The 122,556-nt window shown below is 33.6% G+C and overlaps 3 protein-coding genes across 8 annotated transcripts; 1 reads left to right on the top strand and 2 right to left on the bottom strand.

The window, feature by feature from the left end:
• Positions 1-24,507: 24,507 nt before the first annotated feature.
• On the top strand, positions 24,508-67,909 carry LOC128985015 (homeobox protein unc-42-like). Its single transcript, XM_054404388.1, has 7 exons — positions 24,508-24,628; positions 25,436-25,801; positions 37,777-37,916; positions 40,411-40,518; positions 62,138-62,314; positions 62,942-63,032; positions 67,772-67,909. Exons 1-7 carry the CDS (start codon positions 24,508-24,510, stop codon positions 67,876-67,878), a joined length of 1,110 nt encoding a protein of 369 aa, XP_054260363.1. The 3' UTR covers positions 67,879-67,909.
• Positions 67,910-71,893: 3,984 nt separating this feature from the next.
• LOC128986395 (N-alpha-acetyltransferase 38, NatC auxiliary subunit-like) lies at positions 71,894-80,871 on the bottom strand. 3 transcript variants are annotated; one of them, XM_054406749.1, is made up of 3 exons: positions 80,604-80,864; positions 78,045-78,231; positions 71,894-72,111 (listed from the first exon to the last, which is right to left on the bottom strand). In XM_054406749.1, exons 1-3 carry the CDS (start codon positions 80,673-80,675, stop codon positions 72,002-72,004), a joined length of 369 nt encoding a protein of 122 aa, XP_054262724.1. In that variant the 5' UTR covers positions 80,676-80,864; the 3' UTR covers positions 71,894-72,001. The 3 variants fall into 3 exon arrangements, with proteins under 3 accessions (XP_054262724.1, XP_054262725.1, XP_054262723.1); XM_054406750.1 differs by lacking the exon at positions 71,894-72,111 and adding an exon at positions 75,385-76,353 and having other exon boundaries at positions 80,604-80,871; XM_054406748.1 differs by lacking the exons at positions 71,894-72,111; positions 80,604-80,864 and adding an exon at positions 75,385-76,353 and having other exon boundaries at positions 78,045-78,177.
• Positions 80,872-85,552: 4,681 nt separating this feature from the next.
• Positions 85,553-113,614, bottom strand: LOC128987441 (ATP-binding cassette subfamily G member 4-like). 4 transcript variants are annotated; one of them, XM_054408285.1, is made up of 13 exons: positions 113,548-113,614; positions 102,650-102,720; positions 96,683-96,806; positions 95,345-95,534; positions 93,819-93,976; positions 92,783-92,923; positions 91,779-91,876; positions 91,368-91,508; positions 90,258-90,406; positions 89,078-89,246; positions 88,419-88,519; positions 88,066-88,221; positions 85,553-87,494 (listed from the first exon to the last, which is right to left on the bottom strand). In XM_054408285.1, exons 2-13 carry the CDS (start codon positions 102,711-102,713, stop codon positions 87,147-87,149), a joined length of 1,839 nt encoding a protein of 612 aa, XP_054264260.1. In that variant the 5' UTR covers positions 102,714-102,720; positions 113,548-113,614; the 3' UTR covers positions 85,553-87,146. The 4 variants fall into 4 exon arrangements, with proteins under 4 accessions (XP_054264260.1, XP_054264262.1, XP_054264261.1 ...); XM_054408287.1 differs by lacking the exon at positions 113,548-113,614 and adding an exon at positions 112,683-112,777; XM_054408286.1 differs by lacking the exon at positions 113,548-113,614 and adding an exon at positions 108,537-108,546.
• Positions 113,615-122,556: the final 8,942 nt, after the last annotated feature.

Raw genomic sequence — 122,556 nt, 5'->3', positions numbered from 1 at the left:
TATAAATAAAATATTTTTAAATAATCCCATGGCTCTAAATGAGTCCTCGCTGCGCCAAATATATATCTATGTAGGACATAGTCAATGGTAGGACCCATAGGGGTCAAGGTAGGCCTAGTACTATTAATTTTAGATGGTTTATATTGTTCACTTTTAGCAACACCGCTTATCCTTTTAGACAAAATCACAAGAATATCCCGTAAATATTAAGCTGTTGAATTTATTTTTAATTTAGTGATTGTTAATTTATTGAGAATTTAAAGTAAAACTACCGAAAAAGCACGTTTTCTATACGTTGGTTTTATGTCATTACCTACGATTATAAATAATACATTTTTATTTATTTTATCGTATCCAGTGCATTACAAGATATCGCCAGAATACAATACTTTTGCTTTCTACGAATCCGTCCTCGTTTGATTAGCTCAACTTAATTCATGTAAATAAGCATGACTTTTGTTCATAAAACATATTGTTACTAATCTTTTATTAATCTAAAAGTCAATATAAACCTTTTACTGAACACTAGCCTCCATAATCAATAAATCAATCAATCAATCAAAATATCTTTAATTCATAATATGCAAACATATAGTTACATGAAATAGAGTCATGGGAACTAAAACTAAATGAGTAGGTTATTCAAAAAATACCTACCCGGCTTTAGGTTCTATTACATTCAAAATTGTTAAGAGAAAGTGTCAAAATCAAAAGAGTCAAGAACAAAACTCCCCGATAGAAAAAAAAATGATTGAATTAGAAATGCTTTTGCCAAATTTGAAAATCTGTTCGTATTATTTATTTCTTTTTTGATATTTTGTAGCAAATGGTCAAAATATTTGTTTCCTTTATAGGCGATTTTTTTAAAGCTCTAATTTATGATGTTCAACCAATCGATGGGGTCTTATATTATAGCTATGGACAGTATTACCAAATGTTAGCTTATTGTTAGATACTACAAATTTTATTGTTTAAAAAATAAAGAGGCTGTAAACAGTAAATATTTTCAATTTGGAAAAATCATTTTTAACTACATCAATAATATAAATGAACATATTACATAACAGTGGGTACATTTGTTTAGCAGATAAACTCTCATTTTTCTTATTGCATGTATGGTCAAACTTTCTAAAACTTGATGATTCTATTATGTGAACAATTTTATGATAGTTGATTTTAAACTAACGAGTCGTGAAGGTAAAAAGGGACATTTATCTTGAATACATTAAATTTCTATTTCTTAACGGCCTCAAGAAACTATTTAAATTTTTATATTCATACTTATTCACTAGTACAAATTAATCGGTTTTCGTTACAGATGAAGAGAGTTAAAATTCAGCGAGCGCTCTAGACATAAGAGCAATCGATGGTGTTCGTTGCGATGGAAACACCCCAACAGCCGAGCCGAAATGTATTTTCAATTACTGATGTTTGAGCGAGCTTTCATTAACTGGAGCTGCAGCGCTAATTGGTGACAAACTGGCAGAGCGTCTTGTTTCAATACCGTCGATAATTGAGAAACATGTTTAACAGCGCGAAGAGATCATGGAGGATTACCCTTTTGACAAATAATTTATTTGATTATTTTTTTTATGTAATAGCCTAAGCGTAGTAGAAACTATTTAGTTTGAACAATTAAGGTAAATGGGGTTGTAATGGTTAAACCATAATTACCTCATATTCCTCTAGGAAACTATTTTTCCAGCTGTTACAAAAACGGTTCGATTACCAGAGTCGGTTAAAACCGCTGATGAAAAAAAACCTTCGAGAATTTCAAAAATACCACTGATGCAGAAATTTTGGTAAACAATGGGAATTTCTCACTATTTTGTTAATTTGTCATCCAAAAAGATTCGTCATCAGTATAAACAATATTTGTTCAATAGATAGTTTTAAATATATATTTTCAATACTTAGTTGAGAAATCCAACGTGTTGTTTCAAATCAACGTTAAAAGATTAAAACTAAATAAAGAAATTTGACACATTTTAAGAATATGGATACATGAATAACATTAGAGACGTACAGCGTTTAACACATTACTATCTGGGTAAGGAAAATCCGTTGAGGTTCAATATTTAATAATTTTTCTATTCATGTGGATGTGAATGACGAAAAGAAATTGATAATACACCCGCCGCAGCAAACCTGCAGACTAAGCGAATTTCAACTTGTCTGATTACATTTTTACTAAAATATTTACATAAATAAGACATATTTATTCCCAATTTAAATAACATTAGATTTAACCAGTGCTTAGGTTTCCTGCTACGGGGAAGGTAAAAAGTGTTTTTTGACCATATTTCAATAGTATAGAATGAAATAAATAAATTTGCAAAATTGTATCAACATATATCCATTACAAATAAACTTCAACAGTTTTCATTTTCTCCATATGAATAACATAGGAATTTTAAATTAAACTTTTTTGAATTTTCTCCGTGACCGTTAGGCATAAAACGGCGCTTCAATATACTAAATTATTTTCTTCTCAACAAAATGGTTGAGAAAGAAATTTCTCAACTAAATTTTTAATTTTAGGGTTAAAAATGGGAAAACATATTTTTACCCCATAAAACCCCCCATAAACCCCTGTTCCCATGGTCCGATTATGCTGGTTCGCGAACTCGTTAAATGTAGGTTTACACCTTTGTACCAAATTTCATCAAAATCGGACCATTTTTGCTCGAGTTATCGCGCTAACGGACACATATATAAATATATATATATGTGAATTTGAATGGATGGTGTTTTTGGCCTCTGGGGACCTCAAAACGAAAAAGTAAATCGGTCCCGGGTCTAGGTCTTACCATGAGACCTACGGTAATAGCTTATTCCCTATATGGGAAATTCGCTAAAAATACTAAAAAGTCCATTTTAAATTTTAACCTGGCACTCAAACCTTTTTTACGGTGGTATTCTTCAAGACTGCAGTCTTAATTAAGTATACAATGTTTGAATCCAATTATAGCGTCATTGCGTGACAATTTGATACAGCTTTCCATAAGCGTTTTTTTTATAAAATATGATCTCCATATTTTTATGCGTAATTTGGTTATTTTCGTTTTACTGCATAGTATTAAAAGTCTTAAGTGCCTAAAAATTGCAATTCAAAACTTTTTAAAATTTAATCACCCATATTTTGGAAAATCCTATTTTTAATTTTGCATTTTTAAAACAATTGATTGAGGATCTTAAAAGATAGTTTTTGGAAAACATCTCTGCTCTTTAAACTATTTGGGACTTTAATTTCATTTTATTATTAAACATTTATTTCAGTTTTCGCAGAGAAACAATGCCCACAATTGGTGAGCATCGAAAACACTCTGTGTAAAATTATAATAATAAACGGTTCCTCAAATAATTGTCAGAGTGGATGATCAGTTAATGGTTGCTCTCTACTTATCTTCTATCTACTTACAATATATTATTGGAAATATTATTATTACTATAATATTAGTAACATTTTATAATAGAACATTTCTAACAAATCACAAAACGAACATTTGTTTCACATGTGTTATGTTATGCAATTGAGTGTGGACTGTTTTAATATTTACTGTAATACAGTCAGTTTTGGAAGTATATTCGGTACTTCAGTATTAAACGGAGGCCACATTTTGTCAGCGCGCTGCGGCGGTTATGTTAGGTTGGGTTATCGTAAATATTATGTGTGTAGGACTTTCCTCCCTTCGTTATGAATCGAACGATACTTTCTATTATGATAACCCAACCTAACATAACCACCGCAGCGCGCTGACAAAATGTGGCCTCCGTTTAATACTGAAGTACCGTATATTCACCCCAAAAAAATACCAACGAGAGTACAATGGTACAAAGTACAATTCTCTAGTAATGACCATTGCATTATTCATGAATCAGGGTGCGTTTACAATTAGAAACCAATCTGTCCCATCATTATCTCCACAAATCATATGCAGTTGCTAAAGTGATGAATTTTAATAGTACAAAGTACGATAATATACTTTGTCAATTTGCTAAGCCTAATCATTTTGGATGTATATTTTCAGTCCAATTCATATTATTTTTTAGTTTGGAGAAATTACACAACCAATTTGGATATATTTGCTATTAAATGTTATTGTAACTGATAAAATATACCGTACTTGTTATAACACAATAACTCATCTACTTTATCAAAGTAAACTTATTTACCTGCATTGGGTATGTCTGAAAAGAATAAATCAATTCAATAGATTATGCATTACCAAAAATTAAACTCTTAACTGCAAAGTATAAAGTTATACACTGTAATACAAATTATATTAAAGTGTACACGTTAAATTATAACCTTGTGACACACTCTTTGAATACGATTTAGAAAATTACTTGTATATTTAAAAAATAGTAATAACGAAATGTATATAAAATGATAATACATTTCAAAACTTATATTTTTCACCTTCCCCTGCAAAATTTATATATATAGCAGTATAGAATGTTTTGTTTCTGATTAACTAAATTATATATATATATATATATATATATATATATAAAGACAGAAAGGCGTATTTAACGCAGGATATCCAATTTAGTTAATCAGAAACAAAACATTCTATACTGCTTGTTTTTACGGAAACACGCATTTTTTACATAACCAACGTGAAAGCCGTCAAAATGAAAGGCTACTGTTAGACTTTCAAACAAAATCAATTAACTACAATTGATGTTAAATAACTCCATTTTTTGTAAAAAAAAATTGGGGAAATATACATCAGATAAGAGAATGTCGATGCTTGATGGCAAATCTGTGGGTGCATACTTTTAATTTATGACCAACATTATGAAAATCGGTCGGGTAGAAGAGCCAAAGTTAAACCAACTCGGAAAAGAAAACTCAAAATTTTTAAAATATAAATAACTTAGTTTTAAGGTATTAGTTACTGTGTCGTCTTTGTGGTATTGTTGAAAAATTTTTTCATATAAGATGAGTGGGGAGGTAAGAAATACTTATAACCTCTGACATACGCTTCGATTGTCTTACTATATTCATATATTCGCATTTAAGTTCATTCTTACAAATCTATTTTCAATGCGTAAAACTGTTAATGTTTAAAAATGAAAAGTTTTACTTTTACTTTTGTGTTGAGGGTAGGTGTGAGATCGCTGCAGTTAAGCTAGACGTAAATAAAGAATCGTTTATAATAGTTGTCGTATACAAGCCACAACCATTCTCCTCTTCATTGCAAGAACATGAATATTTTAACAATTGCTTATCTAATTGTCTAGGAAGACTTCTAAAGCCAAATGTTAGAACTGTTGTTGAAGGCGATTTCAATGTAGATCTGTCCGTTTCAGATATCAAAGCTGATAGGCTGGTAAACATGATGTCATCTCATGATTTGTGGAATAGAATCACAGCATACACAAGAGAATTCAAAAACTCTAGAACTCTTATAGATCATGTGTACACTGACCTTCCAGTCGATCGCTTGAGTTGTTATGTAATGGTCACTGCTTTGTCTGATCACCATGCCCAAGTAGCAGTTGTTAAGTCACGAGATGGTCGTGAGAAAAACCACCCTAGTTGCACTTTTAAACGCTCATTTTCTGAGGATAACATCAGAGTCTTCAAATACTTTCTCAGCAACGAGACCTGGCTTGATGTTTTTGAAGCAGATTCTGTTGATAAAAAGATGGACCTATTCCTATCTTCCATATCTTTTTATATTGAACGATCCTTTCCAGAAAAAAAGACAAAGATTCACAAGCTTCCTTCACACAGCAAAGTGCCCTTGAATGAACAAATACTAAAACTCCGTGATACTGTTGCTCATTGGTATTGCTTAACAAAGGATATGGATTCTTCTCACGTCATGAGACAACACTTTCTCTCGTCGAAAAGGCAGTATAGGAATAGTATCAAAGCTGCCAAGTCATCTAAACTGCTTGATATTATAAATAAGTCTGCTAATAAAACCAAGACTGTCTGGGAGATAGTAAATGAAAATAGAGGCTTGAGGAAACCATCTTCTCATATTTTCAACATCAAGGATGAGAGTGGTACAAGTATTAGTGATCCAAAATTGATCTCTAATATGTTCAATAGATTTTTTGTGGAAGTGGGTAGTGGAAATGTAAATGCTTGCCGAAATTCTTCCTCTAATTTGGAGTCTGTTTCTTCTGAAACCTCATTTTTCTTAACACCTGTAAGCAGGGAGGAGGTATTAGCATTAATCAAGTCCTTGAAAACAAAGCCATCATCAGGCTGTGATAGTGTGTCATCAAAGCTACTGAAGTCCTGTTGTGAATTTTTAGTAGATCCTTTAGTTCATATCATCAACCACTCCTTTCAAACGGGAAGTTTTCCAGACGCAATAAAATTATCCATTGTAAAGCCAGTCCACAAGAAAGGCAGTGTTCATGATCTAAATAATTTTAGACCTATTTCAATAACTTCAACATTTTCCAAAGTGATTGAAAAGGCATTTTTAAATAGGTTGTTGACTTTCCTGAATCACAACAAACTTTTGTGTCCCAATCAGTTTGGATTCGTCAAAGGTGGGTCTACTGTCAATGCAATTTTTTCAGTAATCGATAGGGTTTTGAATGCATTAGACAAAGGAGCATCGGCCTCTGGAGTCTTCTTTGATCTGCGGAAAGCTTTTGATATGGTATCTCATGATTTATTGCTAGAAAAGCTTGACAACATTGGAGTACGAGGAGTAACGAATTTATGGTTGTCTTCTTATCTCAGGGGACGTAGGCAAGTCGTTCAATTACCATACACAGAAAATAACACCCTGAAAAAGTGCAATTCTGATGTCTTGTTTGTCAAAGCTGGTGTGCCTCAAGGTTCCATTTTAATCCTGTACATAAATGACATCGGTAATTGCATTGCAGATACCCATCTATGTCTATTTGCGGATGACACATCAATTGTTTTGGAGAAACCTACCCACAATGCTATGGAAGTAACCACTTTTTTGGAGTCCAATAAAATCGTCCAATGGTTTCAGGATAATGGTCTCGTCATAAACAATGACAAAACTGCCTTAATTGACTTCAGCATATCATCAAAGAGTAAATCTAATCTCTGTGTTTGGATTGACGATGTTGCGGTGTCATCTGTGAACAATTTGAAGTTTTTAGGGCTTAACATTGATAAGAATCTGAAGTACAAATGTCATATTGACATTGTTGCACAAAGGGTGAATTCCGGAATTTTTGTTTTACGTCGGCTGGCTCCATTTGCAGAAAAAACTATTCTTCTCTCAGCATACTATGCAGTGGTTTTCCCCTATCTCTCATATGCAGTCACGGTATGGGGATCTGAAACATGTGCAACAAAACATATTTTTACGCTCCAGAAAGAGGCAGTTCGGATCATTGCTGGCATTGGTCGAAGAGATTCATGTAAATCGGCTTTCATTCAATTAATAATACTCACTTTTTCTTGCATCTATATCTACAACACTTTGATATTTTTAAAGCAAAACCATAGTTTTTTCGAACCTTTATTCCCTCACTCCAATTACAATACCAGGAAAAGAACCGATTTAAATATCCCACAGCACAAAACCTCCTTTTTTAAACGCCATATGTTTTATAATGCTACAATGTTGTTCAACTCGCTGCCCAACAAGCTTAAGTCAATAAGTGACATCAGCTTATTCAAACGAAAAATTAAAATATTTCTAATCGAAAAACGTTTTTCCTCTGTAGAAAATTATGTTAAAAATAGGTGGTAAAGAGGTTTGTTACTTATGTGAATGTTGTATTTTATTTCTTGTATTGTATTTGAATAATGTGACTCAAGCCATGCATGTTACTGTGTTTTATACGGCAATAAAGAACTTTTGATTTTGATTTGACTTAGTTATTGTGTATGTGTAGTTATGCTACCTTGGACCCGAAGCCCGATTAAGTATCGCCATGGCTTTACTTAAGAAATAAAGACTTCTAGAGTAGTGTTTTACAAAAGTAAAATGTTAAATTTTTAACCTCTTAATTCTTTGTTAAAACCTCCTTTACTCCCAAAAGTAGAACTCCACTTAATCCTATCCTTATAACTTTGCCGCAGATGCTTACTAGGTTGCAAATGCATAAATTTAAATAAGGTACTCACAAATCCAGATCCTAATGGATATTCAGAAAGGATCGGTGACAATAACGTGATATCTAACTATATCACATTATCAGTGGGGTCGTGATATCTCCATATCAATCTGCAGTTTGCATATGCAGATAGGTTCTGAAGCCCGCGGCAGGAGGGTTCAATAACCATCCTATTTCGACATTTACCAGGGCTAAAAGTATCACGGATTTTCATTTTAGGCCTTTTTATTTATGTAATTTGACTTACATTTCATAATTTGAATTTGATTATAAAATACATTTGTAAGTAGTGTTTATATTTAAACAACTATTAATACAAGTAAGTTGAACAAATCTTATATTTTTGGCTACAGATATATAAACTGTTACAGTGGTGTATGTTGAACTATAAGAAACAACGACATGTTTTGTAACTAATCATATTAAAGGTTTAATACTTTCGTTCAATCTATATAACTATATACTTAATACAATAAAGGTTTTCTCTGTTATATCCCTCTTTTTTTCATTCACCCTATTTAACCGATTCATACTATTCATGTATAATTTTAAAGCTTATGTTCTAGCTTAGTGACGAATTGTACTTATAAAGGTTTTGTAAATTTTAGAGTTACGCTTGCATAACGTTGAATGGTTGAATGTATATGATATGTTGCTGAACAAATTTCTTTTTAAATAAATTTCTTTTTAAATTTTTAAAACAGTTGATCCTTTAGTTGAATGTTTAGCCCCAGCCAGATTGTTAACCAAAACAGGTAATGAAAATTGATTTTAAATACACTACAATAAAAGGTTTAAATTACCTGTATCTGTCAAGTGATCCTGGTTTGGACCACTTGACCAGGATCACTTGACGGATACAGGTAATTTAAACATTTTATTGTAAAAATCAGTGATCCAGAGGCTATACCATAAAAATTAAATACACTACTCTTTGATAATTATTGTAACATGTTTGAATTAGGTAAATCACTCTATATGGATTATATCTAAAAGCAACAAATAGTAAATTAGTTGTTTTACTCTCCTAATAACTGTCTCATAATAACATTTGAAATGTAAAAGGATTGATTTTTCCTCGGAAACTCGTTTTGGATCGCACGATTGGCGCACCAGGTCCCTTTTAAACCTAAATTCTGAAGAACTTCGGAGATTTAATCGATTAACTCACTTTAAAATTTATTGCTCAATGAAAATAAATTACCTGATAGCTTTTTAATGAAAGGAGTTCCCAATCCAAAGAAATACTATCTTGCCTGACAAGTCACCTTTTTTGTTTTTTTTTGTTTAAGCATGTAGATAAACAGAAAGTTTAAGGTGGGATCGGATTATTCAGACATTTTAATATCATAAAGTTGAAAACTTTTGGTAATTGGTGGGATTTTAATCTAGATCTCTAAAACAAAGGTCTTACGCCCTAACCGCTAAGAATAAATGCATAGTTTTTCATGACTAACCATTCAAATATTATAAAAATTGAACGCTCCCATTTTTTACGAATCAAACCATAAAGGATACAAAGTTTACAACGAAAACCCAAAGCAGCAACTAAATAAACCAGGACGTTTAAAATTTAAACGCCCATCGTAATTAGGGAGTGTTTTGTAGGCCAAGTGGACAATAGTGTTAAAACAGCCTCTCAACCGACAAAAAAGTCACACACTCAACAATAGCCCCTAATACAGCGAGGAGCGTGGCTGTCAGTTGTAAAGTCAATTTTGGCGACACGCGCCCAAGGTGTATCCCAGGGTCAATATTTTGACAAGCGCGTGCTGCGGTCATCACCCCTCTACAATTATATACCCCTAGTTAAGTGTTCTATTTGTTGTTACTACCCTGATTTGCTGACTGCGCTTCGGCTGAAAGATCTATTGACAGTGTAGCTTGCCGTCTTAATCTGTATCACGTGTTTTACATTTGTTGCCGGGGAGATGTGATGAAAAGAGAGGGAAATGAAAAATTGATTTTTTTAACTGTCTTTTTCTGTTGGTTTGTCATGGTATATGACGGTAGATTTTATGAAGAATAAACATTGGTTCTTCAACTAAATATTTATTTACAGTTATCATTTGTTTTTATTATTTCGTGGATTGATTAATTTGATATCCAACGTTAGATGTTAAATATTAGTAACTCTGCTGGTCTAAAAATCATAGAGCAGGACTCCCACGCTGGAGCCTGCGTTCAAATCGAATTGATCACACAAATGGCTTCGAGATTTTGTAGTATAGAAGAAACAAGGCAATCGGTGTTATGGAAACTAGGTGTACGCTCATTCTTCCCGTGTAGGGATGAAACCAAGATAGTGAATAAGGCTGAGCTGGTGAGACAACCAGACTACACAGTAATAGTACAATGTGATATAATTGAGTAAAATGTATTACAATTATTTATCCAATTACTAATGGAGAACCACATTTTAATTTAAAGAAGGTTTGTTTTTGGATTCTGGTGACCCTAATAAGAAAAGGTACTGCAGCCTTAGCCTAATTCCTACAGTAAAGTTATGAATTATTAATTACTTTTTATAAAAAAATCAAATGGACACGCCATCGTCTTACATTCTAATGTTCGTGAAACTAGTAAAGACAAAATAATACTTTTTCTTTGATAAAATTCAGACTCTACCCAAATAGAAATGCGTAAAAGGAAAATTTAAAATGAAAATCCACAAACCGTGTGTAATTTTGGTTACAAATGATAAAAGTAGCCTCCCAAACAGTGCTCACAACAAAGGGGAAATGTCACAAAAGACGCATTGTGACATTTACAAAAACACACCGGCAGATGGACAGACTACGCTGTGGGGGAGTTATAATTTTGGGAGGGAGTTAAAGACAGACCGTCAAAGCGGCGCTCTAAAAGGGTGTTTGCAAGAGTGAATTAATATTTCAATGAAAACTCTTTAAAGATAAAACCCATTGATAAAACTGTCGCAAACTGGGGCAGGCTAATGGCAAGATCCTTTGATCGGCGGACAACGCTTCAGTGTATGTAGTTACTAATTTAATTTTACTTTGTACTCTCCACGAGTCATATTTTTGTAGCATTGAAACCTCTAAGAGAGTTACTTTATTGCGAGGAAGGGGTCAGGGTTTGTTTTGTATTATTTAGTTTCTTTGTTATTCTGTATTCGTCTTAAACATTTGTAATTTTAGTGTTTTTCAAATAAGGTATTGTATTCTAGGATATTATGAGATAATATAATATCTTGAGTAGGTACGTTTTTTATTTGTTCAATATCTGTTAAGCCGTTGATGGTCATTAAATATTTCCTTTTGTGTGAGGTATAACGATTGACGACATATGCCTTCGGTTTAGTTATAAAAATGCCAGAATGAAAGCATCATTTAACAAACATAACGTTTTATTTGGTCATAATAGTTTTAAGTTGGTATATACAAATAGGGAATAGAGATAAACATTAAATGCCTACCCCTTTCCAAATAGAACCAACATACACTAAAACAGTCGCTAGCTCAACCTAAGGTAGGACATCTTTGAAGCACGTTCAATCGTTAAGAGGATTAAAAAAAATACAAACACGTCAAAACTCATCAATGAAGTTACCTTTTTGCACGCTTAAAAATATCGTAATAACTTTAAAATGTTCTCTTAGTCTACTAATCCAGCAGATCAATTTTCTTTATAAGTAAACATATTGCATACATAAAGTACAACTTCAGAGTATTGAAGAATAAAAATAAGAAACAATGCCATGGATAATGATTTCAAATATAATTGAAATTACATATTTTCACTAAAAACTACTTGTATTATACAATAACTGTTTTAGTAACGGTAGTAAACTTTAAAATCTATTTAGACGAGGACAGCGTCTGTTACGAGGAATACAAAATAGGAAATGAAAATAATAAATCGGTCTGCCAAAATATTGAAGGTAAACGATCATATAACGACGTTAACCACATGGCTGTGTAGGTCCTGATATTAAATAAGGAAGGGACATCCAGGAAATTAAGGCCTCCCACATCCTTGCTAGGATCCCAGGTCGACCGACTGGATAAGGGTTGAGTTCCTTAGGGATAGCAAGGATAGAATCTGTCGCATTTAGAAAATGATTCCTTTAAACTAATTGAGTTTTAAGTTTATAGCTTTTTATATAAAAAATTTAGTTTACTTAGATTAATAATATTGTTTAGTTTAAGGATTGGGTAAGTTTTTTTACATCTATATAAAGCTATTTAAAATATTCCCTCAAATAAAATCGTAATAACAAACCATTGTGGTCAGTTGTGATTGCATTGTGTTTGTCATTATGTAGTTTAAAAATAAAATATTTTTGGATTTAAAAAACCACATGCAATTTTGAAAACTTAAATTTATGATGGTGAACTTCGCCAGTCATGTGTTACTAATAACTTTGGATGCTGAAGGAACAAATTAACACATATTATGTGTGAATGTGTAAAAGCTTATATTAATAAGCTGCAATAGGTTCAGCGGGTAAATCTGTTGTTAGTGATGGCACTGTTGAATAACTCCATCTAAGGAAGTGCTAGTATCTAACTTCGATGTTTCTTATTAGGTATTCGTAATCTGCCATTTTATAGAGGAAATATTTTCGTGCTAGATGTTGCGTTTTTACACATAACAAAGAACAACACGGTAACCAAGCAGTACACTCTGTTATTAGTTCATAAGCTATAAGTTCTTAAAATTAAGAAAAAAACTGGCTGCAACTGTAATGAAGACAGTTAATTTCTCCTTACTGTCGTATATCAATAGTAGGCGGTGTTTGTGTGTTGCATAGAATATAGGCAGGAGAAGTCTGTGGCCAAAGTAGACTAAACAAAAGAGATGGGTAGCAATTACCTAAATTTTCCTTTCATTTAGCAACCAATAATAGACAAGTGGCTGATTTTAGAACCATTACGTTAAATCAAATCAAACACCAACGCAATTTCAAATTAGTAAAGCATAAAAACAACAATGGAGTGTCCACTTCTAACAATACCTAACTTACTTTGCGTATTTTCTATGGTGTTGGCTTTGTTTGTTTTAAGGACGTGGATTGGCTAGCCGTTCGTCTAAATGATCCCTGGTTGATTAAAGAAGGGTTCGAAGATTTCGACCACACTGCCTTCAACCAAGGGCGAGGTATCGATATGGTGCTTGAAACTGTTGACAAAATCATAGAAGCCTCTGAACAGAACAGGGATCCAGATTTGCCAAAGGATTTTACAGTACGGGATTCGATTCTGAGTCAAATGAAGAAGAAGAAGAACCGTCCCAAACACCAGACAAATTTAGCTTTTTCAAAATTTTCAATTCAATGTCTATTCCTCAGCCATTTCTATTTTAGTTGTTCCTCAAGTGGTCCAGTTTAAGCAGGAATAAATTCGTCAAATAATTTATGAAGATTCGCAATTTTTTTAGTTTCCTGTGCTGTTTTCAACCATTGCTTGTGATTCATCATTTAAAACTGTTAACTACTGTGTTTTTACTGATTTGATGATTTTTACGAAGATGTAATTGAGTGTTATAAAGATAATTTCGAAACATTACATACTATTTTAAATAACACAACTGCGTAAAACCTCATGCACTACCCTACTCGATTTAGCTCCATTTACAGCCATTGTGCTTACCAGCTTACCTCTAAAGACATTTTCCGCACGAACGGCAAACGCAGTCATCATCTGTGCCGAGCCCCGGGTGCTGGCCCAGATGCGGGCGGATGCCTGTGGGGCGGACGCCCGGAGCGACGGCCCGCCGGGGAGTCCACGGTCCGCTGGGCTCCTAAGCGACAACCTGGGAGGACATTACTTCTACTCGACGATCCTCCAGGCTCCATATGGCTCTGATATCGACTAAATCAAAACATGTTTGGTGGATGAGTTACAAAATAATGCAATGAGGATTGGGAAAACGCTGCTATAACCGAGGTTGCATATTTTAAACTCACCCTCATAGATTTAAACTAGGAGAGCTCTCAATTCGCATCTGGATTGAGTGGATTCCGGGTACCCTTCGGATTACTTCTTGGATGCATTCACTTTAGATAGTCTATGCTTCCACTGAGAAGCGTGTGTAAATTAGTCAATATTTGATTTTTAGTCAATTGATATCTTTTAGGCTGTTAGTTACGTCCTATGCGCAAGTTTTATCCATGCACCGTTTTAGGTATGAGTATGTTTTTGCTAATGATACGTTGATCTAATTTCTTTTTCTATAACTTAAAGTTACCTTGAACAAATAGTAAGAGCTATTATTTGTGCCCCACAAATCTAGCAATTTTGCCCCAATGCTTATTACGAATAATAGCTACTGTATTACAAAATATTAAACTTAACTTAACACCTTTGCTATTACAAGCTATTAGTAAAACGCACAAAGTATATCAACCCTGAAATTATTATAAAAATAGTCGAGAACGGAATAAATATATAGTGTTGACGCAGTATACCTGTGATATTTTTAAGATCCAACCTTTATTCATTCCTTTCTAGAACTAATCTGTAGGCGACCATTAGCATAGAGGTTAGTTGGTTAGTGGATCATATTTAGTTCATTTCATCGTGTATATTTCAGTTTTCTCATTGATAAACAGCTATTGGCGAAACTACGCCTTCCTTTAGTACGCTGCAATATAGATACTGTAGTCAAGTTGCCTATGGAGGCGTAGAAGGCACCCGGCCCGGCCCTACAATGGTCACCGTCTTGTAGCAAAGATAAAAGATACCATACATTAAATAATATTTAACTGTAAAACTCTCTTGATATATACTTAGAAGTCACCCAATTTTACTCTAGTGATAACATTTTAGATTGTTTTATAGACAATGGTTATAACGATTTCGGTGTTTATATGCTGTGTTTGTATAGGTTATATTTTTCGATTTTGTAACTGTCTGTCTTTTCACTAATCAAAAGCAATAACAATTTCCGATATACCATTTATCAATCTTGATTTATTCCCCACAGACCAACATAAGTTAGTAAAATGGTTGATATACAAAAATTTTAGTTAACTGTTTAGTTGAATATGTGTTTACTGAAGTAGAACCTAGCTCATGTAAAAACTACAGTGATGAATAACAATAAAGATTGCAGTAGCTAAATTTGAAAGAATAAAAAAACAGCATATATTTGCCTACAATTAAGGTAGGTATCCAGTTGCTTAATTGCTACACAATAATTACTACTCAACTATAATTTTAGTTAAACTTATTTTAGTTTTTCCTTTTTAAACCCTCTTAAAACTTACAAAATTCATACATTATGTTCTAAGTATTTCCAAATCTAGATTTGATATTTAACTTTAAACTGAAACCCACTTTTAACCCCCACCATAAGTAAAATACAGCTGTACAATGGATTAATAATATATATACAAGTTATAAATAAATATTTCTTTCATATAAGCTTGCCTATTGAACCAAGAATCGTTAACTTAAAAAAAACATACAAAAAACTTAGAACTAGAATTGCTAGAACGTCGTTTAAATTGACTAAAATATCACTTTTAGGTTGAAAAATTCTTAACTTTCAATGGTTTACAATACCATTCGTACTCCTTTACACTTAAATTAAATGCTCGAATTTTAATAAAAAATAAACTCGATTGAATTTTAAAAGTTACTAATATTGCAACAACAAAAGTCAAGAATACAACGATCACAAAGATATGTGGCAACAAATATTGTTCGGTAAAGAAAGAAAACTCCCCTAGACAAAATGGCGTATGAAACAATACGTACAGACCACCGCCTCAGAAGGAAATAGGGGATGCGACCCTTGGACTCTCGACCCTATCTACCCCTGATTGGACCGAAGGGCCTGATAACGACATTACCGTATAAGAATTAGAGGGGACACGAGGGGGGCCCTGTCAATCATACCTCCCCTTTCTCAAATTTAAATCCCATTTCCCAGCATGCGTCATCCTACTAGCTCTCTCTTGCTTTTAGGGGGAATTTATTCAATTTTCTGACTCAGAGTGCATGATGCATTTGAGGGGTGCAAGGAAAACTTGAGCATGTAGTTTTTGTAGTAAGCTAGTTTCACTATAATTTATATACAGTTTATACGTAGTACATTTAATCTTAAACGATTTACTTCATTTATTTACTTCTGGATTTCTTGTCTTTTGAGACACATTATTAAGTTCATACTGGATTATTTACAATTTTTAAATCGGTTGTGGTACTTCGTTAGATAACGCACTTTATATAGTTCGAAGGTAGCCTGATTGATCTTGAAAGGTCGTTGGTGTTTTATTATTTAAACCTTAGCCCAGCTGTCCTTAATTTTGGACTGGATGAGCTGATAGAATGGTTGCTGGTTACACCACTACACAGATTATCTAATTTTAGTAAACACAGAATATATTCAACTTAAAAAAGAAATGATAATACTAAGTAAACAAAACTAGCTAAGAAATAAACTGAAAACAGATACACTAACTTTACACCATAGAACCATCATAGAACTTGCAATGTAACTTAATGTAACAAAAGAGTTAATTAGCTTACCAGCTTACATATTTTTGAGATCGCTACAAGAACCACCTAAAATTGAAGTGATTCAATAAGAAAATAAAATGCATTATATTTTGCAATTGTTTTAGCACAATTGTTTTATTTTAATTTTAGACGTAAAGATATATTTTGTTTGACATGACTAATGCAAATTTGTATTTGTTACTTTGGTTTAATAAACGAGTTATTGAGTTATTGAGTTATATCCTGAATACTTATCAAACTCATTTTTAAATTAAGGTTCCCTATCGGCATAGGTTTGAAAAAAAAGTATAATGAACTTGAAAGAATTGTAAAAGATAAAATAAAAGACTCTATGAATTTATTTCCTAAAAAAAGAAACATTTAACAAAATAATACTACATCTTGAAAACTAACTGGCCAATTTATCTAGTTGTTTTGACTAGTGTACACAACTATCCTACTATTCAACTATCCTTATACTTACACAACTAGTGAATAGTGTATTCAAATTTGTTCTACTCATTATTACAAAACAACGTCTAAACTCAGAGCACTGAAAACAGAATATAGCATTCAAAAAGCTTTTGTTTGATGTGTTTTATATTTACCTGTAGGTGAATTTATGTGTTATGACGCAGTCCAATGTGATTTTCTTAAAGAGACTAATCATCATAGCCTTTTATAAATAAAAGGCAATATTTTCATCGTCATATAAACGTGCGAAAAAGCTTGAAACAATAGGCTTAATCTTGTTAACCGTCTTCATTCAGTGGTTAGTTCAATTCGGTCTAGTGAGAAAAAAAACTTAAATCACGTTCAAGATCAAATTTGTGAACTTAAATACCAGTTAATGAGCAAATCTCAAACAACACCGAATTCAAAGCCGAAAGGTGACAAAACCAAACACATGCACTTCCTGCAGGGGTGGCAGTCTGGCGGGTAAGATTACAATGGCATGTAAAGCCGATGATTAGGCCGAGGTTTATTTACCCCCCCCCCCCCCCCCCCGACACTCACAATGTGACAAATTGAGGGGCAGATGATGACAGATGGCCGGGCCCTCCAAATGTGCGACCAAATTGAAACTCGCGCCGCCTGCGAGTGTACACCAGGGATAATCAGCTGGGGGATGTCCACTGACAAGTAAAGGGTGTGTAGGGTGTCTAAGGTGATGTCCGATGTATCTACGGAGTACTAATGGTTAAGGGTTTGTAAAGTTTTGTTTCAGGGTTGCCTTCAGTAGCTGTGTCTTCACAAGCTACTGCGTACTGACTGTTGTCAAAGGGATTTCATAGTGTTATGAAACATTTTGTCTAAAGAGTACAGACAGTCTTCGGTGGCAACTAAAGGCTTGTCTACTGAACACTGGGTGATGTTTGAAAGAGTTGGGGTTTTGTATATTTGTGTTTAGGGGTATTTTGGAGGGAGACTGGTGGCGTCAATGGTTAAGGGTTGCCTACTGAGATTTACAGTAGTCTTATGGTATGTTTAACGTTTAACGTTTAGATGTCCATAGTGGTTTATTATTTTATACTATAGTTGTTGATATCTAAGAAAATATACTAACTTGAAGGGTATATATTTGGCCTAAGGAGGATACCTAAGGAGATTTTCACTGTTATTTCTACCTGTATGTCTAATTGAAGGATGTCTACGGTGGTACTTGAAAGGGTGACTTCAAGTTGAAACCGAAACTATTGGAGAAGCCCGATATCATAAGAGATGTCTTTAGTGGTGCCTAGGAATACTTCTATTAGGGTAGTATCTATGACGGATTCTTCTTTCTTGATATCTGTGATGATGTCTAAGACAAAGCTGACTTTGGAACTACAAACGTGTAGTAATTGTAAGTATACACTGGCTGTTAGTTGGTACGCAGCGTAGTCCCAAGGAGATGTCTAAAGCAGTTTCTAAAAAACACCTTCGGTCAAATACGCTGATGTAAAAAACTAACTACCTTAAAACAACGCATTCAAATTAAAACATTAAAAACTATACGTTCTCTAAAGGATAATATTCATTAAATACCATTACGCAATTTTAAGGCAAAAAACATAAGTTATGTTAATATCGTTTTTATCTTTGGACGGATTTCAAGGAAATAAACACAAAACCACTTACAATTTCACATAATCATTACCATTAAGAGTGTTTACTTATTATTTAGATATATTCAGGCTCACTAGCAAATCAATGCATTTAAAAAAATACATTGTTCAATTGTTTCTCTAGGACAGTATTAAATACCATTACGCAATTTTAAGGCAAAAAACATAAGTTATGTTAATATCGTTTTTATCTTTGGACGGATTTCAAGGAAATAAACACAAAACCACTTACAATTTCACATAATCATTACCATTAAGAGTGTTTACTTATTATTTAGATATATTCAGGCTCACTAGCAAATCAATGCATTTAAAAAAATATATTGTTCAATTGTTTCTCTAGGACAGCGACGTAACCTATATACTTTGTGTAGCCTACGTAGGATCAGCTGAATATGAATTAAGTTTTGTTCAACGAGTATTTATTCACAGTCTATTCTTATCAGTAGAACATTAGGTAAATCTATTTATGTTCCACTAATAAGTACAAACCAAATTAAATACATAATAAACCTTGTATAATAAATTCAATTACACGATTTGAAACGTCGATGAAAGAATGCAGATTTATTGTAGGATGGGGGAGAACGGAATTTGTTTGTACCGTGATACTGACTCAATCCAGCGGTTTTTATTTTAGGACTTGTCACTCAGCTATATGGTAAAGTCGCGATTAACAAAAGTGGTACATAAAGCTACATATTGTATAAGGACTTGTATCTTTATAACTCCATGATAAGTTTATTTAAGGTCGATTCACACTCATCAGTTACGGCACGTCACAGTAAAGTCACTTCAGGCACGTCACAGTTAACAAAAATATTCTTTGTTGGATTTTCTATTGCGCTATCTACACTCATCCGTTGCAGTCCCGTCAGTCACTCTGCTGGCATCCGTCAGTCAATTTCAGATTTCTTTCCAACGATACTTTTTGATTGTTCGGACGCCTGACGGAACTGTTTGAGGTTAGAAAATAGTGTTATTGTTATTTAAATGGTCGCGCTTGTATTTTGAGTACTGTTTGTAACAATCAACAAGATGGACAATGATATTTTAATAGAATATAGGTTTAAAATTTAAATTTTTTGACTGTAAATTACTGTAAATATTAGAGACGGAAGACTGACTGAAACCAACTGACGGACAATTGACTGAGAAATTGCGGATGCAACTGTGACTGGACTGTAACTGGACTGTAACTGTACTGTAACGGAACTGTGACTGAACTGATATGTGTGAATCGACCTTTACACGTTTCTACTCTAATATTTTGTGCACATTACATACACTTTCACCACTTACCTAGTACGGTGTGGGTGTTCAAGATGACAACCTTCAAAGTCAATGTTTTCCACGGCGCTTTTTATTAGATTCCCTCCAATTTCTGCGGGACCTAAACAGTTTACGCTCAGCCTTGAGTCTTATGAGGAGTACAAGAAAAGTGCGAGGTGATATTGTTAACCGCATGTTCATTATTAAATTATTCAAGGTTAAATGTTTGAAATGAATTAACGACGTATTGTTTGAGTTTTAAGTTCAATAAGTCGTGTAAATTTTCAAAGTTACGATTTATGTTACAGATTTGGATATAAACTATTATTATAAAGTATTAAGTAAATACATCAGCCATGTAAAACGTTTAAACAGCTAGCGTTAAAAGAGCTAGCGTTTTAACAGAAAATTATTTTCAATGCATGTGATAGCCTATTTAGAGACACAAATTAGTGTTTGCACCTTTAAATACCTATATAATCAAACACTAATATCGGTTTGAATGAGAACGTATGGAATGCATCCAATCGTACAATGACATCTGCCCAGCAATAATTAACCAATATAGCTAACTGTTTATTTTGAAAATTCAACTTAGTACTTAGTCTCAAACAATTAAACGAGATCTAAACTTGATGGGGTAAATCTTTTGAGAGTTCATGTTCATTATTTTTTTCAATTTAAGAAATTCACGAGGGTTACAGAAAGGTTTGAGCCCAATATATGAATTAAATCTTGAATTAATCTCAATGAATTAAATCTCAGAATCGCAGCACCATTAAACGCATAAAGAACTATACATTTCAAACAACTCAAAAACTATAGTGTTTCTTTTGAAGACGATATTACCTTACTAAAAATAATAGCATGGATTTCAAACGATTTTGTCCAGCATTTATTGTTTTTTAAATAACATGTTTAAGTTAAAATAATCTTAAATGCTTGCGAAATAAATTAATCAGTGTAGTAAGTAAATAAATAAATACTTTATTGTCTTGACAATATAAATTTTATCGACAGTAGAATTAGGTATGCTATTAAATAAGACTCTTTAAATTTTGATGCATTTTTCATTGAAGTCTTCAATGGAGCAGATTGGATTTTCAGTAAGGATTTGTTTTAATTTTCCTTTGTATTCTTTTAATTTTAAATTTTGAATATCAGTTGGTAGTTTGTTAAATAATTTTCTTCCGTTGTAATAAACATGATTTCATGAAACCTTGTTTGGTAGAAAGAAGAAGAAAATGTTTGTAATTTTCTCAAATCATAATTCTTCGCACATAATTCATAATGTTTCCAGAATTTCTCAAAATTGTTCTTTAAAAATAGTAATGTTTCATATAAATTGAGTAAAAGGTCATAAATTGGTAATTTTTAAATAATTTTTTACAGGATTACCGTGGTTTTAGTTTGAAAATAATTCTTAAAGCAGAGTTTTGCAATTTAAATATTTGTTTAGTTTTTGATGAAGTTGAGCCCCATATAGGTATTGCATATCTAATATTGGAAATAATTAGCGAATGATATACAGTGAATAATGCGTCTTCACTACAGAACATAGATAATCTTCTTAGTATTAAAATAATTTTGAAAGTTTTTTACACGAGTGTTCAATATGTGAGTTGCTTTTGATCTATAATAAGTCCTAGGAATTTGATTATTTTTACTTATTCTATATGTTGTTCATCAATTAAAATATTTAAGTTGAAATCTTTTTTTATTTTATCCCTGATTGATAATTCCATAAATTTGGTTTTATTTACATTAATTTCTAAATGGTTTTCCATGAAGCATTGTGCTAGTTCATTTGCTTCTTCATAACATTTAATTTCGAATTCTTCATTGTATTGGCTGGATGTCAATAAGGTTGTGTCATCAGCAAATAATATTACTTCAGATAATTTTCGTGAATACGTCACATCATTTATGTATATTATGAATAAAATTGGGCCTAGTACAGAACCTTGTGGGACACCTGATTTTGTTTCAAGTTTTTCTGAACTATAATATTTTACATTATTGTTATTATCAGTAAATAGAATTTGGACTGATTGTGCCTGTTACTAAGGTAAGATTCAAACCATTGTAGTGCAATTCCTCTTATTCCTATATTGTTTAATTTTCCTAAAAGTTTTTTATGACATTTCATGTCGAAGGCTTTTTTAAAATCAAAAAATAGTGCCATTGCATTATTATTTCCATCAAGATGAAAGGTAATATATTTAATTACTTGAAATATAGCGTTTGTGGTTGATATTTCCTTTTGAAATCCAAATTGATTTTTGATAATATATTTTTTTTTTTTTAGAAATGATAAAAGTCTATTCAGAATTATTTTTTCAAATATTTTACCGAGTGAAGAAAGGATAGATATTGGTCTGTAATTGCTGGTATTTTGAGAATCACCAGCTTTAAAAATTGGTATAACTTTGGCAATTTTTAATAAGTGTGGAAACTTACCACTAGTTATGGACTGATTTATTAAATACTCGTACGTCGCAGGAGTAGACAGTTCTGAAGAGCAAAATTTTAAAATTTTAGAAGAGATGCCATCAAAGCTATAAGAGGTAGAGGATTTCATATCGTTAATAGTTTTTATAACCTCTTCTTCATTTGTATTGCGTAAAAATATAGAATTATAATTGAATAAAGTTTCAAAGAGATGATTTATAAAGTTACTGCTCGTTGTGTACGATAAACTAAATATAGCTTTATCAAATTGTACAGGAAAAAATAGAGAATATGATCATCCTTCCAAACAACCTTCAAATAATAAATGGAGAAAAACTGTCATATCAATGTCACTAGGAAAAGGAATTGATACACAAAATATTAATGCATGTACATTGTATTTACCTTTATGTAGTAAAAAAATAATCCGATTATATATAAGACCTTATAACATTTAATAAGATATTAAGATATATAATTAAGGAATATTATTATTATTAAGGTATATTGAACCACCAAATATGGTACGATGGTTTTATAGATTTTAGTGGTAAAATTATACGTTAGTTTTTACGCATAAAATAACCTAGAGGAATATCTTATGAAATTACAACAAACTGCAGCTTTAGCCTTCAGGCATAAATTTAAACTATTGCTTTATCTTTTGGAAATAGCTTGGAAGTATGGTTCGCATTTTAAAGTGGCCCGATAATATACATATTTTTGCATTAAGTAGTTTATAAGCTACCGGTACCGTTTCGTACTGACCTCTTCAACACTTTTGTTTCTTTCAATATTTAATATTCAATGTAATATTTAACTAAAAATATTATTTTTATTAGATATACAAACTTTGCATTGTAGGAATTAAAAGGAATGGTTTACTGATTTTAAAATAAATTAATATTACTGTTGTGAACATATCGTTGTCATAAATTAATGTTCTATTTTTAAATATCAACTGAACATTTAGGGAAGAATATCAAATGCGTATTGTTAATAACAGTGTAATCAGCTTGCACAAAACTTAGTATAGCATAGTAATTATAAAAACATTATCGATTTAATTAAACTTATATATGTTAAGTTGTGAATTATTTAATTGTTTAAGGCTGATCTAATCAAGCTGTAAAAAACAATATATATTTTTTTTTGTTAATTTCACGTAATTAACAAAAATTACAATGAACGTTAACTTAATGTAACAATAAATGAGTACTATAACTTTAGAACAAAAATAACAAATTCGAGAAAAACAACACAGAATTAAAATAAGAAAACAATTTTCATTTAATGAATAAAATACGCATAATGTAATGAGGCTCCACGACAAAAGCACACATTATCTGGTTTGAATATGGTTAGGCTATATGTTGTTATTGATAGTAATTTTAATGATATTAGTTCTACAAATAATTTTTAATAATTAAGATTTGTTAGGTATTTTACTAGCACTTTTTACTTCGTCTAACATAATTTAAATAAAGAAGAGTAATAACACTCTCTTAGTGATACAAGGTATGTTCTGGAATTTAAAATTTAACCAATTATCTAAAAATATCATAAACTAGTTTTAACTTATATCATGCACAGTTATTTTATGATTAATACCTACCTACTACTTAGACAAGCTTTTTCGTAATACAATACCTCAACTGTGATAGTATGCTACATAAAGTGTACCTAAAATAAAGATCAGTTTAAACATTTACATGGTTTAACTTTTATCAAGTGATATTTTGAAAAAAAGTCTGAGCCACAACAATATTTAAATGCTTTAAATAATTGCTTTAGATAAAAACACGTGTAAAATCTTCAAACATAATACTACTAACTGTCGAAGGGACCTACAAATACATATAAATGCTATACAAAGATCGGTCACAGTATAATAATGCACTGAAAACTCACCCTTCACTGCTACACTTGACTCGCTATACCTTGGCTGCATCTCGGTCCACCATCTCTGGAAAAAATGAGAATAATCGTCTCGACGACTTTAATTAAACACTTAGAATACCTGAGTCACGTGACCAGGTCAAATTGCAATCTAGGGCAAATAAAAGCAAACAATTTGACAAGAAAGTAAAATGAATGAAACCTTCCCTTAAAAAGAAAACAGAAGACACATGACTGCTGGCCGTCGCGAGGTGGCGCCATCTTGGATGGAGACGGCGTGTCGTCATGGCAACCACCCTCTCGCGGACCAATCACAGAGCGCCTCGCACCCTCGCCCGCCGCCGCGGTCGCGTATGATTGGTGCAAATGAAAACTGATCCGGGATCGGTTTTTTCCGCCCACCCCGCGAAGGCTTGTTTAGAGGCTCAATTCTCGGAGTAACTTCGTTAGTCACTTTTCGTTTGCCGGTGCCTGACGCATTAACTAAGTACCAGTTTCGTCTAGGCTGCTGCTAAACTCATTTCGCTTATTTTATTAACTCCGGTTACCTAACACCTCGCGCCAATACTACAATTTAATAATCGTCACTTTTTTATTGATTCGACGCAAATCTAGTAAGACTGTTTTTGAAGACTTTTTCCTCGGACTGTGTCGCCGGTGTGGCGTTTCTCTAACGAAGTCATCTCGAGTTCTGTGTTGTGACTGGAATTCTTTATGTGCTCACTTTTGGACAGACCAACCATGGTAATTATTAGTGTGTCAAGACTTTAACCTAGTTCTAGAGTTTTTTGTCAAATTGTGTACATTGAAGGACTGTGAACTCTTGTTATTCGTCATAGATTTCAAGATACTATCCTTGTTACAGAGTGAATAGTTTTTACATTTCTTGCATTGTTTTCGTCCTCATTGTTTACATTAGATTATAGAACAGGCCTTAGAAATAATATACATTTAGATACATGATAATCAAAAGATTAAAACCATGTCACTACTTTACTTTAGTTTGAGGTTAAAATAATAACTGTTGGCTGCTTTTTTGAATTGACAGAAAACTAGAAGTTATCTTCATAAAGACATTTTAGTTAAAGTGAGGGAATAACCCTAAGAGACTCTCTGTAGAGGCTTTCCCGTGTTGAGCCAGTATCTCTGTTCCCTCAGTCGCCAAGTTGGATTTCAAGGTGTCCAGCTGTTCCGGAGGTGGGACGGGTCCAGAGCCCACCACCTCCACGGCGTCAACCGCCGCCAACGACGCCCAACAGTTCAACATCTTTCCCGCCATATTCTCCCGCCAGTTGAACTTCCACCATCAAAGTCCCCACGGCGGGAAGCTTATGGATGAGCTGAGGCCGAACCTCGGTCTTCTGGGCCTGGTGGACGACCACTCGCACTTCCATCATCACCACCACGACAAGAAGCCCGCCAAGACGGAGGCGCCGGACTTTGCCGCACTGTACGCTCTGCCTACAGGACTAGATGGTCAACAACACACTCCTCCTAGGTCCTCTCAGCTACCGGACCACACAGGTTAGTAATAAACATTGAGTTGTAAAGGTACATAAATGTAATTGGTGTTTCCAGTGTGGTGGATAGACAAAGAGGTAACCTAGACGATTAATTATCTATAAAATGTCACTGTAGTATACCACTAGGGCGCAGTTGGTAGTTGTTATAAGTCCACTATGGATAACCTAGTAAAATTCATCAAAGATCTTTTGTTATTTGGTCAGACTCTGAGGTTGAATTTCAACAGCTAAAAATGAAGTAAAAAAACATTGGTCACTCACAAGAAAAAATATTTATTTATTTACCTATTTCATAATTCGAAAAAGCTTATTCCAGTGGTTGGCACACAAACAGTACTTCGTTTATATGGTTTATTTAAGCAAAACTCAATCATACCTAAACATTATAATCCAAACGTGTTAAATATAAAAATACCCCCGCTGCAGCAAGCCTGCCGACTAAGCGAATTTCCATTTGCCTGGATTGATTTTAAATTCATCTATTAAATAACATTTAAGTTTAACGAGTACCTAGGTTAGCTGCTACAGGTGCTTGATGTGAAATCTGTGTGTGCATACCATTAATTTGAGACCTCAATTATGAAAATCAGTAGGGTAGAAGAGCCAAACGAACTCGGGAAAACCCAAATTTAACTCTCGTAAGAAATACACGGGGAGACAATTTTGTTTATGGTTATGCCGAGTGGCAATGTCGATAAATATATGCCGATACTTGGTGTGAAGTCTGTGCGTGCACACCTTCAATTCGAGGCCTCAATCATGAAAATCGGTCCTGTAGAAGAGCCAAACTTACTCGGAAAAGAAAAACCAAAATTAACTCCCTTAAGAAATACATGGGGAGAAAATTTTGTTTACGTATAAGCCGAGTGAGACTGTAGATAAATATATGCCGATGCTTGATGTGAAATCTGTGCGTGCACACATTCAATTCGGAACCTTAATCATGAAAATCGGTCGGATAGAAGAGCCAAACGAACTCGGAAAAGAAAAACCCAATCTTTTAATATATAAGATTTTTGTGGGCGAAGCCACGACGGGGTTGCTAGTAAACTATAAGTACAAAATCCAGATAAACTCAAACATATGTGGCAGTGAGAACTGGATGTATGTTGGTAAATACCCCCACAAAAAGCAAGAAATAGTATATTTCATCCCTAGGGTGTAAAGTGGCTCTTTTCGACTGGAGTTCAAGTTTCACTGAAAATGAGCCAGGCTTGAAAAGACACTTTCTGCCCATGTGATGAACTATATTTTTCGTCATATTACCTCATTAGTTAACAAACTAAGAAAGAAAATGAAAATAATTTTCATGTAAAGGCAACCTCTCAAAGCGAATTCAGTTTGTTTTCAATTCTCTGCCAATGTAAATAAGCAGCCGTTTAAAAAAAGTTATTCAATAATTTAGGAAATTACGATTGTGTTACTTTACTATAGATGTGTTGAACTTTTGGGGGAAAATGCAACAAAAATCTTAAAACCAATCTAATAATTAATCGATATATTATTTTGATTAATGCGAATGCTTATAATCGAAATTTACAACTGTTTACAAACCTGGCATTTACAGTACTCCTTAGGGACTATAAAGGCTTTTACGCCCAAGGGAGTAAAAATGCTACTTTAGACCCGCAACCACAGAAAACATACTACATGTTTTCTGTGCCGCAACGCACGTATTAAAAACGGCTGTTTTTGCTGCAGTATGACGTTAATATTATTAAATTTTATATTTGTCTTGCTTAACAGATTATTCTAACCTTTTAAATAATACTATTGCCTATGGCATATCTATAAGACTTTATAATCCCCTCCTTAAACACACCTATCTAACATATACCCTAGAATTCAACACTCATAGTAGGTTGTTATCATGACTAATATTGTATGAAAGGTTTGCCTAAATGAAGAAGTAAGTGGTTATGGTTAAATCTGTCAAGATGGGATGTATTTTAATAATTAACTGTACATAGCCATCAATTTCAGATGTGGATCCCATTTAATAGCGGTAAAACGTGGGTTACTAGCTGTTACCCGGCAACTGTTTTGTAGGTTTGAATAATCACATGTTGTATTACTCATGATTTGAAATAGTGCCACAATGTTTCCACAAAGTGCAGCACAGAAAACTATTTTACTTTTGAATAAGTCCAAATATATTAAACCCCAATCGCAGCACACCTATGCACTAAACAACGTTTAAATTCTCCAATGTCAAGTAAACATAAAAACCTTTATCAAAATATTATAAACAATAAAAGGAATGGCGATGCCTTAATGTCAGATATTTTCTGGATGGCAACGACTTAATATTTTTATCTTAGGTTCTATACCCACACAATCTAACATCAATTATTAAGTGAATAATAATCGTGCGTGCTATCTCAGGTATTCAAATGCCTCTCAATTTGTCATTAATCCACCACATTACTGTCTATTTATTTATTCATTTTACGGTTACACCATTTTTACAGGGTTGACATGCTGATATTGATACAATTACAATATAGAAAGATTGAGATTAAAGAACCAAAAGTAATAATGAATGCAAGTGCATAATTACTTACTGTCATTAAAGAAGGAACTCCAATAATAATAATAGTAATGCGAAACTTAAATCCACCGAAGCTGTGCAACCTTACCTCTTACCTAATACCTGGATAACCTGTTGCTCGAAATCGATCAAAACTGCAACTTGTAATAAAATAATGAAGAACATAAAAACATAAACAGCAAAACCTCAATTATAGAGTCACTCTAAAGTAATTTCTATGACTGATTATAGAAATGTGAAAAATATTATGTTGTAAAAAATTATAAAAGTAATCTACGGTATAATATTTAACTATAGATCCGTTCTCATACTGCTTTGGTTATCTCTTATGTACTGTAGGCACGTGCCCTCTATGAGAACGTAGATGTGAACCACACACTGTAAAGTGAGCTTTTCAGACCTCGTAGCAAGCTAAATCCCTCTCTTGACGCCAACCACGTACTAACTTTTGCATTGTTAAACTATTTTTACGATTTGTTCTGTTTTAGGCGTGTTTAAATTAGGTAAAAAAAGCTAAACCATCAATAGAAAAAAATTGTAAACTATTTAGTCACCTCAATTGCAGTCAACAGTCAGATGCGCAAGTAATTAACAGTTAGATTGTAAACATCAAGATCCAGCCTTAACATTAAAGGCCCGTCGTGCAAATATGTTGTGTCCATCGATCTCAATAACAACAGTTAAAAAAATCGATAGCCTTGCTATATGTTATTCTAACGGGTACTGTTTGCTTCCGGTACTGTCAAAATACGAGTACGGTATGCCTGCGTGTGATGTCAAATACGGGTATTGTTTGATTACGGTAACTGATAAATACGGGTACTTTTGGTAAACCTATATTTTTGGATATTGGATTATTTCAGTAAGTAGATCTGAGAAAATATGTTCAAAACCATCGATTCAAGATATAAAAACCACTAGAGAATGGTGAGATCTGTACCCAGGTCTGAAACACAACAGTTTTGCAATATAAACACTATATCAGATATGCGTCCCACTATTCTACTATCTAAGTGATAATGCCGCAACCCCTAGGTCTAGCCTGAAGTAATGTAATAAACAATCCCAGGCTCGTGCCTAGCGTCCTTAGGACAAAAAAAACTATTCTACTACGATATCTTTGATATCTAATTACTTAAATACCAGTTTAAAGTTGTGGATTAAATTCGCACAGTAAACCCGTTAAACTTAACGGTACACCATTAATTATCACTTTGCATTGTTACTGAGAGGGATGTCATCGAAACTGTAAACATCTAAGAAAGTATGTTTTGCATTTATATTGAAATCTGGCTTTGTTCAACAATAAACGGTATTTTTATCTAGCCCTGCCTCATCTAGAGAGCAGTGTAAGATTTGTGAAATACAATTTGACAGTAATTTTAATGAAGAATGGACTACATTGTAATAATGTATGACATCCTTGTATAAAGTTATAGTTGTATAAGAGAACAACCCGTCCTTGAACCAAATAATCAAACAGTGCGAGTATAGAGTAAGTATCGGTTGCTAATATTATCGGTACAAAAGATTTGAATTTAATCCCTTTTTTATGTGAAAGTAAAATATTTTCCTTTATAATAAAACACAGCTTATTTTTATCTTGCTCAAAATCAGCTACTAACGATTGATCTTGTTTTGATATACAGTAGCTATGTTTTGATTAGTAATACGTTATTCAAGTTCCTAAGATTAACGGAAAAACTTTTCTATCTAAAAATGCGCACTAGGTAAATGCTAGTATTCGATAAAAATTAGTCGATATAGTAATTTGTGCAATAAGCGTTGAAACGGCAAGCAGTTTGGGAACAGTTTACGTTTTCCAAGACAACCTCGTATGGTTATTACTGCACGAAACACTATAGTAACATTTATTTCTCTCAAATATTCAGTGGTCAGTCATCGCCCGAGTTTCATTATCATGAAAATGTATTCTTTCACTACGTAACACAATACAAATTATCTTCTTTCTACTAACGTCCACAATAAACAAGCGACAATGTTTATTTGGCCAAGTAACGTGGAGCGACAAGTTTATTATGTGTAGACACTTTGAAATGCAGATGCGACGCTTGCTATGGAAATGGCTGCATAAGAAGTGGGACAACCTCATAAACCTAATGAGATCCCAGCATTGAGACGGTCTCAGGTCTCATAATCAGGTTCAGTATTCAAATGAGATTCACGAGGGCTAATGAGATTTTCATCTCCAACACCTTGATGTCTGGGCCATTCACAGATCCCATTCATGGAGTTGTACTACGGTCATTCAGGCGGATCGTTGACGTAGGTGACGTGTTTGAGTGTGGTTTATTGTTTGAGTGGTTTTTAATTAACTTTTTTCCAAGGTGTGATTAGTTGTGGAGTTCATTGAGGGTTGATGTAAAATCTGTTGCAGCAACGTATTTCTTTGGTGTTTCTATTGTTACATGACCAAAGTTGGATAGGGATGAATCCTATGTGTATCTCAACTTAAAAGCGAATGAATGAATTTTGAATACGTAGTGTTGGGTAGTTGAGTAAAAAGTAACATCAGCTAAGTCAAGGTATGTTTGGAACTGTCTGCAATTTGCATCAAAAATATTTTCAATATACAAATTTATGAAATTCATAAATTGGGATTTGTTGTTTAAATATTTAGGCTAAAACTCAGCATGGACCTTTTTCTCACTAAACCCATTATTAAAATACATTTTGAACAATTTTCGACTCAAAATCCCTAGAAAATGAAAAAATAATTGAATTTTTGAAGAAAAACAACACTATTGCTATTGCTTTTATATCTGCCTACACTACTATATTTTATACGATCATAGTTCCATAGTGTCCAGATGTATTTAGTAAGCACGCCTGTAAAATCTTCTACTGACTATAGATTTCTGCACACACGAAAATAAATTGTGAAATTTTAGAGAAATATTGAAGTTAACAAAATCTGCTTGCTGCTTAAGCATTTCAGAGGACACTGATGTAATAATGGGTTATATTAGTTACATTAGTTTAAATTTCTTATACAGTATACGAATTTGTTTACATTAAAACTATTAGGTAGCTAAGGCATCAAAATTTATTTTCGATTAAATATATCACATACTGTCTTGTCATTATAACAAATAGTTCATAACGATAAAGCCTCTCAACGACTTCGTATTTAAGGTGGGATTATTGAAGGTAATTATTAAAATAGGGAAATATTTGGTCATCCACATACTGTAGTTCCGGTTTAACGCGATTTTTACTTTTTGGACTTCATTAGGAGGGGATAACTAAATATTGATTATAAATAAGAACCATTCTTTAGCAATCAAGAGTAATCAACTTACGTATTTTAAAACCATTTTAGTGATGTACAAGACCAACTTACAAATGTGAAAATGCGTATAACACGAGGAACACAACCCTTAAGCAGGCATTTCAATGCACATTCCTTATTTGAAAACGAACGTTTAAGATTTTCAACTGCAAAGTCAATTGTGCCAGCGACTTAAGGTTACCATTTTAATCATGTCAAAATGGGTGCCTTGCAGTAAACTGTTAAGTTTAATGTTTCTATCAACTAAAATAATATGGATACCTAATAGAGGAATTGGCCTTTTTCCACAATCTCCAAAAAGGTCATTTAACTGCATTGATAGGACATATACCAAAGTCAATGTTTGAACTAGCAGGTGTATTCAGTGCCAAGATTGCCCTGTATAAGCGGGGTTGCGCGTGCGGTGGTTGTAGGTTTCCGATGGTCCACCACCAATTTCCTGCCAACCCCGCAGCCAAAACTATCATCCCGCCTCTATCATTGGCATCGGTTTTATCACTAGGATTAGTTGGCAAACCGAAATATGCTGTGGTGTTTGGAATGTACGGGTGATTTATGTTACTAATGGAGACATTGTAAACATACAAGACTGAAAATCCCTAATATGCAATGTTTTGAATTTATACAATTTGGGAAAAGAGGAAAAACATAATACACATAGGGATGTAGCAACGGCAAATTTACTCTATGCTAGAATAAATTTAATATAAAAAATATAGTTTCTCTCGACTTTTTGCTCTCTAGTATAATTACACCGCACATTTTAGATAAAAGAAGTAAAATTGTAAAACTTCGAACGTTAACTTATCAGCGGTTAAGTCTAATTTGATTGATTATGCAATTAGTGGTTGGTTTAGGTACCATTAACTAATATTTCGCTGTATCACAATCAGTGGCAGTGAGAGGTTATAAACGAAAACATTACCTCCCTTAAAGTGATTGTTATTGATTAAAAACGGTCCTAGGTAAATTGTGTACGCAACTCGCGTGATAAGCCTTTAAGCCACTAGGTAAGCATTACAATTGCATGTGTATTTACAATGGTGCTTGTCAAATGTTTAGTGCATTTTCAATCATTATTATGTTAACTCTTAAATATATTAATCTTGAGGTGTACTGTTTCGTATGTGCTTTCTTTACATTAATTTAAACACATGTTGTTTGTTATTTGACAATGACAATTGGTCTTGAGGGTCTGAAGGACAGTAAAGAGATTTTGAATTACAAATGCTTTATGAATTATACATATGCACAATCCCAGGTACGACGCGATGGTATATCAATAAATGCGATTGTTTATTTGTGATCTAACCACTAATTCAAAACACTAAAACTAGTAGAAATCTTTTTTCGTAAGAGTGCAAATGTTGAGGTAGTACACTTACAACTGTAACACCCCATTAAATTGAGGGTTTTATAAATTAAAATACCAATTACTTTACACCTAAAGTAAAAAGAAACATTTACAAATATTTTGCGCCGGACACGGAGATGACCTGTTACATCGATCAAACACTTCTAAAACTATTTTGGTTGTTGAGCGACAAAAGGGCCGTCGAGACTATAATAGGGGCGAGCGGCTCTCGTGTTAGATGAGGCGAATGTATAATTAATTCACCAGGGGATGATGGCAGGGTGAGGGGAGGGGGGAGGTCTTGGCGCCTCGGGTGAACATCTGTCATCTCGTCAAACAAGTGAACACTGAACACTTGTAGTGTTGTAATGATGTCATTTGGTCTCAACAATCTGTCTGACTGAGATTGAAGAGTGACACTTATAAAAGTCTTAAATATGGTTGGAAGTGTTAAAACACTGAAAATATCTATATATGTTTATGGATAACAAAGGTTGGTAGTGTTACAGCTATGAATGTGTTAATATGTTTATGGCTGAGATTACTTTGGAAATGTAACAATCCTGGAAGTCTTTGTAAATAAAAGTTGGAAGCGTTTCAACCCAGACAGTTTTGACGTTTTGGCTGGGATCAGTTTAAAGTGTAACTCAAATAGATAGATTGACAAGAAAGGTTGGAAGTATTAGCATGCTGAAAGTCTCCATATTTATGGCTGGAATTGGTTTTTTGGAGTAATACTCTTGGAAGTCTTGGCAAGAAACGATATGTGTTACAACCACAAGAGTACCTATGGATCCGAGATTGATTTAAATGTTTAAAACCACTAGTTTTTTTTTTTAAGAAGTGTTGGACGTGTTACAATCTTGAAATTCTTCAATCGCTCTTGTCTTGAAAAAGTTGGTTACACAACACGAATAGTTTCCACATCACTATGCAAGTTTTAAGTGTTACAATTCTGAAAGCATTCACGTGGTTGTAAATCACCCACCGTGTTATAAAGGTTGGAAGTGTTAAAATATCGAATTTCTCCATATGCCTGTGACTTAGAAGAATGCTGAGATAGGTTAGAAATGTTGGTATCCAGAAAGTCTTATAATGTTTTATATGCTATATTTTGTTTTGGAGTTGCACAATAAATCATTGTGGATGTTGCGTCAGCTATTCTAAACGCATCTCCTTCGTTAACGAAGGAAATTAACGACCATTAAGTTCGTTTGTTTAAGAAAATTGACGAGGACTTGTAAATACCAAAGATTTTAACCATTGCATCCTTTAAACTCAAGTTGAAATAAAATTATCTCACTATATAGCCAAACACATTTTTAAATAACTGAGTTAATCAAAGCTACGAACTTATTTTTTTCTAAATTAATATATATAAAAAAACTAAAAGATTCCACATCCTTTGAGATTAACGCACACCGTTCCCTTTTCCCTCTCAAAACTGTCTACTTGTTTCAAACACAACAGACCACAAAGAATCAAACAGCTCTCGACTTTAATCCACCAATTTGGAGACAAAATCACAAAATCAGCTGCCTTTGTTAGGGAAGCTCAAAGCAACAATAGGCGGTATTTAAAAGGGGTCGGGGCAGGTGAACCAGGGTAGTAATTAGCCCACAATGGGACCCCCACTCTATTATAGTGACATAATGCTCGCCCTTGTATGGATTATATCTTTCATGAAATAACATTTAGCCTCCCCCCTCACCCCCGCTTGTCGAGAGTTTGTGACATCCTGGTGTGTGTTTGTGTGAGTACAGTGATGTGAGTGTGTGTGTGCGGACAAATTGATATTTCCAACAACCCCTCCCCCCTTTGGTTGACAGGTGTCATGTTTGAGCTGGTGCAGATGGTTTCCACATTTGATGGACTGTAGGGATAGTTGGTACTAACAGATTGTCAGGGTGATAATCAATACGAAATTGTTTAGTTATATTTTTGAGATATTATTAGTTAAGTATTATGAAATAAGATCTATGAAAGCTGGGAGATCTTTTTGTATTCGAACGAGCATTTTTAAATGTTGATGCTATAAAACATACTTAATTCAAAAATCTAATATTTTTTAACATTTAAATACATGTCATTGCCAAGTCAATTACAAAGTTGACTGTTTTTGATGGTTATTACATATTGGCACTATTTTGTAGTTGTTCAGAAAAACGTTTTCAAACGCGAATTCTTATAAAAATATACTCCCTCACATCGGATTGAAGTGAAATGGCACACTAGTAAGACCTTTAAGTATATTAAAGACAGTAGAGTATACTTGCCATAACAAAGGAGTTTTGACGTTGGAGATAGCGTAACAAGTTCACATTGTATAGAAAGATTGCCTAAATCCATTGCTATAAAAATAATTCCCAAAGCGAAAACGCTAACCTTACTGGACTAGAAAAAAAACTTCATTATAAGCTCATTAGATGATAAAACATAATTCCCGACAAAAAAAAAACAGAAAAAAAACTTAATATAACATTAACAGTTGACCGTTTCGAATTGTTTAATTAAAGTATGATTGCGAGACTTATATAATTATGCAAGTTTAAAGTTGGAAGTATACCTTATGAATTTAAACTTTACATTTCTATGCATGAAATATTGATGTTGCATTACAATATAAATACAATTATTAGTATGCATTTCTATTGAGGAGCTGGCTTTAATATTTAATCGAAAGTAATCATTTTAAGGCAGGACTCAAAAGTTTAAGTAAAAGTAGATTCAAGGATTGTCACAACGAAAATCTCTAAATCTACATACACAACGATCGAGGGCTTTTTATTATACATAGGATATTACATATTATTATTGTTATTTTTCCAACAAGACTGTCGTATATTTTTAGCTATATTGAGCAAGATGTTATTTGGGTTTGCTTTGCATGGACCAACTCAACTACTAACAGATACCAACAGTTATTAGTTGTTAAAGATTTAATCTTTTCAATTTTAAGAACATTGAACATTTTAGTCATTAAATTTGTTGGTCTTGAAACTGTACGTAAACTAAGGCTAGCTTTCATTCGAACAACAAAGATTGTGTTCAAGAATAAAAAAGCATATAAGTTAAAATGAGCTGTATCGAATAATTGAGATAGAGTAAATATGTATTTCAATTTCCATCGAATAAATTATCTTTTATATTTTTAAGATACACTATCCTTAAGTAAACCAACACCTTATGGGAAAAGTAATGTCTCTTATGTGGTAGTATTAACTATCATAATATGCAGAAGAAAAATAGAGAAAATGTCAGTTTAATGGTAGGACGCTATTGTAAACTCGATCCACTACAGTTCTAAATAACTACTGGATACAACTAGTCCTATATTAGTATCATACGGTTATGCTATTTTACACCCAATTTTGTCAATAGTATTGTAATTTCTGTGCAAAGTCAGGAAGACCGATTTTAGAAAAATATTTCGACATATTTTCTTAAATGGATAAAATATGTGTGTTTGATTACTAGCTGCACAAATATGAAAACAAAGAAATCAACGCCTGAAAATAATTACAAAATGGTAATGGTAAACAAAAACTACGACGAGTATTACTTTGACAACATGAAGCAACGGTAATCCAATAAAATATAATGTATTGTTTGTGCGTCGGACTGCATTATTTGCGGAATGGTATGGTAATCAATGTTTAGTGAGTTTATAATTAGATCAGTTTCACATGAGAGGTAATGCTTGTTCGGTTTAAATATGGAAATATCCTTTGTCCACTAATGTTACTCCATTAAATATCGAATAGATTCTCTTAGTGTTCCAACGGAGTCCACTTGTTTGTCTCATGACCTAATTAGGTTTATAACAAATCATGTTTCCATAATTAGAAGAAAAACTTTATTTATTGTACCCAATATGTGATTTCACATCATTTTGGTAACATTTGCCCCAATTGCTTAATTTTACAGCTGAAAAAAGAAAATTGTTATCAAATGTTCGCTGGATGTGTTTTTAAAACATTCGCACTAATTTATTTTTAATGACAAAAAGTACTAGCATTGACTTCGTTTTAAGCGTATTGACTTCTCATCCAATGTCAAAAACTTAAGCTTGTCTTAGTAAGCTTGGTAAATTTTTGAGCAATGTTTATCATTTCAGGACATTTACGGTGCATTATATTATTACCGGTATTTTCTATTCTGACGTTATATTAGAACAGTCGATTAGAGACTGTTAGTTCGGATCAGTCGTATTTAATTGTATAGTTTATACTTAAACTAATTTGTAGTACATACATCTTGCTATTTTCATCAAAAGCAGGTAAATCTACGAGTTTCATGTTTAATAGCATTTAGCGTCATTCCAGCTAATAATCCTAAATAATGAACTGATATATACAGTACAACTTTTTTTAAATACAGTTTCATAACATAATTTCATCAATTTCAACCTGAAGAGAGAAAATTAATTTTAATGTTGTAATTGTTTAGTAAACGTATTAAATTAATCTTGAGTAATCCACTAATGTCTTACTTTTGAATCCCGAAATACTAACACAACCATCAAGCCCTGGCAATCTGTTTCGCACCTAAATTAAACTTTTTACTCATAGCCTTTATAGTATGTGAAATTGTTAATATCTCCAGTAAAAGATAGGAAGATTTCTTTAGTCAGAATCAAAAGAGCCACACCACATAATCTGGTAAAAAGCATGGATATCTTTAATGCAGTTCACTTTGTTTAAACCTGGCTTGTTATTCTCTTTGGCCTGCGGAAAGGCTAATTATGAAGTTTTTCAGGTGCGGAAGGAGCTTTTAAGAAGCTGAAAAACGAGCCTTTGGTTGTCGGGGGTGGACCTTCCCCTAGCGTACAACACACCCCCACCACTGCTAGTTGTCCAACCCCCGCCCGGCGACGGCATCGTACCACCTTCACACAGGTGAGGAAAATAATTATAGGGGTAGTTTTGGTTACCCGTAGTATTTAAAAGTCAGAATTCACCAAAGTAAAACTTTTAATACCTCTTTGTAAATATTAAGCTTCAAAATTTAATTAGTTGTTACAATTTCTAACGGACCATTGTAACACAATTAAATGTTTCCTAACAAAATACAAAAGTGCCTTTGATTCTAATTCTATCGGCTCTATACGCAACTCATCACGCCTTTATAATACTCATTCAGACAATACAATGCCGATGCAATTGGCAATATAGAAAAATATGACTATGCCATTACTGAAATTGAGAAAAAAAAATATTTATAGTTTTTAACTACGCTCCATTTGAGGTGATTTAGCATTATCTATTAAATTTGTTTGCCAAATACTAACAAGAACGCTTATTATCGCGGACAGTCACACAGATTATAAAATTCTCGTGGTTTATTTTCACTATTTTAACAAACTATTTTGAATATTTTAACAACATTTCAAAAATAGTTTCTTCACTGGATACCTTTATTAAACAGCTATATAGCGATTAAAATATATCTTGTTCCTCTACTGTAAGTAGCCCAAGAATTATTTCCAAATAAAAACAGAACAAAATATATAAATTAGATAATTATGCAAAACGTGTTACAAATAAACAAATAAAGCGTATAGCACTTATTAATTCAACTTAAATATTCAAAGTTGAGAGCAAGCGAGAAAGAAAAGAAATTTGAAGATACGCAAACTTAAGTTCGAATTAGTTTGATTTACGATTTTGGTAGTCTAAGTCTAAATGACAGATTTTAAAGTTTTAAGTTTCAATATCATGCTTACTATTCTACACAACAAATAAATATATAAGAATGTTAAGCCTATTAATAAAAAAAAAAAAAAAAACCTACCGTCATTTTTAATTTAGCATGCTATTCTAGTTTCATAATCGTAAGATTAACTAAAAAGATAATACAGGGTGGCACAAAAATAACTGATCATTTTTGAACAAATGTCAATCAGCCGTTGTTTGTGTAGAATTTTAATTGTTGTATTAAACAGCAATATTTGGGTAATCATGGATCGTTGATCAGTACAACACCGTGCCTTTTGTATTGAAGCCCATTTTAGTTATAAGTAACATTATAAGTAAATGCAGCAGGTTTTCACCTTCAATCAGCTGAAAGAGTCTTTGACAAAACATCAGACTTATAGTCCAGTCTAACTAAGAAAAATCACCCTTAAACCTGGGCAAAACTTTACAAGTGATTGAAGTGGTATTCAACTCAGAAAAGGTTGCTTTACAACATAGGCCTACCCAAAATCTGACAAAATCCAACCATGGGAAATTATAAAAAAATCAAATTTTAAATAGGAATTTTGGCTGTCAGGTTTTCAAAATAAATGGTCCAATTAAGAAAAAGCCACCATTTTAAATTGTATTTTTAGTCACTTTCTCACGGTTGGATTACTTCTTATTTTGGATATGTTGTAAAGCAACATTCGTTGATTCGAATACCACTTCAATCGTTTAACAAAGCAGTTTTTCCAGGTCAAATCAGAACTTTACTAGACTATTTATCTACGGTCACCTTGATTGAGCTAATGTGCAACAACCAGTTCGTAGGGGTGCAATTTTCAAATCGTCTTGTAAAATACGATGTAAACTGGTCCTAGCAACCTAAAGCAACAGAACGCTTTTTTGCCGATCTTTTTGGACTTTGGAGAACAGACTCCCGAACTCTTGTGATGTTATCATCTGTACACAGAGACTTTAACCTCCCCGGAGGTTTATTCTTGAGAACAGATACCTTGGTTCTTAAATAAAACACCCACCTATAGATAGTATTCCTATAGGATACCACACTGTGATGACGGACGTTGAAACGATTTCAAAATAACCGCTGAGCTGCAATTTATTTATTTATTTGACGGTAACAACCATTTACAATAATATGCTACTCCATATCTATAAAATGCTAACAAAACAATAGTATGAAAAATTTGATGGCTAACATTGGTGTGGTGCATTAAACATCATGACATATTTTGAAAATAGATAATATAATAAATGTATGTACAGTGTTATAGTACATGCTTAACTATACAAAAGATAGATATTTGCTTAATGGCTACAATATGAAAATTTAACATAGTGATGATTGCAATACATTTAATAAGACAGACAAAATAATTGAGAATTGACTACAATGACATTAATAACATAGCCATAGTGATACATGTACAGTAATACAATCACAGACTAGTTATTTTCAAATAGGCTTCAATGCAAAAGGCACGAAGTTGTACTGTCCAATGATCCGTGATTACTCAAATGGCATGACATTTGTTGTCGTTTTATACAACAATGAAAATACTACAGCTAACATCAGATGATTGACATTTTTTATGGTTCTTTATTCATGGACCACACATTATAGTTATACAGTATGTACTAATATAAGAACACTCCGTCCAAGTCTAGACATGATTCTTGTGGTTGTGTACAGGAACAGTTAGCAGAGCTAGAGGCCGCCTTTGCCAAGTCCCACTACCCCGACATCTACTGTAGAGAGGAACTGGCGAGGACTACCAAGCTCAATGAGGCGCGGATACAGGTAAAGTGACTATCATTTACTTGGGAAAGTAAAATTGCATAACATTAAGCTTTCTTTTTGTGCCAGTTGATTGTTGTATGATAAAATCTCCACGACTTTTAAACGGTAAAAACCTTAATATGCTCGATTGTCTCAATGCATGCCGTATAAACAGTGTATACACCCATGGAAAGTGCGCCTCCAACGAAGGACGGGTACTCTGCTAGTATAGTATATGGAGAAAGTATTGTTTTCGTCTAAATTTTCGAGTTTGAGTTATGAGTGGATATATCCATTTAGGGTCCCCCTGAACCCAAAAAAGTGGTTTTCAAAGTGATGTCTGTGTGTGTACAGAGCTAGAGACAACAGCTGTAGTCAGATTTTTTCACTTTTTTTGAAACTTAGATTTTTAATGTTGGGTTTTCCATAAAAATCAATAAAATAATGGAAAAATCGGATTTTCTCAAAAATGGCCCGAGTAATATAGTAAAATTAAGTATGTTGTAGTGTTGTAGCCCTATAAATTCTGACCATGGTTCAAAAGTTACTGTAAATTATGTTTTCCCCCCAAAAATAGGAGCAAAACTTATTTCAAAAAACCCGGTTTTGATTGAAATTAGTACAATGTGATAATCCTTATAATTCTTAACAACATAGTGCAACCTCCCCATTGCTGTAAAAGTTATTGTGGCTTATGTTATTTTCCCATAAAACCCCATAAAAAACAGAAAAAAGGATGAAAACACTTATTTAAATTTGTCTGTTATTGTCATTATAATTCTAAACAAAATAGTGCAATCCCACATTCCTGTAAAATTTATGGTTCAAAAGCTAACGAAACTTTTGTGATTCTACCTATCAAATATCATAATTAGTTACTCTTATCGCTTACCCATGATAAAGGTTATTGACAAGTTATTGGGAGAAAGTACGTGTCAGATTGCTGATACCAATTATTTTACTTTAAAATATAATCTTTAATTTTTTATTGTAACAATACTTTACTTCACTGATTCGTAAAACGTGAGTGTATTTAAAGTTTAGGCATTCAAAGTAGTGCTAGAGTTTAAAAACTCAATTTTAAGGTAACAGTATTTAATTCATTTAGAATTTAGAATCTACCATCCAATAAATATGTTAGAGATATCAAGGTAGTTTGAAGCGTGTTAATGTTGAACACACACATATCTAGTGCAGTGACAAGGTTTTTAGATTTTAGGGGAATAGTTCGGCATTTTACATCAATGAATTTAACAAAACCATGCTAATTAAAATTATCATACAATTATACAGGCATGAAGCGGGATTGATTTTTAAAAAGGAATTTTAATGTATCACTTATGTAATATTTTGTTCAAGAATTTAACTGTACAATTTAGTATGGTTTAGCGAATTTCCCATATAGGGAATACGCTATTACCGTGGTACACATGGCGTTAGCATGATAACTCGAGCAAAATTGGTCCGATTTTGATGAAATTTTGTATAAACGAGTAAACCTACGTCATTTATTCGAACGAGTTCGTGAACCAGCATGATCGGACTACGGGATCCCGTTTTTGACCCTGAAATTTAGCAAATTCATTTTAAACCATTATGTAGAGCTTAAAAACAAATAATTTATTAAATTGAAGTGTTTCTATGCAACATGTGTTGAAAAAAATTGGAAAATGCTGTTGCAGCAAACCTAAGTGCTCGTTAAACTAATGCTATTTAAATGGGGAATACATGTGACATTTTTAAGGAGACATTTTAATGTAAATCCAATCAGGCAAATGGAAATTCACTTAGCCTCTAGGTTTGCTGTGGTGGGAAAAGTTAAAATTTATTCTATATTTCAAGGTGTGTCTTTCATTGTTTATTGTATGTTAGACACGCGTATAGGCGCAATATTTGTTCAATAGTTACCTAATCAAAATTTTAAATCATATATCACTAGGTCGGTACTTCAGATTTGTGTTAAAACGCACATCTATGTACAGTGACAGTGATTTTCAACCTCTCACCCGGCTCCACTCAATAAGTGAGTCTCATTTTGAAGTTATCGCTCTCACAATCTGAGAGACACGAGATTACAGGACCTAACTTAGATGACGTCTCGACGCCGGCGACGCCAGCGCCCCTACAGGCTTAAACTCAATTACGCGTCTTCATGCCAACTGTCGTCCCCGAGCCCCCCCCTCCATAAACCCCCCTCCATTTGTAGGATACGGAGCGGGAATTGGAGACCACCCCCTGTCCTCCCCATCTTGAATTTAACAGACAAGAGAAATTTAACGTATCGCCCGTGCTGATGGGATTATTGCAAGTGTTCGATTATTTTTCCCATTCGGAATTGTTTCAGTTTTTGTAAGATGGAGCTTCTTCGTTCTTAACTTGATTTCCAAGCTACATCGTCTCTCGGGCTTTTGTTTCGGATAAAAGTAAACCTATGTTGTTGGATATTTTAAGACATCGTGTGAAATTCTCTATACACTATTTATAGGACACAGCAATAAATTATTTTTTACGTAAAAATAAATGGAATTCATTTTGTTACACATTTTATTCAGTAAAAAAATGTTAGTTTGGTATATCTAAACCAAACTGTTTATACTTAACATATAAACGATGTTATAGTTTAATTCCGAAAAAAATGCGAAAGCTTCAATTAATACAATAGATTAAACATGCATGACGCAATTATCGTACTTTGCAAATCAACATAATTGTGTATCTTAATAAAATATTAGTATCGCAAAAAATATGGTATTATTTTATTAAATATTAGCGTATTTCACATATAGGGCATAATAATAATATAATATGAGCTATTTTACCGTAGGTCTCATTGTAAGATCTAGACCCGGGACCGATTTACTTTTTCGTTTTGAGGTCCCCAGAGGCCAAAAACACAATCCGGTCAAATTTATATAAATGCATATACAGTATATATGTATCAGTTAGCACGATAACTTGATGATCCGTTTTTTATGAAATTTGGCACAAACGTGTAAACCTAAGATTATTTGAACGAGTTCGCAAACCAGCATAATTGGACTATGGGAACGGGGTTATGGGGGGGGGGGGGGTTCTATGCGGTAAAAGTTGATTTTTACTATTTTCTACCATAAAAACACAACATTTCATAATTTTTCTCCAAACCATTTTGCAGAGCTTAAAAAATAAATAATATTGTATGTAGAAGTATTGTTGTATGCCCAACGGTTACGGAGATAATTAAAAATTGTAAATTTAAATTTCTCATGATATTCTTATGGAGGATAAATGAACTGTTGTAGTTTGCTTGTTAATGGATATATTTTAATCAAATTTGGAAATTTTGTTTATTTCATACTTAGCTATCAACATTTAAATAAAAACACACCTCAATATCTTCCCCGTAGCAGCAAACCTAAGTACTCACTAAAATTAATGTTATTTAAATAGGAAATAAATCTGACAATTTTTAGGGAATATTTTAGTACAAATTCAGACGGGTAAATGGAATTTCAATTAGTCTGCAGGTTAGCTGTGGCGAAGGTATTACATTTTTATGTTGAGTCCTGCCTACCAAAAGGTCATTTCGCATCGAGTTTAGTAGGTACTAAATAGATGTTGCCGAAAAAATTTGAATAGTTTTTTTCTCTAACAACACATCCTTAATAAACCTCAATTTGGATTTTGTCATATTTAGGGCATAAAAGTACAAGTTAAATAGTATTGCGACACTCTACACAAAAAATTTAGTTTTTGAACTATTATGATCAAATACGTTTTCCAACGCTTTTAAATATTGCAAAAGGAAGACAACGATTATTGTATGGACAAATTGAAGTTTAAAAAAATAATATTAATCTTACGTGGTCTTTCCCAACGTATCTAATGAGAAACCACAATTTACTTGAATAGAAGTTAATCAAACCCTAATGTGAAATCAAAGTTTTTCAAAATAACTTTTTCTAACACATGCTTTATACTTAAAATCACTCTTTATTTCCAAGACGTAAAATAATAAAAAGAGAAGCAAGAACTCAGTCTTGGTGGTAAAGCGCTGGGCTGATGCATTAGAGGCTGGGAACACAAGAAAGCTGGAGGTTTCCTGAGAGGGTTGTGGGGAGGGGGGAGGGGTATAAGAGAGGGATTATTTAGGTTACTTGCTTTGTGGTAAGAGCTCGCACAGGAAATTACATTTGCACGACGCACATGCCCATACATCTTAGCAAAGAAGGGAAAGCTTCTGGCAGGAAATAAAATTAAATCTCGTTTTAAATTTCCATTTCCGTCTTGTCCCATGTAAACACGAGGTAATTGGCAAAGCCTTCTGCATAAGTGGCTTTGTGAGGCTTAAGCTTTTTGAGGTAAATATTTAGTCGTCGCGTTGATATATTGCTTGTTAAAAGCGTCCCTTGTCCTCGAAAATTGATTTTCGTCTGGTTTGGATAACCTTTGCGAATTATGTTCTTTTATCACTGATTGGGAGGTTTTTAGTTATTAAAAAATTATCATTAGTTATAGTTAATAATTTTTAAAATGTTCTACATTATGTTAACACGATTAATTCATAAATATAAGAACATTCGATCGTTTAGTTGATATAAGATAGTTTAATAGAAGTAACTTAATAGGTTTTTGAAAATGTTTTGCATGTAAGCATTTCACGGACATTTATATTAAAAACAGACATAAGCCAAACTTACTTTCCTGGAAAAGTATTTTCCTCTTGTAATTAAATAAGGTAGATATATTTAACGAAGTAGTACAGCAATATACCATAACGGTCAAAAAATACTCTTAAATTTAGAAAACTCTCTTTTTATAGTTTTGATCAAACTACTATATAAGTTTTAAATATGCCTAGTTTTAAATATACTTTATTTGAAACGAATTACGTTAATTTTCTTTGACGAGAATTCATCATGAGATTTTTGAAATATCCAGAGAATGTTCCATGGAAAATTATTTTGGAATACACAAGTACAAATTGTTCAAATATTTTTGTCATTTAAAATTACACAAAACACGATACAACTTTGAAATGCAATGCAATGTACTACCGTGTCTGGGCAGTGCCCATACATCTCTCTCTCACTCGCTCTCTCTGTGCCAATTACAAATCAATTCTGTCCAAATTGAAGTAATCTCATTGTCAACGTATCGCATGATGGACCGCCATATCATTAGTAGAGGCTCGCTGTATGAACCGCACCGCAAACCGGGCTCTTTGTGCAAGTAAATTGATGGATTAGAAATAAACCTGCGCCCCTATTGTGAACGGTATTGGAAACTACCAGTAGAACGGACAGAAGGACTACTGAACCAAAGTGATTTTATTTTAGGTAACTTTGTTGTCTTATGTGAAAATATCCTTCAGTTAAACTTGTTATATAATCTGATATTAAGAGTAACATTTTGTTAATGTTGTACTGAGTTTCATTCGGGTACTAGACTAAAACTATAATCATATTCCTTACCCAGTTATCAATTTTCAATAAATGGAACATTTTGCTAAGAGACTCAGTTAAACAAATATTAAGTTTCAACAATATAGTGAATACTGAATTCGCATATATTTCTCTTTTTCTGTTTTTATTCGTACGAAAAAAGTTATTTAAGTTACGTCTACAATGAGTATGTAGGGCTGCTGTAATTAGGGTTAAAAAGTGTTATGTTGGTTAAATACGAACAGCGTTCCTTCTAGAGAGGAATTTACTAGATTTTCAAGTATATCCATGAACAGGAAATATTCATCAGTACTATATCCATTGTTACTATTATATTATATGATATGGTACCTGTGCTGTGTAGTTATAATAAAGAGAAAAAAGTCGAGGGTTTTGGAATAAAAGGGGTTTTATTTATGAGAGAAAAGGAGGGTACATGTTTGTATGAGAGTCGATTTGCGATGAAAGTGCAACAATGAGAATTAACATATGGTCATGTGTTGAGAATTCTAAATGGACTGTTAAAATCAAAGACATTTAAGTCCCGTTAAAATCGTAATGGGAACTCATATTAAAGCTTATATTAATTATTAGCCTCCTAGGTCACTAGATATTACCCCGTGTGACTTTTTTGAGTGGGGCTTCGTTTAGGATCGTGTCTATGCCAGTAAGGTGAGCACCAAAGAGGATATTCTTATATTTATCTTGCATTTTTACACAGGGAAAGAAAGCGTTTTCTGAAATAACTGTCTTAGTTTAAGCGTGTTCGGTACGAATTGGAATTTAGACTTGATTATTTGCTTTCAAATAATGGAAAACACATTAATGTTATGTAAACTCTTTATTATGTGCCAAAACTTGATGATTTCCAAGGATTTGATTGTTATTTCATTCCTTTAAGTCATCAAAGTTTTACGGTTGTTTTAAGTTGAACAGTTTTTTATAAACACCCTGTACATGCAAAGCTGTGTGTATTGTGGACACATAAATTTATTTCCATACCAAAACCAAACAATCCATTCTAATAGCCACATTGATACACGCTCATAAACAAAACTTTGATAAACTTGTATACAGTAAATTGATTACCTCCCATATACGTTAACTAGTTAAGACACATTGGGACAATATTTTGAACGATTCTATGTAACTATACAAATTTATTCAAAAATAATCAACACATTCAACAAAAACACTCTGAACTAATAAACGTTCAAAACGTATTAATTACTTTGTCCGAATGTGAATCACGCCACTTGTAACAGTTCCAATACAACCAATCAAGAGCACAAAGACACCAATTTCCAACCAATCGACGTTATTTTATTTCGATAAAAATAAATAAAAGAGCGACTGAAAACGGCGAAAATGTTTGTCGAATGGTCGAGTGTTTTTAAATATTGACGAAGATTAAAGTCGTGGTAATATAGGGAGTCTACCCCTCTACCCCGCTACCCACGTCAAATGTACCCCATAACTCGATTACCCAATCCCATCATAGCTCGCTACCCCCCCCCCCCCCCTTCCAGCTACAACCACCGAGTGTCCCCACCTCTTAAAACAGTACTATTCATTATACTCTGCATTAAAAAGGCACAAAAGTGTTTTATTGTTGTTGAAAACGGACGAAGTTAAATGTTTTAAATGTACTTTGTTTTGGATTTATCAATGTAAGTAATGGGGTGGTATATTGGAGAAATCAATAAAATGAATAGGATGTATAATATTAAATGGACGAATGATTTTAATTAAAATATTTTACTGAAGGTTTATCTCTTAAAAGGAAAGTTATACAAAAGATTTAAATTGGAATTTGTTCCTGAATATTTAAAAATTACTACTTATCTGTATTGATAGAATGTGAGTTTTTTCGATTGAAACTTGAAGAAATGAAATACATATTCTGTACACTTATAAAATACACCAATTAGTTTGATAATTGATTCAATCTTCCATAGTAAAGTAACTTTCAGATGTTATCTATTTTTTATTTGAAATCGGCAACCAAGTATCACATTATCTGATGGGTTTGTTATTCCATCACAGTTTTTACTACATAAGTTTTATTTTCGGCGACAAGTAATCAAATTTGACTACGTTTGAAAGAATGCTTCCTTACATTACATGATTTTGATATATATATATATATATATATATATATATTTATATATTTATACATGTTTATATATATATTTATTTTTTATTATTTATTTTTATTATTTATTATTTATATATATTTATATATGTTCATGTTGGGACGAAAAATGTTATTTTTTACCATTTTACTTAACGACGATTAAAAACAACTTTAAATACACCAATACATCATGATATTTATTAACTTGAGGCACCTCAACCAACCTTTAAGAACCTTTTTAGATCGCTTTCCAAATTAGGTGATTCGTATAGTTTTCGGGTCCTTCAACTGTTTCTAGTCACACATGCGCCCCATCCCTCTCCACTACTACATTTCCCTTTGTTCTCATATATTGACCAGAAACTCACCACCCCTTCTTGCACAATTTTCAGCTAAACCACTGTGGGAAAACTGGTTTAACTCGTTATTTAGTGTTTCCATCTTAAAGACAAACTTATACCTTATACCAATATTTTCAAAAGAAATATTCTAGAACCACACAGAACTACTAACATTTTTCATTTTATAATAAATTTTACTTTGTTAGCAGTGTTGGTTTTATGTCGACTGTGTTGTTTCATATGTTTAGAGTTCAACCAGTTTGTGAACTGAGCCACGCTAGTTTTTAATTACAGTAAGAGGACGGTAAAATAAACTAAGGAAATATACTGCAATGTTTTAACTTACTTTATTTTTATACGTTTAGGTCGATTGTTATATATCACTGATTTTTAAAAATTTTGTAAAAACCTATTTGCTGATGTTCTGTATTGCATCGAAAAATGTGTTTACGAAAAAATCATCACTTCTTCGATTTGCTGACTTATCCTTGGTGAGGATTAGTAGAGGATGAAGAGGATTTTTTTAAATTAATAAAGTCAAGTACAATTTAGAAATGTTGACAATCAGTTGATACAAACCTTCATTACCTAGAAATGCCACAGTTTTCATTAAAACTGTGACTTTTGTTTATTCTTTTTTCCGTTTTCTATTCTTTATCAGACTGGAGGTTTATTTTTTTAGATTTTTGTTTAAAATTTCAAATCAACAAAGTTATATCACATAGTTAAAATGAATTTTTTTCAAACTACGCTAAAAATAGAATACCATCCAAGTTTTCTGTGAAGTACATAGTATCAAATCTGAGTTAAACTGTGTTTCAATATTACAATATTCCAGTGTTCACCGCACTTAGGCTTTGTTTTTTGTACGAAACCAAATGGAATTATGGAAGAGGTGTTTCAAACCTACTTTATTTAATAATTCCGGTAAAATAAATATATCTGTGTAAGTTTCATGGATACATTTCTTTATACATGTTATTTTTACAGAATCGTGTTAGTAAACAATAGTAATAGTTTGACTACTATTAATCAGTCAGTCAAAGGTCACAAAAAGTGGTACAGCTAGAGTCAAACCCAGCTTGTAAAAGTACAACGGCGCGTACACTCAATATAGCTGCAGTCACGTCGTGCGTGCCTTGCATATCTACAGTATTGAAGGAGTTTGTAATTTAAAATGTAGGTCGTTATTTTATATGAGTCTTTTACTTTTATCCTGTTGATATTTTTGACTGATATCCAGCTCAACGCTTATAGATTGAATTCACGACTTAAAAAAAATATTGTTAGGATTTTGCTTTAGATAAATTGAATGTGAACGTTCTTGCAATACCTTTATTTCCTACTTCACGCTATGTAGAATAAACTAAACATGTAGATTGTTTGTGTGATTGATTTTGGATTCATACCTATACAATTTGACATATTATATCAATAAACCATCAGTTTTAAAATAATTAACTCAACACATTCTGAATTTTTCGTATCTCGTATCAGCAAAAATAATATTGATTAAAACATGGACAAATTTCTATTCTACGTTATAATTTCGTTTTGGTACGAATTTGTCTGTAAAAATATCACCTGTATAAAACTGCTAGTCTGCTGCTATAATAATATGTTGTAATATCAATTCCAATTTATTTTTTAAAGGACTGGTTTAATAGTTTTGTTTTGTATACTGAAGTAACAGATTTAACACCTTAAAGCATTGTTAAACTACATTTGCATATGTTTGTTGATACTATACGAGCCAAGTGATGTCCAATCAATTTTAACTATACAACTCACTACCAAAAATTTTCAACCCACAATAAAAGTTTTTTTTATTCAAAATAAATCTAAAATGTATTTCCCTTTATCATATGGTAGCAAAAAAATAAATAAAAACATCCTAATTTTAAAGAGAACATTTACCAATCTTTTTCAATATTGCTACAAAACAAGACCGGGTAATGTTCTGTCAGAGAGATCTCTTCCCATCAAATGTAGCCAGTAACATGATTAGCCAATTCCATCATAGCTTGCCCCCCTCCCCCCTTCCCGCCCATCAAAACTCGATTAGACTTTGTATCGAAAAATACAACACACTCAGTCCGCCAGCCACAGGCCATGTTTTTGACTGCGGCATTTGCCAGAATCTCGCTGCCGCTGTAACATCAAACTGCATCAAACGCCGTGTTTTGTCTGATCATTTTGCTTTGTGGAATTAAATGTTTTTTTGCGTTGGTATATTTGTTTTGTATAGATTTTTAGGAATGTAATTTTTGTGGGGGCTGTGAACGAAGAGATTGTATAGTTTGTTAGAAATATTAAGTTCAAAGATAGATTATATAGTTCTTAAGAAAACGCAATGTGAATACTTTTAATACTGTTGAGATAAAACATGAATGTATTTAAATGTGAATTGTAACTAAATTACTTTGATATTTATTAATTATTGTATTTTCAAAAAAATATTTAAATTTAATTAAATATAAATTAGTGAAGAAGAAAAACTGTATTTAAAAATAATATTCTAAAATGAAATGGTGTCTAGGTAGGAAATATTTCCTATGTACTGTTCAGTGTCCAGGTGTAAAGTAGCATTGTTGGAAGAAAAGCTAAAACAAAGGAAGAAAATGTGCTTGTGGTGAATTATAGAAATTGAAATGGATGTGGGAGCCAAGTCTGAAGTGATTAAATATTCAAAAGTCTATAAAATTAACATTCAGATCATATAGAAATATCTATTATAAAGAGAAATCAAGAAAGAAGATAAGTATTAGATAGATAAGTATACAAAAATTGGTAGTATCTAATTCAATAGACATTTAAAAATCACCACTAATTTCCAACCACCATCACACCATTGTCAATAGACTAAATTCAAGTAACTGTTTCAAACTAAGAACTTTTAAGTTAGCCTAAATTTTTGACTCTGATTATTATCTCATATTATTTAGCTTACATTAGTATAAATTAAGTTAATTAGCCTATCAGAATTTCATACCTGGCACGAACCAACCCTTAGATTAAGATCATTGCTCTTCAAATTGTTACCTAGCCCATCAATAAAAACTTAGACTAAAATCGTAACCCATGAGATTGTTGTAATAAAGGGTGCGCCAAAAAAACCTGACGGTTTCTGTTTTGTAATAAGTCAGCTGTTATACTAGCTAGAGACCTCATTGTTGTAGTGAACGATTGCTTATGTTATGCCATTTTTAGGTTATGTTTGGTAAAACACCACGTCGTCAAAAGAAAGTTACTGTCTAGTGTGGTGCAGAGTGGTGTGGCACTGTTTGGAGTCATCGGACCATATGTTTTTGAGGACGAAAGCGGGAACACCCCCCTGTCACTGTAAACTCGGAACGCTATTTGGAAATACTGAGGGGGTTTTTGGTTCCACAACTGCGGATGTTATGAGGGATAGACACGACTCACGTGGTTTCAAAAAAATGGGAAGCCTGTGTTTAGGAGAAGGTGATATAACCTGAGTGATATAATTTTTCATAAATGAAAATGGCATAGTAGTGTGTACAATATAACGTTATTTAATACATGAAATTGTAGTTTGATCTTGAAATATTTAGTATTAAAAACCGTCAGGTTATTTTGGCGCACCCTTTATAAGCTATAGAACCTAAATACATCTTATTGTTACTTTATTGAAATTTTTATTATCTATTTTCAGTAAATTTATATTTATAAAATCCATTAATAAAGTGGAGTAGGTTGCACTGTGTAGATATACAATTTTTAGTGAACTATATTTTATGTAGAAAGAAAACATATAACTGTCCGTTTAAGAGGATTTAAGAGGAAGAAAGTTCGATTTAGTTAAAAAGTTGTTAAACTCACAAGAATCATGAATCAAGAAGTATCATGAATTGTTATTATCTTATATTTTTATAAATATCCAAAACTAATATTTGTTTATAGTACTGACATTGTTTGGGAGATTTGTACTAATAAATAACTTCTGAAAAAGTGTTTGTGGGACTATTTGACATACATTTAAATTCAAATTCAAATTCACTTTATTGTCACATAAAAACATTTGTACATAGCAAAGCTATTAAACTGGTGACATTGTCAGTTCAATATAAACCTAAAAATACAATTAAGTTACAGAACATTTTTGTCTGACTCTAAAACAACAATTACATATAACAATGCTGCTTAATTTTGTAAAAAGTCACTTACAGAGTAAAATACTTGGTTTAAAAGATAACTTTTTAGAGTATTCTTAAAACTCTTTAAACGGGTTTGGCTTTTAATGTTTGTCGGTAGATTATTAAAGAACTTCATACCCATGTAACTAGGGCCCTTTTCATAGATTGTTAAGTTATGTATTCGGTATTGAAAATTGTCTTTGGACCTTGTGTTGTATGCATGTAAATGCTGCTGTCCAAAAAGAAGATCAAAATTCTTGTGAATGAACAGTAAGCATGAATATATATAGAGAGAGGGAAGGCTCAATAATCCTAACTGTTTAAAGATGGGCTTACATGAGGTTTAACAAACACTAAAATAACATCAAGTACAAATAGCAACTGCAATCACTAATCGTAGTTGGACCACTTTTTTTGTCAATAGTATTACCAAAGGTAATATGGTTTTAAAATAAAGCTTTTTAGATTCGGGGTTATCTAGTACTGGAATTTACTAGATTCCAGTAATGTATTTATTTTTCTCTTATTTACGCCAGTAGAATTTTTGTAACGAAGTAAAGTCAAACGCTTTACAGAATCCATGACAACTACATTTCCATCCTAATAGAAAGTAATTTTCGAATTCATTCCCATAAATGTAATACAATATAGAACTTTTCAAAATTCACATTACAGGTAGCCTTGGGATTTTGTTTCTAGGTCCAAATACCAGGTAAAAGTCTTATGCCCATGAGTTTATATGGCTTTCAACATAGCAAAATAAATGTTTAGTCGAATTATTACCTACTTTTCATCAACTCTAATTATATCCTGCAAAATGTTTACTGTCATTTAGAATGACCAAACTAAACCAAATATTTAAAAAAATATATAAAAACCACTTTGAAAATTATATGTCCTGTTGATTTGCGTCATCACTATATTTGTGGACTAAGCGTAGTCAATGGCTAAAACTTTTTAGTATATTGAGGATTTCGAAGCGTGGGCATATGGGTCTAAAACATACCTACTAGTAAGCACTAGTATATCTATCTTTCACTATTGTTAGGGATTTGAGAAATTGACATTAATTATTTTACAAGGCGGCCAAAAGAATCAAAATTGCAATATCTACATTTGATTTGTTAACATTTCTTAATAGTTTCATTCAATGATGGCATAAAGCAAATTGACGTTCTTTCTCAATGGAAAATCCTTTAACTATAGAAAATACGTAAATTTTATAAACATTGTTAATACAAGCACTAACAGTTTTTTCCAATTTTAAACATCTTTTTAGATGTTATAGGCTTATTTTCAGTTGCGGAGCACGGGTAAAGCTACGGTTCTATTTACAAACTTTTATAATATTAAAAAGGTGATATGGTACCAAGATTGAGAAAGCTGGCCATTTAGCAATATGCACATAAATTATGCTTCTCCACCAATTCAATGTTTAACAATCTGGAGGAAATCTTGGTTAATCCACGGAAAGAGCGGAAGTACCCGTGGGACCAAGTCGGAACCGGAAGTCCATGGGGACTTGACTGCTGTTTCCGGTGTGTTACACCTTCTCCTCGTATACTCTTGTGTAAGACGTTTTGAGATTACTTCTAAAATACCAATTAAATAAAAAAATATAAGAAAATGTTTGATTATTCGTGAATATAATGGTATAAGAAGCAAAATGTTTTTTTTTTATCTCATAAAAACTGTCCGTATTGTACTTTTGATAGTAACAAATACGCTACCTACGTATAGTGCAAATGAAATAATAACTAAGTCAACGATTGATTTTACTGATTTTAATAATTGAAACTTGAAGATAAGTCCTCAAATATCTGTCTGAAGTATTATTTGCAATTAAGGTCTTTTCCTGAAAAATTGAGCACTGTATATAGAGAAACTTACAAATTAGAAGCAATGAAAAACTAAACAAACAAAAAATACTTTATAGCCTTTGATCAATATTTTAACACGTGAAAACCTCTGGATTCATTTAGAAAATCAAAGCTACAATCAATTAAATTATTCCACCTAACAAGAGCTCTCAGAAAAGGTTAAGTAGAAAGTTTTAGTCCCATTAAAGTCAAGAGGCGGAAGTAGTATTTAACAATTAAAAGGCGTTCACCTCTGCCCAGCCTTTCAGTTTACTTCTGAAGGGTTTAACCTGGTGTAACTTATATTTTATCAACGAAAAAATCTAATATAGATTTAAATCAATCACGCGTCATATAAACGCAGAACTGTAGTTTTATTTGAGGGAGATTATTAGCAGTTTTGAGTGAAACGGATGTTAATATATACTTTACCTACGACCGTTTTTTAAAGTAGCCATTTCAGTCCAGTTCTTAGAATTGAAAAGTTTCACTTTACAGCTGTTTCCTTTCATATCCGCATAGTTTCATTTCATATCCGCATAGTTTTCTCATATCCACACAGGTAACGGACCAATGAGGTTCAAGTATTGAGAGAAAAGAATTAAAATTGTAATGCTTCGAACGTCAACTAATCAGCTGATCAGCTGATCAGTTGACCAATTTAATTGTTGATCCGACTTGTTCATGTTGATACTCGCGTATTCTTAATTAAGTTGGTGGAAGTCCAAAAATAAATGAAATATTTTGCCGAATTGTACCTGATACAATATTATTTATGGTAAGAATGCTGCTAGCAATGTAATATTTAACGAAGTTTAACAAACACGTAATTACAGGAAATCAGCTGATTACACAACAAGTCACTTTCAGTGGCAATGACAATACACGAAAACATAACCTCTCTAAAAAGTTATCAGTAGTGATTGTTAGTAATTAAATCCAGATTGATAGTAATTAAAAAACGGTCGTAGGTAAAGTAGTGTACGCAACTCGCGTTAATAGTCTTTACGACACTCGTAGAAGTTTTTAAGGCACTCGCCAAGGCTCGTGCCTTAAATTTTCTACTCGTGTCGTAAAGACTCACTTAACGCAATCGTTGCGTAAACTACTATTCTTTTGTAGTGATGATACAATTTTTTACCAAGAAATGAACACTTGACGTAGTTAGTTCAACAATAGTTAATATTTTTCCAAGCATTATCGTTAAACTTAAATTTGTGTTTGATTTAAACATGGTAGCCGAGAAAGTAAAAAATATCTGAGCTGGGTGCGAGTAAAAAAATAATTATTAATAGAGTACTATTTGGATAAATTACAAAAGTGCTGTAAAACAAGTCCAGCATGTCATTTTTGCGATCGTATTATGCTGTGGTTATGGTTTTGTTTTAAGATAGTAATAAAGATAGGAATTTTTTTCTAAAGACTATTTGGGTCGTTACTTGTAAAATTTTCTTTCAAACAAACAATTTATTTTTATTTCTTTTATCTCTGTGTCCCAAAAGAAGTTGTTGAACAAGTAAATTAGATAGCGAATAAAACAAACAGCCAATTCACAATATAAAACTCTAACGGCCCACGGTTATTTTTTACTGACATAAAGGTTTAAAAGTTGATATTTTAAAATTACATTACTATTTAAAATACAACATAAGTTTGTGCTAACAAAATTTATTGCTAAAACACTCCGATTTGAATTCACAGTTTATAATCATACTGTGTTATGCAGAACTATCAGTCGTACAAATATTTTATATCATTCTCACTTCTATTAAAAATTGAACATAATAAATATTACTGTTTGGATGGTTTATTCAAATTTCAAATAAATACAAAAATTAAATTTAGTACTATAGTTAATTTTTTTCAGCAGTTTTAGAAGTTAACACCATTTGGTGATAACTCTATCTGATGAAAATTAAAATGAATGAATCGTTTGCGGGTTTTTTACTAGTTATTTTCCATTTACATGTCAGTCAATTAATTTGATTACATAATATCTATGTAAAAACTGTCTAGTAAAAATTATCCCACACGGTATAGACAATATATGCTATTTTCCTCAATGCTATTTATATATTTACCTTTTCGTAAAACAATACTCAAGTGAGGAAAACTTCTTGTATTAGAGAGCTCCATATAAACTACAGCTTATGCAGTATTTTAATGATGTAATCACTGTAGATCTAAATGTGTATGGTGAGACTCAAAATTTGCATTAGTATAATATATTTAGTACTACAATTAAATCACTGGAAACTATTTAAAACAGAATAACCTACAATGCAACTAACTTTATAGACTTGTCTTTATGTTTCTGCAACTAGAAAATTTTAATCTACAACTTTTCCGGCATTGTATCAAAGTCGACAATTTCAATTTCAAACTCACGTTGTAAGTTGTAAGGAAGCGGCAGAATCCAACCTCGGTTGAATCTAAGACCTTGCATAATATATGAGCTCCAAGTAATGTTTTAGGTGAAAGGATTTTAACCAAGACGTGCAACTCTTGTGCGGATTTGAGTGATGTACAGTCACCACCGACATCACATGCGGTACAGTCACTGACGAAACTTCTCGCCAAAATGACTTCTGTAATGACGTATATTGTTGAGTTAGATTCTAAAATCGTTTCAAATTTAAGATGTTGGGCTTACGATAAGTTTGCTACATAACTCTTCAAAATGTACATCACCGTTCAACGTACTGTGACTAGGCGTCCTATTAATTTAAACTGGTTCCATAGCGCATGGTTTTGTTATAAAACGTAATAACATTGTGCTTTTCTGTATTATACAATAGTTATTTGTATTAACTGTATGTATTGTATACTGACATAAGATATGATCTGAATTTTTTATGACGAGACATACGCCTCTATTTGGAATTAAATCTTATTAAAAATCTCATTTAAAAATAGTTAATGCTTAACAATTTGCCTTTCAACGTTACATTATTCCATTATGCCAAAACAATGTCAGCTAAACTGTTAACACTTAATTTATTTCTTTACTTAGTGGTCTTGCGGTATACTAAACATTTTACATTTTAGTATACCGCAAGACCACTAAGTAAAGAAATCAATTAAGTGTTAACAGTTTAGCTGACATTGTTTTGGCATAATGGAATAATGTAACGTTGAAAGGCAAATTGTTAAACATTAACTATTTTTAAATGAGATTTTTAATAAGGTATATATTATATACCTTATATCTAATTTATAATAGACTTATGATTTCAGTGAGCAATACATACCTGTAAGTAAAGATGTACAAATATTGGAAGATTTCCAATAGCCATGTGTATACAAAATCGCAAAAGACAGTTACGGTATTAAAGACATGTATGGAGGTTCATATTCAATACCTCAAATAATTAACGTTTTTAAGCTATTGTATGTGGGTGATAATGATTTTCTAAAAATTAAGGTCATCGTTAAACAAATTTAGGGGGTTTAGCAAAGAAGAACTTTGTTCAGAAAAACTACCGCCAATGAAATATTTCTTTAGTTTTGTGCACTTGAATTCACTGTGCTGGATTAAACTGAAATTAAAATCGTTATTTTCGGTTACCAGATTAGGACTAATGCAGCACTTAACACAACAAAACCCACAGCTTATAATACAACCGCAAACCTACCCTTACAGTGGTTAGCATTTCCAAAACTAAATATATAGAAAGTCAATTCCTTTTAATTTACAGCCATCAAAAACTGTGTTAACCCACTTTAAATGGTTGAAAGCGATATCCCACTCAACTTTACTATCTAAACGCGTGTAACTGCATCTGACCCCTTCACCGGGAAAACGAATTCATTATATGCTGCCAGCTAAATCATGTGTTTAGGTTAACTAGGTTGCCGAGTGTTTACTCTTGCCCGGGCACAAACTAATTACCCAACACACATCGAGCTTCAATAATGGCGGCCATCCCCACCGACGCCATTTTTGCTCCCCCTCCCCTTTTCCACCCTCGCTCGATGCTTATCCCCCCTTCGAGTTCCCCTCATCCCCCTCCTGTTATCATAGTCGTCTCGTTAAAAACTGATAATTGAAAACGGAGCGTTCGACAACACGAGACGATCTATTAGCTTTCTGCTGAGGCTCGATCTCTGTTTGGCTTTATTGATTCGGAGTTATTAGTTTTGACAAACACTTATTTTAAAATACCTCCTTTAAATGGTCCAACGCTTACAAGTTTGGTTACAAAAGCAATAATTTTTAAAGCTTGCAGCTTCGTCAACACATTTATTTATTAATAAAGGGATTCACAATTTTAACATGGAAAATACAGAATTTACTGTGCATTAAGTGCATAAGTATGGTGGTGATAAATACCAATAGATAACAAGAAGACTAATACAGGGTGTTTCCAAATTGTCTGGACATATTTTGTGAACTTGTTCCTTGGGCTAAGACAGACATAAATCTAGGCATTTTATACGTATATGGCATTTTATGTTTGTCTTAGCCCAAAGAACAAGTTCACAAAATATGTCCAGACAATTTGGAAACACCCTGTATAACCATAATAAAATAATTAATTTATCTAAATGTTTAAAACACAAACAACCCAGACATAAAAATACTACTGTACCGAGTCCACGTCGTGCCGGACATGATACCGATATTTAAATGTTCATTTGTACGTTTCGTATTTATGTTTGTGTTTCGCGTATTTTAAATATGTGTTGATGAAGTTACAAGCATAAATGTTTCTTTTGTACTACGTAAGCTGATTCAATTGATTAATCGTTGGACTATTTGAAGGAGGTGTAGTAAACGCTGTTTTTGTCTTCACAAAGTGGTTCAGGGGCCAGAAACATATGTTTTTATTTTTGGTTTCACGTATTTGACAGCATTTATTTTTATTTATCAACAATTACCATTATCACAGAATCAATGTGGAAATAGCATGAGTACGGATTTACTAGCGTTTAATAAAACAATCCATTCTCAAAGGTGTTGCTGGTTTTAGAATGAGAAAAATAATAACACTGGCAGAGTATACTAAGGAATTAAATAGGAATATAAAGTAGTTTACTTTATAAAGTACTCTTATAAAAGGCTCATTGAATTGTGTTTTCTAATTGTAAAATGTTGGTTTATAGGTGGTACAATAATAGTATTCTTAATTCAATATCTAAAATCAATTATATTACTCATCGTATAGAAATATGTAAATACATTTTAGCATAAGCATAACATTTTCTATCTATTGTATACAAATCATAGACTGTTGACGTTTTAAGCGATAAACTTGTTCGTTAACCCTCTAATGATGTTTTTTACAAAAATATCGTAATAGAAACGCAGTATTTCTTTTTCAAAGCTCTACCAATAACTAATTTTTGTATTGTTAAAAAAAACTTAGCCTGTCCTTGCTATTTATCCAAGACTTATCAATACTTTATTTACTAAAAATCTTGTATAGCTTATTTCTTCTTGAAACATGTATTAACGGATAAACGCTTACACAATACAGATACATACGCTGAACGCAAGCCAATGCATTTTACAACGTTTTTACTGCAATAACGATTGTTCATAAAAAGTTTGATATCAAACACATACTTTTTCTCCCGCTATTAGTAGTTGTACCACATCCGCGACTAGCTAACCATAAAGTTATGGCAAGCGTCCCTAGAAACCTCCCCGGTTGTCAAGTTGTTTAAGTGCTCCGTTCCCGTCTTAGTCTCAGCACTTTAAAGTGCCAATTAAAACGGAGTGCCACTAATGGTACATTAGCTACTCACCCCCCTCCCCCCCCACTATAAGCCGTTACAAAACATTTAACACGGAAACAACTTGCTTCAATTTAACCGCTCGCTGTATGTCAAAGTGTGTCGGGCTCTAAAATCGTACGTTGCAACGTTTGGGAATTTATAATGTTTTGTTAGCAAGATTTATGGGCAATTGTAAACATTAGAAGTTAAGGTTAAATAATAATTCGGAAACCACAGATTTAACCTTACACGTAGGCATCAAGCGTCTTGCAAAGGTCCTATCATTATTTAACCACTTTTCAGCAAAATTTCAAACATATTCTTTGATTTTAGGTTTAAAAACTTAGATATATAAATAACTTTCATTTTGTATTTTCAAGCCAAATATATGCGATTGATTTTGAACCAATAAAATGATATAGTGATTTTACCAATTGGTTCACAATTCATCATACTGTTTATAATACCGGAATAATGTTCGCACAGAGATATCTAGAGTAGGCAGGATTGAAGTGGCATTTTTGAGATTTTGTATAATGTCTTGGAGCTTTGTGTCAGTCTTTCAAAGTTCTAAAGTGGGATTTTGAAACTTAAAAAATATTGATTTGATGTTTTTATTAACTAAATAACTACCAAAACGTTTGCCGTTTCCGTTTACTTTTTTCCTACATCCTTATGATTTTACACTACAGTAGAGCTGAAAAATAATCCAATCAAATATTTTAAATTGTAACTATTATTTTAACATTTCATAGTAATAATAGGTCTATTAGAAAAAATATTAAGACGATGCACATTGTTAAAGAAATTACTTAAAATTCAAAACAAGTCCGAAATACTATCTGTTCTTTGCAATAAATAAGGTTCCTCACTTTCTCAAATATGTAAAGTCCTACTTTGCACTCAATCAACCGGCAACACAGCTGTACAAACACCACTGTAACGTGGTACAAGACACTAATTGTACACAAGGAATGCTAAAGGGCGTCTGGAGCTAATGATATGCAAGCCTTTGACCCTAATGAGGCAAGCGGATGCGCCACAACGCGATTAAAACGCCGCGTATTTACATACAAACACCCGCTTTGATACAAGCGCCGACTTTACTTGAGGTTTGAAACAAAACCTGAAATGAAAAAATACAACGGCGCGGAACCTCAATATAGATACATCTGAGTTGTGTGGGCATTGCATACGTAGAAGATTGAAGGCACTCTCGGTTTTAACACTAAAAACTTTTCTTATGTTGGTAGTTTATTTTTCTTTTTTGTATTGAAGATACATCATAGCCTTGATTTTGCCTAATGGCAAACTATGTGACCGCTAAACCTGCCGCCAGTGATTGTTCAAATTGTAAAAGCTTTACAACTAATATCTCAATAAAGATATCACCAGTCAATGCTAAATCTTAAGAAGCTCATTAACTCAGAATTTCTTCTGTCATTATAAAGAGGAGCTTCCATGAGGAAGCTATTAAAAGGAGGCCATTACTTAGCGTTGTGTGGCGTTGCTCTGTTTGCAATATTTCTTAGCTCTAGATAACTCATCGGCTAATAATGATAACAGTTGATTATGCAAATGGACAATAATAATGGAGGTATTTGTAGTTTATAGTTTTCAGCCTTTACCAGATGTACTCCTAATCTTCTGGTATCTCAGTTTAGTTAAAAAGTAAAATATAAACGGTTAGTCGAAATCAGCACATTCAAACGTTATCGGACATGAAAATATCCTCGAGCATATTCGCAGAGGACAGAATATGCTAGAGGTTTTACATTATGATGAGAGGGCATCCTGCAGTATAGAAAGGAAATGGTTTTAGATAGCTGGGCAAAGTAAGGGTTACTTTGAAATTTGCCTCAGCTTAATATATCTGAATAAACTTCTGAAACTTCTCTATTATTTCTCGCTTCATTCATTTTTCGCTAACACAACTACAGTAGGTAAATGTAACATCAAACAGAGCATTGAGGACACTAATCCATTCCCGCCATTTTGACAGGTATGGTTCCAGAACAGGCGGGCGAAGTATCGGAAGCAGGAGAAGCAACTGCAGAAAGCCCTCGCACCCTCAGTGTTACCAACTTGCAACGGCGCTATGATGAGGAACATCTACCCTACGGCTAGCAGGGGCTACCAACCTTACCCGCACCCCAACACGATGAACAGATACCCTCAGGTAAGACAATATGCACTCGAACAATTGTGCAATATGTCACAGGGTTGTTTTAGGACGATTCGTGTACAATTAAGAACAGATCGCCATATTTTTGTCAAATTTAGTGGATACTTCTCGCATAAACTGTATTCTACGACACCGATTGTCAAATTCTGTTGAATAACGTAGTGTATATGACCAATGCCAATTACCAGATTGTATGTCAGTATCTTAGCATCTTAAGTATATGGACTGACTTGGTAGCAGATTAAAATGTTTCATTTCTAATCCGTAGGTCATGTTTGATTTCCCTAAAAGTCAGTTCTAGACCCAGGAACCAGCAATAATTATTTACACTGAGCTATTAACGTGTTTTATCAGGTCTACAGGATTAAAATAAAACCTCTGCGTTGTAAATATTTTGCTTTTGAAAGAGCGTTAACACGTTTTGGATACTAATGATTAATGATAATTCACTAACCTACAAAATTGAATTAGCAATTATTTAGGTATTTTAAACCACTCATAGGATGGAAGGAGGCCAACGATAGTAATTGACAAAACGAGTTTCAAATGTCTCGTGCTTTGGCAGACAAACGAAATAACATGTGTGCGATTTTGTTTGATCACATGACATATAATTTTCAGATGGGTTCCAGCTCGTACCCCAGCATGACGCAACCCTTCACAATGAGTCACGGAGCCGCCAACATGTCAGGAATGAGGCAAGATACCATGGGTGAGTCTCGTAACGTTACTAACATATTACTTGTAATAGGTACCAGTAAGGTAACTGTTGAAATTATAGTCCGCGCGCGATAACTTTGCACTTGGGATTTTTGGTGTTCCGTGTGAATTTTGTATCGGCAACGTCGCACCGCCGAGGCGAGCGCCCGCTTCTTGTCGCTTTCGCTCGACATTTGACAGGTATAGGATGGGGTAGCGAGCCCTGCAGCGTTGCCAAGTTGTGCAAGTCCCAAGTGCAAAGTTATCGCGCGCGGAGTAGGTAATACGTATTATGTAACAGGTTTGTAAACACTACCTACATAATAAATACGATTGGTGACAATAAGAACCTGTAGATCTATTAGGATTGTAAATCAAATGTGATCCTTACATCTTTCATGATACAAGCAACGATATAAACCACTAAGTTTTTTACATCGTTGGATACAAGTAACGTGTTTTAGATACAAGTGCAATGTGTCGGTTACAAGTTTGGGTGAGGTATCGAAAACTGGTATACGGCAACAATTGCCTTTTCGGAGTAACTGGTAACGGATCGCTTAAGCCCTCCTTTATTTCTTTTATAGGCAATTTTCCAACTTCAAAATGTAACTAGGTGAAACCCGTCGAAATCGACGGTTGGGGGCCTCCTCGTTTATATGGTCGTGTGGCTTCATTGGCAACAAATGATGCAAATCAAATAGCAATATGGCATTTCCAAAGAGAAAAACATACTGTAAATTGGCTGTTACGTAAATATTGACGTTTACATGCATTGTTAATCAACTTATAAATGATAATGTGATATAGTTTAAAAGAAATATGACCTTTCTGTCATGACAGTAGCTGCTCTTCCAGCCAAAATATCGTGTTACTTTCAATGATGTTACCAACCCAGTGGGCCACAGTCCGTAATATAGGCCACTGCAAATAATGTGTCAAGATAAATACCATTTTAGGCAAGGTTTTTGTGTTTGGATGTTATTAGACACGATAAGAGCACACTGAACTTCTTCTGCAGATGAATAACTGTTGGAGAAATATAACCCGATTCATAAATTAATGCCACAATGCGAGTTTGAGCATTTTGTAACTATATGAGAAAGTTACATAGTATTTTTAGACTGCTGCTCAGTGCACTTTAAGAATATGTTTTTAAGAGATAAATTAAATTATTTTTGTTGCTGAGTAGCGCTAGTAAACATGCACAACGCTATTTCGTTAGCCTAATAACATTAGTTCAAGAAAATAACATTGCAAATACTTCCTTTGGACAATTCAGCAACTCTCAATAAATGTGTGTTGTTTAAAATACTATTTAAAAATGAACAGCTGTTTAATTAAAAAGTATTATCCACATGGCCAAAATGTAAACAAATCTGTGGAGGTTTCTTTTAAAGGATTCTGGGGCAGAGCCCTAAGGGAATTTACTTCGTTTTTCTTTTGATAACTCATTTACAGACCAAGACATTTCTTTGGACACCTCTACTAAGTTTCTACACCCAGTCGTTGTCTTAAATTAGTGGAGAGACAAAGTTTCCAATTAAATATTTAGATTCCCCCATGTTAATCTTATGGGAGAAAACCCAACTTTGATGGAAGATCCAGCCCGAACTAATAAAGATAAAAAAAAAAAAAAAAAAAAACACTGCATAATTACAGATCAGGGCCATTCTTTTGACACTTTAATCATCAAAATCGGTCCAAAAATGAGGGAGGAGTTATGTTTACAAAAATCGGCTTAGCGTATTATATATATGGATATTGCAATACATGACACGATGCAGAAGAAAATCAATTTTAAAATCTGAAAAAACCATTGCAAATACTTCATTTTGACTTTCTTTAGAGACCCCTACCAAGTTTCTACGCACAGCCGTTCTCTCAAATTAGCTGTGACAAAAACCCAGTTTTCCTCCATAAGAATAACATGGGATGGGAATTTAAAGGACACTGGGGCAGAGCCCCAAGGGAAGTCGCCATGTTTCTCTTTTGATGGCTCATCTACAGACCAAGACCTTTCTTTAGACACCTCTACCGAATGTCTACGCCCAGCCGTTTTCTCAAATTAGCTGTCACAAAGAAAACCAGTTTCAAATTAATATATAGATACTGATTAAACATTTCAAATTAAAAAATAGAAACGATATATAGATTTACATATTCTTTGTCCCTGGTTTCATAACATAATAGCAAAATCGTATACTTTAAACTCTACTCCAAATTAGATTTAGTCTACACCAATTAAGCCTTATGCGCTTATAACACACCAAAACAAACTCTACATTTTACAATAAAAGAGAGGTTAACTTGCAATATCCAAAGTCGACGGTTAACTTTAAAACAACGACACAGGAGCTTACGCCACAAAGTTTCACCACGAAATTCCCCTGTAAACCAAAAGAGGTAACCAAGCTTGAAAGAACGTAAAAGATGTAGTTTTCGGAAAGCGTCCCGGGCGCCTCAGGAGGAAATGGGGACTGTTTCCGGCAGCGTCTTAAGACGCAAACATCCAATCAAACTCAGGAAATGAGTTAAGATGGCGGCGTCAACATATGACTCAAGAAAATTGCCTTCTACGCGGCGAGCGAGGGGTAGAGGGGGAGAATTTCGTATGCATTGTTTTGCCGCGAATAGCGCCAACGAGAGATCGTTTTGAAAAAGTAGGAAATAAAATCCTCTCTGTTTTCCGCTGGAGCTTCGTTCGTTGTTTGAATGCAAGAGCGAGGGAACGAATTTGCTGGCTGTGACAATACAGGGTGATTGATATAAGTGTGCCAGCCGTTTTATTCAAAAACCATAAGAGATATCAAAAAAAGTTAAATGGTAAGTGCCTTGGACTTTTTATTTAAAAAATTGTAGTAAAGTCGAAAAAATTATTTTAGCCGCCATTTTTCCAATATGGCCGCCAACTTTGATTTTTCTTATGGAACACCCTGTATTTTATGATGTATTCTGGTAGAAAATGTAATTTTAAGATGATTTTATTCTTGTGATTTTTTTCATAAACCTAACCGTTTCAAAGATAATAATGGTTTAAGTTGTGAAATTTTGCATGGTTTTCGAATAAAACAGCTGGCATGCTTGCTTAGGCCTGTATCGAAACTCTTTCTCATGCAAAAATTTCAAAACTTTAACCATTATTATCTTTGAAACGGTTAGGTTTATGGAAAAAATCACAAGAATAAAATCGTCTTAAAATCACATTTTCTACCAGAATACATAATAAAATACAGGGTGTTCCATAAGAAAAATCAAAGTTGGCGGCCATATTGGAAAAATGGCGGCTAAAATAATTTTTTGGACTTGACTACAATTTTTTAAATAAAAAATCCAAGGCACTTACCATTTAACTTTTTTTGATATCTCTTATAGTTTGCGAATAAAACGGCTGGCACACTTATATCAATCACCCTGTATGTTTCTCTCCAATGTGGGGTTTTATATAAAATATAGTATATTTAGATTTTTAATTTGAAACTATACTTATTTAAACTTAATGTTATTTGATTTCAATTTCATTAATAAGTAGGGCGCTGAAGTACCTATATAAACTAGATCCTCTTAGATCGTCTTAAGATTCAAATATTGTCCTCCCTTATATTTTGTTCTTGAAATCGTTGATGTGCCATAAAAGGTTTGACTGTTTACTCATTTGTTCAAATGGCAAAGTAAATTTACATATGTGTACAGTAGTCAAGGTGCAAGGGTATAATTTAACATAATATTAACTGCTTTAATCTAGAGAATGCACTGAATATTTTGACTATGGTACTAAAGACAAGTAATTATAAATGGCACCAATAATACAATTAATATGACAACTTCTTTTTATTTACAACTGATTAATTAGACTAATTAATAACAACGAAAATAATAAAAACCAATATTAATAAACAACAACAGAAACTAATAAAGATTAAAAATAATCATTAAGTTGCAACAATAAAAATAAATAGGCCTAGATAAAAATTAAATTCACAACAGTTATTTTATATAGATCAGCTATATAAGACGTAACAAATATCAAGAACAATCAATAAATTGTGCAATAATAATTTATGAAATACGTGAAAAATTGCATACACATGCATCACAGTATCAAAAAATATATAAATAAACAAAACAGGAGTAGAAAATGGTTACGATATAAACTTTTAAAGTTGCAAATCAGACAATTGTATTTTTTTTTAAGATTCTCTTATTCCAAAGAAATCAACCTCAGAAGAGGAAGCTCGTTGCCTAATTTTATGATATACCTGGCAAGGTACTGCATTAGGAATATTGGGCCATGTTATGTAGTGTCCCAATATTCAACTCGTACACTGTTTTGTCCGATGAAAAGTTGTTGGCTACACCGCCTCCAAGTAATACTGAGGTCAACCTCGCCAAGAACTCAGGAGTCTTCCTTTGAGTTTGGATCGATTAAAAAGTTGACATATCCAAAATTAATACAGCAATTGTGGCTTAATTCAACTACTGTACCTTCATTATTAAAAAAATGACTTCAACACAAGGGAATAGGACTTGATCTATTCAACATTATCCAACGATGTTGACTGTTATAGGTATGACTACAGAAGACGAGTGGTACAACAAGAGTCTGTCTGCTCTGAGGATGAACACCAGTCATCACCCCAACCTCGCAGCACCAATGCTCCAGTACTGACATAATGACGACTCAACTCTGACTGTACACTGCACCTGTATTGATATACTACATCTATTATCCAACACTATTGACTGTTATAGGGATGACTACAGAAGACGAGTGGTACAACAAGAGTCTGTCTGCTCTGAGGATGAACACCAGTCATCACCCCAACCTCGCAGCACCAATGCTGCAGTACCAGACATAATGACGACTCAACTCTGACTGTACACTGCGCCTATATTGATATACTACATCTATTATCTAACACTATTGACTTTTATAGGGATGACTACAGAAGACGAGTGGTACAACAAGAGTCTGTCTGCTCTGAGGATGAACACCAGTCATCACCCCAACCTCGCAGCACCAATGCTGCAGTACCAGACATAATGACGACTCAACTCTGACTGTACACTGCGCCTATATTGATATACTACATCTATTATCTAACACTATTGACTTTTATAGGGATGACTACAGAAGACGAGTGGTACAACAAGAGTCTGTCTGCTCTGAGGATGAACACCAGTCATCATCCCAACCTCGCAGCGCCAATGCTGCAGTACCAGACATAATGACGACTCAACTCTGACTGTACACTGCGCCTATATTGATATACTACATCTATTATCTAACACTATTGACTGTTATAGGGATGACTACAGAAGACGAGTGGTACAACAAGAGTCTGTCTGCTCTGAGGATGAACACCAGTCATCACCCCAACCTCGCAGCACCAATGCTGCAGTACCAGACATAATGACGACTCAACTCTGACTGTACACTGCGCCTGTATTGATATACTACATCTATTATCTAACACTATTGGCTGTTGTAGGTATGACTACAGAAGACGAGTGGTACAACAAGAGTCTGTCTGCTCTGAGGATGAACACCAGTCATCACCCCAACCTCGCAGCACCAATGGCGCAGTACCAGACATAATGACGACTCAACTCTGACTGTACACTGCGCCTGTATTGATATACTACATCTATTATCTAACACTATTGGCTGTTGTAGGTATGACTACAGAAGACGAGTGGTACAACAAGAGTCTGTCTGCTCTGAGGATGAACACCAGTCATCACCCCAACCTCGCAGCACCAATGCTGCAGTACCAGACATAATGACGACTCAACTCTGACTGTACACTGCGCCTATATTGATATACTACATCTATTATCTAACACTATTGACTTTTATAGGGATGACTACAGAAGACGAGTGGTACAACAAGAGTCTGTCTGCTCTGAGGATGAACACCAGTCATCACCCCAACCTCGCAGCACCAATGCTGCAGTACCAGACATAATGACGACTCAACTCTGACTGTACACTGCGCCTATATTGATATACTACATCTATTATCTAACACTATTGACTTTTATAGGGATGACTACAGAAGACGAGTGGTACAACAAGAGTCTGTCTGCTCTGAGGATGAACACCAGTCATCACCCCAACCTCGCAGCACCAATGCTGCAGTACCAGACATAATGACGACTCAACTCTGACTGTACACTGCGCCTATATTGATATACTACATCTATTATCTAACACTATTGACTTTTATAGGGATGACTACAGAAGACGAGTGGTACAACAAGAGTCTGTCTGCTCTGAGGATGAACACCAGTCATCACCCCAACCTCGCAGCACCAATGCTGCAGTACCAGACATAATGACGACTCAACTCTGACTGTACACTGCGCCTACTCAACAGCACCTTGCTAGATCAGCTGCAGGAGCTCATCTAAACTGGGACTATTTTTTCAAATTCCTAGTGTAGCAGTTATACTATGAAATTCAGTAATTTGTTAAACAAGATGGAATTGTATGCATTTTGTTTTGTCTGACTATTTTAAACGTTCAGTGTTTACAGGGAGTTCAAGTTGTTACAATGTTCGTGAAGTTTTTAGGGTGAATAAAAAATTTGGATTTTCCAAAGGGTCAAGAGTAATAAAGACCAGAAGCATCAAACCAGTATAATAATGTTCAAGACCAATCTAAGAGAGGAGTTAGGTCTAACACTACAGTTCATCTTGCTCAAAACAATAATTTAAACCATGGACAAAAGAGAATAGAATATTGATATAATAACATACAAGAAATTAATTTTTGAAAAGTTTAATTGAGTTAATAAATAGTGGTGCACAATAAAGTCTAAGTTAAATTTGAGGGTGATTATTTTATAGACACTGTTTCTTATTTCTAAAATATTGGTTTTAGATGCATTTGACTATATTTGAAGCTCTTGAACATGGTTAAAATATTTGGCTTGTAACTAAAACTCATCTCAGAAAAAAATACAACATTACTTTAGATACTAGTGTAAGGTTGAAAGTTTCAAACCCATAGATAATAAAAAAAGAATTACGAAGCTTTGCCACAAAATAAAATGCTTTAACAATGTTGTAATAAGACATGAACTCCTAACATAAATATCAACACATTTGTAAGAAATGTTTATACTATTGTGTTTATTTCATTAAATCTTCATTTTGTACCTTATAAAAATATCCTTTTCAAACCATAATAGCAGTTTTGCAAATAAAGTGCCATCAAATAATTTTAATTTTATTAGTATTCAATGTACACTACTAGAAACTAAGTTTTACTATTGGTACTCCAAGTTGTTTCTGTGCAAAGTATTTGTTGTTTTGTCTATAATTTATTAATTTATGCTTGCTGTACATATTTGTTAGAGAATTATTTTGTCTTTTGAGGAAGAGAATAGAGGTTGGATATTATGTACATAAAAGAAACAAAATGTGTGATAAGTATATCTTTGTATTGTATGTATGTTCTATGTATTGTGATCTGAAGTTTGTTTGCAATTTGTGAGCCTTATCAAGACATAGTAATGTTTATAGAATAAAAAAAAGATTTTTAAAACTGGTCAAAGATTTACATTTTCTTGCAGGTTTTTTATTTTGAAAAGAAAACATTCATAGGAAATAATAGACGGGTCCAGTGGTTAGATCTCTTTTTTAAGGCCTGGTTCATATCAAGCTGATTACTAACAGCTTAGAAAAAGAGATATATCTCTTAATTGAGGAGAACTTTCTATAAATTGAAAAATTCCCTCCCTTGAAATGCATAATGGAAGTAATTTGATTCTATAAGATTACAAAATCAATAAGACATTTAACAGTTTAGATAACAACACCCAAACAACTTACAGGATACCTTTGTATAAGTATATTTTTAAAGCACATTACATTTTAATATACAGCGTGTTCCACAATGTGTTTTCGTTCAGGTCATTTTATTTGAAAAAATTACTTCGGTTCTTGTTACTTTAGATTTTACTTAGTTAAACAAAATTAAGGTTGTTTAAAAGATAAGACAATGTTATATCATTAATTAAGTTTGATACGTCTGTAGTTTGGTATTTTAATTTCAAACATATCAACCTCTTTGAGGGACACCCTGCAAATTTATTTATTTATCTCAGAATTACAATATTATTCATTGCAAAAACAAATTGCAAATAACTAATTAGATCTACTGTACTTTGTTACCTTTTGATAAACCTTCTGTATGCATAATCCTAATATATTTTGAATGAATGTGTATCTGTATATTAAAAAAAATGGAGGTCACTTATAATGTTCCTAAACCCAATTCTTTGATAAAATTGGACTTGAAAATGATAGGGCAACTGAATGATAAAAAGTTTACATGAGATTAATTTAATGGATGCAATTTCAATTTTAGAATTAACTATGAAAACAGGCGATTGTAGAAAAAATACATTTGTAAATTTACCTTTAAGAAATACCCTTTTCACATTTTTACTTAGATTTTCAACTGAACAGAATTTAAAATTTATTTTAGTCATAAAAATTGTAAATTTCAGATATTTTTTCATATAAAGTTATCAATTTAGTACCTACAGAGTTGTAAGATAACTCTCTTTGAAAATAAATATAGCCTTTATTGACAAGTAGCCTAACTTAAATTATCTGAGATATTATTTGCTGACCATTTTTTTGAAAACAACTGTAATATATAAAACCAACTAAAATAATCTTGCTTTCCCAACAGTTTAATTTATTCATGTAAACTACAGCTTAAGATTGTACAATATTTAGGAAAGTACCACAATTTATAAAAGCGTATTAGCAATTTTCAAACAGACATGTATTCATAGTATGTAAACATTGTATCAATAGATGTCTTGTACATAGTGAAAGGATAAAGAAATAAACGTGTTTTTAATGTACTGGTTTGTAATATGACTCCAGAAATGATTTACACAATGATTCAACAATTTAAATGATAAAAAACCGTCAAGCTGGATTGTGTTTTCTGATCGAGGTTTATGTGACGTCTTTTTCTGATGGCTGACTATCAAAATGAATGTTTACAATGTGACGACCAGGAACCATCACAAGTCCAAGAAGTCTTGGTTCATCAGAGAATCCACATACTGCAACAATCAATTCATTTTAACTAGAGAAATACAATTACGTTTTTATGTTTAGTGTTATTAAAACAAAATAGTGCAAAACTAAAGGTTACTACGTCTGTTTCCGCGATCTCAAACTGCTGATTGTGACAACAAAGGAAAGGGTGTGTTTTTAGTTCCATTTGACTAGGTTATGTTTTGTCTCAGTTGCTTAGTTGAGTATCATGAAGCCTGTCAACAAATGGCTTCTACAATACAAGAAAAAGCTCCTTCAACAAATTATGTGAGGGCAAAACTCTGGTCACAGCAATCCCAGACCTGAAATCAGCTTGAACAGCTAGGGTGCTAGGATAGGTGACAGATTCAGTACACCAGTTTCTACAGTAGCAATGGGACTCCTTAGTAGGGCTGTAGGACGATAACTTTTAGCGGGTTCTCGAAATCCGCTAAAAACTAAGAGGTAGATATGCCGAGGTTTGAATTTTACTTTATGTTAAACCTACGAATTGCCCCAAAATGTAATTATACAGTTACCTCTAACTCTAACCCTGGTAGGATTTCTACAATATTCCCTGAAAATGTTTAGATTTTTTTCCTATTTAAATTACATTAATTTTAATGAGTACCTAGGTTTGCTGCTACAGGGAAGCTATTGAGGTGTGTTTTTTTATTTAAATGTTGATAGCTTAGTATGAAATAAACAAAATTGCCAAATTTTATTAAAATACTAGCTGGCCCGACAGATGTCGTCCTGTCCTATTGTGGTTTTATGTCAAATGCTCGTTTGTTTTCAAGATGAGCTCGTTCGCAAGGCTCAATCACGTCCTGGTTGTAGTTCCTTCGCTACGCTCACTCACCTTTAGGTTGGAGCTCATTCGCTGCGCTCACTTGCCTTCAGGTTAGCTCATTCGCTACGCTAACTCGCCTCCAGGTTGAAGTTCGTTCGCTACACTCACTCACCTTTTGGTTGCTAATTAGCTGTTCTCATAAATAAAAAAAAATATATATAGTGCTGCACCCTGTTGGTAAACCTATTAACTTTTTAATGCTATTGAACATCACAGAATCAAATTGTTTAGTTGAACCAGCTGTTAAGATTCTTTAATTCCATTTAAATATGAGTACTCATAAGGTTAACATGGGAAACTCCAGATCCACTGGGACGGAGCCCTTTTGAAGGATCTGCACCAGACTTCACACAAACAACCATCCTTGAATAATGCTTAATAACTTCTGAAAGTTTCATTACAATCCGTCAAGCGGTTTTGGAGTCCATAAAGGACAAACAAACATACATTGGATTCTATATACAGGGTGATCAACTCAAGGAGGCCACCATTGGGATATCGGAAACGGTAAGAATTAGAGAAAACTTTAAATGGGGGACATTCCTTTATTTTTTGTGGCAGTTAAAAATATGATTTTATATTTTTGAAATTCAGCCGTCATTTTTCAAAATGGCGGTCAACTTTGAAATTTCTTATGGAACACCCTATATTTTATCATGTTTTCAGATAGAACATGCAATTTAAAAACTTTTTTATTCTTGACATTTTTTCAATAAACCCACTCGTTTAGGAGTTACAGCCTATGGAAAAATGACTTCCGGTGTACATTTTACATCATGTAGCTCCTAATCAAGTAGGTTTATAGCGAAAATGCGAAGAGTAAATAGGTCAAATGAGTCTTAAAATTGCATCCACATTCCAAAAACACCATAAAATTCGTAAAAAATATAAATTCTATGATTTTAAAAATGGCGGTAAACTTGGTAAGTGGAAAACTGTGTATTTTATGTTCTTTATGGAATGTGGATGCAATTTTAAGACTTACCGTATTTGACTTATTTACTCTTCGCATTTTCGCTATAAACCTACTTGTTTAGGAGCTACATGATGTAAAATGTACACCGGAAGTCATTTTTCCGTAGGCTGTAAGTGCTGTAACCCCTAAACGAGTGGGTTTATCAAAAAAATGTCAAGAATAAAAATGTTTTTAAATTGCATGTTCTATCCGAAAACATATAATATAGGGTAAAATATAGGTGTTCCATAAGAAATTTCAAAGTTGCCCGCCATTTTGAAAAATGGCGGCTGAATTTCAAAAAACATAAAATCATATTTAAAATTTTCTCTAATTCTTATCGTTTCCGATATCCCAATGGTGGCCTCCTTGAGTTGATCACCCTGTATATAGAAGATAGATAGATATCTATACAAGCAAACTACAACAGTTTATTTATTCTCCATAAGAATAACATGGGAATTTTAAATTTAAAGTTTTTTAATTATCTCCGTAACCGTTAGGCATACAATAACACTTCAATATACAATATGATTTCTTTTTTTAAGCTCTACAAAATAGTTTGGAAAGAAATTGTGAAATTTTATGTTTTTAGAGACAAAAATGGGGAAAACCAACCACGTTTCTACCAAATTTCATCAAAATCGGATCATTTTTGCTCCAGTTATCGCGCTAAGGGACACATGTCACATATTTATATATACCGTATATAATGTATATGAATTTGAACGGAGGGTGTTTTTGGCCTCTGGGGACCTCAAAACGAAAAAGTAAAACAGTCGCGGGTCCATGTCTTACCATGAGTACTAAGGTAATAGCTTATTCCCTATATGGGAAATTCGCTAAAAAAAACCCTTACTTCAAAACGCCCCTTATTTTACAAATGGTTTAGAGTTTAAAGATTCATAGAGTTTTAGTCCAGTAATATATGTCTAGCTAAGATTGCCATTCCTACAACATAACTAAAATTTATTTTAAAACTATTTTACATGCTTAAAATATTTTCTGTTTTAACTAAACCGAATCAAGCTAGGTCACCTGAGGGTCGGTTAAAAGAGGGTTTATGTAACTGTATGTAGGGGCTGGCAATGTTATTTCACCCTAGAAGAAGTTGCATTACTGTTTAAATTAAATTTACAAAAAATGTTTTTATCTAAATTCTGGATAAGATAAAATTTATAAGATACTTGATTGCTGGGGTTTTTCACAATCCATCCGCAATTACAAATGATAATATTGATTTGCCCATGTGATTGTAGGAGATGTTCATAATTTTGTTGTGGTTAAGGGGAAGTTTCACTTAAAAAGAATGGCTCAGGTTGATTTGGTCTAGGGCCCCAAATAGATCTACCCTAAATCCGGCACTGGCAAGAGGCACATGGTTTTCTCGAACCTCCTCTAGACATTTTACTGCCCAAGAGTCAGACATTAATTTGAAAGAAAAAAAAACATTTTGGAAAAAAGGTAACTTGTATACAACAGCAAAAGCGATAAAGATTGACCATTTATTCCAACCATCTACTATAATAGTAGTCTAAAATAAATCACGGTTTTATCTTCTTGGACAAAAACCTTTTACTGAAATCAATATCAATATCTGATATTTGATCGTACTGGGATATTAACTCATCAAAGCTAAGAACACTGAAATGTTCTCCTTTAGATTGAAAGTCTGAACACCCCTTTGGGCTAAAAATAGCCACGGAAGCAATGTGGTTGTTGCTGATCATAGTCTCTTGAAACAGCCACCCTTCTTGTTTTTGGCCTTCAACAAAAACTTGTGTGTCACCCACAACCGAATTAACAGCCAAACGGAGGTTTTTCAGTTTAAAACATATCTTTTGAAGGTCAACTGTGATGCCTGTCCCAGTTGCTTTTGTGTAGCTCTCCTTCAAACACCAAAACCGATAAAACATTGCCATCTGCTCACATTCAGTGTATTGGGATTTCACCACACTCCACTCTTCAGCTGCAAACTGTTTGTTCATCAATCGGAAAAATTCTGGAACAGTCGTTGTCCTCTGTTTTTCTACTTTCATTACGTCCACCCCCACTTTTACATCACCCATTTCCCCAGCTAAAACAACAAAATCACCACTGTGCGAAATATTAAACTGTACTCTGCAGGACGGGTAAAGTTCCTGTGGAAAGTATGGCTTTTTATGCTCAGTATCACGGAAAATCTTGACTTTTTTCCACGGAATACCTGTAGCATCACATATAAACTTCTTGGTCAAAAATCGTCCAATGATTGCCGATTTGGCATCTTTTTGAAAAATAAACTTTCCTACTTGTTCTTTGTCTTCAGCATCAAGACCACTTGCTAAAAGTTGAACATCATATTCCGATGGTGACCAGTCCCGGCAGTTGAATGCCCATCTGGCACTTTGGATACGAGACATTTTTATGATTCTCAAAAGCATCCAATCATCATTAATCTCCTTCAGATGTGCATAATACCTGAAGCAAACAATAACGATGATTAGTAGCTTAAGAGAATCACATTTAACTTACAATAGGCCTACAAAAGCAATTGGTTTTTTAAAACATTCTCCCAGAAGTATTCTCAACTAAAGGTTTTTTATGTTTCTCTACGGCATAAGACGTCAATGGTACTTTCATGTTTTTTGAAAGGGATCTTGTACCGGTAACTACTTAAGAAATGTTGACCTTTTGCAGGGCTGTTGCGTGGGTGGGACGACCGGAAAACCATCCTGGGCCCTGCGGGCAAGCAGTGGCTTTGGGGAGCGCCGGCAAGTGCCACGGCTAAAGTAGTAGAAAATATTAGAAAAAAATTATGTTAGATGTATCGCGATGCTCAATTTTTTTAGCCTAGCCTAAAAGCTTGAGGAATCGAACACCAAGTCAGAAAATCAAGCTCAAGCTGAGCTTTTACAGTTGCAACGTAGACAATGATCATGTTTCCGAGACCGTGGTGGATAATCAAGATGATAATCCATTTATCCGCATCACAGAGGATGACGATTGATGAGGATAGACTATGCTACTTTTGTTACTGCACAAAACACTTAGGATTAAACCGGCATTGCGGAAGATGATGATGTCTTCAGGACCCCTGAATAATCTTGATTATACTGTAATCGTGGAGGACGATGACTGAATTTCTGTTACCGATGGATATATTTAGGATTTTGTCGCAATCACATGAGACGATAATGATGGAATATATGACCTCAGGAGATTATCTCAATTTCGCTGCAATCACGGAGGGCGATAATAATGTCCACAATACCGATGGAATTCATCTTGTTTTTGTTGCGATTACGGAGGACGATGGCTAACTTATATCTCTGTTACTGCCAAAAATATTCAGGATATTGAGGCAATCATGGAAGACAGTGAGAATGATCACACTACCAAGAAATAATCTTGATTTCGTCCTAATTGTGGGTGACAATGATGATGATGATATCCATACGACTGCAGAAGACAATTTCGTTTTTACCGTGATTGTGGAGGACAATGACTATATTTCCGATGGATATATTTAGGTTTTTGGACGATAGTGATTTGCCCAGTGCAGATGATGTCTCAGAAAGCATCGTAACCCGCCATGAGCATCGCTCATTGTATGTTTAAGGGGGAGGAGGGCACCTGCCAAACATCCCGTCATGGGCCCCAATAAACCACGTGACAGCCCTGACCTTTCATTACAGTACCTATCTCATTGATCGCCCAAGGACAAATGGCATCTTAGTAGGCTACAGGATCAGTCATGTCTGGAACTGATCGAATGATATTCACATTTGAAGTTGATCACTAGGCTATAGCCTCTCGAGACAGTATTTGACAATATTTTTGCAAGTAGCCTAAATTATTGAGTTTGTTGCCCAAATTGTTTTTGGTGGTAAACCATGGCAGTGATTTTGTTTAGTAACATTCTAAAGACATCGCTTAGGTGTTATCAGTTACCTTTCGATCCTTTGAACCAATCAACCCTTTATTTCATGTTGGACACCCATGCAAACGAAAGGCTAAAAGGAACCTCAAACCTTTAGGCCTACTGTAGATAAATAATAGGGTACAGTCACAGTCTAAGATTGAACCAAATGGAATACGAAAATGTAAAATAAATTGAATAAAAACAAGGGATCTGAAAAGGAATTTAGAATAAAAGATACTAGTATTACCTTCAGGGTTAAGGTACTCGCTGCAAGATCCCAAAATTACATTTCCATCTCTGTCTGTGCACAAAAACATCCCAATAAGAATTCTACCATCGGTCATTTCAATCTTCATATGTTTGTTGATCCAGCTTTGCAGTTTCTGTTTACCTTCAGCAATCTCTTCAGGATTTTTTACAGGGGTATCATCATTCTGAAAATAAAAATCACAATTAGTTGTTTAGTCTTAACTCAAAAAAGTGTCTTTTTCATAAACTAGGGGTGCCGGTATTTTTCTTTGATAAAAAAAGAAACGGTAGGTAATTACTGTGATAAATTGTTGCAAACCGTGGAAAGTTTGGGAATACACAGTGATACTGCTTCAAAGATACAAACTACCGTACTTATTTTGTAAACAGCAAAACCAAGCTAGCTTTTGATCAGTATCACACCATGGCATATATTGACATTTTCACAATAGGCCAGTGTTTAATATAACCATAGACTATTGTGGTTGTCTGTGATATAACTTATGACTTATTTCTATTTGTTTACTGAAAATTGCTTCTGGGCTTAGGACATATTGTAGTACTGTACTTAATAAGTAACGATGCACGTCAACACAATAATGTCAACAAAAAAATAAACAAACAGGTCTTAACTTAACACTAAACTTGATAACAAAACTCAGTTAACTTATTGTTGTGATGTTGAGATCTTTTAATAAATAGAACCATTACGGATGTTAAAGCTGGGTTTTCCTAGACGCGGAGTCGGCCAGCGGAGAGCGGACAACGGAGAGCGGAATTGAAATTAACATGGCATTCCGCTCCGCTGCTAGGAAAACAGTAACATTAAATTACCTAAGACAAGCTGAGTCCGCTCTCCGTTGTCCGCTCTCCGCTGGCCGACTCCGCGTCTAGGAAAACCCAGCTTTAAACACACTCCATTAGTAGATTTCTCATCCTTATGGAACAGCTGAAGCCAACTTTATTGTTTGTTCTGTGCGTTGCACTGAAGGGGTTGTGTTTACAATTTGTTTCTTGTTAGGTACTTCAGTAATTTAAAACCTCGTTCAACAAAACAAAACAATCTAATAATCAAATATAACTGGTCTCCTAGTTATAACCAATCATCCTAGTAAAGCACAATCATCAAAATAGCCCAAAAATAAAAGAAACAAAATTTTGTCTACACTTGCGATCAGTGCCTACGTACATGAACTAAACACAAAAACTAGCTTCAAAACTTACAATGGGATGAGAAGGGATGGCAAGATATTGCTGAGAAAATGTTGCGAGGAAAATTTATAAAAACAGTTACCGGTACTTAGCTAAACTTAGGACTGAAGTATGTGCAGGTTTCGTCCAGTTGAAAGGGGGGGGGGGACTGCTTTGGAATTTAATCTCATTGGGTGGGGGGAGATTGAAAATTTGCATTCTGGGGCGATCTGCTGAGTTATAACTTAACATAGAAATCACTAATTATCGATCACAGACATCACGTTAATATAGTATATTTATTTTGTTAGGCTACCTACATTATGATTTTAAATAATATCCTGAGTTGACAAATTACTGTTGTTTCCCTTGGTGAAATAAAATAAACAAGGAAAAATGGAAAACTTTCATTTTGTCGACTAATTGGCTGCACTTTAGTATCTCTCCTACTTACACCCGTCCGATGAAAAATAGGCTATTGATATATTTAGATTATTCCATATATCGATTTTGCTATTTCATTCGGTTATAGGGTACAGGTTCAACCTAACTATCTTACCCAAACTTTACATATTGAATGTAATGATCGAAATATATTCATTCTTAACACGTTCACTGCTAATGACGCACTTGTGCGTCATAAGTATATTAGCAGATATATAATACATAAAGTATATAATTACATAATATATTTTAATCCACAATTTATAATATAAAATGTATTTAATTAAAGATATATTGTCACTCAATTAACATGATCATGTTAATGTTTATGTTTTTTAGCCATTTATAAAAGTATTACATATCATTAGCAGTGAATGTGTTAATGAGTGTGGGACAGATAACTAAAGTGCAGCCGATTAATTTATCCTATCCTTGAGGAGTTGTAGGCCTACCCAATTTTTGGATGTTAGAATCAAGTTCGATAAAAATTACAAACCCGGCTCTTCCGGAACATTTTAAGCAAGCCATGTCTCCTTCATCGTCTTTAAATTTTGTAGGCTAAGTCTACTTTTTTAGACCTACCCCAAAGGGAAGGAGGCTGCAGCATTTATTTATTTATTTTACGGTTAGGCCTACACCATTTTTACAGGGTTGACATGCTGATATTGATAGAATATTGAAAGATTGAGAATAATGCAGTCTTAAACAATGAATGATCAACATGTATATGAAAGGCCTTAGTTTCCATTTTAACTGTTAGGTAAACCATTCTCATCACATTAAAAGCTGTAAAGATAGCTGAAAAAATTGGATTGTCTAATCCATACTAATAGGCCTAGGCCTACTTAAATTAGGCCTCTTTCATAGAAATAACTTATTCAACCTGTCATTGTAACTTAGGCTATTCAATTAAGTGCCTTACCTCATGCTTGGATTTGTAAGAAGCCAATTGACAATTTTCATTTATATTTCCATCTGAGTTATTAGTACGCATATTACCAAACCCTTAATATACAGGCCTAACTTAACCTCTACAAATTTGAAAGCACTGAAAGTTGTAATTGTAAGTTATGATTATTTTTTATTTTTTATGAGCTTCATAATCTTAAATAAATACTTAATCTAAAAAAATATAATTATTAGACTTTGCACTTAGTAGAAGAGGTAAGGTTAGAAATCGATTAGACACTCCTACAGCTGACTTGACAGCAGCTGCAGCTGCAGACACTAACACAGTTTTTTTCTTATACTACAAAGTGCATTCGGCACGGGCAGTGTTGCCACTCGAAGTGGAAAATACATTTCCTTCTTCATAATCGACAGCACCTTTGATTTTAGACCATGTTAGACCAATGATTTTACTTCTTGAAACACAGATCGTAAATCTTATACTTGCACTGATTTAAAAGTTGTATTCAATAATATTTTTTCATGTCCTTTTTTAATTTTTTTTTTTTTTTACCTGACCAGACAATAATTTGTTTATTTTTAAATTGTTTAAATCAAATTGACTTATCCAAAATTGGGGGTTTAAACACACTAAATACAATAATAAAAACTTAAAAACAGAATAAATAAGTCTTACATAACCAAATAGGCCCTACTAAAGACTTTATTTTTTATGTGGAGTGTGGCAAAAAATTTGTGTGGGAAAAGTAAGTAAATGCAGCCATTATAGCAACTTTTGTGTGCTACAATCAGTGCAAGGAAGCCCTCTTTGTGAGTCAACTGTATGAAAAGTATTTTATTTAACTAATATCATTGACTTTTGGTTATTCTGAAGCAAAACATCCCATGCAGTGCTCATTACAGCCCAGTCAATTAATGATCCAAAAGCAGTGGGTGTAGGTGTAGGAGTGTGTGATCAGGTAACTAAGCGATTCCTTCAGAAACTTGTTCAGGGGGCTAAGGGTGTTAACATACCAAAAGTCCTGACTCCTTTGGTGGTGAGCCAGGGTGGTGGAGAGGAGTAGGGGGGAGGGTAAAGGTACGCATTTTGGGGTTTTCGATTATATCTCAAAAACCACAGAAATGTCAAACCAAAATGTCAATTAGTTTCTTCTTAGGTGTTCTATCCTTCTATTCAGTAAAATCTGCCATCTGAGGGAATAGTCTTGGCCACATGGATCTGGAAATGTACACTGACACTGACATTTCCAAGGAGATGAAAGGTGGCATGAGAGCTGACATAATAGTCCAGTCAAGGAATGAGGTAGAGTGCGTGAGCAGGTAACTAAGCGATTCCTTCAGAAACTTGTTCAGGGGGCTAAGGGTGTTAACATACCAAAAGTCCTGACTCCTTGGTGGAGAGGAGAAGGGGGGGGGGGTAAAGGTAACGCATTTTGGATTTTTCGATTATATCTCAAAAACTATCAACTTTTTGTATACTATACTAAATTGTAAAATTTAGGAAGATTAAATTTTCTACAAGAAAAGTATTTAATGTGTTTAAATTGGTTACAATTTACGAGTTATTACTAATTTAATTAATGGTTTACTCCTTCCATAAGAAATACATGTAAATTAGTATGAAAAATGGGGCAAATCCTATCCCCCCAAAGGAAATATAACCGATATTCTGGAAATCTTGGTAAAATTTCCAGCAATTTGACACTTAAATCATAAGATTTGGTCAAAAATTAAAGCGAGGGTGAGCGTTTAGAAACAGGATGATTTGAGGGCTTTTTATATTTCTTAATAAAAAACACCAAAATACAACATTTTTGTTACCTCGCCCTCGCCTTAATTTTGGATCAATTTTTATGAATAAGATTTCCAGAATATCGGTTATATTTCCTTTGGGCGGATAGGATTCACCCCCTTTTGCATACTATTTTAGATGTATTTCTTATTGAAGGAGTATTTTAATAAGATATTAATTAAAAGTAATAACTCGTAATCTGTTTAACCAAAATAAACACATTATATAGGCCTATTTTTCTTGTGGAAAATTTAATTTTCTTCAATTTTATAATTTAGTACCAGAATACAAAAAGTTAATAGTTTTTGGCTCACCACCTAGGAGTCAGGACTTTTGGTATGTTAACACCCTAAGCCCTCTGAACAAGTTTCTGAAGCGAAAGAATATCACTTAGTTACCTGCTCACGCACTCTACCTCATTCCTTGACTGGACTATTATGTCAGCTCTCATGCCACCTTTCATCTCCTTGGAAATGTCAGTGTCAGTGTACATTTCCAGATCCATGTGGCCAAGACTATTCCCTCAGATGGCAGATTTGACTTAATAGAAGGATAGAACACTGAGAATAAGAAGAACCTAATTGACATTTGGTCAGAGGGCATGTCTAAAACCTCAGAGTAATAAAACAAAATTTTGTTTTATTACTCTGAGCTAAAACCTCTCCATATTCTTCCAAGAGGCATAGTCTTAGGGCAAAAACAAAACAGAAAGAAAATGAGAGAAGATTTTTTACCCAATCACCTTAACAGCTGAGTGATCTCAGACTACCATTGGAGTCCTGTGTCCCCCTGGCACAATTTGTTTTTCAGGATTAATTTTGCCAACAATGTCATTTAGAGGCTTCTGATTGACTATAACGAAGGTTTAGTAATTGAAAAATTATTTTTGTTCATAGAATAAAATTATAAATGCCTCAAATTCAATTTTATATTTTTAATTATGAAATTAAACTGTCATAACCTAACCAAACCAACCAAACGTGCTGACAATGAAAAAATCTAATGATGAAGGTTTATTGATCGAAAAAAATAGTTCTGTTCATAAAATAAAATTATAAATGCCTCAAATCCTATTTTTTATTCTAAAATTTAACTATCATAACCTAACCAAACTAACTAGACTTGCTAATAATGAAAAATCAAATGAAGGCTTAACAGAAAAAATATTTCTGTTCATAAAATAAAACTATAAATGGGTCAAATTCAATTTCATAATGTTTTAATTATAAAATTAAACCGTCATAACCTAACCAAACCAACCAAACTTGTTGATAATGAAAAAAATCCAGTACAAAAAATAGAGTGCTACGGGTGGGATTCGAACCCGGGTCCTTCGGATCATCAGCCCAGCACTCTATCCACTACACCACCGAGGCCGTTGGCACCAATCGTATCGTCGCTGTAATAATGTTCCCTCAGCCAATCAGAAGCCTCAAAATAATACTGTAGGCGAGTGAAAATTTAAAAACGTACGTTTTCAGGAAAAGCACTTTGCAAATTTTTTTCCCCTTTTTTCAAAACTTTTATTATTATTTTTATTTCATTAACATTTTAAGTTTCATAAAATGTCCATGGTAACGCAATATCTTTGGTAGTTTTCTTTTTAAAGAGCATCTTTAGTAGAAAAACACAAAATCCTGTCACGACCATAACGGACGTTTAAATGAATATTAAAAATAGTTAATATTGTTTTTATAACTATGTTTTGCTTTAAACTAATTTACTTTTATGACCATTATACAATAAAAAGGTCACTGAGCTTTTGGTATATTTGGTCTTTCTAGAAAAAAATTTAAAAAACTCATAAAATAGAAAAAAGCCAATAAAATCTTTTTAAGTTTGTATAACTCCGAAAAAACTTACCTGAGACCCGAAAAATCGTTATGTTTGTATAGAGGTGTGCTTCTTTTGTGTATAAAACATTGAAATATGACGATATTTTAATTTTTGAAATTTTTATGATAGAAATCATAAACGTGATGGTCAGGGACAAGCGGTACGGTCGTGAATTGTCTGGAATAATCTAAATCTTTCCAAACAATCCTTCAATTATACTGTTAGTTATAATAAAACTATGTGTTTCAATTGAACTAAACTGTTCAATTTACAATTATATTAAAGTTATTGTCACGACCAAACTAACTATAATCCATAAGGCTGGATTGGTCGTGAAAAAAACCGCGATGGTCGTGAAAATTTGGTCGTGAAATTACGTGTTATTTGGCTCTGTTCTGGCGGTAGCACTGCACCTCATGTTCGAGGATACAAAGTGGACTTCTAGGTTGATCTAGCAATTGAAATATCTTATAAACAAAAATTAACACCATGTCTACTTCATCGAATGACTACGGACGGTCATGGACACACCAAAATTACAAAAAACACAATCTTTCCTTTATTAATCTTGTAATTCCTCCTTTCAACTCAAAACGACCGGCACTACAATCCTGACGTACACCCCGAACTAGTCTCTAAAACCAACTGACTCCATCGACGCCAGGCTTGCCACTGTCGTGCTCCAAAGTTGAAAAATTTTCCCAAATGGTCGTGACGCCAAATCGAGGGACAGACTTATTTTGTCATGGTAGTCAGTCTGCAATGACAATAAAATTATAATATACTCCTTTTTTGTAAGTTTAATAACCATTGACAACATAAAAATATGACTTTATATATTTCGGCATGAATAATTAGTCTAAAAACAGCGTGAAAGTTGGAAAATGTACCTTAGGGACACGTCATGGTCGTGAATTTTGAGACTTTAAAAATACGAAAAAAATACCTAGAACCTATTTAAAACTAAATAAATGTGTGTAACATGTTGCCCCCGTCCCAAAAAATATTAAAACACATAATAATAAACTACAAATCCAGTATCTACGAAGTAAAAGGCCAGGGACATGAAAACGTACGTTTTTAAATTTTCACTCAGGCAACACTGATCCTGAAATAAAAATTCAGCGTCCCCCTGATTAATGTTGTTTGTTTTGTTATCACATATCTTTGGTTAAAAGAAGCAAAAGATGTCATCTAGGTTTATTTGGTTTCCCTCCTTTGTAATAAAGCAATCAAAACTTATTATAACATTTTTTATTCAAATACCATCAATATCACAAAATACAACTGAAGTATACAATTTTTATTTATAAAAAATATATTTGCTTGTAAATTATTTTTAACTATTGTTTCAAACTCTAAACCACAACTTTTTTAAAGTTTGAATATTTTTGAGAGATTAAATTAACTATACATTTTTAACAAAAAATTGTGCTTTGCACATAATATAAAAGTACAATAAATCAATACATAACAAAATACAAAGAACCTTATGATTAATTGTTCTTAAGAGGAAAACGTTTTTTACATTTGTTGTAACATACTCCAAGAAAGTTTTAATGGCAAAAAAAAGCAATTAATAAACATTTCCATAGGTTTTTCGGGATGACAGGTCCAGAACTAATGTATTTGTTGCCTCTGAGTTCTCATAGAAGTCATGAAGGCTGCTAAATAGTAATCAAGGTCAAGGAACTGAGCATCAATGAAAGTAATAAAATGAAAAATACAATAATTATTGTCCACTGCAGTGTTACTGTACTGATTACAAATCTAAAACTTAAAACTAATTAATAATTTAATGCTATTTGCAACAAACTTGTACATCATAAAAGTAAGAAATCATATTCATCATCCACAATAATTGTTATTGTTCATTGATTGTTTATTGATGTCCTGGAATATTTTGTACCTGACAATCCAAAATACAGCTTTCTAGTTAAGGTATTTTTTAATAACTAAAAATATATATAAAATTGAAAATAGACCTGATGATACTACACAGTGGTAAAAGCTATACAATATTTTTGAAATATAACCTTTACATTTTAAATTCACCTGTTTAACTTGTTAATTCTTGATACTGTAATCAAACAAATGAATTTGCCATCATTGTAAAATTCTTAAAATATGTTCAAAAGAATGGAATGAGTATACTTAAATGGAATGAGTAACTTAGATGAGACAAAAAGATCAGCGGATAATTTATTTGTGGCATTTTAAATTATTCAGTATAGCTAGTCCAAAATTAAATAGTGTTTGCATCTCCTTGAGGTAATCTAGAAGAGATGCAATCTTTTGCTTCTGTTGGTACCATCATATTATACCAAAATTAAAAATTAAAAATAATGTTAATGAAATAGAGATAAGAGATGAAAGATAAAAATCCTCAGAGGTATTGAACAACAGTAATTTGATTGAGTAAATAACGACAAAACCTCAAACAGAAATTTGTTATCAGTCCGCAGTCGACACATTGTCCGATCGACCCGACTCTGATACTATAGTAACCGTATGTAAAAATTTTTGTAAATACAGTTTAGACTGTAGTGTTAGTGATAAGAAGATAACTTAAGAAGACCCCTGAAGATGTCACACAAACTGGTGAAATGCAAAGGATGACACAAACATCTACCTATTCAAAAACTACAGGCTACAACACAACAAAGGTAATCTAAAACAAAACCTGGTTTGCTGCCTGTGTAGGTTTGAGTTCGATCTGCTTCGAGTGTTGACTTGAGACTAGCAGATAGACAAAACAATGAAGGAATGTGATAGAACAGTGTGTTACTCTGCATAACGAGCATCCTCTGGTCTTTTCGCTCCTACTGATCAATACCGAATGTCATTGAGTGGCATTTTTCAACTAAGTAAAAAATTAAACGATAAAATTCAAAATTGTCATGAGTGGTAACATAATCACTTCTACTATCACGTTTTGGCCTTGGAGAGTCTCCACTTCAGCACAACGTAGAGTAGAATCTGGAGGAACACGATCCAGACGAGTAAACACACAACGTTGTACCAGAAGGTGAAGTCCTGCATTCCGATGTCGGAAAGGAACTTGTGCACATGGCGGTAGTGACAGTATGGCTGGGAACACGGCAACTTGGGCCGGTCATAGCCGAAGATACTCTGACATGCTCCTTCGAAGGCAAACTTGAAGTAGCTCACTTCCGCAAGGATTTGGAACGGCCGATAAAGGTCCTTGAGGGTCACAAAGAAACCAGAGAGTAGCAGGACAGGGATGGTGGACGATGGGACGATGAATACTGCGGTCTGAAATGAAAATTGTAATTAGTGTAGGTAAACCGATGCCATTAAGAATAAATAATTGCAATAAATGTCCATTACAGTTATCCCAAATAAAATTGTTGGAACAATAATAACTGACTACTTTGTGAAGTTGTGTAGTCAGTGTTTTAAATAAATAAAACCAAACTCAAAATTTAAAAAAAAGCTTATTATTGCTCTCTGTGGCGTTTGCCCCTAAGAAAAAAAAAACATTTCTCACTACTATAACTTATTCTAATAAAAAAAAAGTTCTTAAAATTTTATGAAGTATGTAATAACAGTAATATTTGTTTGCTAGATGTTTGTAAAAAGAAAGTTTTTTTATTTCCTTTACTGTAGGCCTACTTTAGATCCAATTTTTTTACAAGTACCTAAGAGTGTCATTGGGCAAAAATCATTTCTTGAATTTACAACTTTCAGTTTGTATGTAATTTTACTTGCTATTTATCTCTTACTAAAAGTCGACTAACAGTAAATTGTAGAGCACTAGATAAAGCAGAGTTATACTAGCCACTATTGAGGAAGACTCAGCATAGACTATTTTATCACTTCCTACCTGCACAGAGAGAGCTGCTCCGGCCATGTTGCCCATGGTCTGAGCCAACATTGCTATCAGCACGCTGACCAACCACAGCATTCCGAAGCGATACAGCACCAGCGGCTGACCCGTCAGGTACCAACCCACACTCACGAATATCGTCGGGCAGATTATCTGTGGATACAACCTTACTTTAAAGTACGGTATCAAAGTATTACAAATAGACCTAACAGAATTACACAAATTGGGCCTTTTTTTTAGTCCTCCAGGTATCTGATCGCTTTTAGAATTTAATAAATATATATATTTAAAAACATGAAAATAAAATGCTGTAGTTAACATATAGTTTAAACAGTATTTTTACAACTAACCTGCAGAGGAACATCAGCTAAAACCTTGGCGAAATAGTAAACCCTGATGGGATACCAGTTGTTGGACTCCTCTCTGAGAAATACATCAGCTTCAAGAGGAACTGAAATAAAAATTACAATTTATGTTAAAGCCGTTTGTTATATTTTAATGAAAATGGTGGATGAGAGCTCAAGATAGACCGTAGACAGTAACCAAACCAGATTACACCATAACCATAAAAGCAGTTTTTTTATAAATTGCTTTTTAATAAATTCTTTTTATGGCCAGCACACAGTACTAACAGATAAACACTTGCTAAAATAAGTACCCTAACCTAATGTACTTTTCATGTCCGTGTAATACATGTTATTGCAGTGAGGGTTGCAAGAAAAATGTAGGGTATATATATGCTATCAAAATAATGGCTAACAAAGATGTGGGCACAAAACAATATTGTTAATGTCATAGTAAATCCATATAAGTGTCCTTTAACTTTTACCCATTTTCAAAATTTCCTCCTAAAATGTCATTTTAAGATAACTAAAAATTCATTCATTGGTAACTGCAAAAATTGTATCTACAGACACTTTTTATGAGTAAATTTTGAAAACTACTCGGTTACAAAAATGTACAAAAAAATAATTGCAAGAAGTATAAATATAATTAAGTAATCACTTACATGTGCATATTGTTGGCATAGACGTAGCGAAGAAGATAAATATCACATTGAAGAAAATGAAGGAGAAATTTCCTAAGACTTTGGTAGCATCGTTACCAAAATTGTAAAATAATATTCCTAATAATAGAGAGACGATTGTATGGCTGAAGAGACGTACTCCACAAAGATGCTGAAAAAATATTATAAATTTAACTTAGTGTAATACATATCAATAAAAGAAAAAAAAAATACTGAGCATTGAATTTTTAATGTAGACCCATGCTTTTGAGTTTGAAGGATAACTAAGACTGAACTTACTTCAAAAGTAATTTATTTTTATAATAAAGGAAGAGGGTACAATATTTCAACTCATTTTGGTGCCGCTAAATTGCATCTAAATCAAGTGTTGTAATAGCTATTTACCTTACAAGTGTAGTAAGAGCGTTTTTTAATTTACCTAGTGATGTAAACACGCTCTTGCGTAACGTGTAACGTACAAGATTTTGCCTGACCCGACAATATACAGGAGGTTACGAACAATATTTTTCATTGTCCATTTCACTAATCTTCTAACAGTAATGTTCATTTTCAAACAAAAGCTAGGTTAGGAAAATTATTCAAAACATAACAATAATATTCAAGCGCACAGCTGATTTCTAGCGTTGAACGTTGTTGGCTCCATAGAGGTATATTTTTTAAGTTAAGCACTCAATGTTATTTAAATGGGTTTCATTACCTCACCGAGTGAGTTTTTTTCAACTTTACATCACTCGAGAAGTAAAGAAGGTGTATACATCACGCTTGGGATAGGGAAGTTTAACATGGCGTGTTAGGTAAACAAATTTAAACATTTTATATGTACTCTGGTAATCAGGCTGCAATAATAAATTTTAATGTCTAAAACATTATTCCACTTAAATTGTTTTCAAAGAACAAAATTTTGTAAAGTAGGTTAAATATTAGTTGTTTATAAAAATATTAAAATTCCGTTTGAATGGCATGATTATAGGGGTTTAGTAATAGAGCAAAAAATAGCCAGTTGTGTTTATCTTATCTTTTGTTTGAAATTTACCCCCAAAAAGTGTTTAAATCATATAAAAAGTCTTGTCTTCATTACACTGCTTTTAAGAAAGACTTTTCCTATCATCTAGGTCATATAAGTCAAATTCAGTAATTCCTTTATAAATTCAGAAACACATACCATGTCCCGATTGATGCACAGTGTACATCTTCTAAGAAGAATGCAGAACTGAGCAAAAGATGATATTGGATAGTCTGGTTGATTACTGGAAGAGCCAGACCGTTGGATTTGGATCTTGTAATCCTTATCTTCACATATCAGCATTGGACCTAAGAAAAGACTGAGTTAAGCTTTTGATATTATGGTTACAACAACAAACCGTAATAAATGAACAGTTTATTGCTGCAGTAGATGCTTGCTAATCCAGGACTGTGGTGGTGCCGGGCTATTGAAAATGTCAGATTGCTGAATGTATGCTAAAAACAGCCATTATTGCAAGACTACTGAAAACACCACTAATTTTAGAAGGTTAATAGGAAAACGTTGGCCGCAAGCCATCATTTTGTGTTTTTTGTGCTTTCTCTTATTTTAGTAGGATATAAAATGCTAAAAATCTATATAATTAATACGCTACATGAAACTTTGTCGGTTGAACTCCTCCGTCATTTCTTAACCGATTTTATCCATTGACGTCTCATTGGAAAGAGCGTGTCGCGTAGATTTGCAAACTGGCCTTACATTTTTGAAAAATTCCCTTGGGCTTTGCCCCAATGGCTTTGAAAGTTTCCATGTTATCCGTGGACCACTATGACTGTTATTCGTTTTGAACTTACTCCTGTAATACTTTGTAAATGCTCGAATTCGAGCAACATGTACACTAGTATGAAATAAAACACTCTTGAATTTTATCGATTGCAACCAACATCTGCTTCTCAATCACTGTATAAAAAAATCCTTCTCTATAGCATTGAAAAAAACAGTGAGAATAACGCTTCCTTCTCATAGAGGACCTCATCATAGAGGAGGTATGACTGCTGTACTTCCTTATCATAATAAAAAGTAAATAATTCTCTTCCTTCTCATGAAAGAAGAATATCTTTACTTTCCTCTTATACGGAAGAAGAATAACTGTTCCTCCTTCTTCTCAAGTATGCAAAGTAGATAACCCATAAGTAAAATATTAACTTAACCATCCCCCCTACCTAGGAATTTAAGTGATGAGCTCAGAAAAGACATCTTAAACCTTAAACATCTTAAACATCTTAAACCCACTGTAAGAAATCAACTTACTTCTTTCACTTGATAAGTCTTCACTTCCATTTTTCAATGGTTTGTATTTGAAGAAGTCACTGTCATGTCTAGTAAAGTCAAGTCTTGCTCTCTCCACCACTTGGTTGACTTCTTCTTCTGCCTTGGATGCAACTTCCACCGCTAAATGAAAATAGATTGGGAGAGTGATATAGTATACACTAATATAAAAAATATCTAAATGGTTGTAGCGTCATATAAAAAAGCCAGTATAATTTATAGAATTCCAGAGTAATATTGATGTCAGCATTAAACATTGAAATTTTCTAATACCTGGAACTGATATTAATTTCGTTTTTACTATCTTAATCTTTTTCAATATTACTCTAAAATAGAAGAAAGAAAAACCAAGACAAATTGTGTAAAAACTATAAAGTCAAAAAAGATACTCACCAAATTCAGCAATGTTGAAGTAGGGAGGGCACTCATGACCTAAAGCTGCAAATGTCTCTACCATGTTGCAGACAGGACCATTGTAAAGGCACTGTCCTCTGTAAAAAGCAATACAATAAGAAATTATTTTAGTTGCAACTTTTTCACTAGCATATAGTGAAAGCGCAATATTTTAAGAATTCAGCTAATAAATACAGGTTTTGTTAATATAAGTTTCTCTAAGTTGAAAATTATGTGTTTTATGTTGTTGTTGTATATTTTGGAGTTGATTGCGCTATTAGTATTTACGAATAGTTTCCATTCGCTATATTTCTATCTAAGTATTGCTTACCCTACAATAAATAATTAATAACTGTTGAGAGTCTCATGATTTGAGTTACGCACATCAAGGAGTTTTTTCAGATCACCATGTATTACACAAGTTTGTATTGTTTTTTGAGTTGGGATATACCCAATTACTTCTTCTGCCTGAGAGTCATGTTCTTTCTGGTTGCATAGATAGTTGGACTACCAAATATATAGCGTAAGGAAAGGGTCATGGTAAAATCACCTAATATCTCTTAAACAAGATCTCCAGAACAATAGTTTTGCTATTAAAGTGCCCCCCTATTGTATTACTGATCAGTGTTTGTATACTTGTACTGTTGTTTTTTTTAAACATTATTTAAAAATAACGTAACTAAGATAAAATAATAAGACACTACCATTTTTGCAGTAAGAATACACAGCAAAATACAACAGAGTCAAACTAATCCACATCCAGGTCGTCAGAACGTCCAGCTAATCCGGCCAATCCGTTGGGAAAAATGTATTTTATTTATTTAAATTTAAAATCATTACTGTGTGATCTGAAATATTAATAATTGTGTCAATCTAATTTGGAAACCGAGACAACTATTGTATGGAATTGCATTTTTGTTGCGTTTCTGTCAATCGGGACAGGGTCTGGTCTCAATTAGTTTGGATTTACGGGATTTCAGCGTGAATTTCAACAATGCTTATACCTAGACAGCAGGAAGACATCGTCCACCTTCTGGAAGCATCTAGAGCTGGGCTGGTGAATCACTACAACCACAGTGATGCCTCGTTGTGCCAATGATTTGAGATGATCCATAACCATCAGTGAGGCAGTACTATCTAGTCCACTGCAACAGATGTAAGTAGGTGAATGAAATACAGTAGACTATAAAATACCCCCGCCGCAGCAAACCTGCAGACTAAGCGAATTTCAACTTGTCTGATTACATTTTTACTAAAATATTTCCATAAATAAGACATATTTATTCCCAATTTAAATAACATTAGATTTAACAAGTGCTTAGGTTTGCTGCTACGGGGAAGGTAAAAAGTGTTTTTTGACCATATGTTAATAGTATAGGATGAAATAAATAAATTTGCCAAATTGTATCAATATATATCCATAAACAAGTAAACTACAACAGTTTTCATTTTCTCCATAAGAATAAAATGGGAATTTTAAATTACACTTTTTTAAAATTTTCTCCATGACCGTTAGGCATACAACAGCGCTTCAATATACTAAATTATTTCTTTTTTTAAGTTCTACAAAATGGTTGAGAAAGAAATTGCAAAATCTTTTGTTTTTAGGGAAAAAAATGGGAAAAACCCATTTTTACCCCGTAAAACCCCCCATAAACCACTGTTCCCATGGTCCGATTATGCTGGTTCACGAACTAGTTCGAATAAATGTAGGTTTACACGTTTGTACCAAATTTCATCAAAATCGGATAATTTTTGCTCAAGTTATCGCGCTAACGGACACATATATAAATATATATCATTTATATCCTATCCTAAATCCTAGCCAAGTAGGATTTTGGGTGTGTTGCTCACCTACTGTTTAGCATATACTGGTTTAATCCCTGTCTTATTCATGTAAATTTTAGGGATTCGTACCTCTTTCTCTTAAATTTGAGTTTCTTCCATGCTACACGTGTAGACAACAACAATTAGTGAGACAACATAACAGTGTAGCACTATATTCTAGTTACAGAACGAACTTATTGGACAAGTTCTGACCTGGTTGGTTCGTCGAAGAACATGACAGGAGGGTTGGTGATGAGCTCCACTCCAATAGACAGTCTCTTCTTCTCTCCGCCAGACAAGTGTCGCACTTGCGTCTCAGCCTGAGGTGACAGTCCGAGGGTGTCCAACACTTCGGCCACCTTCTCTTCTATCTTGGAACAAATGTTTCCTTACAAAATTGTTGGTTTTAAGATTGAGTATGAGTAAAAGTAACTTACTGGAACAAATAGTTTGGATCCATCAAAAGAAGCCGAGAAATTATGACTTGGTCAGGAAGCATTAGAATAAAATTGTTGTTGTTTCACACTCACCAGATGTTTTTAGAATATAACAAAAATTCTCCCTTACAACTAACTTACAGGCACAGTAGCTAGGCTGCACGACTGGACTAATTGTTTCAACTCTACATCAAATAAACAAAGATCACAGACATGAGACAAAGTGTTATCCTCATGGAATTATTTTAGGGACAATTGCTGACTTACGTTCAAGCAGAAACAGCACAGCACACAATATATTTTTAAAGGTCCTTTTTTACACCCGATTCTTTTTTTAGAACAGTTAATTTGAAAAATAAGTAGTTTTTAAATAGAAATCATGGTGTAGCTTTCCCTGTCTTATCTTCTATGGTTATTGAAAACCCAAGAGGTACTTAAATTATATTTGAGACTAGGGCTGTAAGTGGTTGACAGAAAATTCAACAACCCATAAAAGTTTTTTCCATGGAGTAACACAAGGTCTCTTAAAGAAGAGACCAAGGAAGATCATCAGGTCACCAGACTAGGGAGAGCAATAGAAAAAAAAAACAGGGAATGGAAAAGAATAGAAAGAAATTGTTGGTGGGGACAAAACAACATATCTCTATCTAGAGATAAACTAGAGATCTAACTGGGGCTAATGGCAATACTTGAACAAAATGGGGATGAACAGTGTAATATAGAAAGATTAATTTCTGAAAGGTGCACAAACACAGAGAATTAGTTAAATAGATTTCAACGAAGATCGAATGTTCTTCAAAAAGTAGCTATATCCATGATGGACATCTGTATAAGGGTCTAAAAGCAATTTGTAAGAAGAAGCATATTCAAGTCAATTCTGTAAAATACTGGTTGAAAAACTGTCTACACTATATTATCGAATACCCAAAGAAATTCATTTTAGATGTTAAGTTATTTGATAAAGTTCTTTTTATATTTAACTGTGTGTGATTAAACTTTATGTGATGTGAAATGAATTTTGGATTATACAATTTAAAAAAATGTATATATATGTCTCTCGCATTCACTCAGAAACTTACCATGTAGGGTAAACTTCTGAAAGAAAGAGGTTTAATATAGCACTATATTTGATCACATAAGTACCTATATAAGTTTACTTTGTGAAAAACCATAGTGCATAAGCGATTGTTCTTCAAGAATAATTTAATTTGCCTGCAATGTATATTTTGCAATTGGCTATGAAAAGTACTAAAGTAAACTAACATGTTCAGACACTTGACTCTTGAAAATTGTGTTACAAACCAAAGCTTTCCTCTTGGAGCTGGATATATTGCCGGGAAGTTTAAAGTTGGCAGCAACTTGTAGAGTCTCCCTGACTGTGAGTAGACCCAACATCGCAAAGTCTTGTGCGATGTAACAGCACAGTTTGCGGAACTGGGAGCGAATCATTGGCTGGCCATTGACTGTGATTCGTCCCTTCACTCCAGCTGACCTGTAAACCCGCATTTGTTCAAAACTTACAACAATTAATTAACACAATTCTCAATTTCACAATGCAGCAAATATAGCAGCTAAGGTTAAAATATGGCTGTTTTGTGAGTCCTCACCCCGTCTGATCTACTCCAGCTAGGTTTGAAATTTGAAAAAATCTCTACAATATTGTATGATTCAATTAGGTTTTAAAACTCATCTCTCATACAGGAGAAATGTTCTTGATTCTGTTAATTTTCTTTTTAATGTTATCTGCTTCAACTCTAAAAACTGTTGTAGGGGGGAAATAGATTGTTAAGGGGATAGAACCACAGAGTAAGAGAATACTTTAATCAAAATAATTCACTGTGTTTTAAAAAAATATATGCATTTAGTATATTAAAACAACCAATTTTGATGTAAGTAATTATCACACCGGAGTTCAACTACTTATGTTCATAATTGGTACCAGTAATGTCTTATTTCTAAATATAATGTTAATAAATCAACTGTCATTAGTTCTAGTTCTGGTGTTAAGTGCTATTGACCTTTCACCTTTGTCACTAAATAGAGGAAACCACTCATTAAACTATTTTAACCAACCAAACTAGAGCTAGAACTAGGAGGTAGTTTGTTTGATAGTGTAGGTTCTACACTAGCTTCCTCTATAATTTGCAAAATCGTGCTATGAGCATAACATTATAAAATTTGAATGACAAATTTAAAGCTGCTAGTAGTATTCTCTATAACTATATAATTTCCCAAAAGTTCTATTTATAATGACACCATTGTACAGTAAATAATCTCATTTCACTACCGGTACGTATAATTTTATAAAATATTCTATCTGCTGCGTATAAATCGTTTGGGCAATCAAGTAAGTGAAAATAATTTTGAAAACTACAAAACACAAAACATTAACTTTTAGCCCAGGAGACAGAGCCCTGAGGGAATTACACATTTGCAACAAAACAACTAGTTTTGCAAACATATTATGTTTTTTATAAGTTTTGCGAGAATCGCATGGAAACAGCCCTCAAAAGGCCACCCTGACAACCGCCACCCATGTTTTGGTCAGAGGCTGCAACCCACCATACATGCATCTGGAAAGAACTTATAGTATCAAATAATATCATTGAATAATTACGTGATAACATCTTACTAATATACCTGTTTCCTGTGAGGATTTTCAAGAGTGTCGACTTCCCCGCTCCTGAGGGTCCAAGAATTGCTGTCACATGGTTAGGCCGGAATCTTCCACTTACGTTTTTTAGTATTTCTTTGCTATCTTGACCTGAAACACAAAGTGTCGTCCATGTTAATCAACGTGACAAAATTAAGAACGAGTTATAAAAAATCAACGAGGCATACCCAAAAAAGTGTTTGTAATATTCTACATGTATAGCTGCAAATTGTAAACTGATTGAAACATTTTATGTATCGAGTGAAAAGTAAATAACAATACTTTAGTTACTTTGGCAAAATCACAAACACTCCCTTATGGATTTATCATCACAATTAGTTGAAAAAAATTTTAAGACGAAATTTCTGTCTTACTTTTAATTAAAAGTAATTTTTTTTAATATTTCTTTTAAATTTTCCCATCTTCCAACCGATTACACTAGATATAGGCTAATCATTTGTTTGTACACATTTCATTGAAGTTATTATCAAATAACTAAGTAAACACTGTAACCCTACTCTATAAGGAAAATATTTAGTCTACATCAGCGCACTACATAGGATTTATAAACCAAACACAAAGGTGAAGACTTTAGAATAGTTTGAAGTTTGAGTATTCTTACATGTCAATAGATCTATAACTCAGTTCATTAGCTGATTCATATGAACTCTTATTCATATGTTGTGAGCAAAGTTTCTTTGTCAGCAGCTTCCTCTGTAACAATCTTTGTTTCGCCATCACTTCAAAGTCATTCACTACATTCTACTATGTGACTCTTTGTGACAGCGAGTTTGATAAGTTCTCTGTTGTCACAATAATAACACGTACAGCATCGTTCTTCGTGATGTTCCAATCCAGAGAGCTGAAACCCTACTGGACTGAGGCTGTTTTAGGACTTAGTCCTCTTCAGCCAGGGTACATACAGCACAAATTATCAATGTAAAGATGCGTTACTGCTGCTGAACATTGAAATAGTACAAAAGACAGGTTTAAGAAACGTTTCTCAAGAAGATGTAGTATTCGTAGAATATATTATACGGAAGATATACACTATAATTTTATAGATACATTCTTTAAGGTTATCTTACGTTATCTCTTGGTGTTATCAGTATTGTAGTTCAGTAGTTCAGTCAGAGGAATGAATAAACTAGAAAAAACTACACAACGACATTGAACGGACATCATTGATTGCCTTTGATGGTGTTACGAAATGTACATATTATGATTCTTTACGATAGTCATTTAGACTGATGCGACCAAATAAATAAGGTTTTTTTTAGTATTTTACGTTCTAAATTACAAGCAAATAAAAAGTGAGGGAAATATTTTATGTTACCACACTGTTTCATTTAATTGATTTGTATCGAGTTTGGCATACCGTAGTTTCTTTTATTTAGTTGTTGGTGCCACTGTTTATTTTGTATAAGCAACAGTACGGGACAAAATAAACACAGTACACAGTAGTTTTTACAGTATGGGAAAATTGATGTGGAGTGGATTATACACCAATAATGATTGGTCAAAATGTCATCCTTATCGTTATCGAAACCTGGTTTGATGGATATCCCTTAAAAATCTAGCACATTTCTTTGATTCGAAAAGGTAAATTAAATTTATAAGTATAATCACAAGTTTTATCTTCTTTTACAAAGCCAACCTTCTAACAAATCTTAAGTCAGCAGTCACAATCTTTTAAAACACGGTAATTAATATTTAGTGTTGTCCAAACTAGTATGTATACAGAATTGCATACTGATGGTATACGAAATTAAAATACCTCACACAATGAGAAATCAAATAACACCCATATAAAATGCTAGGTACGCCTTCAGGAAACCTACGTTACCTTTATGAGCTGTGAAATCTGGTGTACAAAATTACCGTTTTCAAATCAACTACTCGATGATAAAAAATGCATTTACGATGAAAGTAATACAACAAAGAAAGAAAACAAAACACGATGCATTATCACGTGACTAGGAAGCCATGTTAGATTGAATTAGGCCAATCAATGTCTTATCAAGGGCTTCAATTGAATTTGAATGTTACGTTAGATTTTTCTTTGTACTTTTATACTAACACACATCTTACAGCAGGGTGCTAAAACGTAAAGGTTTAACAAACTTTCGAATGCATTGATCATCGTTACTTCGATGCATCGTTATGGATCAGGAGTAGGAAATTTTAAAGCGTTTTTCCCAGGTGCAATATACTTGTATTGATGCAGCGTGTGTTTATAACTTTACGGTCAACTATCCATTTCTTGTTAAATCTTAAATGCTATCGCATATGAAACCTGACGTGCTATGAATAACCATTTATTAAAAAACCCAATATCTTTGACTGCCAAAAACTGATTTTCTTATACATCTTTTTTAAAAGTCCAATTGTTTTGTCAGGGGTGCCCACAAGGGGGGGCCGTGACGCAGACTGCGTCATTGAAATTCTTGGGGGGGGCTCAAAAAATTCAAATGGGGGGGGGGCTAAAGTTAATAGCAACAATGTTCAACGTGACGACAATCCAAAATACATTACGAAGTCGCCAGATAGAAAGTGGATTAATTAATGACAATAGTTATATTATTGAATTAAATTAGTTAAAATAGGATTTTAGGATAGTTTAGGATTCGTGTAGAAAGTTTTTATTTAAGATTAGCAAGACGTGAGATCTAAGAGGGAGCGCACGGGATGGCTCAACTGCTGTGATAGTTAAAAGATAACGCGTGGTACAGACACGTCCAGCTACACCGCGACTTAGCACAGCAGAACGCTTTGTTGACATAAAGCTCGTTAAAATACAATCAAGTAGCAAGTAGCATAGGCTACAATACTTTACACTATTGTGTAGATACTCGATTACCTGAGTTAATAGGGAGAGGGGGGGAATGAAAAATACGGTTAATCCAATATAGTATAAAAACAGATGACAAACTCATTAAAACGCTGTAAACAGCCATAAACGTCACGATTTACATTTTTATAAACGAAATTCAATATTGCACAATCATTATTATTGTAAATTTCAAATCATTTATCTTGGTTCAGTTGTACAAACGGAAACGTTTAAAATTGTAGCTAACTCAAACTCAACTAATCACTAGCCAAACATTGTATTGCTATAAATAACGTAAATTATTAAAGGAACCTTTAGAAAGTGTTATAAGGTACTGCTCATGATAGACGGATAGGCTACCGATAGGTGCTGTAACACAGCATAGGAATTGATAGATAAGTAATAAAAAATTGTAAAATTATATTGAGAGATAATTAAAACACTCTTAAAAAAGAATGTAACGAGAACAATCTTGTTATTCTCTTTCTTTGTTCTTCTGTTCTTTAATAGGTTTCTCTTCAATTCATACACGAATTCAACAAGTCGCCATATTTAGGTCTACTCATTGGCCAATCACAGCCTTACTAAAGTTACCATGGTTATCACTCAATCACAGTGTACTAAGCATTATATCGTCATCATTCCCTAGAGCTGTTGTATCTGAAATCTGTTGTAACATAGCGCACAGCAGACAGAAGTGTACGGAGCAGACGATTGTTGGCGCAAGCGTTGTTTCCATTTCATTTTCATCAAAGGAGCTGTGATGTTTCTAAAGGGAGGGAGAGGGGATCGTAATATCGAGAAAGACGCTGACAATTCGTTAAGCAGGTTACGAACGCTGTATGGATATTCTGGCAATAAAAAATTCCTTAAATTGAGGTGATTTATGAAACTCTAATTTTATTTATATAGAAAGATAAGTTTTCCAGTCCTGTACAACACTGATTCACGGTCTTTTCCCTGTAATCAAAATTCAAGTACAACTTGATACAAACAGAATCTCCGGTTCCCGACCTGGATGATGGCTAGTTATTTCATTTAATTTACAGTTACATATTAGTACTCGTGATAAATCAAACCCGTTATGTAAGCCAAAGCCACACGGTTATTAATCTCACTTGGTTTTGGATTTGCTTACAAACGTGATCGGAAATGGTTAGGGCCTACACAGTATTCTTAAAGAACATTTATGTAAACATATCAGTGACAGCTAGGAAAAGGAATCTTTATCAAAACAGCTGCTCATAATTTCATACATGACGTGTTCTCATAACAGATTATTAGTATTTCATAAATTAATGACGTATGTAGTAAACATGGAGAAAATAAACTTGAAAAATCACACAAAATTGTGTTTTTGATCGTCCGTTATTTTATTTCCAAAATAGTGAGGCCATATTTTAATGGCTATAAGGACTCTCTCGCCAATCTTGTGGATACAATTAAACCATTAGAATCATAATCGGTACTCTAGTTTTCTTTAGAGTAGGCCATGAGTAGGCTGCATAAAATGCATTCTGGGCCGTGACGACAGACGGACATAAATTGAGATAAGACATGTTTCAACTTCTTCAATGTATAAAACATAAATATCCCAAATTATGTACAATTCTGAGCAATTTTCAGACAAAACTATAACTTTATTGATATAGATTAACTGGGTTTGAATTTTAAATATCTAAAAAAATTATAAAACTTCTTTTATAGTTTTACAAATAGTGCTGGGCGGGGGAATAATGTTTCTAATTTGTTGTGTACATCATTTATGGGGGGGGGCTGTTGCTCAATTGCGGGGGGGGGGGTTGCGTCATGAGTCTAGGGGGGGATGGGCACCCCTGGTTTTGTTCAAAATAGTAACTTTGAGTCTTGTTGTTTTGTAAAAGGAATAAAGGTATGACGTATTGGTTGTTTGCATTAATTTTAGAGTTTTATAATTGAATGCACCAGACTGTACGTTAGGTCTATGTATAGCTGAAACGGACTGTACAGAACACGTGAGTAGCATTATCAAGCTGAGGGCTTCCTTTATATAAGTTGTTACGACTTGGGTATAAAATTAACAAGACCACCTACGCCCCAGTGTGTATGGTGTAACTATGGATTTTCTACATTAAAGAAACTTGATTATACTTGATCAATCTACACTGTAAAAATGCGTTAAGCTATCTGGTGTTGACAAATGTTTACAAAAATTTCTGCTTCAGTATTGGTCTACTCATGTCAATATCGAGTCTATATGGGGATTTCAGAATGAGGTGAGGCGGGTATAGATATTGGTGTCAATTCCTTTCCAGAGTTTAATATCAAATAAATCCTCGATACAGTAACTGTATTATGTGAAATGTTAGAAAAAATAGCTTTGTGATTTTATGGGAAAGTGCAAGCGGATGTCTCTTAAAAGCCTTCAACTCTTCCATTCTCACATTGAGAATTGTGGCCAGCTTTTTAGCGCAAAATAACTTTGTAATTTACCTTTGCCACCGACATAATGTTTAGCTGTAAAATACAATTTCCTGTCATAATAGAAATTTTAGACACTAAATGATCAGTTTATTGTAAACTATAGCAATGTCCTCAACTCTCATAGTATAAGAAACACAAATAAACAGGACTTATATAGTAACCCACTCTATGATTCAACTACACACTACCATTGCCTTTTGGATATTTAAAGCAGATATTCCACCTTTATGGACCAGCTGTTAAAAATAGTAGAATACACCTTTAAGTACACTAATGCCAACATTCTAATTTTCCCCGTAATTTTGATACTTTGATATGGCGCAAAAGATTATATTAGCTATAATACGTCATCTTTGGCATGTTGAAAAAATTGTAGTAGATGACAGAATACAGTAATTTAAATTGATGTAGTAGGTATATGAAGAGGTATTTAATGTATGTATTTCGTACTCTGTTTGCTGTCTCAATCAATTCCGTTAAATGTTATTCTGCAGCTTTTGCACGTGAAGGGAGGGAGGGCTACTTCTATCAATAATAAAAGGTTCTACGAAGTAATTGCAACATCCAGATAGAATGTCCAATTCAGAAACAAAAATAAAGTTAGTATCTACGTTAGAAACAGTTTTTGTTTGTAACATTATTAAAAATGGACACTCACCGACAGGAGTATAGCAGAGGTCCTGAAACTCCAGTAGAATCTTCGGGGGTGGCCCCGCCTCCATTCCCGACCTGTGACGAAAATAAACAGTCATCATCGGTAATCAAATAATTCAGTACTGAGCTTCAGAGATATTCTAGGTGTATCCTTTGACCAATCCAATGTATTGAAACAATAGATGCTTCAAGGTTATTAAAGACTGTAAAAAAAACTAAACAATACCCACTGTTTACAACATAAAACTACCAAGTGGTAACTAGTTTTTCGGACATTGGTAGTTAGTAAACCATTTTGAAAATCCACTAATTCAAACTTTTATGCAAATATTTTAAACACAGCATTAGTAATAATGAGCTTACTACTTTACTATGGATATTAATATTGTTTTAAAGCCTTTTCACGTTAAGTTCTGGACTAAACTTTACTTCTGAAAAGTATTATATATTTTTAACAACAGACATGTTTGACAAATAATCAAACCCATACTTCAATGTAACTCTAACAATTTGCTTCGTTTGTTCTTATAGACAAATGTGTTTGTACAGAATGTTGGTGTTTTTCGTACTGTTTAGTTATTGTAGATCGGTGTAGTTAGTTGTATATGTTAGTTTTAGTTTTCGATCGTGGCTGGCCCTACGATGGTAGTTATTATAAAATCACTTAGCAAAATAAAAACAAATCTGAAACTGTTAGGTCTACTGTGAAATACGTTTGCGATGTACGGTATCTTTGTTTTATTATAGAGTTTTACGAGCTTTGAGCTACAAGCTGTGTTGAAACGCGTGTTTTCAGCCAAGACGATACAATCTTGCGTGAGACTGAACATCGATCACGCATCTTGGCATGTTCAACTCCCTTAACTGAGACTTGGTAGTGGGTCTATAGGAAAAAGAATCCAATCGTAAAAAGTAGAACATAAATTACATAGCGAGAGGTTTTGGATTTTTAAAATTGTTTAAGAGTGAACCATAGAATATCTACTTTATTCTTGTGTAGTATCCAGTGGGCAAGTACCTATAAGTTTTCAACTAGACTGTTTGATTTAGATGACAAAAAGAAAAAATTAAAACCAATGCTCTCATACATGCTTAAAATTGTCTTCAAGCAGTTCCATATATGATAAATCGACTCGTAGGACGATTTATCTATCCATGATAGAACTTAGTCCTCCCATTTAAGTTAAATAAACTCACAATTATGTTAAACATATAACTTCATATTATAACACATCATTAATGCTACTTAAAATGTTATCGATGTAGGAAATTAAATAAAACGGGCTTACCAAAATAATGTATCAACGTAACAATACAAGTAAATTACAAGAGTGTAATTAATTTAAGGATTAATTTTTAATCCGTATTAAGTAATCTATGGGTTCCATAAAGGGCTATGACCGTGGTGAGTGTTGAAAGATCTCGTTTGGTCACGCCCAAGGCCAAGTACATTGGACGTAAGCCAAGAATGGAACCGGTTAGAACTCTTCTGTACACTGGACAGTGTCCTATAGGTCAAGAGAGGATTTTGTAATACTCTTTCTATCCATTTATAGTATCCTAGAACAGCTGGAAGGCAAGAGAGAATCTGTAAAACTTCCAGCAGTCACATCACCAGGGCACACAAAGGTCAATGGTTAGTCAAGCGGTCGGTCAGGTTAAAGCACAGTACATCTGTCCTTTAAGTCTCGCGTTCAAATCATGCCAATCACTAATCAAATAATCTGTGTGACAATTAATTATGAGGCCCAAAGTTTGAAGCCCACTTAAAGCTTTAGGTTTAAATATCTACATATCGGTCCTTGGATAGTTGGACATTTTAATAAATGGTCCTAGCTCAAAAACAGATGGTATTATTTCTTGGTTTTGTAACAAAGCCACAAAAGCTATCTCGATTCATTCTACTATGGTAATCCTTTACTTATATCCAGGTTAAAATACACAGCCATTTACTCCCTGGACCAAAACATACGAAATGTAAATACTCATCCCTTCTTGATCTATGAAATTACAGGACAATATGAAATGATTTCTTTTTTGTGAACTTTTACAGAACAAAAAATAAGTATTTTTAATATAAGAGAGATCTGCGATATAAAATGACTAAGAACTGCTATGTAAACATATTCTGGTTGTACAGTACAAAATCATAGTTAACACTCTAATACCAACAAAATTAGTTCAATTATTATTATTTTTACAAATAAATACAATTCGACTCACTTCTTGCGACGAAATAAAGATGGGCGTAATTTTTGCCTAGAATCTCCCATTTTTGAAAACAGTGATATACTTTCACACAAAGGTGGCAGAGATACAATTGAAGTTTCAGTAATAAACAAGCTAACTAGTTGCAAGGGACTAAAACGTGGAATGAGAGATGAAAGTTACCGGATTCATTGTCAAATAACGGTTGTCTATCATTGACAATATACAATGGAGAGGATGGAATATCATGTACTGGTACGGATGTGTACTGGTAGATTGTTAACAGATAAACAACGAGCAGCGCAGTACTGAGGATATGAAACTATAACAAGTAATGCTTAAACTAACCAATACTGTAACTGACAACAACTCACAAGTACAAAAATAAACCTGGTAAATGCGAGGACATTTTATAAATGTCCATCGTAAATTGAAGTTTTATAAGATATTGGAGTGTTATTTAAAATAAATTCTTCACTGCTCACATTCATTACTTAGAATTGGAACTATAAATATATTATATCGATAACAAAAATGAAGTGTATGCCAGTTTTATCACTCAAAATCCAACCGACCAAATTGACTGAAATAGTGCAAAAATATGGCCTCTAAAGGCAGAATTCATATGAGTCTGTTTCCGTTTGGATAATCAAACAAGGTCACCGTTATCAATTCTGCCCGAAAATAATAATTATACATTAAATTTCGAATCAGTTAGTAGAAATAAACAAAGTGGACAACCCCAGTAGGCTTATCCTTTTTTTTCTTGACAATAACTCTATTACTATTTGCTGTTTTATTTCAGAATGTTTTGTTCATTTTTCACTAAAATACAGTTACTTTGGTAAGTTTCCAGCTTTGGAAGAATTAAATTGTATAACTTATGAGGCACTTTTACGCCTTAGGAAAGCGCCTGATTGCAAAAATTGTTTTTACTAAACAATAAAAATTAAACATCACGATTACATTACCAGTTTTAAATGATCTTGGATTTGAGGTTTCCAGCTGTTCGTTATTTTGTTTACAATCACAGCTGTATACAGCACGTGCTGTTGGGACCATAACAATGTTGAAAGTAGGTCAGAGGTGATGCCTGGTGAAAGGGAATGTCCAACAGGCGTGGGCGGTTGTGGTCTTGTCTCCACACATTGATTTTAAAATCGATTAATTATTTGGAGCTTGAAAGAGATAAACATTTAATTTTGAAGGCCAAACAGATGTTTATATCATCAGTTCAATGCCTTCAATGATCAAATTATCAGCCAAAAGGGATAACCCCTTATCGTGGACCACCACGAGCAAATCTGACTATTGACGTATTTAATCTACGATATAGATCTATTCACCCTATTGTAATTATATGAATCGCTCTGCCCTTAATTCGCAACGGGAATATGTCTGCGTTTTTTAATCAGGACCCCTTAAATGCTGCTGCAAAACTGCTGACATCATCTATTACTAAACAATTTTAACTTTAAATAATCAATTTAAAGCTGTAACACAATTAAACAGAACATTTTATTTTTATGCTCTATATTTGCTTAAACCTCGTCAATTGATAAACTATTGAATCACTAAAAGATCATAATTCAATTTCGAATTTAAAATTCAAACAATACAATAAGTATTTGCATATTTATTATCATCACAATAGGAAGTGACCAATGTATTACCCGATGTTTTTAACAGTTTTAATTTCAAGCTAGAAATCTAATAATCATGAACACATTTTTTACCCTTGTAACTATTTCATTAGTTAGCATAGCCTATTCTAATGTACTATGATGTGGTATGGTGATGGTCTCCCCAAAGTTAAATCAGGAAATTTATAATCATATCTCTACGTCAACGGAAGATATTTTGGTACTCTCCACCTTCCAGACTCCGACAAATGTTGCTGGACGAAAATTTTCTCTAAAACAAATACTAGTGTCTTTAAATACTCACGTTAACCTCGCTTTTATCAAGATGTTTAGTTCAAGTAAATGTGTAAATTAATGATTCCAATTGAAATTACTCAAGTGTTATAATTTAACCAAATAGTTTTGGGGAATCTTTGTAGCTAAATAAACTAGAAACCCAAATCAACAATACAGTTAATTGTTGAGATATTTTGTGGTACTTTACAGGTTAAGGGTGTGATTTAAAACCTAAATAAATATTTATTGGGCTGTAACTAGTCTGAACTACAATATAAAACACTATGTAATATTTTGGCCACTAACCAAAAGTTATGTTTAACAATCCCTAACCGTCGCTCTAAGTCTACTAATAACTCATTATAGTTTTAAAAATACCTAGGCCTATACAAGTTCAATGCAGTATAAGAAACAGTTACTTTATCAACTTGCACAAACAGCTGATTACATTCAATATGATACATAACATTATATAACCAATCAATATTGCATCTCTTCTTGCAGTCTAACTTAAAATAGTTCATTACAATTTTACGATATTTATTGCTCAACTTTGACATTGAAACCTTAATTAACCTATATTGCGTGCACATGAACTCGTTTATACTTCATTTAAACAATAAATTGAGAAAATCCACTATAATTACCTGGTTATTTCAGCAAAGTGCTTAAATAAGTTTAACATTCTGATCCAAACTTCTTGAACGCCCAACAAAACAATAACTATATGAGATATTGAGACCCGGACTTTGAGTATTACGTAGTGATTATCACAAACGACCGGCAGCCTTGTTTTTACTTATCTAAAAATTCCATTCTTACTAACAGTATCTAATACAAGTAAACTAATACAGTAAAAACTAATACAAGATGTTGTGCGCTGGTCTCTTAATTACTACAAATGGTTACAAATTAATTGTTGTTGTTACAAATCTTACACAAACTTTTTATAGACTCACCCAATAATTAGCATTAAATGAATTTAATCTGCACATAGCTTATTGTAACTGGAAGCGCATACACTCACTCATAAGTAATTGAAAATCGCTAAACAAATTATTTCATTCCCGGTCACGTTTGAGTTTCTTGATGTCGACTAAATGGTTATCTTTTACTTCAAGGGCCATTACAGAGTTCGCTTCACTCTTTAGATACAGTTCCAAAGGACCAATTTTAAAATATATTGTTTTAGTGAAAATAGACTTTAAGTTGGTGAAATAACACTAAATAAATAGGGTAGTAACCGTTGAAAAACACTCGAAATACAAGATTTTACTAAGATCAGAAACATTCCTTAGTTTCAGCTGATTCTCATGGATGACAAATTCATTAGGGAGTAATACAACATGATTAATATTTGGAAATATAAACATGTATGATAAACAAGCAAATGTATTTTATTTGACCTACCTACCTAAGGTGACAAATTCCCTCAAGTCCTGAATCATATTAAAGCTATTTATATGTTTAATCCCGTTTGTACCGAGTAAAATTATATTAGAAAGTAACAAAATGTTTCCTCGCGAAATACATGCTTGGATATGTACATGAAGTGGCTCAGTTAGAAAATATTCCTAAATTATGAAAAACTAATTTTGCTACACTACTGTGAAATTACTCTCTGCTCGATAAATCTCGCACTTTAAACATAGTCTCAAATATGTAATGACTCACTTTCTACTCTTGTTATGAAGTATACTATTCCTGTAATATTCAGTAAAATTCCTGTATATCAGGAATAACAAGTGCAACACTTCTACTAACCTTTCATCCATTGAAATGTTTTAGACGCTTTAGTCAGTTCAGTATACACAATAAGAAACTTAAACTTAAACGTCACTCCCAGAAACACAAACACAAACAACACCGAAAACAGCTACTGACTCCCAGGTATTTTAAACAAATTAATTGTCAAGAGGTGTAAATTTAGGTTGAAATCAAGACAAAGAGTACTCCAACATCTGACCTAGAGCATTGATTGACAGAAGTAGTATAAGTTGATGCCACTCGTCTTATTAGACTACCGATATCTTAAACTCTTGTCAATATGTTCGATATCCACTTCTATTACTACTGGATGACATATCATATTTACTTGTTCTTATAAATAACGTCAAACATGGGAAATACCTTGTTAAATTAGTTGAGTAGTAACGTGATGTTTTGACAATTTATTACTCCGGTTTTGACAATAACGAACGAATGAGGATAAACTGGGCGCAAATTGTAAATTTTAATAGGGTTCAAAACATAATTCATATTTAAACCTTTATAAAAAATGTTGGTCAGCAGCACTGGATCTTTGAAAGTGAACTCTAAATAATTTAAACGCAATGGGGTGAAGCATAAAGGAAATTACCTTTCCCGTTAACATTCGCAGGTGTGCTGGATCATAAGCTTTAAAATGACACCTCAATCACGAAAATCGGTTAAGTAGGACGGCTGGAAAATATATGTTACAGGGAATATTTCTTATCGTATTTAAGTATATAGATACTTAGATAGATTTAGAATTTGTGAGCCTGTTACCCTTAAGGATCAGCTGAAAAAGTATTATATTATGTTACTGTATGGTGAACGAAAAGAGATTTTATTGTTTACTATTTATTATTATTGGTATATCACTTACTCTAAAATTATATAACTAAAAATTAAAAAATCGATTTGTAATATTGCTTGTCTTTTGGTATAGTTGCCAAAGAATCACTAATACACTGCAAACACATTTCCTACGATCCGTCGATCTCTAAAACAACGACCAGGGAAAATATTTTAGTCTACATCAGCAAACTCACATCAACCAACCGGGCATTAAATACTAGTACAGGCTTTAGAGTATAATAATAACTGGAGATAATACTTGAAGTATCCTAAGTAAATTATATTCAATTGTTTTTGTGTATATTCTTTTTATTCAAACTTTAAAATATATTTTACAAAATTTAATAAATTCGAACGACCTATTTTGGCGTTTTGAAGTATCTCCTCTATTTTGAACTTTCTTGGAATGAACAAGTTTTTCCCCCAAAAATGAGATAAATTTACAATTAGAGGTTTGTTTGATAAGTTTGCTAAGAGTTGAGTATTGTTGGTAAACTGGTTAACAATGACACAGCAAAACCTCACCAGGATGAGTTGATCCTTACCTCGTCATTATACCGAAGGCTTCAAAAATTTGATTGCTCGTTACAAACATTGTTTGTATGGTTGATGATTATACCACAGACTTTAGGATCACAAAGTGTAATGGGCGATAGTGTCATCAACAAGTTATAAATTATTTTATGGTATTGCCTAATATGGTGATACGTAAACTTCTGGGTATTGTGTTGTTCACCTTACCAATTACCAGCAAAAGATCAGGAAAGCACATAAACATTAAATTGTTGGTAGTCCATGGAATCGCAATGATGAACAAATTACTTTTCTCACGGATCATTTACTAAAATTGGTACCTACCCATTGCTATATAGCTGAGTGTTACCTAAAAAATAACAAGGTCACCGGTTCGATCCAGGAAAACGTATCAAAACTAGACCCATCTGTTAAGCTAATCTTAGCTAAGAAAACAGCTGATCTAAGTCAGCAGAAAACATGCAAATGGTATTTAGGGCTTCTATCACACCCATCGCATATCGATCATCAATTCATATTTGGATTAAAATACGTCCAGCTACGTGGCCTTTAAGTGTTGATAAAATGATACTACTAAATATTTTTCGCAATTCTGTTTTCTACTGAGGTAAACAGAATTGCGAAAAATATTGTTGTTATTTAAACAGAAACTGACTTGTTATAAATATTGTCGAGCTGTTCCCATAAGTAAATATTGACCAAAACAAATCTAAGGGATTTTAAGTTATAATACTAAATCACTTCGATTCCGATGTTATTCATCGTATGTAAGAATTACGATCCTTTTCTTTCACAACACATTAAGCTCTAGCAGTCGTCAGATGTGAAGAGGGACTTCGCTGGCCAAGTTAGCAGCGGTACTTTGACGTGTAATGCTTGATTGGCCACAATTGCCTCAAGTGGGATTTTAACCTATGTACGTTGGCAACACTGGCTTTGTCAACAGCTGGGCGTGAATAATCACAGCTGATTGCCACTGTCCCTCGAGGCTGCGTGGACTATCATCCATATGACCATGTGTGATATGTCATTGACTTTCGATACTGAAAGTATAATTCTCTATGTACTGTAAATCTGAAGCATGATTTGGCATGTTGCAAATTATATTCCAAACATGATTTGGAAGCAGTTGGGGCATGTGTTGAACGCCTGGCAACGCATTTTTGTCGATCAAAATGTACGCATGGAGAAAAACATAGTTTAGGGTGAATTTGACGGCACATGTGTTTTACATATAGATTTTCGTACCAGATAAAAATCAAAACTTTAACCACATATTACGAAACATGTTAACATATGCCAGACCCGGAGAACAAAAAAACTTGAAGAAACTTTCTAAATAAATCCACTTAAACACTGACTCTTTATGGGACTGGATAAAGTGAAATTGTCTACAATTTTTTAGGTCATGGTTTTAGGTTCATCAATAGATTTGATTAAACACGGAAGAAATATACAATAGAAATTGTAGACCTACTGATAACTGAATGAACGAGCAATATGAGCGATGGCTGCTGTTGATTAAAAGACAGACTACACATTCATTGAAATTTATTATCACTCATATGAAATTGCCATGCAAAGACTAACACAATTGCAAAATCTGTTTCTCGTGCCTGAGACCAGCAACTGAGCTTTATACAACGAACCACTCTTTATCACACGATCTAATATTTCTCTAAGATGGAACAAAATATACTTCATAATTTTAAAGCTAGGGGATTCAAAAAAGTTTTCATTTTTATTGCACTATGATAGTTCGTAACCCTTTACCAAATTAATCACTAGTACAGCTTTTTAGCGAAGGAGGTTCTCTAATTCAGAGAAACCTCTCCTAACTGAGATACATGTCATTTTCATTTGATACAGTAGTTAAACCTACGGCATGATGCCTACGAACCACAAGGTAAGAATAATTAATTAATCACATAGCTAAAACGATTTGGTAACTACAGGAATATAAACTGACACCTTAAAAACAAAATTCCCGTGTTCTAATCACTACAATAGCTGATTATACCTAGCTCATAAATACTTTTAAAATACGGGAAAATACCAAACTTTATTATGATGCCAAGTGACAAAAATTAAAAAAATGTCCACATGACAATGACTTCCATTTAAGGACGTTCAAGGTGGAGTTACTACAATCAGCTGGGTTGCATACAGAGCACGACACAAGACCGGTTCGTAGGATTCTGTTCCGGTAAGGATCTAGCAGACTTTCAAAGACCAAGTGATTTGCTCAGGATATATTATGAAGTTTAGTAGAATTAATTATTTAAAGCCTATCTAACATTATTTTATTCTTGATTGATTTAAAATCAAATAATCTACATTTGATAACACTTTTGCATAAAGAATTCTCCTCACAATTTTCATCACGAATTACCGAGTTTCTCTGTATTTGCTGATTACTGTGGTGTATAAAGCAAGTAGTATTTTTTCAATAACCACTGACATAAACTACTATATAATAATATAGCTTTTACACATAAATTTAGAATTATACACAAAAACGACTCGTAGTCTATTGAAAATATATAGTTATACAGTACTGCAGTTACTGTAGCCTACAATGGTTTCCACCCCTTTATCCGTGTTATGTTATTACAAAAAGTTTTGGAAACATACAATTTGACAATAACCATTTCTATCGCATAGCTGGAATTTGGGAAAATACAATTAAATGATAACGAACACATTTAACACTTCATGTTGTATGTTGTTTTTCTGAATCACTGATGATAATGTATATATACAAGGTCACATTACCTTGATCGCCAAGTGATCCATGAAAGTCCAAAATAGGATTACGCGCGTTTCGACGTCAAAGCGTCATTGTCAAATCACACAAAAACTTTCTAAACCATATGGTCACGTGCACGTCATAGTCTACATTTAACAGATTGTTAGCAACAAAAGGGTTTTGTAATAAAAAATTCAGGGTCTTAAGTGCTCAAAGCACAAAACCATGTTCAATTATTTCACTCAAAGGAAGCGTCAAGGAAACCATCGGACTAGAGGGGGAAAAAGAAGTCAGCCTTCCACTTTAGCTGTAAAAAGATCCGAATCAGAATCAGGTCGACAGTTGATACACCAAACCGCAAGTTGCCGCAAATATTTCTATTGAAATATTTCCAAGGAGATGCTATAACGTCTAGTTAAAAATTTAACAAAAATCAAAAATGAAACTTAATTAGACGTGGTCTATGGTCAAAGTACTACTTTTTGAATGGATGCTCTCATCCAATTGGCTAATTTATAATGTATTTTTTTTCTAATTATGAGTTGTTGACATAATGTAATTAGCAAAATTATTCCAAACACGATCTTCTTTCCGTCGTGTTGTACTATACAAAAACAATATTCCATTATAAAAAATTGTATTGAACCTAGTGCGATAGGGGTTGCACCTGTAGCAAGTAGCTATCAACAATACTGTGTATTTTATCAACAAAAGAGTGTGTTTAAATAGTTATTGGACAATTAAAAGGGTTCTTCTACGAAAAATATTGTTCTAAATAATTAACACACGAGTTTAATAATTAGGCCTACTACCCAAATTAACAATTAACTATAACCAAGCATCATTACTATTTAACAACGATGTGACAACAATACAACAGCTGTTACGTACCAGTACTATAACATAACCTCACAAGACGTAAGACGCAGTATTGCCACTCTCACAGCACAACAAGGACTGTCGGTTCGGTAGTCGAAGTCGGTCGAAGTACCGTCATCCGCCCGATAGAGGGAGAAGGCGAGAGCTTTTGAATGGCCTCCCCCGCTACTTCAAGTTTATGGGGGAGGGGGCCTTTTAAGCAACTTTGAAGTCACGCACAAACTTCACGTTATAAATGTATTTTTGTTCACAAACCACGCCTGGGTAACTGAGTCATTACAGTTCTCGTCTGATGATAAAAATGTTGCTGTTTCGATCGTGAGAAAATTCAATAGCTCACATAGCTTCATGGTTAGAAACTGGGCCCAGCTGCCCCTAATTATTGGGCCTTTAATCCTGATGTGTATAGAAATGGCTAGTGCATAATATGAAGGTTAACTTTTGGAGACCCGGGCACACAGTATAAGAGTCCTTGTAGCCTAGACGTTTTAGTCCGTAAAACAATTAAAGAACCACAAAGAAAATTTCAAATTTCACAGTATACTAGATATTTAAATTAATATCACTCTGGTGTTTGAACAAATGTTTTGAGATGGTCAAATAACTCTTCAGAGAACAATTTAAAACTACAAAGAACATTTCTAATACCACAGTATACTAAATATTTAAATTATAATCACTTTGGTGTTTAAAAAAATATTTTTGAACGATACGAGTAAATAGCTCTTCAGCAGCTGTTTGAAATTTTCCAAGATGGCCGCTAGCCTCCATTAAGGACTCTTAAGTTCTTTATGTCTCCTCGTACTCAAACCACACTGCTGGAAAGCGCAGTGGTTAAGTTCTTGTCTAAATAAAAAGGTTGACGGTTTTGTTAGATCATGAGCAAATGCAATAGCTTATGCAAAATGTCATTTCAAAATAGTTAAAAATTACAGCACATACGGCATAACTCTATAGTCTGCACCACGGATACTATAATAGAAAATACCCGGTATGGATGCTTATTCCTTAACATAAACAAATGACGTTCTGTGCTTATAGCGGTTCGAAACTGGGCCCAGCTGGCCTTCAAAAGTGGGCTTTTAGTAAATGACCTTAGCTTAAAATAGCTTATCACTATCGCAGTCGGAAACAAAACTACGCATATCTTCTCATTCTATTCCACCCTAATCTTAATCTTGCATTGGCATTCACATTCAGCTTATAATACAAGCTTCTATGTGGTGTTGTTGGCTCAAAGTGTAATACATACGAATTTCTAGGTTCTCTGTTTGTCAAATAAGGTAAAAAGTATATAGCTTCTGATATGTAACTATATTTGATATGGACAAATTATTAAGTACTAGCTGCTGTACCCGTGCTTTCCAACGGAGATGACACTGGAGCGAAAACTGTGATCTTTAAACCTGTTGTTTATAATAGTTACACATTCACCCTTTGGTCTCAGGAACATAGAAACTCTTAGTTTGAAAAAATATCTGTCTTTAAGGCTAAGCTAACTTATAAGGCTATCTACAAATGATGCGCTGATGCATATGGAAATAATGTCCCCTTACGATTAAATTTTCAAATGATAAGCTTACTTAAACATTTATTTCGTTGAAACACGTACATATAAAGTAAAGAAGGGAAAATAATCACATCAAGCACAACAAATCATACATTCACCCACACTACAACACTAAGAAGCAAGCAAGAAGAAAGATGAAAAGATTTGACAATTCCCCGGTCTCCAAGGACTGCGGCGAAGACTTCGATGGTAAATGGTAAATGGTCAACATAGGCACTGTAGTAAAGCAAAACACCGTTTATATTGATTTCACATATAATTTATATGTTTTACCCTATACTACTGAGTTTTTTTTTAAAGTTCAATCTTTACATGCAGATCAGTGTGTAGGTATATATCAAATTAATAAGCAAAAATAAACTAATGGAAAACTTGTATTACCTTTTGTTACAAAGCCAACCACTATTATTGTTAATCAGGGAACAAATTTCATCAATTTAAATATAGTTTAACAACATAATACATAACAGTTATTATTTTAACTCGTTCCATAGTTCAAAACGTGCACGTATTTGTATTAATTTACAACATCATTAAAATATTGAGTAAAGAAACATTACAGAAACGTTACAGATATTTAATTGATTTAAAACAAAAGTGAATTTTGTGCAGCTTAGTTTTGTGATACTCTCCATAGTGAAATTAAAGCAGTGTTTAAAAAACACAACTTCTAAGGAGGTTTCTGTAAATAAATGTAAAAAAGCGAATGTGAAGTAGATTATAGAGAAAATATAAGAATTAGGTATTAGTTACCTCTGGACAGAATAAAATTAGGTATAATTGAAATTTAGTTTGCAAATTAAATTAAAACTCAAATAAAAGTGTAAACATTGAGTCAGAAAATTTTTTAAAACTCCCTACATAGTACATATTTCTCTTAGTTTTTAAAACCTATTAAAATCCTAATCCAAATGTTTGTTGATCAGTTCAAATTTGTAAACAAAAAGCTAACATATCAAAACTATTCAATACCCCCAAAATTAATAATGCATTTCCCAAATTTGATCAAAATATTATCATAAACAAGCAAACTACTGTACAACAGTTTACTTATTCTCTATAAGAATAACATGGGAATTTTAAATTTACAGTTTTTTGGAATTTTCTCCGTAACCATTAGGCGCATAATAACGCTTCAAATAATTTTTTTTAAGCTCTACAAAATGGTTGGGAAAGAAAATGCTAAATTTTATATTTTTAGGGGAAAAATGGGAAAAACCTATTTTTTTCCCCATAAAACCCCACATAAACCGATAAAACCGTTCCCATAATCCGATCATGCTGGTTCGCGAACTCGTTCGAATAAACGTAGGTTTACACGTTTGTACCAAATTTCATCAAAATATGATGATTTTTGCTCGAGTTATTGCGCTAACGGACACCTATAAATATATATATGAATTTGAACGGATATGGTGTTTTTGGTATCTAGGGACATCAAAACGAAAAAGAAAATTGGTCCCGGGTCCAGGTCTTACCATGAGTACTACGGTAATAGCTTATTCCCTATAGGGGAAATTTGCTATAAACTGTTCTAGACTAACAAAACCTAACTAAACATGCTGTATGATTTCATGAATCGTTTTCATAAGAGAAAATGCATTATGGGCAAGCCAGGCCGGGCTTTATGAGGATTCATGACTGTCCTTTGAAGGTAGGTTAGCTTAAGTAGGGTAAGTTAAAGTGTAGGTTATAGGTGACTGGGTTGTTTATTTGTTACCATTGACGATGTTACACCCATATATTTTTTATTTTTTTTATAATTGATTAAATGACGAGACAATTTCAAAAATGCTTGTGTAACATAGTGATTTTGGATACAATATCCGAGCCTATTGAAAACCATCAACTCGTAGATAGATTTCCCAAAATTATTTGATTAATATCATATATAAAACAAATGCCCTATAGCCTCTATGATTAATATGATTGAACCGCTCAATATTGCAAGCAGAAAACTGCATTGGACATCTACAGGATAATCTTTGAATCTCACCGCTGGCTGGCGCCTAGTGCCTGCTATTGTATGTATAATAATTTTGCCATACACTTCCTCCATGTTGTCATGTCAATTTTTTTTAGTGTAACGGTAACGTGAACGTGAACCGTGAGGCGTGAACTGTGAACATTGAACATTTTGTGTGGCTCTATGGTTGAGGAAAGGAAACTATTTGAATTGAATAGATAATTTGATATTAATCAAGTCTACAATCCTACAAACGTACTAACTTAACTAAGAAGGTAAGGAAAGGACTAATAATAATAGGCTTAGGCTAGGCCTGGCCTATTACTTAGAACTAACTTAGTCTAGTGACTAGTGGACTAGGCTAGTGAGAGGCAAAATTTTTTTGGGTGGACTCACTGACTCACTAACTTACACCTACACCACTTGTGAAACATTTTTAACTTATTATATTGCACTTGGTTTGTTTACAACCTTAAAGTTGTTATTGGGTTATTTTTTCACCTTGTCTTCTTGTGTTGTAGGCCTACTTCACCTTGACGTATCGGTACATGTGTGTGTACGTACAACGTTTGTGGATTGTGGAAGTGGAATGTCCGTCTAGGCTAGTCTAAGTGAAGTAAGTCTCATTTCTCTACTTAACCCAGAACTTTCTTCAATCATGATAAGTAGATCTAACTTAGCAGGATAATCATACTTAAGTTATACAAGCTACAAATTCCCATTTTTCTTGTACGCCACTTAGCCTACTAGGCCTGAGATAGGGCCTAAATTAAGCATTCGCCTAGTTTTACCTAACCGTGAATTAGGCCTAGTTGGTTTTGATAGGTACAATACTTTATTAGGCCTTGTGGTAATTTAACCCTCCGAGTGTTATTTGTCGATGCTTCGACACATAACACACTTTGTGTAGTGTTTTGTGTCGATGCATCGGCTCACAAACACTGTTTACGGCGAAGGCTCTATGACTGACAAAATCGGATTGAACTGGATCGAGATAGGTAGGCCTATCGTTTTATTTGACAGATTCCAAGAGCTTTCTCTGGAGGTCTGTCTCTAAGCGCTTTTCATTTTAGTTCCGAAAATATTGTTGTAGCAGACAGCTGACGTGCGTATTTGTAAACAGCTTGGTTAACCTCGCACCGATGACTGATGTGTTTTATTACGTTTATCATTGTTTTAGTGTTAAAAATCAAAAGTTTAGTGATATACGTGGTGCACCAATAAGAAGATTTTAAGTGATTTTGAAGGGCTGGTTGATGATCCTGAAGAAGTAGGTAGTAATATTGATGTAAATTATCAGCCAGATTCCTAGCTATGGTTAGGCTATGCATTCTTAGCCTAACGCTATGTACTGAAATCTGTTTTTTGCCCATAACTTATTTATTTGCCAATCTACTTCCTTAACTTAGGCTATTTTAATAAAACCCTGTGATTGCGCATTAAATGGGCGAACATTAAGACCAAAACTAGAGGCACTTGGAGGGTTAAGTATTCTGTCATGCCAGGCTGCCCCGAGGGCTCGCAGTTGAGGGGTAGAAAACATAGAACTACTCCAACATAGACTCATTAAATTTAGCAATACACCACAATATAAGTTAGGCCTACTGCCTCAAAATTCTACAACTTGCTACCTACCACAACAATTTAAACGTTTACACAACACAACATTTGTCCAACACCCAAAATACCTACCTCACCAATAGACCATATTACAACATCCAAGTAACATTCTAAGTAGGCCTACGTAGAAGAACATTCATACACACATACGCCAGCTCACTTCGTGAAAATATAGCGAAAACCCGTTCAGACGGAAAAACCATGATGATTCCCTGATCTACGGAGTGTGGTGAAGACATCAAAGGTAAAAGGTAAACGGGGAAATAGACACTTGGGGCGAGATTTAAATTTTCGCCCCCCATTACCAAAAAAGCCAGTAGGTTAAGATAGCCTACTTGAAGCCGCGTTTACACTGGAGTTTGAAACAAAATGTTTGGAACTTTTTGTTAGTACCTTAACACTTGTTTCCAAAACAAAAGCTTATTTCAGTTTTCAGATACTGTACCTAACACTTTCCTTCGGTTTTGTTGGAAACAATTTAATCAACGTTCCCGAAAACACGTGGTCAGTCCTTTTTGAGATAGTCACGTGGTGGTGGATAGGCGCGGAGGGTAGCGGGGAAGTGTTGTAAACAATGTAGAAGTACAGAACCATTTTTCCATAACAAATGTTTTTCTTATGATTGGAACACCCTCAGATATTTAAGTTACCGACTTCTAATAAACAAAATGTCTGTTGTAGGTAAATATCAAAAAACTGTTTCCAACACAAATTGTTTCTGTTTAAAAAGTAAGTTATTTTTTCTTGGTTTTTTAGGACATCATTGTAAAAATGTGTTCCTGACTCCGGTGTAAACGCGGCTTTACTCAACACAAACCAACTCATGTGGGAGTAGGAGTTTTCCGTCTGAATTGTATGACTACCATTTACATTGACTCTAAACAATTACTTACTAGGGTTGCTTTCATAGCAGTGAAAGCCATAAACGTTCCCACACTGAACACTGCGCTCGCATTTACTGCTTCATTCGCCACTTCCTATGCCGTGGACTTGTTTCCCTCCCTTCCCATAGCATTTTAGGATCGCAGATAGGGCCTACATTAATCTAACTGCCGCAGACAGTTCCCACACTCAGTACTGCCAACTATTTCCTTCACCACTTCCTACGTCATAAATCTGTTTCCCTCCCTTCCCATAGTATTTTAGGTTGCAGTTATAGGACAATTAATCTAACGGCCACAAACGGTTCCCAAACTCCGCAATGCTAGCCTTTTACTACTTCCATCAACACTTATGTCTTGGGCTTGTTTGACCCTCCCTTCACATAGACATTTTAGTATTTTAGATACCGTACATTAAACATTAACCATTAATCTAACTGCCACACTCTGTAGGTTAGGTGGATAAATAATAATAAAAAAATGCTTGCTTTTTTAAATGATTATTTGTTGTGTTTAGCACTTATTTACAAAGTGCCAAAACAGTCATAAATCAACAACTCGATTCATTATAACCTAAACTTTATCTTCCTAATCTAACCTAGGCCTAACTTCAAAACACTTAACAGTCACGAATCCACATAACACCCAACCTACGTACCTCACATGTCTAAATAAGAACCGATTAAATAGTTCATAATCAACATTCAGTTGTATTTATTTAAATGCCTCTACCTCTTTGTTCAAACTTAATGTTTGTCATCTTAGGTTTCTTCTTCTTCCCATCCCAAGATGATCCTTTCAATCGTTTTTGTTCACGATTGTCAATTCACTTAACACAGTAATGGCGACTGAGATAAGCCACAAGAGGCAGTGTACAGTAAAATACAATTCAAATGATCCTAGTTTATTAGTTATGTGAAAGCAGAAATATTTTGTACCAAATTTGTTTTCAGGTAAAAATCTAGTTTCTAGTGATATATTTATAGCCTATTAGATATATAAATTACTATTGTTCTCTTGGTCACCTTCTCCGACATAATTTCCCATAGGCCTAATACACATTTTTTGAGATGTTTTGTAATTTTTTAGTTGGTGTGATGCAGATGGATTTCAAACTGGTGCAATCATGAAGAAGTCCTGAAATCCCTGACTTATATTGTGATTAAACAGCAGGTACCTATGTGTTTTTTGCTTATTCAGTGTTTCATTCGCTAAAACTAGCATGGATTTTGCATCTGTTTGTTTGTTTGTTTTATTGTGGCATTTTTCAAAGGGAGACAGGGAGTGTTATTCAAACGCTGGCAGCCGGGGGGTCTGGGGGTCCCCCCTGAAAAAAATTGGAATTTTAAGCCTAAAAACATATTTTTATATGTATTTGAGCTCTAAAATATGCTCAAGCTATTAGTAGGCCTACCCATTTATGTTAGCTAATAAAATATAAAATATATTGGGGGGGGGGGGATATATCCCTCCCACCCCCCCCTGGGACTGCCACTTTATATATACCGGTATGGAAGTATTCTTTTTTATCTCAGTTCAATAAATCTTAGCTAGACCCTTTGGTTTTAGCAGAAAATTTTCATGTGCTTTTGTAGTAAGGCCTACTGTAACTTAGGCCTACTTGTGTTTAAACTGAAGATGAAACTTACAGCACTGATTTTCTGTAAAACACGTCAAACGTTGCAAGTATTTTTTGATACAATTTCAGGACTGTTTCACATACCATTTTGCCATATTATCTCAACTGGATCCAGTTCTAATCAAAAGTTTCCAACAGCTTATGGATCAGAAATCATGATTAGGCCTACATGATTAACCGTACATTACTGCCACACCAATGTGATAAGAATGTGAAACACATCACACCATTAAATCCCTGCTGTGGTTACTGAATACGGACTTAAAAGTATAAAAAGTGAAAGTGGAAGTAAAAAAATGTCAATTTTGCTACATTGTAGGCTATATTTAATCAGGATGATGGGCAGCAGCTTCTACAAAAAAAAAAAAAAAATATTAGTCTTTTAGCAAAAACCTGACGGGTTAAGGTGATAACATTTTGCTGTTCGCCGGCAAATTTTTGATTGGTGTGGATGCCTTGACAACTAGTTCTTAAAGCGAGGGTAGGGGTAGCATTTCGTAATTTTAGTTCGGCCTAAATGTTCGTTCTCTCTAAGCTAACATTTGTCCAGTTTACAGAGAACAGCCCCTTGCAGCCTTTTTCTATGCTTTTACAGTGAAAGTTTGTGTAGAGGTATGTGATTCTGTGTCTTTATAATAAAAGACCAGTTTAGGGACGGTTTAGTTACTTTAATTAAGATGTAAATGACACAGTTTACTGTACGGAACCCACTAGAAAGCTGCAAAATCAAGAATAGACAAAATTACAGTGAAGTGCTGCCCACATTCGTACCTTCTTAATTAATTAATTGTTTCTGTCACTACTGAAGATAGCTAATAATGTAATACGCAGCAGAAACAACAGAAAAAAACCTTAAATAACTTACTGAGATTAGAACGATCAAATGTTGTTAGTCGAGCAAGTTAAATGTTCAAAGAACATGTTCATCGCAAATGTTTGCCCAGTGTAGACGCACATTTGCCCAACAGAATATATGTAGTTTATTTCTAGTTAGTTAGTTATTTATAGAATCAAGTTATGATGTTACAAAAGTGACAAAGCTAGTGATATACCCAGGAACTGGTAGTGAATTCAGTGATAATATTGCTGTGAATGTTAGCAAAGTGGTCTGGCGCTCTGGTAAAATGGCGATGATTCCACAAATGTTGGCAAAGGTATTGATAACCACAATCTCTGGCGAGGTTAGCTATATCCAGTGCTCGATTTGTAAAAAATAAGGTGCCGAAATTGTAACCTGTTTAATGTGATAAGTACCTATTTATGCCAGTAACTTTATCTTACCGAAAGAGTGTTTCCGGAACTCCGCTCTGCTGCATTCCTATGCAAATAGAGCACTGGTTATCTC

This window comes from Macrosteles quadrilineatus, unplaced genomic scaffold, assembly GCF_028750875.1.
Source record: "Macrosteles quadrilineatus isolate MER2022 unplaced genomic scaffold, UCM_ALF_1.0 Scaffold_2__2_contigs__length_208266976, whole genome shotgun sequence".
Taxonomy (NCBI): domain Eukaryota; kingdom Metazoa; phylum Arthropoda; class Insecta; order Hemiptera; family Cicadellidae; genus Macrosteles; species Macrosteles quadrilineatus.
This window is presented reverse-complemented; position numbering and strand designations above follow the sequence as displayed.

Bases quoted from the DNA above. Each gene is read 5' to 3' on its own strand.
- LOC128987441 (XM_054408284.1), bottom strand. From the start codon at position 107,457: ATGTTAAACTTATTTAAGCACTTTGCTGAAATAACCAG. The intron at 92,924-93,818 runs GTCAGAACTTGT...CATCTGTTGCAG, and splicing joins TTCTTCGACGAACCAACCAG to TGGACTAGATAGTACTGCCT. The intron at 88,222-88,418 runs GTTAGTTGTAAA...TTGTATCCACAG, and splicing joins TAGCTGATGTTCCTCTGCAG to ATAATCTGCCCGACGATATT.
- LOC128986395 (XM_054406748.1), bottom strand. From the start codon at position 76,316: ATGCTTTTGAGAATCATAAAAATGTCTCGTATCCAAAGTGCCAGATGG.
- LOC128985015 (XM_054404388.1), top strand. From the start codon at position 24,508: ATGACTGCTGGCCGTCGCGAGGTGGCGCCATCTTGGATGGAGACGGCG. The intron at 24,629-25,435 runs GTATGATTGGTG...CTGTTCCCTCAG, and splicing joins TCGCCCGCCGCCGCGGTCGC to TCGCCAAGTTGGATTTCAAG. The intron at 25,802-37,776 runs GTTAGTAATAAA...GAAGTTTTTCAG, and splicing joins TCAGCTACCGGACCACACAG to GTGCGGAAGGAGCTTTTAAG.